The 102,614-nt window shown below is 38.8% G+C and overlaps 3 protein-coding genes across 15 annotated transcripts; 1 reads left to right on the top strand and 2 right to left on the bottom strand.

The window, feature by feature from the left end:
- Window positions 1-9,087: 9,087 nt before the first annotated feature.
- Window positions 9,088-20,274, top strand: LOC134822645 (puromycin-sensitive aminopeptidase-like). Of its 2 annotated transcripts, none has more exons than XM_063833814.1 (16): window positions 9,088-9,336; window positions 9,446-9,683; window positions 9,936-10,102; window positions 10,259-10,403; window positions 10,814-10,942; window positions 11,104-11,361; window positions 11,546-11,662; window positions 12,005-12,159; window positions 12,401-12,671; window positions 12,846-12,971; window positions 13,329-13,465; window positions 14,578-14,756; window positions 15,329-15,484; window positions 15,730-15,894; window positions 16,030-16,114; window positions 20,060-20,274. In XM_063833814.1, the coding sequence occupies exons 1-16, from the start codon at window positions 9,130-9,132 to the stop codon at window positions 20,195-20,197; spliced, it is 2,673 nt and encodes an 890-aa protein (XP_063689884.1). In that variant the 5' UTR covers window positions 9,088-9,129; the 3' UTR covers window positions 20,198-20,274. The 2 variants fall into 2 exon arrangements, with proteins under 2 accessions (XP_063689884.1, XP_063689885.1); XM_063833815.1 differs by lacking the exon at window positions 10,814-10,942 and adding an exon at window positions 10,631-10,759.
- A 4,501-nt stretch (window positions 20,275-24,775) lies between these two features.
- Window positions 24,776-95,567, bottom strand: LOC134823761 (arf-GAP with SH3 domain, ANK repeat and PH domain-containing protein 1-like). 12 transcript variants are annotated; one of them, XM_063835302.1, is made up of 33 exons: window positions 95,362-95,567; window positions 95,022-95,184; window positions 94,324-94,385; window positions 94,101-94,166; window positions 92,804-92,853; window positions 91,663-91,689; window positions 90,864-90,920; window positions 85,122-85,179; window positions 84,767-84,903; window positions 84,094-84,169; window positions 83,688-83,792; window positions 82,939-83,021; window positions 82,711-82,777; window positions 82,464-82,566; window positions 80,722-80,819; window positions 80,284-80,419; window positions 79,857-79,990; window positions 79,626-79,714; window positions 79,419-79,506; window positions 73,687-73,807; window positions 73,466-73,567; window positions 73,129-73,253; window positions 63,640-63,727; window positions 63,344-63,447; window positions 63,129-63,152; window positions 62,343-62,481; window positions 33,399-33,565; window positions 33,099-33,183; window positions 32,586-32,627; window positions 28,948-29,106; window positions 27,572-27,726; window positions 27,046-27,141; window positions 26,657-26,833 (listed from the first exon to the last, which is right to left on the bottom strand). In XM_063835302.1, exons 1-33 carry the CDS (start codon window positions 95,506-95,508, stop codon window positions 26,753-26,755), a joined length of 3,234 nt encoding a protein of 1,077 aa, XP_063691372.1. In that variant the 5' UTR covers window positions 95,509-95,567; the 3' UTR covers window positions 26,657-26,752. The 12 variants fall into 12 exon arrangements, with proteins under 12 accessions (XP_063691382.1, XP_063691376.1, XP_063691379.1 ...); XM_063835305.1 differs by having other exon boundaries at window positions 90,894-90,920; XM_063835306.1 differs by lacking the exon at window positions 32,586-32,627 and having other exon boundaries at window positions 25,887-26,833.
- Window positions 95,568-95,659: 92 nt separating this feature from the next.
- On the bottom strand, window positions 95,660-98,785 carry LOC134823762 (protein ST7 homolog). The gene is made up of 4 exons (XM_063835315.1): window positions 98,608-98,785; window positions 98,188-98,319; window positions 97,884-98,052; window positions 95,660-97,539 (listed from the first exon to the last, which is right to left on the bottom strand). Exons 1-4 carry the CDS (start codon window positions 98,730-98,732, stop codon window positions 96,328-96,330), a joined length of 1,638 nt encoding a protein of 545 aa, XP_063691385.1. The 5' UTR covers window positions 98,733-98,785; the 3' UTR covers window positions 95,660-96,327.
- Between the last annotated feature and the right edge of the window lie 3,829 nt (window positions 98,786-102,614).

Genomic DNA, 102,614 nt, shown 5'->3' with positions numbered 1-102,614 from the left:
ATAAGTATTTGATGGATCAGTTGACACAAAAAAATATTTCTGTATACAAAAAGTTCCAGAGGGGGCCAAAAAAGCTGTAGAGAGCACAAAAAAACCGCCAAATGGTAATGTTGCAACATTTGTATTCGTTTTTGTATTCATTATCTACTTGTTATAATGTTATGTTATGTTGAAGATCATTTACTAATCACTTGTTTATTTGCTTCCTGATCATTGAAAGTACATCCTAACAGTGACTATTTTGTCAGCCACACAATGCAAATGCAGATCAGAGCTTTAGAGATCAGATTCGATAATTGAGATTAGGCAAGCGATGTTGTCGAATTCGAAGACGTATGTTGTCAGACAAATATAACAACAAAATTGTCTTTGGTTACTTTCAATTACTGTCATAAAGATGTAACTAGGTGAGACAGAGCTAATAGGTGAGACTGAGCTAATAGTCGTGCGCTGCGGGTTGACATACCTGTAGACAGTAGACTACAGCTACAAGTAGACCCTCCACGCACTGGTGACGACTATTTGCTCGGTCTCACCTGGTTACCCGTTACATCTTCATGACATTTACTTTTTCTTTTTGAAAAAAGTAAAAGTATTCAAATGGTATAACATAATATCACAATGACCCTATATAAAATCAAACATGCAAAAATTCAGTATATTCCCCGTCTAAAATATTGCTAGAAACATTTGAAATTCACCCTTGGCCTAGTGGCTCCAAGTTCAAATCTAGACTCTATATCAACAAAGTTCTTTCTCACACTTCTTATCTGTCTCCCAGGAAAGAAATCACTGTTGTTCTAAGGATTTCAAATCGAAGACGCTTCCTTATATAGTACATCCCACAGCTTACTTATTATTTGACTTGAATTTTCTATATCTAATCTGAATCATGTACTCCCAACGGCAAACGGGGGAGCTGAGAGAATGAGAGCTGAGAGAATGACAATGAACTGAGAAAAGATAATTTTTTTATTATTTATCACCAATTCAATACATAATCAATAAATATATATCCGAATAAATTTGATTAGAAATTAAATGATACAAGTATGCTAGCAGCTAGCGCGCTTATATTTGAGAAATATTCACGCTGTTAAAATGGGTTTTACCACACCGCCACTCACATTAGCACAGTTGGTGAACGGACCCAGGCGCTGTTAAGCTTTTATGAGCCCTGGTTGACTGCTGAGAGTGGCGAAGGGGCTGATATTAATTTTATCTTAGTTTAACCTAGATTCCAATAAAATTTTAGTTTTGTGTTATAATTATATGATTTTTATGCGATATTTAAGTTACAGCTGCTCGCAATACATTATTGCTTAAAAATTGTTAAATATGCTCGCTATACGCTTAATTTTAGATACCGTATGTATATATATATACATATCAGCTCATAATACCAAATAACAATAATAAATAAATTAAAAGCATTGAAGAGGTCCAAAACCAATTCAAGCATTCACCTTCAGGCGGTGTCGACGGATCATGCGAAAAGGGTTTTTGACAGGCTGTGCCCTTACCATAATTAAACTGAACCATTGCCTGATACGATGTAAACAAGAGTGTTGGATAGGTGAGCTGCGCAAGCGCTCGCGCATTTGTGTCGCTCTGACAAATAGCACTTGAATAATTTAGCTATTAAGACGTAAATCGCGCGTTACGTAAAGTATTATTTTTCCCTTCGGATAAAGTGAACGTTACACCCGCGTGTAACCTGCTTTAATGTTTTGTGTGCATGTGTGGTGGAGTGAGTGTATAATGTAATGATTGAATGAATCTTTTTTCTTTGTGGTGCATATATGATGTGAGTGACAGGTGTAAAATCTAAAATATATAAATATAAATGGGGGTCTTTTCATAGGAAAGTGTTGAAGTTTAAGTCCTGCCAGTTAATATTGTCAGGTTGGTGTTGAGCCTTCATGATAGAAAGCTTCAATCGGGATTTAATTGAACCTAGTGAACCTATTTTACCACGTGCATTTGACTGCTCAAGAAACCTATTCCATAAATTTGCCCCTTTATATGCGAAATTGTGAGATGAGTGTGGTGTCACAAATCTGTCATCTCTGAGCTCAGACTTCTTAAAGAGAGAATACATGGATATGGGCTGATGACTCTTCACTATCTTCATTGTTTCTGTAATGCATCTGTATCTATATATGTTATGTACTGTCATTAGTTCCTTAGATTGGAAAATAGGTTTTGTTGATTCTCTAGAGTGGAATTCTGCCCCAAGTATTTGGCAGCGATGTGGCCTTGCTTGTTTATCACCAGTCTTCCTCAAGCTGATACATATAGAACACGGTTTAATGTGAGGTATAGTTGATTCATTTGATATTTGACCTTTCTTGTTTATACTGCACTGGATTGGCCTGCTACGAGAACAAGTTTTAAACTTGTCGCTAAATGCTTCCGAGTCCCCAAATAAGATTCGGACACATTTCTTCTGTGCAAGGAATAGTGGTGAAAGCTTATTAATTGATACACCACCCCATACAGTTATACCGTATCCTAGATGAGATTCAAAAAGAGTGTGGTATATCTGTTTGTACAGCTGGCTGGGGAGGGAGTTTTTTATTCGATAAATACGGCCACATATGCTGTTTAATTTCTTAGTTAGTTTCTCGATATGAGGTGTCCAACTCAGTTTGTCATCAATAATTACACCTAGAAATTTCGTTTCAGTAACCTGTTTGATCGGGATCCCATCAATTTCTAGATTCAAGTCATTTTCAGTATTATCAATGGTCTTACGTTTAGTAGGCGAGAAGTACATGTAACAAGATTTTTTAACATTAATGTGCAGTAGGTTATGGCGCATATATTGGCACACAGAGTCGAGAATTTCATTCGCTATTTTGTATGCTTGTTCCTTAGTTTCAGCAGCTACAAAGATGTTTGTGTCATCTGCAAATAGTACAAATTTTCCTAATGTACTACATCTATAGATGTCATTTATATAGATAAGAAAAAGCAAGGGGCCCAAAACGGATCCTTGAGGTACGCCTAGTTTAACTGGGAGAGGCTCTGATTCTTCACCAAGTACACTAACATACTGGTATCTATTATTTAGATAGCTGGAGAGCAGCTTTAGTGCGTTTCCTCTAACTCCGTAATTACTAAGTTTCTTAAGTAGCATATCAAATGGTAAGGTATCAAATGCTTTAGAGAGATCGATAAATATTCCTAATACGTGGTTTTTATTATTCCGTTTTTCTTCGACGTGATTTACGGAGTAGTTAAGAGCATGACTTGTCGAGTGGTTTTTTCTAAAGCCGAACTGATTTTCGAATATTATTCCTCGAGATAAGAAAAAGTTGTATAATCTACTGTAAATAATTTTTTCAAATATTTTACCAAATACTGGTAATGTTGATACTGGCCTGTAATTCTCTAGTAATTCCTCATCTTCTTTTTTATATATCGGGGTTATCTTACCCGTTTTCAGTTGATCAGGGAAGACACCTTCATTCATGCAGTTGTTATAAATTCTGGCAAGATGTTCTGATATAGTTTGACTACACTGCTTCATTACATGTGCCGGTATGTCGCTAGCTTTACCGTTATTAAATTCACTTATAATTTGTATTATTTCAGAGCTTGTACATTCAGCAAGATAAATACTTGACGGACAGGACTGTGGCAAGTAGTCAGTGAATGATTTAGCAATTATAGGATCTTCATCAATCCTCCTCTCACAGACCTCGTTCAGATTGGAGGCGATTGACACAAAGTACTTGTTAAATTCATGAGCAATAACTCGTCGACAAATAACACGCTCATTGTTTATCATGAATGACGGTTTCATTTGCTTATTTTGCTTTCCTCGCACTTTATTAATTAACTGCCAGGTTTTTTTACTGTCACCCTGACACTCCTCAATTTTGTTGCACGTGTAGAGGCGTTGAGCTAGTCTTATTACGTGTTTAACTCTCCTACGTTTGTCAGTAAAATTAGCATGCTTTTCCCTGGCATCATTACAAGGATTGCAGTGACAGGCTTCCTTGATCTCACGACAAAGTTTACCTGGATTATGCAAACATTTTTCTCTCTTCGCTTTATGCCAGTGGTCGTGCAGCTCATGTTTTTTATTTATAGACGCGATCAATCCTCCTGTTATCCACGGATTTGTCATTGGCGTTCTTTTGGAGACTTTAGGTTTACTGAGTTTACATGATTTGTCTAGATTCGTTTTGAATGTGTCGTGAAATTCAATAAAGTTTTTTGGTGGGTGCTCAGAGAAATGTTGGTTTAAGGATGAAACAAGGACTCGAACGTTGGATTCACTGTAATCATAATATTGGGTATGTTTAACTTGAGGTTCAGAGTTAGTTACAGCTAGGTCTTCAAAAATATGAAAAACTGGCAGATGATGCGAGATTCTGTCAGATACTGTACCTGAGGCAACAACCTTGTTTATATCATTTGTGTAAATGTTGTCAATACACGTTTGATTACATCTATAAAGATAACAACTATAAAGATAACAAGAATGAAGAATGGATCCAATACCATATACTCTTCGATAATAGTTATGAGTCACTAGTCAGTAGTCACAGGGCTACCTGTCAAAAATTCATACTAGCGCTCGATTTTTATCGCATATTTTAAAATAAATAAATTTTTAGGATGCGCGGCGCCCGAAATAAAATTTTTCAATTATAAACATTTTTAAAATGAAACCGTAAAACCCCAATTATGAATATACGTTTTACACGCGGAATAATTTTTTCAAATTTATGATCAACTGAAATTAAACCGTAAACGTAATTATTGTTTAATTTTATATTTGTAAATAACTTGCTCTATCCAGAGCCCTTGCGCTTGCAGTAGCGCGCGCCCGCCTCACGGCGGTAAAAAGGGCTCTAGCCATGAACCCACCCAAAAATTTTGGCACCACTCTACAGTGGTGCCAAAATTACCCATGCTTTTGTCCTCATATGCGACGTGTGTAGCCTTTCAGACATTGATTTCGTAAACGAGGTGTCGTACGTCACCTCAAGATCGGCTGACAGGGGGCTGACCATGCCCAAACCTAATTGATCATTGATTGGGTCTGAGGTCACGTGATTATGAGCCTATGAGGTCACGTGACTATGACGTCACCAGACCTTGTCCTCTGTTTCCCGCTCATTGGACCAGGTGAGCTTGCATGCTTGTGAATGTAGGTGTAAGTACAGCTTTCATGTAGCGCGATGCGTTACTGTGCCGCGCTAGATCGGCGAGATGCGCTACTGTGCCGTGCCGAGCTGCCATGAATTGACATCGTCAATTAAGTACAACTGTATTTTAGTTTATACCTAATTAACCCCTATACACTGTCACTATGCACTATAGAAACCTGAAAAGTGGTTACTGCATACTGGAGGGAGAAGTGCCAAGACTACCTGCGCTACATAGACGCTGTTGTCAGCACTGCGCACGCGCGCACGAACTTTCCCATCGGGGTTCGTGGATAGGTGCTTTTCTTGACTTGTGAAACATGCGCGCCCGAAGTGGCGCGAAAGCACATGGTTAGGTGAAGTAAATAACTAAAATATTTTATATTTTTGTAAAGTATATCTGAACCAAAAAGCTTGCTCAATTTTAAAAACATTTTTTGGAAAATTGATTTAACCTAATTAACATTTTATATTATACTTCAATTTATTTAAGAAAAACTTGATTGACTGTGTCAACCCATCAAAATCGTTAGTTTGTTTCGCACAGCAACGATCTTCGATGCGAAGCAAGAATGCTAGTTTGCGCGGCGCGTCGAAGCGGCGAAGTCCTCCAAAGAAAAACAAAATGTGTAAGTTTTTAATTTTACTTTGCATGTTACAATTTATGCAATCTCAATATTTAAAAATAATTGTATTTTACAGTTACTGAGCTATTTATTAAATATTTGGATAACTTAAAATTTGTATTACAGCAATGTACCAGTCCCATGAAAATGAGAAAAAGCGATGTTACAACGCAAGGGTTCTTGAAGTGGAGAAAGGAAGCTTCACACCTTTAGTGTTCTCGACTTCTGGTGGAATGGGTAGTGAAGCTGAAAGACTGGTAAAAAAGCTGGCCAGTAAGATGGAGTACCACACTGGCCAGAGGTACTCGGATGCTGTAGGTTACATCAGAAAGCGCCTTCGCTTTGAAATCCTAAGAACAACAGTGATTTCTCTCCGTGGAGACAGAGGTGCGAGAAAAAACATTGTTAATATAAACAGTCTAGATCTTAACTTGGAGCCACAAGGCCAAGGGTAATTTTTGAGTGCTTAGGGAATTTTGTATATTCTTAAAGGGTTGATTTTATATAGGGTCATTGCTATATTATGTGTATATTGTTTGAATAATTTTATTCAAAAAAAAAAAAAAAAAAAAAATTACAGCAATCCTTTTTTCAAACAAAATACGTGTACGTATTGTCAAAACACTGTTTGAAGTTGCAAAACAATATACTATTTGAATGATTTCCAAAACTTTGTATAAAATAGTAGTATATACTATATAAATCAATATCTCGAACAGTTGACAGTACACTCTTATATTACCTCATGGCACACCAGTCCCTGTGCGCCGCGCTCTTTGCAAGCTTTTTTCTATACGTGAGAGGAGCGAACAATAGACTATTAAGCTAGTATACTAGTTAAAGTACCAAGTTAAAGTATCAAGCTAGTATACTAGTTTTCTCAACGTCTGGTGGAATGGGTGGTGAAGCTGAAAGGCTAGTAAAGAAGCTGGCTAGTAAGATGGAATACCACACAGGGCAGAGGTACTCAGATGAGCTGTGGGATACATTAGGAAGCGCCTTCGTTTCGAAATCTTAAGAACGACGGTAATTTCTCTCCGGGGAGACAGAGGGGCGAGAAAGAACTTTGTCAATATAGACAGTTTAGATTTGAACTTGGAGCCGCAAGGCCAAGGTTGATTTTAAAAATATTGAATTTTTGAAGGGTTATTTTTATATAGGGTCATTGTGACATTATGTGTATACTGTTAAAGTACACCCCCAGTGGCGTAACGTTGCCTGTTGGCGCCCCCTGCCGAAAAAAGCGCCCCCCTGTTGGCGCCCCCTCCCTTTTTGGTGCCCCTCCCTAAAATTGAACAAATTAGGTGATTTTAAAGAATACGCCGGTAAAATCTCTAAAAAAGTGTGTATCTAGAGCAAAACGCGCAGTTTTGCTAGTACTTTAGTTAAGTTTTCGAAATTGTCCCACATTCAAACAACGATTTGGCGCCCCCCTAAGACGGCGCCCCCCTGCACAGCGGGGTCAGCAGGGCCTTTCGTTACGCCACTGTACACCCCAATGTATGTGTACTTTGTAGGTTTACAACCTACCAGGACGCGCGCCGAGTTGGACTCGTCGACGGTCCTGAATATATGGAACAGATATTTTAAGAGTATCACCCGTTAATGTGTACTTAGCAGCCCATTACACCAAACAAGATTTATCATTTATAATAATTTTGATTCTAGATCGTTTCGCTGGGTCCGGTTTTATTTTACTAGCTATCAATCACGGATGGGCCAATAATTCGGCTGCTTCGATTGGAGATGGTACAGAATTCGTTAACACACCCGCTGGGATTGATGACATGCACGTTTCTTTGTACAGACAATTCTTAAAATATACTACTATCAACGAATTTTCAAAGTTGTTGCTCTAGTACCATGGTTTTTAGTGTTCTGCAGGCTTCGCATAGAAGCCTCTCATTGAGATGCTGATATAATGAACAATCCCGATGGAGTCTCTACTTCACATTTATCATCCGCCGTCCCCTTTATATTATATGTGCTTTATATGCTTTAAATATGCTAGCCATGATTTTCATTCCATTATTTTTTTTGTGATAAATATAAAATATTGAATAAATTACATTCAATTTTAGCAATGGCCAATTGGCTATAAGGTCATGGCCTGAACAAACAATTTTTTTAAATAGTCAAGTGATGCTAAAGCAGAGCACAAATGTGTAATAAGTGAATAGATTAAAAACTGATTCATGTGATGCATTACGCAGAGCACAGATAAAAATACTGATTCAATGATTAAAATTATAGCTGTGAGTGTCAATAAATTACTGTGTCATAGAAAAGGAACGATGTACACGTGATCTGAGATACCATTATCTCAATATCAAAAGGATAGTGTCTAGAAACATTCATAGTCCATGGTGGCAGGTATCAAGTTAAACGAAGTTACACTGACTGGCAATGTATACGATTGCCGTCTCCCTCTCTCACCCCTGACCGCTATCAGGGTGCTCCTGAGGATTCCATTATTGAAAAGCCGTGTAGCTTGCATATTGCATTACTTCAATTTACTTGAAAAAGGTAAAGTCCTGTGTAATCATCTTCCAATATTGTTGGTCTGGTTTAACTTTGGATGTTTGGCTGCAGCCTACTGCCTAGCTTTTTACAGTTACAACTTACTAGTGATAATGATTTTATTTTCTAATTGAACCTCGAAAGAGTCCAATAATATTATATATTATAAATTAAATCAAGTGATGCAATTGGCAGAGCACAATCATAAATCATGAGCAATTACTCTCATCTATCCCTCATAGCTCTTCTCCTACGGTTACAGTCAACAGACGCTGGCCTCCATTGGTACACGGTAAGCCTTCTCACCGTGCCCACAGAGTGCAACTCTTGCTGGCTATGCATAATCATAAAAAATGAATATCAACGTAACAGACCTCTGGAGTCTTGAAGCTGTCACTACCTGGCTCAGAGCGAACCCACTTGCACTTCCGTTGTAGTACTTCTGTGGGCAGACAAGGACATCCGAGCAAGGTCAAAGCCTAAGAGATATGTTTCTATGCGGGGACAGGCCTGGGTTGGGTCTAGTGTGGGGTTTAGTGTAGTTCCTGATGTGGAATCCTAGGAGGTTATCTAAAAAGGTTTTCCCTTTCTAGTCTTGTCGACTGTTCCACAAACTTGAAAATGTGGTTGAGTTTACTGTTGATAAGTTCCTACATTGTAAGTAGAGGTTTACCAAATATGGAATGATTATGTACCAGCCGCTATCTTGACAGAGTTAAACTATTGGATGTTGTGAATTCTCATGATATAATGTATTTTTCCACAAGTTTATACTAAAACATTGCCAGACTCATGTTACACAGTTCTAGTATGAGGACATGAGTACAATCCTGCTATCCAGCCTCAGGTCAGTCTCTAAAAGTGTCACAATTATAAGGTTAGCAAGAAGCTTCAGGATGTCTGCCAGTCAAAGAAAACCATTTGAGCATCTTCCCTCTACTGTGGTTCCTTCCAACTACACCCTTTACCTTCATCCGGATCTAGTGAAGAACTCCTTTAGTGGCAAAGAGACTATCGATGTTGAGGTTTGTTATCCCTATCTTTTGTTATTCGTTCAAACTATCTGTGATATAATGCAATATTTCTTTCGTTTTATTTGTTATTATTCTCGTCTTATCTCATTTACAATTCCAGGTGAAAGAGTCTGTAAATGCTGTCAAGATGAACAGTGCTGAGATTGAAATTCAAAGTGCCTCCTTCACTTCTGGTGGAAACACAGTTAGTTCATCAGACATAAAAACTAACGCTGAAGATGAGACACTAACTGTGACCTTCCCTGGTTCTTTGCCTCTAGGTTCTGGACAGATCCACCTCAACTTTACTGGGATTCTGAATGATAAGTTGAGAGGATTTTATCGCAGTTGCTATACAGGTAAAACTTTCTTAAACTGTGTCGTTTGGGCTGTGAGGCTGATTATGATTGCTTTCTGCAATCTGAATTTAAAAAGTCTTGTGTATTTTAGTTTGTAAATCGAATTTAGCTCACTGGATGGCACCATACATAAATAAAGGCTTTGAGATCAATGAATATTATAATGACAGTAATTATAGTTATACAGTAACAATATCTCTCCAACATACTATTTTAACTTCAAATAGAATCAATTACATATTTCTTCTTCAGCTGGCGATGGAAGTAAGCATCCCATTGCTGTCACACAGTTCGAATCAACAGATGCTCGCCGTGCCTTCCCCTGCTGGGACGAACCTGCTATCAAGGCAACATTTGATGTAACACTGGTGTCTCCTGTAGCTTCTGTGGCTCTGTCAAACATGCCTGCAGTTAAAGAGGTATTTTAGATATTTAACTTAGGTTTTAGTAAGTTTTTGTTTTTGAAGTAATTTTATATTTTAAGTTTAAATTCCATAATTAGATCATGGTTTATATTTGCGCTATTTGATTTATTTATTGATACATTTTCAATTCTACTAATTTTTCTCATCAAGGAAGTACAAGATAGTATCAAGATAACAACCTACGATCGCACGCCAATAATGTCGACCTATCTGGTTGCCTTTGTAGTCGGAGAGTTTGATTACGTTGAGGCTCGAGATAAGAACGATGTTCTTATCAGAGTATACACTCCAGTCGGTTTGTAGAATTTTCACCTCTATTTTACTTCTTTTCAGGCTTTATATTACATATATATTAGCTGTATCTCTATTAACTGCTGATATTATTCGATTTCAATGCTCTCGAGTCGATCTTAGAAAATACGTTCCCTTTATCATAACATAAGGTCGTGCTGTATGTAATAGCCGGTAATAGATGATATTTATGAGCTTGTCTAAATCTTTATCCGCAAAATCTTGTATCAGGTAAAAAAGAACAAGGAGAGTTTGCATTAGACGTTGCCGTTAAGACTCTGCCGTTTTATAATGATTACTTTGAAATACCCTACCCACTACCCAAAATGGATCTCATTGCTATTCCTGACTTTGCTGCAGGTATCGTTTACTTAATTGATTTTTAATGATTCAGTAATAGATTTATTATTTTAGGTAAAAGTGAACAGGGTCAGTTTGCCCTGGATGTTGCGGTCCAATGTATGCCGTTTTACGCAGACTATTTTGAAATTAAGTACGATTTACCCAAATTGGACATGATAGCAGTGCCTACTCTTAGTTTTGGTGTGTATCTCACGATAACTTGCATCATTCTTAATCTTAGTCTGATTAAACATATCATTTCATCAAATTTAATATTTAAAATAACCAAATCTCTTTAAAGATACGTTTGACTTGAGACCTATTAAGAAGACAGCAACATGACAACAATATTTACAATTCAGGAGCGATGGAGAACTGGGGTTTGGTGACCTACAGGGAGACTGCGTTACTGGTGGATCCACTGAACACCTCTTCTGGAACCAAACAGTGGGTTGCCCTGGTAGTTGGTCACGAGTTGGCCCATCAGTGGTTTGGAAACCTGGTCACCATGCAATGGTGGACTCACTTGTGGCTAAACGAAGGTTTTGCTAGCTGGATCGAGTACCTCTGCGTGGATCACTGCTTCCCTTCTTGGGACATTTGGCTCCAATACGTCAACAGTAAGATTTAGAGATCTGCAAACAGATTTCCACTAATAGTTAGCAATATTTTGTGTGAAATAGAAGAATTTATTTTCAAGTGTTATCACTAACCATAAACACTTTATTGCATCTTTATTCGTCACCTTATATGGTGCTTGTTAAATGTTAAATGTTAATAACCAACGTAAATATCTCCTCACAGTGGATTTCTCACGTGCACTTGAACTGGACGCTCTAGATAACTCTCATCCTATTGAAGTTCCTGTAGGTCATCCTGAAGAGGTGGATGAAATCTTTGATGCTATTTCTTATTGTAAAGGTAATTTCTTTAATCTGTGACTAATTAAACGACCGATAAAAACATCACACCAAACGCGAAGTGACCACGCCTATTTCACGTGACGTCACAACCACCTTCACGTGACGTCACACCCACCTTCACGTGACGTCATACCCACCTTCACGTGACGTCACACCCACCTTCACGTGATGTCACACTCACCTTCACGTGACGTCACACCCACCTTCACGTGACGTCATACGCACCTTCACATGACGTCACACCCAATTTCACGTGACGTCATACCCACGGCCACCTTCACGTGACGTCACATCCACCTTCACGTGACGTCACACCCACCTTACGTGATGTCTCACTCAGGTAACAGCGTGATCAGGATGTTGCACAACTGGTTGGGAGCAGAGAAGTTCAGGAAGGGACTAGCTCTGTACCTGAAACGTCACCAGTACAAGAACGCTCTTACTGAGCATTTGTGGGCCGCCCTTGAGGAGTCAAGTGGACAACCTGTTAACAAGGTCAGAATGTAAAGCTACTTCCTCCTTGCCCACATTAACTTGAATTGTTATAACGTTTAGTGAAATGTTACACGAAGGTTCATTTTTAATTTCTTTGGTCCCCAATTACCGCCTGAAGGTGTTGTTACTGAGAAATAATGGGCACTTAAATAGCTGAAATCAAATTATCTGGATTAAACCCCATATAAGAATGTATTGTTTTGCTAATTGACTATAATTACTTAATTAATCTCTCCTACAGGTAATGTCAACATGGACAGGACAAATAGGGTACCCCATGTTGACAGTGGAGGTAGTGGAGACCTCTGACAGTGTCACCCTCAACTTGAAGCAACAGAAGTTCTGCGCTAACGGAGATAACTCCAGTGACCAGCAGTGGCTGGTGCCAGTTACTGTGGTCACACAGTCACGTGACACGCCACAGACTTATCTGCTGGACGGACGAGAGGGGCAGATCGTGTTGGAGGGAGCCAGGCCTGGCGACTGGGTCAAAGTTAATCCTAATCAAATAGGTAATTATTAGTTGAGGAGATTTTGTGAAATTTAAGCTGTTTGTCTAGGTTAAGAATAGGTTGAGGTTCTCTACTACTTTTTCTTGAAGCTACTTTTTATCAGCAACTAATTCGTTTTATCGTACGTGTTTATCGTACGTGTTCTTAAAAATTGTTTAAAATTCCAATGTGCAGGACTGTTCCGGGTTAAGTACAGTGATGATCTTCTGAAGAGACTGCTACCAGCTGTTAAGAACCAAGCTCTGTCATCTGCAGACAGACTGGGGATACAGCAGGATTTGTTCGCTCTGGCTAAAGCTGGTAATTAATTGTTAATTAGCATTTAGCTGGAAATTATATTATAGTTTTTAGTTTTACATTGTTATATACTTTTTTTGTTTATGTTTTTTTTTTCTTCAGAAATGGGTGACGGCATATACATCATGTTACATACTATAACATTTATACGCTTGAAAATATAGTTATTGCACATACATAGGATATATATGTGTGTGCAATAACTATGTTTTTGTGCAATGTGCTTAGTGTAGGCCATAGGGGGAACTCTCTTACGCTCTTACGGATGTAACTACCCATTTGTAGGTCCTTAGTTGCCATCTTGAAATACTTATTTCCTTTGTTATTTATAGATTGCTCCCAAATCCCCTCAATTTGCAGGTTACTCGAGTACCGCGAATCTACTGACCTTGATGGGATCTTACAGTACTGAGAGGAACTACGTTGTTCTCAGTAGTATCAACACTAACTTATCTGATTTGGGAGGTCTATTCAACCATCTACCTTGTTATCAACAGGTTTGTCACTTTTTCATCCCTCATTTTGCACCACTCATTTTGTCTCCCCCACTTTGTCTCCCCCACTTTGTCTCCCCCACTTTGTCTCCCCCACTTTGTCTCCCCCACTTTGTCTCCCCCACTTTGTCTCCCCCACTTTGTCTCCCCCACTTTGTCTCCCCCACTTTGTCTCCCCCACTTTGTCTCCCCCACTTTGTCTCCCCCACTTTGTCTCCCCCACTTTGTCTCCCCCACTTTGTCTCCCCCACTTTGTCTCCCCCACTTTGTCTCCCCACTTTGTCTCCCCACTTTGTCTCCCCCACTTTGTCTCCCCCCGCTTTGTCTTCCCCTGCTTTGTCTCCCCCGCTTTGTCTCCCCCACTTTGTCTCCCCCACTTTGTCTCCCCCACTTTGTCTCCCCCACTTTGTCTCCCCCACTTTGTCTCCCCCACTTTGTCTCCCCCACTTTGTCTCCCCCACTTTGTCTCCCCCACTTTGTCTCCCCCACTTTGTCTCCCCCACTTTGTCTCCCCCACTTTGTCTCCCCCACTTTGTCTCCCCCACTTTGTCTCCCCCACTTTGTCTCCCCCACTTTGTCTCCCCCACTTTGTCTCCCCCACTTTGTCTCCCCCACTTTGTCTCCCCCACTTTGTCCCCCCCCCACTTGTCTCCCCCCCACTTTGTCTCCCCCCCTCTTGTCTCCCCCCCACTTTGTCTCCCCCACTTTGCTCCCCCACTTTGTCTCCCCCACTTTGTCTCCCCCACGTTGTCTCCCCGCACTTTGTCACCCCCACTTTGTCTCCCCGCACTTTGTCACCCCTCACTGCTTATTGTAACAATGTAACAGCGATAACAATTAGTAGAGGTTAGGGCCCACAATCAAGTGAATCAGATAACAATCCTATGGTTTATGTTACTGCTACTAGAGAATCTGGTTTATGTAATTACCTGTAATTATTATCTGTAATTATGTCTGGAAGTAGGTCGTGTTTTCCCTGCAGTATGCATGTTATAAGTGCAGATAGGCGGTTATCATATTACACTATGAGAATCTTGAACAATGTTCATCTTCTAGAACATTTCCATTGTCACACTACAATCTTCACTTGTACTCCTTCACCAAAACATCTTCAGTTCAAAGCGATGAGGAGACAGATATTCTCTAAGATTCTCACTGAGGTGGGATGGGAGAACAAGGAAACAGACGGGCACACAGACGCACTGTTACGGAGCATGCTAATAGGGACTCTGGGACACAGTGGGGACACTGAAGTTATTGAAAAGTGTAACGACATGTTTAAACAGCATATCAGGTGCGTTGTTTCAAAATATAAGTAAGTTTATTAAAGTAAATAAGTTTAAACTATTTAGTTTAAACTTATTTACGTTCTGACTCATCGACCTTATGACCTGATGTCTTATACAATATTATAGTGACTTACGACTAAACACTAGATGTTAACCTCCGTATTCTGTTAGAAATGTATGAAATATATCTCGTGACCGAGGTATGTACTATGGTATGTACTATGGTGTCGTATGTCGGACAGTATGTCAACTTACTGTTGATATTTGATATCACTGACTCAACACTAGTCCCCAGGGAATTGTCTAACTAACATACTTATCACGTCTACAGCGTTTTTATGTTAATTTCAGGGTACTAACTAGTTACTATGGGGTTATTTCTCGGGTTATTCGTTTTTGCCTCTAAATATTATTTGTATGTCATCTCTCCTGGAATAGTTGCCTTAATTTTACTGAAACAGAACAATACTCCTTATTACAACAATAATACTCCTTATTACAACATGTTTAATATACGTTCAAAACGAAATTGGCAAATGTTGAAAGTGAAAGTGAAAGTGTACAATATCTCTTACAGTGGAGGAAAACAGATACCAGCAGATATAAGAGGATCAGTGTACAGCACAGTACGGGCCAATGGCGGGAATGACGAATATCAGGACTTACTAACCTTGTTTAATAAAACGGACCTGCACGAAGAAAGGGACAGGATCCAGAGGGTTCTTGGCTGCGGGTTAGAGCAATCAAATATCAATTAGTTAATTGAATGATAGGTGTATTCGTTGAATGAAGGTTTTCAAGTAAAAGATTAGATGGTTATCCTAATCAAATTGTTTGTTTTTATTGACTGAACAAATAATCACACCACTATAACTATTATGTCTACAAATCTCTTCTAAATGGCCCAATACTTAGTGATCACAACACTATAAACTCCCCACCAGTGTCCAGATCTATTATCTATATGTTTATTTCCAGTCCTGACGCTGATTTGCGAGCTAAGACACTAGACTTCTCACTAAGCGATGCTGTACGTTCAAATGACACTCCCTTCGTTATTGGCGGCGTTGCTAAGGCTGGGTGGGAAGGAAGAGACCAAACTTGGGCGTTTGTCAAGAACAAATACCCCATATTTTTGGAACGGTTAGTTTTCTATTAAGTGAGATTGATTGTACTTCTGACTTAAAATAGTTAATTGAAACGAAGAACTTCAAGTTTTTACTTATTTAATATTTGAGTGGAATATTAAAATTAGATTCCTGTACTAATATTTCTAAGGTATTCCGGTGGTTTCCTCTTCCAACGTCTGGTTCAGACTACCTGTGCTAGTTTCGTAGACATGGAAAAGTACAAAGACGTTGAGGTAAGATTTACGTGAACGCACCCAGAAAACTTGTTTTTACCGGGCGTTCAAGACAATTGCGCGCTTTTACGGGTCATTCGCGCCCAACATCAACTAAACTACTAGCACTATGCGACTTTAGTGCATGTAAAGTACATTTTAGCGCACTTGCGTACGCACGCGACATTATATTAATTTATTCGATCATATATGTCATGTCAATTCAAGAACAAATTTAGCGATATCTGATCCGTTTACTAACTACGAATTTTTTTGAACCAATCATTATTCAAAATGACCCGATTGCACGGCCCAACTAACACAAGAGACAACATTAAAGATAATACCGAAAATAGAAGCAGCCACTCGATTAACTTAAAGCAGTTATTCTGTCAACCACATTACATCCCATCGAGAATATCTTTTCTTCCTGTTCTGGAGAAATCTCGACAGATTATACTCTATACCAGTATACGCATTTAAATGCTAAATTTCTTTGAAATAGTAGCAATGCGGGGGGAGAAATTAGTTATTAGGAAGAACTGCAGCATAGCGCGCACTGGGGGTGAGTTCATTGTTAATGGACAAGGCTGAAGTAATCCTGGACCAGGCAAAAGTCCTGCTCACCTTGGGACGTTCGCTAAGTTTCTCGATGTAATTCGACTTATATGACCCTAAATAACACAATGGACTCAGGTACACTTTTTCACCAGTGGGGCATTTCTCGGAATCACGCCCTTTTTGACCCCACCCATATCGCGACCCCCACTATAAATAATCTCGGCTTCTGATTGAGATACAGACCTCAGCCATGAACCAAAATGTGCCTAAGATGCATGTTTATATTAGTGCTATGAAGATACTTAAGGCCTAAGAGACTTAGTTTTTGAGAAATAGCCAAAAATCCGATTTTACTATTCTAGCAGTCTCGAGAGTAACAATTATCACACTTATTTCAAGATATCTCCGCTTCTGATTGGAGCTAAGCGCTCATCTTGGGCATCAAAATGGTCGGAATCATCATATTGAGTGGGGTAGAGCATGGTTTTAAACTTTAAAGTCTTCAGACTTCAGGTTGTTGAGTTATTAGGTCAGATCCCATTTTTATGCTCTCGCGAGTAGCGATTGATGCACTTATTTCAAGATATCTCAGCTTCTGAGTAGAGTTTAACGCTCATCTTGGGCATTGAAATGGTCAGAATCATCACATTGAGTGAGGTAGAGCATGGTTTTGAAGTCTTGAGACTTCAGGTTGTTGAATTATTAGGTTTAAACATATTTTTACACTCTTGCGAGTAGCGATTGACACACTTATTACAAGATATCGCAGCTTCTGATTGAAGCTAAGTGCTTATCATGGGCATTGAAATGGTCAGTATGATCATATTAAGTGGGGTAAAGCATGTTCCTAGTGCTAGAGGTTTTAGTGACATTTTACTGATATTTCTTGGCAAACAACTTTTTCCTGGCGATTAATTACAGTTCATTTAATAAATATTTTCACCATTGCAGTGACCATTCTTGCGAGAGCATAAAAATAGGGTTTAACCTAATAATTTAATAACCTGACTTTAAAACCATGCTCGATGCTACTTAATTTGATAATTTTTTACTATTTCAATGCCCATGATGAACGCTTATCTCCACAGCTCCACTCAGAAGCGTTTTCAAGAGATATCTTGAAATAAGTGCATCAATCGCTATTCGCGAGAGCGTAAAAATGGGATCTGGCCTAATAACTCAACAACCTGAAGTCTGAAGACTTTAAAATCATGCTCTACCCAACTCAAAATGATGAATTTGACCATTTTAATGCCCAAGATGAACGCTTAGCTCCAATCAGAAGCAGAGATATCTTGAAATAAGTGCATCAATCGCTAGTCGCGAGAGCATAAAAATGGGATCTGAACTAATAACTCAACAACCTGAAGTCTGAAGACTTTAAAACCATGCTCTATCCCACTCAATATGATGATTCTGACCATTTTAATGCCCAAGATGAGCGCTTAGCTCCAATCAGAAGCGGAGATATCTTGAAATAAGTGTGATAATTGTTACTCTCGAGACTGCTAGTGTAGTAAAATCGGATTTTTGGCGATTTCTCAAAACTAAGTCTCTTAGGCCTTAAGTATCTTCATAACACTAATATAAACATGCATCTTAGGCACATTTTGGATCATAGCTGAGGTCTGTATCTCAATCAGAAGCCGAGATTATTTATAGTGGGGGTCGCGATATGGGTGCGGTCAAAAAGGGCGTGATTCCGAGAAATGCCCCACTGGTGAAAAAGTTTACCCGAGTCAATTGTGTTATTTAGACTCATTTAGAGTCATATAATTCGAATTACATCGAGAAACTTAGCGAACGTCCCAAGGTGAGCAGGACTTTTGCCTGGTCCAGGATTAAAGGCGAAATGTCAATAATGTCTAAAAATTACCCGGCATTTTTCAACATCAATTGTCATCAATGTATGCAGTATGGCATAGATGGCTTGTACGTTTATAACCTACCAAGACGCGCGCTGAGTTGGACTTTATATTGTGTATTGGAACAGACATTTTACGAGTATCACCCGTTCACAAAAATGCGCTATCCAAAAGTGCAAAAGTCGCTGAATAATGACGATGAATGTTGACCTTCACGTACTTGTATGCGGCCATGTATGTTGTATCACGTGGCAGAGGCACATATTAGGTGCGGTAAAAAAATCGAAATTATGCGGTACCGCACCCGACTATAAAGGTAAAATGTGCGGTAAGGTGCGGTAAATTTTTACCAATTATGCGGCAAATGTGCGACGATTTTTTCGAAATTTGTGCGGGAATTGTGCGGTTTTCTTTTGCATTTTCTGAAGGACTTTGGAAATTCTAAACGTATAACCGCCGCTCTTATCAAAAATAGGTCTGTTTATGTGTAACTGAGGGTGTAGTTCTTTACTAAGACCATAATTGAACCTATATTGAGATTCAGTTATCTGAGAACAGTGACTTGATCTGGTAGAGATCAGGAGACAGTTATTTGAAGACGCCTCTTGAGTCTTGATAGAGTTGATCAGATCCCATGCGTGATCGCAAATATGTGACAAGCTTGTTGGCATTGATCGTCAGTACTTGTAAACCATTTGATCCAAGATCCATTAAGCCCACTATAAAGCCAACACTACAACGAATAGAGCTCATTACCCGATAAAAAGGGCTGCAGGTATTATCGAAGTACGGTAACGGCGAGGGTTCCATAATGGCCTGGGTCACGGTCCCGAAAGGGCCTGGGGAACAGTCCCGAAAGGGCCTGGGTCATGGTCCCGAAAGGGCCTGGGTCACGTGGTAACCGGGTCACGTGGCCTAGGCATGAGTTCCAAAAGGGCCTGGGTCACGGTCCCGAAAGGGCCTGGGTCAGGGTCCCGAAAGGGCCTGGGTCAGGGTCCCGAAAGGGCCTGTGTCACGTGTTAACTGGGTCACGTGGCCGAGGTATGAGTTCCAAAAGGGCCTGGGTCACGGTCCCGAAAGGGCCTGAGTCACGGTCCTAAAAGGGCCTGAGTCACGGTCCTAAAAGGGCCCGACTTTTAACATATTTTGGTTTTTACACTCGAAAATCTTAACGCGAAAATTTCAAAATTATGCGAAATTACGCGGAAAATGCTAGATTATGCGGAAATATGCAGAAAATTACAAAATGTGCGGAAGTGTGCGGAAAACAATAATTTATGCGGAAATGTGCGGAAAACGGTAAATTGTGCGATCCCGCACCCATCGCACCTAATATGTGCCTCTGTCACGTGGTGGCCCCCACTGTCGCTTCACCCCCACTGTCGCTTTCAATGATACAGGGGGAGCCGCGCACTCGTGCGCGGCGGGTCATACAACGTATGACAAAATGTATGCCAGTAACTCAATTTATAAAATAAAATTTGCAGATAACTGATAGGGTAACATTTAGTTCATGTTAAACTAAAGGAAATATTTTCAGAAATTCTTCTCCGAGAACAAAGCACCGTCGGCAGAAAGAGCGATAAAACAGAGTTTGGAGAGCATTAAACTGCGCGCCGGGTGGCTGGAGAGAGACGGCGAGGCTGTGGCTCAGTGGTTCAAGGATCGTGGCTTTTAAGTGGCCGGACTGGCGAACTCTTATCTTTCAGTTTTTGTCGAAATTAATTTGTTAAATTTGTGATTGTTTTGATACAATTATCGTTGTTTTTTTTTTCGCAAACAGAAAAAAATGTTTGGCAATTAAAGCTTGTAATGGCAAAGCTTGGATGGGAAACTTGTTCGTTATCGGAAATGCAAACCTCTTGTGCATCTCCGCTTATATTTCTATTTTACTGAGCGGCGCTCAGCCTGTTATGTCATTCCGCTATATATCTTCAATTTGTGTTTATGAAATTGAATATAAAAGCCTGCGGTCCCCAGGTTATTCATAATTGCCACATCGACACGTTGTATACCTCTTAGTCTTATCTTCGCGAAAAATTTATACAACGTCTATCAACCAGGTAACATGCGCGGCATTCTCTTCCAGCTTCTTGACTTGAATACCTTGTCGGACAAAATTATGAACGGACATTAAAATGAACATTGAAAACCATTACTGTCACCAAGATATAACCCAACTCTCACCAGGTAACCCAACTCTCACCAGATTTTTTTTGCGGTTTTAAAATGTTAGTTGTCATACGTTGTATACCAGCTGCCGCACACGAGTGGCAGTGCGCAGCTGTATCGTGGCCGCGATCAGTGGCGTTACCTGAGGACCCCAGGCTATTATGTTCATTAACATAATAATATAAAGATTTGGCGGAATGACAGGCTGAGCGCGGCCCAGTAATCAGTGGCGTAGCGTTGCTTTGTATCACGTGGTGACCCCCACTGTCGCTTCACTGTAGAGTTTCGACGATACAGGGGGAGCCGCGCACTCGTGCGCCCCCCTGTTGGCGCTCCTCCCTAAAATTGAACAAATTAAATGATTTTAGTGGATACGCCGCGGGTATAGTAAAATCTTTAAAAAAGTGTGTTTCTAGAGTAAAACGCGCAGTTTTGATAGTACCGTAATTGTAAGGACGATTTGTGATTTGGCGCGCCCCTTAAAATTTTAGCGATGCACTACTGTTGATTCACAATGTCAATCCTTCGCATCTCGCCGATCTGCATACGCGCAACTACACTTACAAATTACAAGGGCCCCCTTGTAGCGCGATGCACTACTGGGCTGCGCCGCGCATCTTCTCGCAACCACATGTATGCAGATCTTGTCATACGTTGTATGACCCGCCTGCGCGTCGAAGTGCGCGGCTCCCCTGTAGCGTGGGGGTCACCACGTAATACAATGCAGATCGGCGAGATGCGAAGGATTGACATCGTGAATCAAGGCCCCCCCCCCCCCCTGCACAGCAGGGTCGGCGGGGCCCTTCATTACGTCACTGGCCACGATACCACTTAGTAAAAACGACAATGGGCAATGGGGGTCATGACGTGATACAAAATTTTAGCAGATAATTTGCAAATCATGAATGTTTCATACAATAAGCAAAAACAAAAAATCATTTGTAATCATTATTTTGACGGATGTTACTCGTCTAAATTTCTTCGAAGTAGCGCGCGCCGCTTTCTTCTCGATGGCAAGTGCTACGAAGTAACGCGCGCCGGGCCAAACCATTAACAATGGTCAATCATTATGCAGTAAAAATATTAAAATATCTGTCATATATTCAGTATCTATGATTACAAAAGTTGTGTAAAAACAACAAATATGAAATATGATCACAGTACAGGCCATCTTCGTCAAATGGGTTATCGTGCATTAAATATTTTGACACACGCTGCAACCGGCCCTTTTGATCGCGCGCGGCGCCCGGCTGGACAGAATGCACGCTTGCACTTCCAATTTCGGCGCTTCGCGTGCACGAGAGAGGTATGCAACGTGTAACAATAAATATTGCATGCTTAAAACATCAGTAATACCCGCTTTTTGAAAATTGTTTTTTATTTATATACCACCTTTAATACATGTCATGTTTCGTATCCAAATATCGGCGCGAAAAGTGGCATGCAACATATGTCAAGACTACCTCGGTCCTGCATCTCATTTTCAGTGTACATTTTTACAAAATGTGGAGGTAGATAGTAACTTCGAAAAAGTGAACAAGGAAGCCGAAGATCAAGAAATCGATCATGTCATAATTTGTTGCACGATGCACTGCTAGCTGGGCCGCGCATCAAATAATTCTTAACGGGTGATACTCGTAAAATATTTGTTCCAAATATTAGGACCTTTGACGAGTCCAACTCGGCGCGCGTCCTGGTAGGTTATAAACCTACAAATTTACTACCACTAGGCGGCGCTCAGCCTGTCATTCCGCCGAATTTTTATTCGAACATGATAGCCTGGGATACCCTTGTCATACGTTGTATGACCCGCCGCGCACGAAGTGCGCGGCTCCCCCTGTATCGTCAGGACGATACATGATACACCATAGTGAAACGACCGTGGGGGTCGCAACGTGATACAAGGATACCCAGCCCCAGGTAAGTAAAACAATAATATTTGAGCTGTTTATGCTTTAGGATTCGAGTTAGTTTTGGTTTTAAAGTAATTGTGAAGATAAATAAAGATTTGAAGTACAAATTTGTGCACCTTAACTTTAAATACTTACCATTAAAATCAGCATTTACAAATATACACAGAACGGTCGAAATCTGATCGCGCCCATGGGTATAAATATATATATTATTTTACCAAAACCCATAATCATGGGTAGAGTGGACCGCTGCCAGTGTCTCTCTTTCCCAAACAAAAGGAAATGATATTAATTTGCTTGACCGTTCTCAAATGCAAAATGATACCGAGAATGAAATCGGTCGCTCGCTTTTCCCATTCATTCACGGCTTACGAATTGTAATAAGTTTCGATTGATTAGATACATCAATCAGATGCTGTAAAAATCTCTTTGGGTTGCGTTCGGGTCGATACCTAGTATTTCGGGGTAAGGGTGGTAGTTATTACTTATTGAATTAGCTGAAGTTTATTGAATCTTTATTGCCGAGTACAGCTGCCTTTGGGTAGATCTTCTTAATCTATTACAAATACAATTGTAAATGAATGGGAAAAGCGAGCGACCGATTTCATTCTCGGTATCATTTTGCATTTGAGAACGGTCAATCAAATTAATATCATTTCCTTTTGTTTGGGAAAGAGAGACACTGGCAGCGGTCCACTCTACCTAACCCATGATTATGGGTTTTGGTAAAATATCATCTCTTTTTGATTATAATGTCAGGGTACTTTATAAAGTCGCAATATAAACTGATATCTTTATAAAGTCGCAATATAAACTGATATCTTCATTAATAAGGAGGAAGTTTCAAAAATTTCGAAATTTTTCCTTTAAAAACATTTCCTTGTGTTTAGGTAAGCATATCGGTCGATCACTGACTGAATATGCCACTTAATACTCATTCAAGTTGGCATTAAATTCATTTATAATGACATTAAACTGTCGTGGCAAAGCAGAATTTGTTGGAAATCACGAATGAGCAAAATTCTCACCTTTCGCACGTGCAAACTTTGAGCGGACGTTGCGTGCGCATCCAATATTGAATCGCCGTAAATTTTTGCATGTAATTGTTTTATATATAATTTGATAAGCATGCAAAGTTTCAAAGTATTTCAAGAAGAACTGTAATCACAATGGCACTCTAAAGTTGACAGAAAATGACGAAAACAGCAATTTTCAGTGATTTTAGCAATTTTCTATCAATTTGGGCGTGTCCCCACGTGTGCAACTTTTCGATTTTTAACTTTAAAACTAGCCTAATGCACAATTTATACCTATACGAAGCAGAACTAAGCTCCACAACCCAAGGCATGGCCCAACACCAGAGAATACTAAATCGCAAAATTGACGTTTTTATAAAATAATTCTTCAAAAAAGCACAAACTTCAATGACGAATATCTTTATGAAGGAGCAAGCTAAAAAGCTGAAACTTTTTTTGCAGTCGATTTGGTCAACGTCTAGACGCCCTGAAAAATTTCAGATCTCTAACTTGATTTTAACATGGTTTTTAAGGCACCTGAATATGGCGATTTTGGGTTTTTTACCGAATTTCGTATAACAGTGCTGGCGAGTATTTTATGCAAATTTCTTAAAAATCTCAACATAACTATTTTTTATTCCTGTCATCTTTGACATCAAATTAGAATGTTTTGAACTAAAAATAAATCTGCTGAACGACTTCCGATGAGTCTTAATGCCTGAAAAACTCCTGCCGGAGGCGGCGGCCTTCGGCCGCCGCCTCCGGCCGGAGTGCACGCTTCGCGTGCACGAAAGAGGCTTGTAACGTGTACCAAAGGGGGTATAATATAATATATAATAGTAAAGGGGGTATAATAGTAAAGGGGGTATAATAGTAAAGGGGGTACATAGTATACCCACAATAAATGCACCGGTCGTGCTTGCCAGCACTGTGATGGGATTGTGAACCCTTGCAATTTGCATGGGGCCTTTTAACAATATTTTGTTTAATTGGGCTCGTGATTTAATTTTAGGGAAAGCACTTTAGTTGACGTATGTCGCACGGTGGTTGTGGTTAAAGTTGGAGGGAGGGTTACTAATAATTACTAAAGCGCCTTATTTGTATTTTGTTATCATACCATTTACATAGAATCGAAGACAAATAAAAATACTAAAATTCAAAGAGTAGACTTAAAACGGTCATTTGAAATTAAAATTACAGAAAGTTCATATAAAAGAACACAAATCAAAATGTGGAATCGAGTTAACGAATTCATAATTCAAGTCCGAGTTCAAATTTAAATCTTATCAAAGTTAAACCAATTTAGAATGCGCTGCAAACAGTTATCCAAAAAGCAGAGGGCCCTAAAATAGTCCTATGATGAGACTGAATATAATAACTAAATATTGACAAATTTACATATTATGTGCTGTTATGAAAGTGGTGGAACACTTGTTAATGGTTAAACTCAGTAGCAACTATGGTTGAAGTGAAAATGTTTTCATGGGTCGTAATCATGGTATTGGTAATGGTAAGTTATGGTAACAGTCATATGCAATTACTATTGGATTAAACTCAATTTGCCTAAATGTGAAAATGGAAGAGTTACAATCATGATATATAATGAAGTGATGGTTTAATAAATGAATTATATTCTATGTAATAACGACGGGGAAGATAGGAATATAGAGCCACTAATATCCCAAGATCTCTGCATCCTCAGCTCCCCTACGACCTACAAAATTAAATGCACAGCATACCTCCAAACTGAATGATGCATCTTGACGATTGTTAAACGCCTAACATGGTTAAAGCCATGTTGGGTGCCTAGAGAAAAATTGCTCTACAAATTTTTAGGTTCCTGGGACTATGGACAACACATTCCTGTCGAAAAACTTGTTACAAATTTATTCACAGGGTTTATTACTCTTACCATTCCTAACTAATGATTCAAGGAGTCGAGCCCTTTTGATAAGTCTAACGGTACACTATTCTAAACTCAGTTTGTTCTGTGTTATTTCATATAAGAAATTGCCGTTACCCCTTATAAAGGTAGCAATATTTATTTGCAATTATCATAGTAGAAGATATGTATGGTGAGGTTGAACGGCAAATGGCGGTGAATGACAGCACAACTTTCAGTCGGTCGATTCTGTGTGAACAGTGAGTGAACCACCAATTGTGAGAAAACCACGCGATTTTATACGCTGCGTACATTTAGGGCAGCATATTGACAACAGAGGAGGAGTGAATTGGATGGCAACTTTAAACAACTAATGTTAATTTTAAAACCAACAAAATTATAGAGGTTCCGAAACGGTTACACAGATGTTAAATTGGAAAATATATCATCTTTGGATAAAATCAACTTTAATGTCCACAATTGAACACTGTCCAGCTTGTCAATTGTGAATTTTGCTGAATTATAGTTAACATCGTAATAAGAAATAAGTTTGCTCAATAGCCCAGACGGGACGGAGTAATTTTCAGAGTATTACTATAAAGTCAACTGTACAAATAATTGCTCACATGTATATAATTGAAATAATAATCGGATAGCGCTACATCAAAATTTAGTTCTAAAGTTGTTGCAACTCTGCAATATAAAATAAAACGTTAGTTTTAACAGGGAAACAGCCCATTTTAAAAAATGAGAGAAAAAACGGGCGTGTCAAACAGAAGCATAAGGATTTATTGGAAACATTAATATAAACGTACACATAAAGGAAGGGCAAGGAAAACGGTGGCTACACACAGTCACATGTTAACATACCAGACATGTCACGCAGAAGTCAAGAAATATCGTGTTTTTATCATAGCATCAGAAACACAATTACAACATGTTTGCAGATCCCAAGATTTCAATATCCTCACCACGGTGATTTCACCTATACATCATGGTCAGTCTCAGTAATTAAAAAGAAAAGTCCTCCGCAAGACCACCCAAAAAGCCTCAGTCCAACAGATGGTATACCATACTCCCACCATGCAATGCAATGTAGCTCGTCAAAACCATCCACTGTACACCACTCACTGCACCGTTATACCCTCAGTACGTGTATTTGCAACAAAATACAATGTACAATGTACAATGTATTAATTTGCACCGGATACAGTGTTAGGAGTACAGTGTAGTTCTATGTTGAAGTTTCGTCAACGTGAACCCTCGTAGGGGCGAATAAAGTTCTTCGGGAATATTCCCTTCCGAGTGTCGTCACCGTCGATCATACCGAACTGAAGAAGTGAGAGATTTAATTGGCGTTCCCTAAAAATATTCGTCAACAAATTAAATGATAGCTCAAGTATCGAACAATTGTTAAGTGATTCAAGGTTGATTCACTGTAAAAGTGTAACAGTGCAACAGTGTAATAGTGTAACAGTGTAACAGTGTAACAATGTAACAATGTATCCCTCTAGCACTGTGTAAGTTAAAGATTGGAACTCACCCACCAAGAGTCGTCTATCTCCTCTACAACCACAATAATATCTCCTATCTTGAAACTCAGCTCATCAATATCATCAGCTTCACAGTCGTACATTGCCTGGAGAAAAAGGAGCCTACTATATGGTACATTTTAACAGAAACATCCCGTTAGAATAATATTAACTGTTTCAAACCCTCAAGGCTTAGCAAGTCTGCAGTACAAGGCAATAACCCTCAAGGCTTAGCAAGTCTGCAGTACAAGTACCCTCAAGGCTTAGCAAGTCTGCAGTACAAGTACCCTCAAGGCTTAGCAAGTCTGCAGTACAAGGCAATACAGAGTGATCAGGCACATGCCAGAATTTCAATCAGAAAAACTAAAAGAATATTCAGATGCAAAAGATAATAAATGTATTTAAGTCTATTTGTAAGATTGAGTTTATTTGTGAGATTAAGTAAGATTGGTATATGAAAGATTGATATGTAAGATCCCTGACAGGACAGAAACACACCATGCAAGTTGTAACACGCTCAGCCGCTGCTTGTCTCACCTCTACACGGCGGCGCTGAGTGCGAGGCGGCAGTGCTGGCGGCGCTCTGTGCGGCACTGACGGCGGCCCTGCGCCTCCTGACACCCCCGCGCTGACCGTCATAGCACGTGCATCGTCTCTGTCGCCCCGCTGCATCTTGGGGGTGGTCACCGAAACTGGGAAAAACATGTCTGGAATTTGGTTAGAAAAAGTGGGGGGTTTATAATATTTAATAGTGCAATATCAGGGTTTAACTTGGCAAAAGTGGGGGTTTAATTTTAAAGTAAAATATCAGGGTTTAACTAGGCAAAAGTAGGGGTTTATAATAGTGCAATATCAGGGTTTAACTTGGCAAAACTAGTGGTTTATAGTGCAATATCAGAGTTTAACTTGGCAAAAGTAGGGGTTTATAGTGCAATATCAGGGTTTAACTAGGCAAAAGTGGTATGATATTAGCGATCTGCGGTTCACCGACCCAATCTGCATCCGTATTCTATACAAATTGTGCCAAACAATTTTACATAATATACATAACAGTTATATACAAAATATACAAAATATCAGACTTACATTTTACATCAGGACACATTAGCGTATTAAATCACTTTTACTAAATCATGAATTGTACGTAATTGAATGAGCAAAATTCTAAAGCATGGTAAAACGATTGAGCATTGAGTCGTCCCATGATGATCAATACAATTAATCCATTATAACGACCAAGATATCAGATATAATGTCACGTGACACGCCTCACCGATCGGGGAAGGTTTCATGGGGGACCTAGCTTTTACAGACTGAGATTTTTTCATTTTGTTTTTTCCTAGATATTGGTTATTGAGGATACGGGTTTTATGGAATGGATGTGGGTTGCTCGCCCTAGCTACAGTCAGTCAATCTTATCCACAATGCTAGGGTAAATATTAAAAGAATTGGCCGTATCACGGAGGTTCAGCAAACCTAATCCAGCCGAGTAAAAAATATTGGAATTGCTGGGATGATGTTCGCAATTCATGTGAATAAATCACTTTAGGGATACGTCAGTAACTTTAAACAGAGCTTTAAATACCCTATATCTAGGAGTCTCATCCTATATCTATGAGTCTCATCCTATATCTAGGAGTCTCATCCTATATCTAGGAGTCTCATCCTATATCTAGGAGTCTCATCCTATATCTAGGAGTCTCATCCTATATCTAGGAGTCTCATCCTATATCTAGGAGTCTCATCCTATATCTAGGAGTCTCATCCTATATCTAGGAGTCTCACCTATATCTAGGAGTCTCATCCTATATCTATTATCTAGGAGTCTCATCCTATATCTAGGAGTCTCATCCTATATCTAGGAGTCTCATCCTATATCTAGGAGTCTATAAACTCCAGCATTATAAACCTACCCGAACAGCTTCTCATGAGTCTATCCTCCAAGTGTTCCTGCCTACTTCCATGTCGGGTGTGAATGATCCCCGGCCCCTGGTCCATTGTGAAGCTCCTGTTGCGAGTAACTGAGCTGGAAACAGCCCCACGGTTCACTACCCCAGGCACTGCACTGTGTCCTGGCAAGAGAGGAGGTATTAGTGACAAGGTAACAAGGGAGTGATATGATGGGGTGGGGTAGAGGAAGTAGTAGTGGTAGGGAGTAATAGGTAATACATAAGAGGTCGTTCACATAATATTACGTTGTAAACTTTTGGCTTATTTATAGAAGGTTGAGAAGAGGGTTGAAGAAGAGGGTTGAAGAAGAGAGTTGAACAAGAGCCCGGTTAAACATTAAACAAGAAGAAGGTTGAAACAGAAAAATAGAGATCATGGAGTTTGACTGATTAATAGTGTTCAAACTTCTATTAACTTATTAAGCAGAAGATGTTGAAGGTCAACTTAAATAGCGGTTATAAAATTGCCGTGGGAATTTATTCAAGGAATCTGATGAATTCAGGAAATTGGAAGAGGGATAGTCGATTTCAAATAGAGAATAAACCAGTAATCGAAGCTGACTAATAACATCGAGATTCAAGTTTTAATACGAAAAAGTAGAAAATCAGAAACACTCAAACTTTACACACGCAGCTATTGATAATCTTTTAGGCTCTTTTGCAGCAATTTTACGGCTAACGGAATAGTAAAATCATCATGAAAAAAAAAAAGAAAAAAAAGCAAGCAGATTTCACAAACATTTGGTAGTAGTACAAACATTTAGTATAGTATAAACATGCACTAAGCTGCACGGTGTACTATATTAAAAGCAGTATATTTGCTCCAACCAAAAATAGTTTTCCATATCTATTTGCTAACCATAAATTATTGTACGATTTAGGATATTCGAGCTGAGTGGACGATATGTCGAAAACTTGCAGTAATGTCATCTAGTCCACGAATAGTTCTTAGTTACGGTATAATCATTTATCAGGAATTTATCAAATATTTTTCCCCCGTATGGTATTGAATTAATCAAAATTATAGGGCATAGACTAGAATCCCGACGGCATAACCATCTCAGACAGGCCCGGCGTCATAACCATGAACTTATGACATGGTTATGACATGATTATGCCGTCTAGTCTATGACCAAAATATAATCAGTAACGTAAAAATAAAATCAGTTTATCAGTGATTGAAATATAATAAAAAAGGAGCACAGTGATTTACTTTTGGGTCGAATAAGTGATTGTCGACGTTTCTCAATGTAAGAAGATGACAATTTAGGACTCAGATGAAGTCAGAAGAGGTCACACAATTTCTACCTTCCACTTCTTCACCTTCCAGCCTTCTTTTTGTTGGACGAGGGCTTTTTGCTGGACATCCAGAGCTTGAATCCGAGGTTGGACAATACATCTCGCCCTCACTGATCCCCACCTTGTCTTCCAAGGTCCCCACCTCTAGCGCTCCATCATGCTCTATTTCTTCCTCAACTGAGTCTCCGAACCCAAAGTCTGATTTCACTTCCACAAACTTGAGGTCTTCTTGTGCGGGGTCCAAACTTTTAGATATGATCCGAGGTTTGATCACCACAGCGTATATCGGCTCCTCGTTGTCGTTGGAACTGTCGTCCGTTTCAGAAAAGTCGTATGCTGAACTTTGAGAGTTTTTGCGATATTTTGAAATGTCTATTTTTTCCTCTATTTCCTCCGAATCTGCCGTGGGGGTTGCAGCACTATCCAGGAACACATCCCCTAATTCACAATAAATTGAGCCAACTGGTTCTTCTACTACCGGCGTTGGTCGAGGGGAGGCGATAGGTCGAGAAGATGCCACAGTACGAGGGGATGTACCAGGACGAGGAGTGTCAACTTTTGTGGTGCCAGTTTTGTGGAAGTTTGCTGCTCCTTCTTTGATGTCTTCATCTGTAACTCCTTTGTCGAGCTCAAGACTGTTCGGTCGGGGAATTTCACCAAGACAAGAATATTCAGATTCGATGGCAATATCAAAGCTTTTCTGTCTTGATTGACGACGAACCTGCGCACCTCTCGCTTTATTGGAGAGGAAGCTTTCGGAGGAGGGATTCCTGTTGAACTACGCGGAATTACAACTGCATCCACTGTTGAATCAAGCTCAGAAGTGTCGAAAGATTCAAATTTTTTTGCTTTCCCAAGATTAGGTCGTTTGTCGGGTTCAACTTTAGGACTTTCAGCATCCTCAGGGGCCCTGAGGCTCAACTTCGTGGGCTTATTCATATTAGGAGTCATTCGGTGAGGCAAATCTGAAAAGTCCCCGAACTCAGCATATGCAGACTCAACCTCTACACTGGTTTCAGATGTATGGCTCTTAGAACTTGTTTTGCGAGACAGCGACGATTTCTTGGTAGGCTGTTTTAAAGACGTATTGGGAGCACCCTGACAGTATTTAGGAGGAGGAGGGGGAGGGCGACCTAGAGCATCGGCTAACTCCGCATTAGTCGAGTCAAACAATGGATCATGATATGGAGGATTAACAGAGACACTCGCACGACGATCAAGAGAGGAGACCTCCCGAGGACCAGAAATACTTGTCAGACTGGCAGACAGTTGACTGTCTGTGTCTATGCTGCAGGTGGAGGACCGCTTACTCTGCATCCTCTTTAGGCTGGAGGACCTTGATTTAGACAACCTCACTTTTAGCCGGTCTATACTGGAGGATTTGTCTTTGTAACTTATTCCCTTCCAGCTACTGGTGATGATAGGGAGTCTTCCTACTTCTCCAGCCTTCTGGTCAGATGTCTTGCTTCTATTTCGGAATCCAGAAAACATGGATGAGCTACTCCGTTTCACTTTGCTTTTCTTTGTGAAACTTTTTGAACGATGAACAATTTCAGTGTCAGTGTCATCAATGTCACCTTCAGGATCTTGGGCGGAATAATTTAGAACTGCATTTCCGTCTTAGCCTCCAAACTCTTGGTCTTGGCGAGCTTCTTCTTAGGTTTCGGAGGTTTCTTCTTTTCTTTCTTCGTCTTCTCTACAACTATCTCTGGAGTAGGTCCTCTTATCTTTTCCTCCTCCACGCTCAGAGTGATGCTAGTTCTCTTGACAGCTAGTTTGGCAGGTCTTGGCCGGTTCAGCACCACCTGGCTCTCTGACAGAGACCTCTTGTGGTCCTCTTGTACTTCTGCTTCTTGGAAACTCCCCAGTCGGGACCTCTTCTCGTGTGCTTCCGGGGTCAAGTTACGACTTCTTCGAGGAAGTCGTGATGCCGGACTTGAATCTGTAGATCATACGTGAGGTTATTTTGAGAAAGCCACCGTCGATCGATTTATGTTAAAAATACAAATATTATAATGGGACACTTCATTGTAGTATTAACAAATACTACTGGCATGTGCCAAAAATCTTGCTGAACAAGGCGCATCAAACACTGGTGAAAACAATCAATAACGTAACAGTCACTTTAAAATAAACATGACATAAATATCAAAATCAATTCACAATCCACACGGAACCATTCGTAACGTCAAATTATAAACACGTTCAATTGTTGTATTAAACATGTTGAAACACGTTGAAACATGTTGAAATGATGTATCAAAACATGTTGGATCACTTTCAAACAAAACGGGTGATCTTACCGGCTCTAGCACGGGCGGATTCATGACCGTGTGTTCTGTAGCCTATTAGTGCAATTAGTCGATTAATTAACTAATTAGTAATTTAGAAGCCCCAACCGGTTACCGGACCCTGTCTTCATGCTTTAATCATGTTAATGGTCATCCCTATTTACTAAAATTGTGCGGCCAGCAATGAACTCACACTTTGGAATTGCAAATTAACATACTTCTTGGATACTGTCAAATAAAATATATATTGTTAACTCTTATGCAATTGCAAGTATAACTGTAATTAGGGAAAAACTTCAAATTTTAGTCACACAATGTTAATTTCTATCAAATGGAATTACAATATTTATATGGGTCGCTAAAAAGCTCGATACCCTAAATGGTCACCCTTACAGGCTTACACACTAGCGATAAAAGTAAGTATCATAAAAGTATCATAAATGTTACATAAATGAAGTTGTGCTGTGCTGCCATCGTTGGATATAATAATAAAGACGGAATAACATAAATTTATTTAAAAAGTACCTTTGTTAGATTTTCTGGAAATAGGAGGACCTGGGTTTACTCCTGCTGATCCTTTTCTACCCGTTCTACTGGATAAGGGCGAATTCTGAAAATAAGAAACGTAAGCCTCATCTTTAAGTGACAGCAACAACTCTAGAATACCTCAAAAAACTATTAGAAGAAGTCTGAAGATTCAAAGATAAGTCTTCGCAAGAAGACTCTGTATTAGATATTGTAGATATTTCGGTCTTGTGTACATGTAACTGTAATACATTGATGTAAAATATGTTTGAATTTTGACATTTAAAAAAGGCTACAAACCGTAGGTATGTTGGGAGGAAGGTTCATGCCAGGTCCAGTGTTAGTACTGGTTCTGTAGGGAGACTGTTGTAGCGGTACTGCGGGTCTGTTCCCTGTGGAGGCGGAGGAAGACCTGCTGGGCTGGTGGGAGAAGGAGCTCCGGGGAGACGAGTTGTATACCAGACCTCCTGAAGGGGGACTTGTTACTCAACCATTATAATTAGTCTATAAACTTCAGTAAAATATTAAATACTAAATTGTGGGGATTTAACAAGCGATCTTAGGTTAAATAAACCCCTATCTGAAGGTCTCAACCGAACTCCTGCTGTCGCACATAACCAATTAAATCTAAATTTCATTAATTAACAGTTTTTTCACGTCACCACGCTTTAAACTCCAGTTTTTTCACGTCACCACGCTCTAAACTCCAGTTTTTTTCACATCAGCACGCCCTAAACTCAACAGTGTACAATTCATCATTGAAAGCTGGGTGTAACGCTTTGCTCCGGCTCACCCCATACAAACAATAGAGTAAGCTCAACAGTGTACAATTTATCATTGATAGCTGAGTGTAATAATCCGCCCCTAATAAAATATGACTACTAGGCGTGTGTGACCGATTGTTTTTATCTAAACAATAAACTTGTTGAGCATGATCACAATTAGGCATTTAAGCTCATTTAGTCATCTTACCGAGATGATATGCGATGAAAAAAACAGGCACCGATTTCCTCCATCACATTTTGCATGTCCCATTTTTCTTCTGCTTAGCTACTAGCAATTCTCGGGGATCATAGCTAGTTCAATCTCGAGTATCATGGCTAGATCAATCTCGAGGATCATGGCTAGATCAATCTCGAGGATCATGGCTAGATCAATCTCGAAGATCATGGCTAGATCAATCTCAATATTACATTATACCTGTGAGTTCGCTTAAGATGATTATACGTAAGATTATACAGTATATTTTACTTCACCCCTCACATTTCCCCCAAATTATAGGAGCAGTTTCTGCCAATTTATAATAATATTACGTAATCCTTAATATTAGGTCTTATGAAAAGGTAGCGTACTTCGGGATAAGGGCGCGAGCAGAAGTAATCAGTGTGTCCAATTATCTGAGGTTTATCGCATCGTAAAACAGGGGTCCCTGAAAACCACTTTCCAGTACTCCCCTACTTATGTCCAATGTGAATGTGGATTGTGGTATAAAATATTTCTGATACATTTCTCCATTGTGACACAATTGAATATAATGCGGAGAGATGCTACCATATAATATATAATAGCGCCTCGGTGACTCACTGCGTACTGCAGTTTACAGATTTGGAGGGTTTGGCTTATATGGTACGGTATATTTTATACCACAATGCACAGTTACAAGAAATGTGAGATTGTACTTGATACAACTTTAACCCGGGGATTGAGTATTAGAATTATAGCCCGAGATTGATTGCATGATGCACAATCTTATATATCATAGATATTCAATTAGCAGCAAAAAATGGGGAGATTTCCTTATAGTGTTATACTTATAATAATAAGAAGATAACATCGCAGCAGTGGCTTTTAAAATCCTACGGACGTCTACACTCCAATACTCTACTTGTGGGGGGGTTACGCTGATTTTTTTGTGAAATTTTAATTTCGAGATCTAGGAATTGATCAACAGGGCATGTGACCGAACTTTTGAGGGGATTCCAGACTCTGGGTGCCCGCGGGACAGCCACGCCCATTTTTGGTCCCCATTATGCCAAATCTCCTTAACATGCTCAAACCCCAGATTTTATGTGCTCTACTTGTAGCTAGACGCTATTGATCCCCTAGACGCTAGTGATTGGAAAAAAATGACTGTGTTGTAAGCCAAAAACCATATGTCCATATTTGGGCATACGCACCAAATTTGATCGATTTTGACCCATAGCAAATTGATCAAATATCAATATCTTTGAATGAAACCAAATTTATATAAAAGGTAAGCCTAAACAACACATTCTCTGCAATTATCTACCTAACTGTGGATTCTGTGTTCAAATAATCGCAAAAATCAACAAAATCACCCATATCTCAGTTTGCGATATTCGCGAAACTGATTTCGCTCAAAAACAGTAGAACTCAATAGGGTTTCAATATTTTTTCATGAAATTTACAGAATCAATGTAGAATTGCATGGGTTTATCGACAAAGGGAGGATTTTATTGATAATTCTCGTCTTAAAAGTTTAGAAGTATATTCTACTACTCAAGACTTTAAATCTTTTGGGTCTTCCCTTACAGTTACTCCTAACATCTTAACTTTAATTTTATATCAGTTTAAGAGTTTTTAAAAGAGGAATTTTGGGTTTTACTGACTAAAAATTTGTAGGCTTATGTCACTGAAGATGACGCCTTGCAACATGTTTGACGATAGCCTGTAAATTGATAGTTTGATCTCAGTATTTAAACAACAAATAATCTGGCTTGATTGATTCAAAGGGAGACAAAAATTCCTCTGTAGAAGGGGTCACTTGTTTTCGCTAAAATCAGCTTTAACGTGCTAGCTAAAAATGCACATTCAGAGATGATCTGTATAATATATACCTTAAAGCCTTAAAGCCTTAAGAAGGGCAAATTTAGTCTACCATAAATTTAGTCAAACTTTTGACTAAAATTGTTGTAAACCAAATTTTTTGAGATTAAATTTTTCGGCGACTAATTTTAAAGGAGACCAAAATTTCAGTAGGCATATATGACATGAATATTATTGAGCTTACATTGCTTATAATTAAAATAATGACATCACCGTTCCTACTACTGAACTGCTTTGTTGGGAGGAAAGACCGTTGCGAAACTACGAAGCACAAAACGGTACCAAAGTGCTATTGCACTTAGAGCTCCTCTTGGACATTACATTGGACATTCCTTTTTTAATCGATCCATCCCAACATGTTCTGTTGAAACGGCTGAAGGATCATAAAAGTCGAAAAAGGGTGAAAAAGAAACCGAACAGCGTACTGAAAAACTTAGTGATACAGAGTCACAGACTCTGGATCTGGTGTTATTGAAATTCCTGAGTAATGCATTGCAGCTTAATCTGTAATGCTCAGACGAGTGCTCATTACCGAATTGATAGATAGCATTTTATTTTACAAATTATTTGTTTTATTTCTTTATTGCAACAAATCATTTAATCAACATGCCTAACGCTTAACTATAAGGTCTGACTTTATATGCGAAATCGGAGGAAAAAACTAGCTAAATAATGGAAAAATCAAATAAACGGAATGGAAAATGGTTTCGAAAAGTCGAAAAATGTGACCAAAATTGTTGTAGTAAATATAGACTAAAAATTTGCGAAATTTGTGACTAAAATTATGGTAACCAAAATTATGATTTATTGTGATTTGTTGGTCCTTAAGAACGAAAAATTTAGTCTACCATAAATTTAGTCCAAATTTTGACTAAAATTGTTGTAAACCAAATTTATTGAGACTAAATTTTTCGGCAACTAATTTAAAAGCAGACCAAAATTTCAGTAGAGCATATTATTATGGTAACACGACTCCTGTCCGAAAGCGACATCTGTCCGAAAGCGACATCTGTCCGAATCAGGGTACCAGAAAAAAACGACATCTGTCCGAAATTGTGACCTGATTTCAATACGACACATTTCCAATTAGAGACATGATCTAAACTGTTACTTGCTAAATTGTATACGTAACATGTCCAATTTGAGATATGATCTGAGCCATAGTTTACTACCACAGTTTATTTTAATTTGATGTCGATAAATTGGACAATAGTTTCAATGTTATTTAAATGTTATAAATTAATTCAATATAATACAATATCACAGAATCAAATCTAAAGCATAGTCAAATTTCGGATAGCTTTAAGGAAATCCATAGGGTTGCTGTAGTTGTCGTAATCATCTACAATTCTCTGAAGTTGTCGATCATAACGGATCCATTTGGGTGCACGTGGCTCAGGTAGTTCCCGCCCGTCTCTTTTGGTTTTCTTCACGTCTGTAAGGGCTTGTTCTGCTTTAAGGCAATCAAGGAACTTCCAAATTGTGGGCTTCGAGCAGGACAGCATTGAATGGAATCCGTGATGCCAACCTTCTGCGATGTTGGATGAGCGAGGAATCCTCATCTGTGCAGCTTCGTGTTGATTCCACATGTGGGGAGCGAAGTTAGGATTGGTGGTTGATGTCCCGATCCAAGTGTTTTCGTAGTATGAAGCAAACTCAGCCATGTCTATAGGAAGGAGGGGCTTCAGGTGTCTCCAGATTTGAGGGACGTCAGTCTCCGGTACGTAGGCAATAGCTCCAGTCATCGCGAAGAAATCCCGAACAGGAGAGTTTGGAGTCAGGTACTCCTCCCAGATGTTGGTCTGCTTAACATGCTTCAGGAGGGCTTTCTTGTAGTGGAAGTTACATCCTCGTCTGGTAGTGGAGGGCCACACGGAAGCAACTGCGTTGTGAATGGCGAGCTCGTAGTCCATGAGGATGGATTGTGGTTGGTAGCCCCCAGAAGCCCAGGTGTCTATCTCCTCGAACAGGTTGCGGTAGAGGGTACCATTCTGTTGAGGGATGACAGCTGGCAGCCAAGCTTTGCTCTAGATTCGTAACCCAATCCACCGACTGCTTCAGATACGAGGTATTTCGTCGGTTGATCTCCACCAGAAGCCTTTCTTTTCAAGTTCTGTTTGCTGACGTGGACGGTCGTTTCAGCATGGTGGACAGGGTGAGTGTGGTCAGGAGTAGGAGTGATCAGTTGTCTGTCCACGGTACGGATGCGGGCTCTGCAACCCTTTCGGAATTCCGAACATTTCCAGTAGGAGGTGTCGTTACTTCGCTTGACGAAGACGTATCTGAAGCCATTTAGGATAGGGTTCTCCGAGCCTTGTTTGCGTCCAGGGATAAACTGAAGATTGGTTGCCATTGTGGATTGCGATAAGTGATCTCCATACTGCTGTCCTATATGTACTCATGTCCTGTGATGTGATCGACAGCTTGTTAGGGTACGGCTAGCACGATCCTGTTCTCAACTAGTCAATCACGTATCGATGGATCAGATCTTAAGGGATCACATCAGCTTTAGAACGTCACGAGATTACCTGTGAGCTTGTGAAATGCGAATGTGAACCTAAATTACAATACGATCCGAAATTCGGACAGATGTCGCCAAAAACGACTCCTGTCCGACAGCGACATCTGTCCGAAATCCCTAATTCAGCTTTCGGACAGATGTCGCTTTCGGACAGATGTCTCCCAATCTATTATTATATATGGATTCACGTACTCTAGTTCGACAACTTAAGTTCTCCAGATATCACCCCTGTCGAGTGTCGAACTTCGGTAATTCCAGAACCTTTCAGTATAGTTTTAATTTTCCTGTTTGCCACTCGGTTTTGGTGTAGCTAACAGGAAAATAGGTTGATACCCGACTGTTTCCGGTTCAGCAGTCAAATCTCTAGACCGGTACTCGGTTACTAGTCGTTTACATGATAATATAAAGTGTGGTATGTGGTAGATATTTATATAGCGTACTCTGCAATCTAGATCTATAAAATGGAGTACGAGTTACCACGATAGTCTTTTGTCTCTCCGCTAAGTCTACAATTCTGCTAACTAACAATTGAGCCTGAGTTAAATGTTCATAGATATAGATTATAGAGAATATTAAGATTACATTCACACGTCATAGTTGAACGGTCAGGACATAAAAGCTTTATGTATATGTCCCCTTAAGGGGGCACCAAATCGTCGTTTGAATGTTGGGACAATTTTGAAAAAATTAACTTCAGTACTAGCAAAACTGCGAGTTTCGATCTAGAAACACATTTTTTCAGAGAATTTGCCGGCGTATCCTCTAAAATCACCTAATTTGTCTAATTTTAGGGAGGGGCTCTAAAAGGGAAGGGGCCGCCAATAGGGGGGCGCTTTTTCAACATGCAATGGAGACCTTTTCAATGGAGAAAATGGAAAAACCTTTCCATTTTATGCCATTGGCCCCCCACCCTGGCCTCAGTGTGCTATAAGTAGTAAATGGCTGCCATTCATATTACAGAAACGTCAAACTGGAGTGATGAAGATGACTTAGATGTCACTTTGTGGATTGCACTCTTACTGCACGGCATAATTGCACTTATTGGCATAGTGCGTACTGTGAAAAATAGCCACTGAGAGAATCGGAGTAAGCTCAACAGTGTACAATTCATCATTGAAAGGTGGGCAAAACACTCTGCTCAGGGATTACCCCACCCAAACAATGGTGAATGGAGTAAGCCCAACGGCCAACAGTGTACATTGATAGCTCGGTGTAATAACAATCTGACCCTTCATCACAAGAGAAAAATGTATAGATTGGTATCAACATAATGGATTTGTTGGGCATCATCGGAATCAGGCATTTAAGCTCAGGCAGTCAGGTTATGTATAATAATCTACTATATGACTATATCTTCCAGCACATTTTGCAAGTCCCATTGTATCTCAGTCTAGCTAGTGATTGTCGGGGATCAGAGGCAACATATAAGTACGGTAGGTATGGAATCGCACTATTGACCTAATACCGCACATTTTTGCACCATCGGCTGTTATTCGTTCTATCAGATTTGTGTACAGTAAAACCTTTCCCCAAACTCCGCGGTAAATGGGGGTTTTACTGTACTTGATATCGTTGTGTATAGTGATATCAACATGTCCGTGACTATGGTTAGGATCAAGCGTTTTTCACGTCATAACATCAGAAACATTGGAAAGTAGAATTAGTTTTTTAAGCAGGAAAACCGTACAAAAAGTTTAACTTCATTATTATTATTATCATCAGGATATATAGCAAGTTGATAATGCATTGACTTTAAATATTATTGATATTTGATAAAAAAAAACAAAAGAAGATGAATCTTGGCAAATGAATAACAAATTGAGTCACTTAAGTGACTTTAGGTTACACACATGCTAGCTTATTATATGTACTTAATTATTTATTTAATGCCATCGAATTACATATTATCACACTTTCGAGCCAAATTTGGCAGGAAAGCAGAATTGATATTACATGCCCCGATGGGGAGCACTGGCTCTCACCCGGGGGCATGAAATATCAATCAGTTGCTCAGAGAGAGTCCGATATTCCCGTAGGAACAAGGAGCCCACTCTCAACAATAATAAAGTATCTGGTCAAAACCTGGCACAACTTAGCGAGTTTAGAAGGTTTGAGATGTTATTTGTGCTCCCTAGGGTCTCTACTTCAAAAAAAATTTGGGTGGATAATTTTTTATGTTTGTTTAAACCCGTGACCACGCCCTTTTTAAAGCGTGGGAAAATTTTCCCAAAATTATTGAAATTTGCCTATAATATTTGATGGGGGTCTCTAAATGGCTTGATATGATGCCATCAGTATTACTAGAACATAATAAAATAAAATTTGGGTAAATAAAAGTGTAGTGGCACCCTGACCACGCCCATTTACACAATTTTTGGCGGAAAATTCGAAGTTGTTTACTCTAGCAGCAGGGAGGTGTTTAGTTTGTATTTAAACTGCTGAATCGAGTTAAATAGGTTATATAAGTTACTTAATTCAATTAATTGGGCATGTTGAGCCATTAGTTTAGCCTTGGGGAACCACGCCCATATTTCATATTAGGCGCGTATGTGAGAAATTTTTATCTCAGCTTCTGAAGGCCGTAGAAACTTAACTTTGGGCTTAAAATTACCGCAATATGTAAGTTTATATTGACACTATTAAGGTGCTGAAGCTCTCCAGGACTTACTTTTGGATAAAAATGAGAAAAACTGATATAATTTACTGAAGCGCATTAACAAACAAAAAACTTCCCTAGCAGCTAGGTTAAGTCAAGCAGGCAAATCAATGTATAAAGTTTTACTCGACACGGTCGAGTAAAATTCGTAAGGTCTTAAGGTCATTCTGGGCTAGAATAATTTGATTTTGGGTGCCCACGTTTATCAGTAGTCCAACCCTGGCCTAGGTAGTAAAATTTCTACATTGCCCTCAGGCGCAAATATAAGATTTTTCTATCCATCTCAGCTCCTGAATATTGTAGGACTTTCAAGATAACCACAACAGCAGAATGGCCATATTGATATTTATATACAAGCTATGAAGCAGTATGGGGTCTATAGTGCATAGTTTTTGAGATATTTATTTTTAAAACATGATTTTTAAATATATCTTGCGCTTAAAAATACAACAAAGGTTCAACACTACCGCATTTATGTACCAGCACCATCAGCTCATCTTAGAAATCACAAACAACCCGCCGGGCAGCTATCTCTAGTTAAGCTCATTTCAGTACCCGTTGACTATAATATATGCCCACTTTTATGTCAGTACAACCTCATCTAGCAAAGTCCAGCTGAAGCAAAAGGCCGACTTCCAGGTCCCCCCATTATTAGGGGTCCCATGGAGATCAGATCATGTCACTAATCAGTGACGTATAATTAGTGATGTGATCCATCGGTAGAATTTAATTGACCTAGAAATGGGCGAGATACAGGGTAGAGTTCACATGTTAACTCTGTATGTATCATAGCTGTGCATTAAGAAGTAAACATGATCTGATGATCTTTAAGATTTGACCGCTCGACTCGTATATCACATAAGGGACGGGAGCTCTTGCTAAAGCTAAGGGGGGGGGGGGGGGGGGGGGGTCTCGTATCTAGGGATGTCAGACGTACGTGTCAAAGGCATGCAACAGGAGTGAGCCGATCTGATGTCGAGCAAGTATTCTCTGAAATAACGTACTATATACAGACAAACTTGCCTAAGCTAATGTCTATAGTTGATTATTTCGAGAAGACTTACCTTGGGTCAGTCATTGTGGACAGTGAGGTGAGGCTGCTCCCTGCATATCCCTTAGGAATTATTAAAGAGCAGCAAGTCATTACTGACTTGTTGTAATGACTCAAATCACATGTTCTGTAAATCATAGCTGGTGGATCACATCACTAATTATGCGTCACATCACTAATTATACGTCATATGATCTGACCCATAATAATAGGGGGGCCTGGAAGTCGTGCAGCCGCTGAAGCTACTAACAGTTACCTCCAGCCCTATCCTAATATTACTTTTCCCTCCAATTCTAGCTCTTTCCAGTGACTTCAACTCCATTCTAATTTTTTCAAGTGAATGATTTTGTTTCCATTGTAAAATTTCACCATTTTCACAATTGTTCACCATTGTGACCCCCAGTTCTCTTCCGGTATTGGGATGGCCTGAGATGCTTATATCCTTTTCAGTAACCCTAACCCACTTGCACTCTGTGCCAAGGCACTATACTCGTATCAGTGAAAGCAGTATTAATGACATTCTCACTTTTCAGAACTAAGTGCCTAATATAATTAAGATAGAACATCTAAACAGTTTTATTCCTGTTCCATATGATCGAGGATAGTCAGGGCTACAAAACCTGACCAAGTTTAGCTCAATCCAGTACTGCGCGTTCAAGATATGAGGTTAAGTATACCAAAAATAGAGGTTTTCTGGTGTGACATCATTGTAAATTATTTGGAGTATAACCTCAATATCTCACAAACTATACATTTGTGGTCTTTCTGAGTTACACTATCTGTTTCCTTTGGCAATTTCGGTTCAGAGTCAATTAGGTTTGAAACAAAATCTCAGTATATGTGAAAGGACTGAGGATATCAAGTTTGTAAAAGCGCGCGCGCACACACACATATAATGACCTCATATCTTCCACATTTAACGATTTTTTATAGAAATTCTTTCACCATCCTGTAGCACTCATGTGCTGAGTAGGATAGCATTCAAATCATGTCTTTAAAAGATTTAGATAGCATAGATACTGAGGGAGAAATTCATGTTTGTAAAAGCGCGCGCGCGCATGGCCCAGACTATATCAATGGACGGCCACGGGAGGATAAAAGTACTTTCATACACACCAGCATGCTCATTGATGGCTTAAAATGAAGCTAAGACATACTCCTATCAGATCCACCATAAGTTAGATACCATAATAATCATTAAATGTGTCTAAAATGAGGAAGCTTTGACAAGTGCGAGTGGTTTTTGCAAATTTTGGTATAAAACTGGCCCTGAGATCATATTTTTCTCATTAAAATCACATATATCACGAATATTTATGTGTGTTGGGTGTATCCTCATTGGTATCAACCATTTCAATCATCTAGAGCAGCTTTCCTGATTCTTTATCTCATGAAAATGGGCAAAAAAGCTCATAAATAGTCCAAAATCGGTCATTTTCGCCGCTTTAATAACCTCATTCCTGGCACCCAGAACACTTTGGGTACTCAAAACATGATTTTTCGGATACCTCAGACCCCTAACTAGCACATGGAGCCAGAAAGAACAGCATGTAGGGACTTCTAAATTTCCATGGTTGAGAACCCAATGTCACACTATTCGTTCATTAATCCTGCTTTCACTGGTATACTAGTTGTAGGGGGTTAGTCCTACGAGCCAGGGAGCGTGAATCTTAGTGATTGGCCGACATTACCCGGTTCCGGTCCGGCAAAATGCGGCAAACCAAAATATCCTGTCTTTTCCGGTCCGGTGGCCAAAACCTTTGACCGGTCAGTTTCTTACCCTCTGCTCTATCCAGCTGCCACTGGAAGCCTACTATTCCAGTTCTTCTGCCAATAACTTCCTGCTCCATCCATTTGTGTTCTTCAAGTAACTTTATCATTTTCCAGCAACGACTGTTGCAATTTACTCTATCCATGTAATAGCATCAACATCCTACAATTAAAGCTCTTTTAAAATGTTCCAAAAATGATTACTTAATATAATGTGAAAGACCTCCAAAAGGTTGCTATAAAATTTAGATTTGTATGATACTGGTGATAGCTAGCAGGCTAAAAGCTACAATTAGTTGAAGAGGGCAGCAACAGGGTAGAGTTGGAGCCTAGAGATAACTGAAGGTTAGTTGCTAAAACCGGAATTTACTTGATGAGATTGAGGTCAGTGGAAAGAGCTAATATTGGAGGGAAAGGATAATAGCAGAAGATAGCTAGAGCTGCAGTTAGCTAGTGCTGGAGTTTCCTAAATGAGATTGAGGTCGGTCGCGGTGGAAAGAGTTAGGATTGGAGGGACAAGTAATAATAGGATAGGGCTGGAGGTAACTGTTAGTAGCTTCAGCTGGACTTTGCTAGATGAGGTTGTACTGACATAAAAGCGGGCATACAGGGTAGGTTGAAAATAGTGTGTAGATTGTAAAAATCGATAATGTTTTATGTATATTATAGTCAACGGGTATATTATAGTCAACGGGTACTGAAATGAGCTTAACTAGAGATAGCTGCCCGGCGGGTTGTTTTTTGATTTCTAAGATGAGCTGATGGTGCTGGTACATAAATTCGGTAGCCCAAGATAAATGCGGTAGCCCAAGATACATTTAAAAATCATGTTTTAAAAATAAATATCTCAAAAACTATGCACCCCATACTGCTTCATAGCTTGCATAATGTATATAAATATGGCTATTCTGCTGTTGTGGTTATCTTGAATGTCATACAATATTCAGGAGCTGAGATGGATAGAAAAATCATATATTTACGCCTGAGGGCAGTTTAGAAATTTTACCACAGCTAGGACAGGGTTGGACTACTAATAAAAGTGGGCACCCAAAATCGAATTATTCTAGCCCAGAATGACCTTTAGACCTTACGAAGGACACTGTGTCGAGTAAAACTTTATACATTGATGTGCCTACTTGACTTAACCTAGCTGCTAGGGAAGTTTTTTTTGTTAATGCGCTTCAGTAAATTATATCAGTTTTTCTCATTTTTATCCAAAAGTAAGTCCTGGAGAGCTTCAGCACCTTAATGGTGTCAATATAAACTTACATATTGCGGTAATTTTAAGCCCAAAGTTAAGTTTCTACGGCCTTCAGAAGCTGAGATAAAAATTTCTCACATACGCGCCTAATATGAAATATGGGCGTGGTTCCCCAAGGCTGAACTAATGGCTCAACATGCCCAATTAATTGAATTAAGTTACTTATATAACCTATTTAACTCGATTCAGCAGTTTAAATACAAACTAAACACCTCCCTGCTGCTAGAGTAAACAACTTCGAATTTTCCGAATTTTCCGCCAAAAGTTTGTAAATGGGCGTGGTCAGGGTGCCACTACACTTTTATTTACCCAAATTTTATTTTATTATGTTCTAGTAATACTGATGGCATCATATCAAGCCATTTAGAGACCCCCATCAAATATTATAGGCAAATTTCAATAATTTTGGGAAAATTTTCCCACGCTTTAAAAAGGGCGTGGTCACGGGTTTAAACAAACATAAAAAATTATCCACCCAAATTTTTTTTGAAGTAGAGACCCTAGGGAGCACAAATAACATCTCAAACCTTCTAAACTCGCTAAGTTGTGCCAGGTTTTGACCAGATACAGGATTACAACTGTTCTACTACTGTGAGGTACTGATTTAAATAAAGATTTAAATCAATAACCTGAAGTAGTCTATGACCGTAAATGCAATGATCAGATAAACTTTCCAGATTTAGGAAAAATATATATTTATACCTTGTTTTAAAAACATTTCCTTGCGTTTGAGATGTGTTAAGCAAAATACAATTTTTTGTTGTAAAACTTTTTCAAGCTGTTGCTTTTTTACTGCACTTCATAGTTCAAAACCTAATTAGGCTTCGGATGATGAAACAAAGTAAAAACTCCCTGGTTTGTACGAGTTTCAAGCGACTTAAGGTTACTGAAAACGAGATCAAAGTTTACAAGCAGACTTGAAAGTTGCACAAAGTTTTGGTACTTGTCAGCGATACAATCAATCAGGCTTATTAATTTCCTTAATCGCTTACTTGAAATTAAAAAGGAAGTGTCAGAACAAACTACAGTCACCCTCACAAAAAGTAGTAGACACAGAAACGATGTTTGATCTATTCGAAGGAAGAAAACACACAAAACAAAGCCAGATTTCAGCCATTTCAGACCTGAATTTTAACCCCCTCTGATCCCTTCTTTGAGCCATATTCCATATAGAAATTGTGCAGAAATTATACTTGGCTTTTCCATTTTCCAAACCGGTTTCGCCTAGATTAGCTTGCGAAATTCGTGGCTGATCTATAAACAGACTGATAAAGAGACTTATAGATTCTGTACAATAAAGAGCGAAAATTCTATCCCAGGACTAGTTTTAACTGAATTTAAGTTAGTGCAAATAAGTGCAATAAAAACATCCTATAAAATATATTATCTATATAAATATATCAAGGGACGAATGACGTAACTTAATCAGCTAATCTGGTTATAAATTAGTCTGGGCACTGGGGCAAACAGGTCCGATGATTAATGTGCTGCCATTCTTTAGACAATTCAATATTGGTAACAGTACGGGTGAACTACCTGGCCATGACCAGTCACCAGGGTGGTTATAGGCTGGTGGAGTACTGCGTTCTAAAATGTTGAAGAGATACATTTGAATATTACAAATGTTCTGATAATTTCCAGTTCAGATAATTTCTAGCTCGAAGCAGATAATGGCAAATAATGGCAAGTAAAGATGGATACTGACTAAGAACTAAGCAGAATACTCGATAAAATTCTAAGTCAACGATAACAAGTTGCATTAAATCATTCTGAAATAACAGACAATCAAGAATCAAGACGGACGATAATATTGTTGATGTAAATTAGGGTGTGCAGTGTATAATGTGGACTGATAAATAGACAATCATGGCGCCACAGCTCTATACTATTCAAATTTAACAACCAGGAAATTCTTTCACCTTATCGCAGATACAGATTATACGATAAGGACTGTGATGTATAATCAACACTTAAACGGATGTTCTATACATTATACATCTACAGTTTTAATGACTCTAAAAATATCTAATAGAAATAAAGTATTAGAATCACCTCACATCGATTGATTTGCAGGATGTAATTACGTATCAAACGCGCTCGCGGCGGAATATTCTAGACTCATAAGTACAAGACCCATAGGCGGAAAACACATTAATATCGCATGCACTAGGTAGCAGTACAAAGCAAATTCAGCGCGGCACACAGCATTCACTGTGTCATAAATGTGAAACGCGAGATTCTAATTTTGACGTATTGTATCTTTAATATCTGAAATACTAACTTATCGAGAGCTATATATAGCTTGGACATTATAAACATAAATAAGTTAGACATGTCTAGTTTTGCTTTGGTGAGATTTATAACTAACGTTTGATCAAATTCTGCTTTCCCGGCAAAATTTGGCTCCAAAGAAAGTGTGATAAAACATTAATCACATGCCTTCTCATGCGATATCAACATTTTCAAAACTCGGCAAGCCTCGTGATTGAAAATGTCGATATAACCCTCGGCAAGCCTCGGGAAATATCGAAACTTTCGCTAACTCGGCAAGCCTCGTGGGCGAAAGTTTTGATATCGCATGAGAAGGCATGTGATAAATGTATATTATATGGCACCTAAATTGGACATCTTAACATGTTTATTTACGCCTCTACCAGGCTTCTCAACGCTTATACCAAGATACTAATAGATTAATAGACTTTGGGCATGATGCTGAATTTAAGTAAAATTGTTAGTATAGGGTCGTGTTCACATATTACGTAATCAGCCGAGGGGAGGGGTTTTTCAAATGATGACTGTTGATTACGCAATACAACTTAGGAACCCACCGGTTATCCGGCTGAATTTGATTCCGGATTTATTATCCGGTTCTGGTTCTAAAGCTGCTTAACCGGATATTAACCGCAAATTTCAGAAAGTTTCAGGAATTTTTAAACCATAATTGAAAATTTCGAGCTATCGATTAACATATTACCGGGTCCTCATATTCGGATATCGGGGCCGAATGAGATATCTCGGGATCAGACTTCGGGTAATTAGGTTACATGCTGGGTCTTTAACTTTGGACATCGGGGTCCAATATCAAATTTCGGAACTTTTCAGAACAATTAAATATTATCTGTCGTCTAACCAGACCTTGGAAGTTTCAAAACGTTTCGTAAAATGTTATAACCATTAAAAATGTTTTTTACAGGCAAGAACAGCAATCAGCTTGGAGTGACAACACTTTAAGTACCGAATTTATAATATTTTTAGAACAAAATGTCCTGAAAAATTTGTACAATTTTAAACTCGAGAAAATTGCATTAATAATTGGTGAATATTTATAGGTATAGTGCAATGGGAAAACTTCTATTGACTGTCTTCATCTTGACTGGTGTATTGGCAGTTGTCACCGGAAATTGTAACACGCAACTTAAAAGAAAATGGGATTCATGTAAAAGTAAAGGTTACAAGGGCTGGTGTGAAGGCGGTACTGATAAGAAGTGTAGAAGAATAGAAAAACAAATGGTATTTTTCTGCGATCTGGAAAGATGTGGAGAACGGGAACCAGAAGTACTACCAGAAGTACTTGAACCACAAGTACTACCAGAAGTTTTTGAACCACAAGTACTACCAGAAGTACTTGAACCACAAGTACTACCAGAAGTTTTTGAACCACAAGTACTACCAGAAGTACTTGAACCACAAGTACTACCAGAAGAGCCTAAGTGTGTTGAAGGTGAAGAATATCGTGGAGATGTGGCCATAACAATCAATGGAGCGACATGTCAGAGATGGAGCAGACAGACACCATACACTCACATATATCTTCCTGAAGACTACCCTGACTCCGGACTTGGTGATCACAACTATTGCAGAGATCCTAGTAGTGAAGGTGCACCTTGGTGCTACACAACTGGGTCAACTCGGTGGGATTGGTGCTTTGAAGAATGTGTTTCCAATTAGACACCACGATCCAGAACTCCTGAAAGCAATCTGCGATACTTGAAGGACTGGTTAATTTAGCATAGTCACAACATCTACAAAGCTGCCATATAGCCTGACTGACAATTTTCTCGACTGACTGACAATGTTTCTTCTTTTTCCCCATTTAGAATACAAAGATTAGTACATTTTAGCTTATGATTAATATTATATTTTTACCTATAGTTTACCTAGATTACCATCGGTAAGCAATATTGAAATTGAATGGACATTTAAGAGACTTTTTTTCAAAAGTAACTAGAGTTCACAGTAGTGCCTTTTTTATCATTTTTTGGGAGCATTTATTGACATTTAGATAACTTTACACTGTCATTTAACATATAATTGATTAGCGACCTTGTCCTCTGAATTTCAAATATTCTCGTTCATTACAAGCTTGTTTTATTTCTGTTTATGCTCAAAGTCAAACTATATTATAATTATGAATAGCTGGCTTCATTAGTAGATGTTCAACTGCAAGAGTGCCCAAAAGAGTAATTGAAAGAGCAATATCAGCAAAATACCCTATTTTCCTCATACCCAAATCCGAGTTTATCGTTATTTTGGTAAGTCAAATTATAGAGTGTTAGGGGATCCGAGTGCATTGAGGGAGTCATAAAAGTCTCTAGTAGTTCTGCTCCTCATTAAAAGCGAGGAGATAGCTTGTATAGAGGAGAGACTGTCAGACCATATTATGATGATATATGTGTGTTGGTATAGGTTGAGAGATATTTGCAAGCTCCGATGATGGCTGTGAGCTCTATTTGATAAACAGTGCAATAATCAGGAAGCTTGAATGATCTTCCCGAGTGGTGTCGTGTTATTGCTGTCAGTTGTGATGATATAACCAGCCCCGCATCCTAAGTCTGTACGTGACCCGTCTGTGTAGCAGGTGATCGTCTCACTGGAGATATTGTCGATGGTGTTTTGTAGTGAATATTTATATTCAGTGTTATCAGCTTGTGACGTTGAAGTGCCGTCCTAATATCATGGTTGGTATTGATAGGTCTCTTTCTGCTCTGGGTGGTATATTGAGATCTACCATGAATTGTTTATTGATACTTGATAGTGGTGTGAGTTTTGATAGTTCCTTTTCCGTTGGCGATAGTTTCTAGAGTAAGGCTGCCATAAGCTTGCAGCCTTATGGGCTGCAAGCTTATGGCAGCCTTATATCACTTTCAAGAAGAACTTTCAAGCTTATATCACTTTCAAGAAGAACTTTCTCGTGTTACGTCCATGATATCCAAGTTGCAAGTATAATCCATAGTGATTATACTTGATCGAGATCTAAGCTTTAAATATTCGAGGCGAAAATGAGGCTAACCACCCTTAGAGAGGGTGAAATGAGGTCAAAGCAAAAATTAAATCTTAAAGTAAATAAAAGCATGCAACATTAAAACTATCACTTGTTAAATATTAAAATAAGTGTGAAAGGAGTTAGCCTCAATCTCAACTCCCAAAACTCATGTCAGGTTAGTAATGATCGTCGACTATTCATGAATACAGGTTAGACAGAAATAATTTGAAGGGCTAGTCCGGAGAAGCAGTAGAACAAGTAATGAACAAAATCTTGAGTTAGCCTTATTTTACCCTCCATCAAAAGACAGAAAGGGTAGGTGCAGTGGAGTCTACCATCGACCAAAAGTATCCATATTATAATGTATACCAGGTCAAAGGATAGTTTAAAGGACGTTATTGTTCAAATTCAATTAAAAAATTAGAAATGTGAAATATCATAAGCCTATTTTAAAAGTTCTTCCTGTGACAATCTTCTAAAGTTAAATTGGGAAAAACGTAGTCCATCTTGTGCGAACTAAGGAACTTGCCTAATGACCAGGGTTTACAATACTATTCGGACGAGAGTTGGGCGTTTTAGAAGCAATGAACGATGGTGGATGGTTATGTAGTAAATGGCTGGCATTCACATTAGTGCTTTTTTTGCAATGGGTGTACCAATCAAATGGCTTATAATCATCTGTACTCAAGAAGCTGACATAAGTTGACATTTAATTGGCATTCAAGATTAGATGAGAGAGCAATTTATATTATAATACCTTCCGGGAATTATATCCACTAAAAGTCTCGGACACTGAGAGCTGATAATTTGCCGATATATCCCGCAAGGGAAGCGAAAGTATTATCAGCATAGACCTCAGACTGGCTGGCGGCAAGTTGTAAAACAAATAACACTGGCGTTCTATATATTAGACACTATATTGTATCATGCGCACGTATCGGATTACACCCCTTCCTAATCGGAACCGGAAAATATTATAAGAAATAACACCTTGGCTGCTTCGGGCCGCAAATTCCCTCCAGCAAGCTGTCGGGAATTATCACGAGCGGCCCAAAGCAGCCAAGGTATTATTGTATTTGATTGTTGTAGAAACACTCATCTCAGGGATTACCCCAAACAATGGCGAATGGAGGTGGAAATGCGATTAGAGTCGATTCCGAAAATTTCATGCAAACATTTTGAAAACTGATTGAGTTATTTCCAAATTAATGAAATCAATTCCGCGAATATCGCGAACGAAGATATGGGCAATTTTGTTAATTTTTTGGGTTATTTTCGCTTTAGTATCCACATTTAAACAGATATAAAGCTATAACTTACAGAGGATATGTAGTTTGGCCTTACCTTTCATATAAAGCTAGTTTCATTCAAAATATTGATATTTGACCAATTTATGGGACGAAATCTACCAAATTTGGTGCATATGCCCAAATATGGACATATGGTTTTTGGCTCATAACTCAGTCATTTTTTGTCCAATCTTGATGAAATTTCATATACGAGTTCAGGAGACCACTAGCTACAAGTAAAAATCTGGGTTTTGGGCATGTTCAGGATATTTGGCTAAATTAGGCCTAATTTGGACCAAATATGGGCGTGGCTGCCCCGCGAGCACCGTTTGGCGGTTGGGGTCCGGGACCCCCTCAAAAGTTCGGTCACTGGTCCTAGTTTGTTGGTCAACTTAACTACTATCTCGAAATTAAATTTCACAAAAAAAATACCCATTGCCCCCCCCCCTAAAAACGGATATAAAATTAAAATTAATATGGAGTAAGGGAGGGCCAAAAGGATTTATATTAGTGTTTATTCCCAAAGGTTTTAAAGTCTTGAGTAGTTGAATATATTTATGTTTACGGACTTCCAAATGATTCAATCGTGTATATATTCGAATTATTTATATTATATATATCTATTCATTGGCCCATTCATTGTTTAAATTGAACTTTTGATTACTTTGTCTCTGCTTTCAAAATGAAGACAATGTGAATGCAGAAAGTATTTCATTTTTGATAATCTGTGTAAATGTGTTGGTGCTCATGTCCAATGTGAATGTGGTATACATTTTTCTAATAAACTCTGTATAATATGTAATATTAACGGGAGCGAATTGCAAGTTGGTGCTCAGCTGACCACAACTGAAGATAATAGGGATAGAGCTGAATGGCGCCTCGTTGCTCACTGCGTACTGCAGTTTATAACTTTGTGAAAAATAGCCACTAAGAGAGTCGGGGAAAGCTCAATAGTGTACATGATTCATCATTAAAAGCTGGGCGAAACACTCTGCTCAGAAATTATACCACCCAAACAATGGTGAATGGAGCAAGGCCCCTTCATCACAATAGAATACAAGTATAACTTGGTATCAACATAATGTCTTCGTTGGGCATCATCGGAATCAGGCATTTAAGCTCAGACAGTCAGGTCATGTATAATTATCGACAAGATAAGTTCTGTATGTTCCATCACATTATCCAAGTCGCAATTTTTTGCACCATCGGCTGTTATTCGTTCTATCAGATTTGTGTACAGTAAAACCCCGATTTACTGCAAACCCTGATATACTGCGGAGATATCCTTTTCCCCAAATAGGGCTTAACAGTTAACATGTATAATATAAACAAACAAAACTCTGATTTACCACGAATCCCGATTTACTGCGGATGTTTCCTTTCCCCAAAATCCGCGGTAAATGGGGGTTTTACTGTACTTGGTATCGTTGTGTACATAGATATATCGACATGTCCGTGACTATGGTTAGGATCAAGCGTTTTTCACGACACAACATCAGAAACATTGGAAATTTGCCGCACATAAAAAAGTTTTAGTGTTTAGGCAGGTGCAGAATCCCACTATTTGCAAAATATTACCTACGTCTTACATGTTGCCTCTGCAAGTGATAAAATGCCATCGAATTACATATATGGCACCTAAATTGGACATCCTAACATCTTTATTGACGCATACCTTTTTCTTCGTAGGGGGCTGTGGTCATTATCACTATTGGATAGATCATAACCACTGTAAGATAGAGCATTGGAGCCCTGTGCTTACCCCGGTAAAATATTAATAAGTGGAGAAAAAAAAGTTAAACTTTGTTTTCTCCGCATTTGGTGAGCCTTTAGTTACTGTTCGTTTAGTTTTGTGTGGGTGGTTAGGTTGACCTTCTTGTTAACCATCGGCTCATACATCCAGTGGTTGTTGGATTTGAGTCTAAGAGCTCCTTTTGCTGCTTCCTCTTCTATCTGATTACGTAATACAATTTAGGAACCCACCGGTTATCCGGCTGAATTTTATTCCGGATTTATTATCCGGTTCCGGTTCTAAAGCTGCTTAACCGGATATTAACCGCAAATTTCAGAAAGTTTCAGGAATTTTTAAACCATAATTGAAAATTTGATTTCGAGCTATCGATTAACATATTACGGGGTCCTCATATAGAGATATCTCGGGATCAGATTTCGGGTAATTAGGTTACATGCCGGGTCCATAACTTTGGACCTCGGGGTCCAATGGCAAATTTCGGAAATTTCAAAACATTTCATAAAATGTTATATTATAACCATTAAAAATATTTTTATCAGGATAGCAATCAGCTTGGAGAAACAACACTTTTAGTACCGAATTTATAATACAATAATACCTTCGCTTCTTCGAGCTACGCGTGATAATTCACGACAGCTTGCTGGAAGGAATTTGCAGCCCGAAGAAGCGAAAATATTATTTGTTATAATACCTTCCGGGAATTATATCCACTAAAAGTCTCGGACACTGAGAGCTGATAATTTGCCGATAAATCCCGCAAGGGAAGCGAAGGTATTATCAGCATAGACTCAGACTGGCTGGCGGCAAGTAGTAAAACAAATAACACTGGCGTTCTATATATTAGACACTATATTGTATCATGCGCACGTATCGGATTACACCCCTTCCAATCGGAACCGGAAAATATTATAATACATAATAGCTTGGCAATTTCGTGCCCGCGCGCACCCCTGCAGATTTCGTCGATTTCAGGTGCCGACGGGACCATAAAAATTAAAAGCAAACATAAATTTTTTTCCCCTAAAATCGAGCGCTTTCTGCGCAAAAAAGTGACCTCCACAGAAAAAATTAAACATGGCTTCAAATCCAAATTTGAACCAGAGATTTTTCACTTCCTCTCGATAAACTCAATTTTCAACCCAAAATAAAGTCTGAAAGGGGGAATTTACTCAGGTCAGGATTGTAGGCAATGATTATGCCAAACCATACATTTTTGTAAATTCATTAAACTTTCAATTTAGCCTAAAAGACCCTATTTCGCAAAATTTTTCCGGGGGTCTGCGCCCCCCCTAGCCCCCGCCATTGGGGTCCGCCCCTGGACCCTGCTGGGGGCTGCGCCCCCAGACCCCTGCCACAGCTTGCAGCTTCGCTCGCCGACAGCCCCCCCCCCAAAGAAAAATCCTGGCTACGTGCCTGACCAAAATATAGGTTTAGGGCTTTTCAGATGATTTGGCTCCTCAACAGATACCGACATACATAACGGTCAATATGTAGTTTAGGTTTACCTGGCCCGTAGGTTACGAATGTGCCCGAGGAGAAAAAAAAGCAAACTTAAGAAGATTTCTCGGGAACATAAAAGTTCACCTCAAAACGAAATCTGCACCTATGCCCGCGCGTTCCCTCCAGCAAGCTGTCGGGAATTATCGCGCTCAGCACTCAATAGCCAAGCTATTATTATATTATAATATTTTCCGGTTCCGATTGGAAGGGGTGTAATGTGATACGTGCGCATGATACAATATAGTGTCTAATATATAGAACGCCAGTGTTCTTTGTTTTACAACTTGCCGCCAGCCAGTCTGAGTCTATGCTGATAATACCTTCGCTTCCCTTGCGGGAAAAATGTGCAAATTATCAGCTCTCAGTGTCCCCGAGTTTTAGTGGATATAATTCCCAGAAGGTATTATAGTATTATAACTATTGACGGTGGCTCCTGTAATATTTGTAATGTGATACGTGTGCATGATATAATATAGTGTGTAATATATAGTGAGCCACTGTTATTTGTTTTGAAACTTCCAGCCAGCCAGTCTGAGGTGACTCGCAGTGTGTGCTCAAAATACCTTCAGTTCCTTGCGGGAAAAATCTGCAAGTTATCAGCTCTCAGTTTCGACGAGTTTTAGTGCATTATATAATTCCCGGAAATAGTTATAATATTTTAAGAATAAAATGTTTTGAAAATGTGTACAATTTTGAGCTCGAGAAAATTGCATCAATAATTGGTAAATATTTATAGGTATAGTGCAATGGGAAGACTTCTATTGACTGTCTTCATCTTGACTGGTGTACTGGCAGTTGTCACCGGAAAATGTAGCAAGAGGATTAAAAAACAATGGAAAGAATGTAAAGACAAAGGTTACGAGAGCTCGTGCGCAGGCAGTAGTGATAAGAAGTGTAAAAGATTAGAAAATCAAATGGTAAAATTGTGCGGTCAGGCTAAATGTAAAAAACCGAAACCAGAAGTACTTGAACCAGAACCAGAAGTTATACCGGCAACACCAGCACCAGAACCAATTCCAGAACCAGAACCAGAAGTACTACCAGAAGTACTTGAGCCAGAAGTACTACCAGAAGTACTTGAACCACAAGTAGTTGAACCAGAAGTACTACCAGAAGTACTTGAACCAGAACCAGTAACAGGAGAGTGTTTATATCGTGGAGATGTGGCCATAACAATCAATGGAGCAACATGTCAGAGATGGAGCAGACAGACACCATACACTCACATATATCTTCCTGAAGACTACCCTGACTCCGGACTTGGTGATCACAACTATTGCAGAGATCCTAGTAGTGAAGGTGCACCTTGGTGCTACACAACTGGGTCAACTCGGTGGGATTGGTGCTTTGAAGAATGTGCACAACCGGAACCAGAAGTGCTACCAGAAGTACTACCAGAAGTACTTGAACCAGAAGTATTTGAACCACAAGTAGTTGAACCAGACGTACTACCAGAAGTACTTGAACCAGAACCAGTAACAGAAGAGTGTTTATATCGTGGAGATGTGGCCATAACAATCAATGGAGCAACATGTCAGAGATGGAGCAGACAGACACCATACACTCACATTTATCTCCCTGAAGACTACCCTGACTCCGGACTTGGTGATCACAACTATTGCAGAGATCCTAGTAGTGAAGGTGCACCTTGGTGCTACACAACTGGGTCAACTCGGTGGGATTGGTGCTTTGAAGAATGTGCACAACCGGAACCAGAAGAGCCTAAGTGTGTCGAAGGTGAAGAATATCGTGGAGATGTGGCCATAACAATCAATGGAGCAACATGTCAGAGATGGAGCAGACAGACACCATACACTCACATATATCTTCCTGAAGACTACCCTGACTCCGGACTTGGTGATCACAACTATTGCAGAGATCCTAGTAATGAAGGTGCACCTTGGTGCTACACAACTGGGTCAACTCGGTGGGATTGGTGCTTTGAAGAATGTGCACAACCGGAACCAGAAGTGCTACCAGAAGTACTTGAACCAGAAGTACTTGAACCACAAGTAGTTGAACCAGAAGTACTACCAGGATTATTTGAACCAGAACCAGTAACAGAAGAGTGTTTATATCGTGGAGATGTGGCCATAACAATCAATGGAGCAACATGTCAGAGATGGAGCAGACAGACACCATACACTCACATATATCTTCCTGAAGACTACCCTGACTCCGGACTTGGTGATCACAACTATTGCAGAGATCCTAGTAATGAAGGTGCACCTTGGTGCTACACAGTTGGGTCAACTCGGTGGGATTGGTGCTTTGAAGAATGTGCACAACCGGAACCAGAAGAGCCTGAGCAGTGTGTTGAAGGTGAAGACTATCGTGGAGATGTGGCCATAACAAAGAATGGAGCAACATGTCAGAGATGGAGCAGACAGACACCATACACTCACATTTATCTTCCTGAAGACTACCCTGACTCCGGACTTGGTGATCACAACTATTGCAGAGATCCTAGTAGTGAAGGTGCACCTTGGTGCTACACAACTGGGTCAACTCGGTGGGATTGGTGCTTTGAAGAATGTGCACAACCGGAACCAGAAGAGCCTAAGTGTGTCGAAGGTGAAGAATATCGTGGAGATGTGGCCATAACAAAGAATGGAGCGACATGCCAGAGATGGAGCAGTCAGACACCATACACTCACATTTATCTCCCTGAAAACTACCCTGACTCCGGACTTGGTGATCATAACTACTGCAGAGATCCTAGTAATGAAGGTGCACCTTGGTGCTACACAACTGGGTCAACTCGGTGGGATTGGTGCTTTGAAGAATGTGCACAACCGGAACCAGAAGAGCCTAAGTGTGTCGAAGGTGAAGAATATCGTGGAGATGTGGCCATAACAATCAATGGAGCAACATGTCAGAGATGGAGCAGTCAGACACCATACACTCACATTTATCTCCCTGAAAACTACCCTGACTCCGGACTTGGTGATCATAACTACTGCAGAGATCCTAGTAATGAAGGTGCACCTTGGTGCTACACAACTGGGTCAACTCGGTGGGATTGGTGCTTTGAAGAATGTGCACAACCGGAACCAGAAGAGCCTGAGCAGTGTGTTGAAGGTGAAGACTATCGTGGAGATGTGGCCATAACAAAGAATGGAGCAACATGTCAGAGATGGAGCAGACAGACACCATACACTCACATATATCTTCCTGAAGACTACCCTGACTCCGGACTTGATGATCACAACTATTGCAGAGATCCTAGTAATGAAGGTGCACCTTGGTGCTACACAACTGGGTCAACTCGGTGGGATTGGTGCTTTGAAGAATGTGCACAACCGGAACCAGAAGTGCTACCAGAAGTACTTGAACCAGAAGTACTTGAACCACAAGTAGTTGAACCAGACGTACTACCAGAAGTACTTGAACCAGAACCAGTAACAGAAGAGTGTTTATATCGTGGAGATGTGGCCATAACAATCAATGGAGCAACATGTCAGAGATGGAGCAGACAGACACCATACACTCACATATATCTTCCTGAAGACTACCCTGACTCCGGACTTGGTGATCACAACTATTGCAGAGATCCTAGTAATGAAGGTGCACCTTGGTGCTACACAACTGGGTCAACTCGGTGGGATTGGTGCTTTGAAGAATGTGCACAACCGGAACCAGAAGAGCCTAAGTGTGTCGAAGGTGAAGAATATCGTGGAGATGTGGCCATAACAAAGAATGGAGCAACATGTCAGAGATGGAGCAGACAGACACCATACACTCACATATATCTTCCTGAAGACTACCCTGACTCCGGACTTGGTGATCATAACTACTGCAGAGATCCTAGTAATGAAGGTGCACCTTGGTGCTACACAACTGGGTCAACTCGGTGGGATTGGTGCTTTGAAGAATGTGCACAACCGGAACCAGAAGAGCCTAAGTGTGTCGAAGGTGAAGAATATCGTGGAGATGTGGCCATAACAATCAATGGAGCAACATGTCAGAGATGGAGCAGACAGACACCATACACTCACATATATCTTCCTGAAGACTACCCTGACTCCGGACTTGGTGATCACAACTATTGCAGAGATCCTAGTAGTGAAGGTGCACCTTGGTGCTACACAACTGGGTCAACTCGGTGGGATTGGTGCTTTGAAGAATGTGCACAACCGGAACCAGAAGAGCCTAAGTGTGTCGAAGGTGAAGAATATCGTGGAGATGTGGCCATAACAATCAATGGAGCAACATGCCAGAGATGGAGCAGTCAGACACCATACACTCACAAATATCTTCCTGAAGACTACCCTGACTCCGGACTTGGTGATCATAACTATTGCAGAGATCCTAGTAATGAAGGTGCACCTTGGTGCTACACAACTGGGTCAACTCGGTGGGATTGGTGCTTTGAAGAATGTGCACAACCGGAACCAGAAGTACTTGAACCGGAACCAGAAGAGCCTAAGTGTGTCGAAGGTGAAGACTATCGTGGAGATGTGGCCATAACAAAGAATGGAGCAACATGTCAGAGATGGAGCAGAGAGACACCATACACTCACATATATCTTCCTGAAGACTACCCTGACTCCGGACTTGGTGATCACAACTACTGCAGAGATCCTAGTAGTGAAGGTGCACCTTGGTGCTACACAACTGGGTCAACTCGGTGGGATTGGTGCTTTGAAGAATGTGCACAACCGGAACCAGAAGTGCTACCAGAAGTACTTGAACCAGAAGTACTTGAACCACAAGTAGTTGAACCAGAAGTACTACCAGGATTATTTGAACCAGAACCAGTAACAGAAGAGTGTTTATATCGTGGAGATGTGGCCATAACAATCAATGGAGCAACATGTCAGAGATGGAGCAGACAGACACCATACACTCACAGATATCTTCCTGAAGACTACCCTGACTCCGGACTTGGTGATCACAACTACTGCAGAGATCCTAGTAATGAAGGTGCACCTTGGTGCTACACAACTGGGTCAACTCGGTGGGATTGGTGCTTTGAAGAATGTGCACAACCGGAACCAGAAGAGCATAAGTGTGTCGAAGGTGAAGAATATCGTGGAGATGTGGCCATAACAAAGAATGGAGCGACATGCCAGAGATGGAGCAGTCAGACACCATACACTCACATTTATCTCCCTGAAAACTACCCTGACTCCGGACTTGGTGATCACAACTATTGCAGAGATCCTAGTAGTGAAGGTACACCTTGGTGCTACACAACTGGGTCAACTCGGTGGGATTGGTGCTTTGAAGAATGTGCACAACCGGAACCAGAAGAGCCTAAGTGTGTCGAAGGTGAAGAATATCGTGGAGATGTGGCCATAACAAAGAATGGAGCGACATGCCAGAGATGGAGCAGTCAGACACCATACACTCACATTTATCTCCCTGAAAACTACCCTGACTCCGGACTTGGTGATCATAACTACTGCAGAGATCCTAGTAATGAAGGTGCACCTTGGTGCTACACAACTGGGTCAACTCGGTGGGATTGGTGCTTTGAAGAATGTGTTTCCAATTAGACACCACGATCCAGAACTCCTGAAAGCAATCTGCGATACTTGAAGGACTGGTTAATTTACCATCGGTAAGCAATATTGAAATTGAATGGACATTTAAGAGACTTTTTTTCAAAAGTAACTAGAGTTCACAGTATAAGTACTAGTAGTGCTTTTTCTATCTTTTTGTGGGAGCATTTATTGATATTTAGATAACTTTTCATTATCATTTAACTTATAATTGATTAGTGACCTTGCTCTTTGAATTTTACATATTCTCGTTCATTACAAGCTTGTTTTATTTCTGTTTATGCTTAAAGTCAAACTATAATATAATTATGAATAGCTGGCTTCGTCAGCAGATGTTCCTCAACCGAACTCCTGTTACTGTAACCAACTTAATCTAGTTACCCGTACTTTAGTTCGGAAAACATCCAAGTTCGACAAGATAACTGCAACTGTCGAACTAGGGTAGGCTACCTGGGCTCTAGCTTGACACGTACCGAAGGTCGATAACTATAAGAGACCTGCGACCAGGTAAAGCTAAAGGGATAAAGATTGGCTTTGATAATTCTAAATGGATACTGTGCATAAAATCGTATAAATAAACACTTAATTCAACAAGCAACCAAAGATCCCATATACTTCAAGTATTCCAATTTGTTGAAGTTATTATTGGCAGGAAGGTTAGGTTTTAGCTCCAATCAGGTGAAAATGACTTTCACACTGGTGGGCTCTCCAGTTTGTATCAACGGCAACATTTAAGTGCGGTGGTTGCAAAATTGTACTTTTGACCTATCACGGTTATCTCATATATTTTGTGTACTTCAACTTGGTATCGCTGTGTACAATGAAATAAGATCGACATGTCCATTAGAATGGTCAAACCTTTTCAGAAAGTATAACTACCCTTTTAAATTGGGAAAACATAGTTCGTATATCAGATCACTTAATGGTCCATTAGTAAGATAGGATAGGATAGGATCTGAGCTTGGAAATATGACATGATCGCTTTACAGTACGCTACCTGGACTGTAGTGCGACACAAGTGCGAAAGAGGGGGGTCTTGTCGAACATCAGGTTTCGAACTAGTACGTGTCCCACTACAGTACGTTTACCCTTGGCGACGTTTCAAGCTGGATCGCAATCCCTCGAAACAGATTAAGATTGAGTTACGTAGGTCATGTAAGTGCTAGACTGCTACAGGTCCCACAGCGTCAGCCAACAGGCACGGGAGTATCGGAACTTTCCCGTTTCAGCTTCTGACGGAGCTCCCAGCAGAAGTATTGGGTTTAGTGCTTAGTTTTTCAGTGGAGCTGTTATTTCACAGCATTGCAGTGGAGTCATCTATAATAATAGTCTTAAATAACAGTCGTGTATGTAACGAGAAAGTCGGCCGCCGAAAATATTGTTGACACATTTCCAGTACGAATTTTCATCACCCTTTCTGCCTGTACCGGTATCCCTCGTAGATGACGTTCCGGAGACCAATGGCAGAAAATAAATAAACTTTCTATGGAGAAAATGGAAAAACCTTTGGGTAAATCGCCATTTTATGCCATGAATTTTGTTCATCTTGGCAAGACAAACGTTTAGCACCGAATTTATGATGTTTGAAGAATGTTTATGCCACCCACCCACTAATTGACTACTAAAAGTTACTCACTGCGTATTGCAGTTTACAGATTTGGATTATAGGGTACGGTTTATTTTATACCGCATTGGATAAAGCACAGGGGTGATTTCTAGCCAACTTCTGTAATCAGTTGCCAAACTAGAGTACGTGTCGAACTAGATCAGTGTACGTGAACCCTAAATCTAAATGTCAATAATTCAATAATTGTAACTGCGGTTACCTGCGGAGGGGTCAAAGGATTTCTTGTTGGCGGCTATCTGAGCAGCCTGATTCGCTAAGTTGTGGGAGTTATGAGAGTTGTGGGAGAGACTACCGATACCCGACACTGTATTGTACCCGGGCGTTCCGCGCGACACGTGCTGTAAAAGGGGAAGTCCGTTAGTTATTGGTGATCAATTATTTATTAAAATGTATTATCTATTGATTATAATCTTGATCGTAGGGCAAAATTGCGTTTATTGATCGATACATTATAGTAGTTATTGTAGTTGATATGAGTCGTCATCACAGTGACATAATATTACAGCTATTGATGGATCAATAGTTAATAACAATGTATCTTTTCTTCATCAAGTGCCTGAATTCGCTCAATTCTCAAATTAGATAATCATTGATATTATTCTTACGTTGACTAATAATGGCTATTGAAAGCTAATATTGCTGTAATCAGGTAACATACTTGTTGCAGCAGTACGAGTTGATGAGTGTGGTTTTGAGTAAAAATGTGAGACTGAATGAAGCTAATAAATGAGTGAATCAATCAGTGTGACAGTGACAATAAATTACATATTCTTATCAAATCTTTAAAAACATGTACCCAAAACATGGAGGTGGAATAGAACGAAAATATTTTATAAAACACTAAAAACAAAATTGTGATAATTTTACCCAAAATGGAATGTCACAAATTGATGAATTGACGGTTGTAAAATAAGCACGTTAAAATACATTTTAAAATACATTTTTACAGTTTTTACAGGGATGATAGCATGAAAACGTTTCCTACATGTGATTTGGGTCGCGGCCTATTCTGAAATAACAAAGTTTCATATAGTATTATTTGAATGTAGAAAGTTAAATCCTAATTAACCTAGCTTATATTCCGTAACAACATCAATAATTCCTTCAACGCGAATAGTCAATGAGACAGAGGACAGATAAATTTCAAGAGCACGAGTAGTAGCATAGTACTCTACTAATCCCAGTGAAGGGAGTACTGACCTCCGTGCTCCGTTTGGATTTGTGCCTCTCGGCTTTCTCAGGAGTTGTGTCTTCTAACTCGTCGTCTGTGTAGTCCACCTCCAATGTCGTCAGGTCCGGCTGACCTGGTAAGGGTTACAGTTAGAGTTGAGTTGAGGACAACATTCCGTTACACGTGATCCAGTCTCTTACTGGCAAACCCATCCGAACGATTAAACGATTTCCCGAACAGTGATGTAGATATTGCTATCACAGAGTTATGACAATAATGTTTCAGTCATGTGGACTGTGGAGGGTGATAATATCAGTAAACGTACCTTCTATTTCCCAGTTAAAGTTGACCACATCACACCTTGCCAGATGTTTGCCGTTCATAGCGAGCTCCAGCAGTTGCTTACACTCCTCCTGTAATTAATATCACATTATATTTACTGTAAAATTGACTGTAAAATTAGTAAATCTGAGCTTTACTAGATGTTGAGAGAGCTAAAAGAGATAATTGATATCTCAGATTTTCCCAAGCAGACTGCGACCTCACGGTCAGCTACTAAGGGAACAATCCTGTAGAGAGTCATGGTTAACAAATGACCTTGAGAGCCGCCCTAATGTCAAGTACATAACAATACCCAACAATAGCTAATCGTCAGTTTTTGTCTTCTCGCCCAGAGCCAGTACAGAGTTTCTCATTGGTTCACAAATTGTTTTTTATCCGCAAACTTGATATGGAAATTGATGTAGAGTTTATAAAGAAGAAGAAAAAAAACATCGAGATTGTGTCGAAATTTGTACACAATGTCCTCGGCGCTGTAAAGAGACTAATAGTGTCACTATCGTCTATCATGAGTATAATATGTCCCAGAGTCTTAGTTAGATCATTTGCGTTTGGAGGGTGAATCTGTTTGACATTAGTCCCAGGCAATTTCATGTTGACGGCTATTAAGACACTGTGTTCTGTTGTTGCTGTGTGGACCTCCTTCTACAAGGTTACTTTATACATAGCATTTAAACATTTAAAATACTTAATCGTCACAATTCGATCAAATTCATTGTACTAAATAGTGTAATCATGATCATAATATAATAATACTGCCATCTGTTTCCTTTTTAAAAACACTCATCTAATGCGCTGAAATTTGTTGATTAAAATGGACAAACGTTTTTATACTTAGCGTGATTGTGTAATATGTTATTTGAATAGCAATATTGTTTTTTTAACACTCATGTTACGTGAAATATCTTAATATGTTCGCAATGAACTTTTAGTCGGCTAATTCTGCACAGTGAATCTTCGAAGACAAAGACTGCACTACGTAATTGATACGTAACACGTAATTGATACGTAATTGACGCGTAATTGATATGTAACACGTTTACACTCTAGCTAGGATCTTAGTCTGGGCTGGGACTTAATTATAACCAGCCCGGCGCGGTGGACAATGACAGTATGAATATTTTAATGAGCAGTGGTCCCTGGTACTGGGAATAGTTTAGGGAGAGAAGATAAACTGTTCCAAGTGAGGGAAAGGACGTAAATAAAGCCTCAATAAGTAATAACCGGTGGATAGCAACCAGAACTAATTAGTATGTGACTGAGGAGTACAGAGTACAGCAGCGGTTCCAGGACTGCTTACGATCACGTACACTTTCCTAGAGAACAAGTGAGATGGATGCGATAATATTATCATGCTGGATCCTGGTCAGGAGGTGAGGCATATTATTTTAATTCTGTGGTTTGATTGGTCAATAGTGGACACTGATTAGTTAGTTGTTGTCACATGTCAACTAATTATGCTTCACCTCCACAGAATACACCAGAATCCACATCTACTATCTCTCCACGTAGTTACATTCGAACGGCATAAAAATATAAAATCTTGTTTCCTAGGTTGCACATAAGGTTGGTTCACAAACAAATCATTGCTGATCAAAGCTTATCTGTCGTTCATAAGGCTCAATAACAACCAAACAATTATTTTTGGCAATGCACATGAAGATTAGTTGAATCCCCCTTCTACAGTCTACACGATTAATATAATAACAGATTAATATAATAACAGTCTCCAGTGCACATCACCATGTGTTCAATAATCAAGCTGCTTTGTTCCTACGGAAGCCACCAACTAGTTGCTACCCAGCATGTTTCTACGTGGGAGACAGGTTCCCTGTAACAAGTACAAGAGATGATCTGCTGCTTTATTATCAACTACAGTATTGAAGTTTATTATAATCAGCAGTATTGAAGTTCGACCTGTGTTTAATCAGATACAATTGTTCGTGAATTGTGACGGTAATCGATCTAGGCTTTCTTTTTGTTTACCATCACAATAGTAAGACATTACTGAAGCTCCTAGCTATTTCCGTTTGAGTTTGCTATCGCTGGTCAAGACTCCTCGTGCTTAGGAATACAAACGGAGATGTTGTGCAAAGTTGTAACTATGAAGTATAGTTTGAAAAGCACCCGTTAGATTTCGACAAATCTAATTTTGTGGTGCTTAATTTAGTGGTTACTTTTTATGATGAGAGCAACCAGCGCTCAAATTAATATTTATTTAAATAGATGATTCATCTTCTATCTAGAATAAGCTCGTAAATTTCTGATAATATATTTAAAGGGCATGAAGTTGTGGTTACAACTGAGATTTAGTTAGTGCATAGACACGATTCTGAGCTTTAGCGGTGCAGGGAAGGTGGCGAAATTTATTATTGAGAGTTTCGCTCGATTAAACACCGGTGTTTAATGATTTAGAGGGGAGAGGTCCGGATCTGCCCGGGCTTTGGTGTGGGAGCGTGTCGTGTTGGGTGGAGGGTTTGTTGTGTATTTTAGTTTGGGAGACCATCGTGTCTTCGCAACAGTAGAATAATGTATTTGTAGGACTGAGTCAGTAGTTATAGTATGTCATGTTATTCGCGTGAGCTACGAAAGGATTACAATGTAAACGTTTATACAGATCAAATCTTACATAGTCTCTACAACTTGAGCCATTGATCTTCTTTTGAACACTTGAACACATTATATATGTAAGGAGCGACTGATAGCACAGACGGTTATTTTGGACACTATCTAAGCTTATATTAGTTGGAACCTACAGTAAATGTAAATTCGGATTTACCGTGCCCCGATATACCGAGAACTCCGATTAAACGAGAATTTCCAATATTCCCCGAAAGCAGTCATAATTACGAGTTCAGAAACCTAATTCCGATTTATTAGAATCCTCGATTTACTGAGAAACATTAATAAAAATTGAGCATCTGTAGTTACTGTAGGTACTTAGGTACTTGAACTTAAGACCTTATGAGCTAGCGTTATGCATCAATAATTTCACCTGACAAAGGAAACACGTCCATATAAAATCTGTGGTACGTCAATTCTAGTCGACAGATTTCAATTTGTATAACTTGCTTATTTTACAGCCAGGAGTAAACAGAAGCTTCCTTTAAAATGTCGTTTAATTTTCATTGTTTTTCTTAAAATGCTTACGCTATAGTATTTTTACTCCGTTCCTAATGACATTCTTTTCCATGACCTCCAGTATTGTAATGTCTCGTGTATTATTAAAGATCGGTATCCTCTTGATAGTATTGGTTCACACTTGTCAATCAGGTTAGCTTCAAACTTTAAGTTCATTAAACATTTAGAATTGAAATGAAAGAAGTTTCGAAAAGTGAAATTATGAGTTTGTACTAGTTGGCAGATCATGGTTAGTAAAAATGTAAAAATATTTTTTAGAGAGCGGAAGAGAAACATTGATCCGTAACGGAGATAAGGAAGTAGGTTACATGGAAGTAACCGGGAATACCGTTTCCTGTACCACAGATATAAACATGGCAACAAGGTACATCATATATGCACATTTCTTGATAAGTCTTGTAAATCACATGAAACTGATGGACTTTATGACTTATCTAATCATCCTGTATTTAATTGATTGTAAAATATTTCAAGGGGGCTAATTAAACTCGGATAAGAATAGAGATTACTGCAGGTTTGAAGTAGTGAAAGGTCTTAAAGAAGCCTACAGTGGGTCCATCTCGTTTCTGGTAAAGGGTGGCTCAAAAGACGTCTATCTTAGACACTCTAACAATATTCTAAAAGCTTCAACGTATTTTAGTGGTGACTTTCTCTTACAGAAAGATGCCAGCTTTTTTAAAGCTTCTAGTCTCAGCGGAGGTAAACTTGATTTTAAATCATAAGTTTTTTCAAATGGTTTAAATACTTTCTTACAAGAATTATCTAATCCTCCAAAACAAATTTATAAATTGAACAAATATCACTATAACAAAAAGTTACTAACAGATCCATACACCCCGTACTAGGTGATCAGGGAGAATTGTCCTTTGAAGCGGGCAATTACCCGGGGGATTATCTGAAGTATGTTCAAACGAAGGGAACAGTTAAAATAGTGACATACGCTGGCAATGAAGCGAATAGTATCTGGAAACTGAGAGCTTCATGGATGTTGGATGGATTATTCAACATAGGTATAGTTATAGATGGAAAATAGCGCGGTTATATTACACATACCGTAATATTACTATTTAGAGGTCACGTAAAGGTCCAGTGCAAGTGTGGGCCTTGCTTGGTATCGCGAAGGGCCTTCTTTTGAAGAAGTTTCCTTGTGGCATTGTTCTGACAAAGCGACCGTATAATACCATTCTTAGCCACCAAAGACCTTAACTCAGATATAATATATATTACGATTTAAATGTCACGTACCGTGTTTAACATGATTTCACGAAGAGTTATAATTGTGGACATAGCTTATCCTGACAAAAGGCTCACAGGTACTAATCTAATTACACTCCCAAAATCTTAACTCAGATATGCTCCACGACACGTTTGTGGCGAGACATTCAAGTCGTCAAAATGATCAGAATATAACTTCAACTTGTAACACACCAAAGATATTAAATCAGGTCTTGGATCCTACAATATTTAGCAAATTATGATAAAAGTTCAGGGCGATTGCTAGGGCCTTCCTTATTAATTATATTATCTATTTCCGTTTAAAGCTGTAGAGGAAAGCCAAACCTATCAAACGGTTTTTACGATGAAAAGATATTGTTTTTGCCAGAGTTATCATCAAAATTTTGAATCTAGTATCTTGAAGTGTGATGTACTTTCTGATTGAATTGTAACATATCAGTTTGAAAAATTTCAATCCAAAATCCAAAACGACCAAATTCCCTACATAACACGACCACGGAAAGTGATTATATCATTGGGTCTGAGAAGCGAGCTCCAGGGTGGCGTAGTTAAAGTCATTCCTTACGTACGTGAAGGCTAAGCTAAGGAACTTGGATGAGTTCATTTTAATGACGTAGCATGTGCCATGCTAATGATGCTTAGCTTCCTTACATTGTGGGTATGGCTCAGCCCAAAATAGTATAGCAAATTTTCAGTGCTGGTTACTAGGCACGAATTTTATTCGTGGTCTCATCAACCTTTGCTTGAGAGAGAGACCAATGATCTTTGCTTTTGAATAAAGGTTTTTTTAATGTGAAATGCCCCACCTAATCCATTTCGTATTTTGATAAGACCTAATGATCCTTAAAAAAGATAAATAAATACCTAGTGATGGCATGATCAGTCATGATAAAGTCCTAATGACTTTCTTGAATTTCTGGGTGTCATGTGCACTGAGAAATGCACCTACCATGTTCAACTATGTGGGCCATCCAGGTCCAGCCTCTCTTAAAAAAATAAATATCATATGTTAAACTATTTAATTTTAAATGCCGCTTTGTTGCGGGCGAGTTAGTTGTTTTTCTTTCTTCAAAACGATCGACGATTTGAGAGTGGTTTGTTGATTAGGTATCCGTCGAATCTATAGCCCTTCAACCATTTTTTAGAGTAACATAATTTTAAAATAATCCGCTTCAAATTTTGTACTTCTTGCTTATACACATTGTGTAGTGTTTACGTCTAATATTAAAGACACTATTGTGACTATTGTGATAACGGTCTTAATATAAGGGTCTCGTTGCTCTTTTTTACAACATGTCAGCTTGGGGAGGCCGACATAGGGCCCCCCGATTATCAGGAGTCAGATCACCAATTAGTGACGTATAATTAGTGATGTGATCCATTAGTAGAATTTAATTGACCTAGAAATGGGCTAGATATAGGGTAGAGTTCACATACATCAATTCTGTACATCATAGCTGTACATTAAGAAGTAAACATGATATTAAAGCCAAAACCACCCCCCTCCCTATTTGCCGGACGTCCTAAGTAGATGGTCCCAAACTGCGCTCTACTGCAATCTGAATCAGATACGATTTACTGCAATCTGAAGAGTTGTGCCTCCCTACCATTAGCAGGAGCAACCCTCACTTAACCATCTACAAATTAACAGACAGATACTGATAATTATCCTACGAAAAAATGTCCATCGACTTGTTAATTTAAATCAAAAGTGCGGAGTATGTACTCTACGAGTCGAGCAGACAGCTATGATGTACAATGTACATGATGATTGACATGTGAACTCTACAATTAAATTCTACTGACGGATCACTAATTATATGTCACTAATTGGTGACATGATCTGACCCCTGATAATCGGGGCCCCCCTATGTGTTCATTATTTGATCACTCCATGAGACATAACCTTAGCCTATTTTACAACTTTTCAGTCACCATGTATCGGATCTCAACAATCTTAATCCTCTTCATAGCCCCGATTTACAGATGTCGATCAGGTAAGGAACTAATTCATAAATTCATTGCTGATTCGTATGCCAGTATAGGCTCTAGAACATGTAATTCTGCTTTAATTTAAATTTGAAAGGAAAAAAGTGCTGTTGTCAGTTTAAATAGAAGATGATTTCATTATTAGCATTTTGAAGTTAGTATCTAAAATCATTTCTTTATTGGAGAGAGTCGGAGAGTAACGCTGATACTCAATGCGGACGAGAAAGTAGGTTATATGAGAGTAGGAGATATAGGAGATACTATCTCCTGTACAACTGACAAAACCGTGGCAGCTAGGTACATTTCTTATCGATATAATATTTTGATGAAAATAAGAAAGGTAAGGTGAGAACGGAGGGCTTCTTTTTTTCCTTTATTTAAACAGAGGGCTTCTTAAAATCGGATACGAAAAACAGTAACTAATCAGGTTCGAAGTGGTAGGAGGACTAAATGGGGATTATGAAGAGGCCATCTCATTTCTACTACAAGGTGGGTCTGATAACGTCTACCTTAGACACAACAACTTTGTTCTAAAGACAGCTCCATATAATGCCAACCTCCCTGTGAACTCTGCCACCTTTTCCAAAGTTACAAGTCTGAGTGGAGGTAAGCTAATGTTTAATCTTTTGAGTAACACTTCTTTTAAAATAACTATAATCATACTTCTTTGTTTAATTTATCTACTGTTAAACTAGCAGATATATCACTGTCATTGCCAGATCCTGATAGCTAAACTCCTTCTCACTCCTTCAGCTGAGGACGAGGTGTCGATAGAATGGAGCAAAACAGCCGGATACTTCCTAAAGTATGATGCAGAAGAACACTCTGTTAAGTTGGAGTATCTCGGCAATACGGCTCGAGATGTCGTCTGGAAACGACATGCTTCATGGAAATTGGAGGAGACATTGCATTTAGGTAAATTGATTATTACAAAAAATTCTTGAAGAGCAGAATTATAATGACAACATGCCTACCTACCTAGGTCGATCCAAATGTAGTCTGGACGGAGTTAACAATAATAACCGGATTAATTTGTATCAAGCAAGCAATATTTGGAAACGCCCATCTCCTATTTACAAATCCCATAACTCCCAGCTCCCCCTTCATACCCCGCACCCTCCCTTCATACACCACCTCCTCCCCCTTCATACCCCGCCCCCTCCCTTCTTCAAAAGGTATTGTACCACTAAAAGAACTTAACTCAGATATTATACAAATTTATTTATCTCTTTCATATGAATTTAGAGTTACTTTCTCCATTACTTTTCTCATAATTTTGACCATCAGGAAAATATAAGCGAACCCATCCCATTTTTCTCATTATCTTATACTGTTACTTCGCCCAAGATCAAGAAGTCAAATTTCCTGACGGTTCATTATTCTTCCTCTACATCCCACTCCTTCTTTACAAGTAGACAAACGTAGAGCGCCAAGGGGGGGGGGGGGGGACAATGTTATCACTCGTCAGATAACCCTTTGAGGAAAACAAGCGTTGGTAACTGCTTACTAGCCACATGGACCAGACCTTGTTATGCTAATGTACATTGTAGGGGGGGGGGGGGGGGCCGCGGCAAGGGGGGGGGGGGGGGGGGGGGCAATGGCATAAAATGGAGACTTTTTCTATGGAAAAAAATGGAAAAACCCTTGAATTTCCATAATAATTCTCCATTATATGCCCACTATACAGGGGTTACACAGTTGCGCCCTTTTCCACCCTAGATCCCGTGGGGGTGGGACCGGGGTGGGGTGGGACCGGGGTGGGGGTGTAACTGTCGGTAGGACGAATGATTTTCTTGGGCTCATCACCTTTTGTTACCAAAAGTAAACGACCCTTCTTTTAACAGAATAATGTTCTTAGACACAGAGCACACATTAGGTAAAGTCTAGCTAGTATAACTTTAATGTCACTAGTATGCCTGTCTAACGGCACTGAGAATAATGTCATGCTGACTGGTGGGGCATCCTGGCCGCGAGTTGAACCATTCGTCTGTTTCTGTTCAGTCTCGAGCAGTAAATATAATTGCGTTCGTTTGGAAACTACTTGCATTAATAATATCGTCGGCGTTTTATAAAAATATTCGTTTCAAGTTATTGAATTTTTTCCCAGTATTTTGAGTCCCAATTTGGTCAATCGTGAAAATTCATATTATGATGTTTTCTGAAAAAGGAGAGTATGATCTACCAGGGGGGGGGGGGGTTCACCCTGATTTTTTTGTGAAACTTGGTTTCGAGATAGCAGTTGACCAACAAACTAGGACCGGTGACCAAACTTTTGAGGGAGTCCCGGACCCCAACCGCCAAACGGTGCCCGCGGGGCAGCCACGCCCATATTTGGTCCAAATTAGGCCCAATTTAGCCAAATACCCTCAACATGCCCAAAACCCAGATTTTAGGTGCTTTACTTGTAGCTAGTGGTCCTCTGAACTCGTATATGAATTTTTATCAAGATTGGACAAAAATGACTGAGTTATGAACCAAAAACCATATGCCCATATTTGGGTACATACGCACCAAATTTGGTCGATTTTGGCCCATAAATTGGTCAAATATCCATATTTTTGAATGAAACCAACTTTACACGAAAGGTACGCCTATACTACACATTCTCTATGATTATCAGCTCAGTATCTACCTAACTGTGGATTCTGTGTTCAATTAATCGCAAAAAATGAACAAAATTGCCCACATCGCATCTCAGTTCGCGATATTTGCGAAACTGATTTCGTTCAAAACAATAGAACTCAATAGGGTTTCAATATTTTTACATAAAATTTTCAGAATCAATGTAGAATCGCATTTCGACCTTAAGTTTTAATATGGAATTTTGAGTTACCGGTCCTAGTTTGTTGGTCAACTGCTATCTCGAAACCAAGTTTCACAAAAAAATCAGGGTGAAACCCCCCCCCCCCCCCCCCCCCCCCCCCTTAATGATCAAAAAATATTGACCAATATTGACCGTTTTTTTGTTATAATACTAAATTATAAATTCAGGATGAGTTATAAAATCATCATTTTCTCGATCCGGCAGCAAAAACCCCAGGCCTGAATGAGAACCTACATAATCATAATAGTATAACATACAAATAAATTAAATCAAATTTTAAAATACCTGATCTTCTTTGACGAGATCAAGCGGCGAATCTCCCGCGTTATCTGTAATTCTAGGGTTGGCATTGCCTCTCAGCAGGATCTTAATCGACTGGGGCTTGTTGTTGATAACCGCAAAATGCAGAGCTGTAAATAATTACTGTTATGAAAACCCTGGCGTTGGTAAAGGACAAGACAAATCGGTTTAGTTGTTTCATTTTAATCATGGTCTTAGCTTTATCATTTTCTCGTAGGTTGTAATCTCAAGCAACAGTCATGCAGTGATCATAAAGAATTTCTCGAGTTCCTGATTAACTGATAGATTATTTAAATCAATAAATTAAATGCATTATACTGACCGGTTTTTCCGTCGGTGTCTTGTTTGTCGATGTCATCCCCTTGACAGTTCTGAGCTAAGAAGTCGACAATATGGAGTGACGTTTCGTCTTCCTTCGTTACCGCTGCAGAAGTGCATCCAAATAAATCTCAGTACCATAAAGCATGGATAAACCACGTAAACTACAGATAAAACTCTTGTAACGAAAATCTTAAAATCGTTGAAATTTTACGGCGCACGAACCTATATGGAGTGCTGTTTCTTCGTACAAAGAGTTAGGAATGGGGGAGCCCAGTTTGACACCTTCTCCGAACACTTGGAGGAGTCCCCTGATGTCTTTACTCTCGACACACTTGTGTAGTACCTATAATTGTGGCGCTATGATCTATATGTTAGCTTACTCTCGACACACTTGTGTAGTACCTATAATTGTGGCGCTATGATATTTATGTTAGCTTACTCTCGACACACTTGTGTAGTACCTATAATTGTGGCGCTATGATATTTATGTTAGCTTACTCTCGACACACTTGTGTAGTACCTATAATTGTGGCGCTAGGATATTTATGTTAGCTTACTCTCGACACACTTGTGTAGTACCTATAATTGTGGCGCTATGATATTTATGTTAGCTTACTCTCTACACACTTGTGTAGTACCTATAATTGTGGCGCTATGATCTATATGTTAGCTTACTCTCGACAGGGGGGGGTCCACGTTAAAAAAAGTTAAAAAAGTTAAACTAATTAATGTTAAATTTCAAAATTCAGGCTTAGAAAGTTTAACTTTTTTAACATAAATTCAAATTTGGGTTGAAATTGCAATGGAGTGAATATTCTAGACTAGTTTACTTTTAGGTCATGCGTTGGTATTTTTGTTCATTAGTCATTACATGTAGGAATATAGGAATGCCCATGACAAGAGTAAAACAGTCATATAACATAGGTACAACCGATAAATAATTGATACATTTGATCATTACAATAATAAATTATAATTCATAGAAATATAAACAGCTGATTCATAAATAATTTTTAAAAAACAACAGATTCCATTCACAGTGTCAACACTGAAAATAGGGCTATGATAATCTATATCATTAAATCTAGTGATACTAATCGTAATGAATTAATAACTGAATAAAATTCTAATGATGTTTCATAAAAGTTATCGCTTAAACAAAGAGTCACTGTGTCACGATATTATATTACAAAATTTAAAATAGTGTCTAATGATATTTCATAAAAGTTATCGCTCAAATAATGAGTCAATTTATCACGATATTATATTACAAAGTTAAAAAGAGTCACGTCTAATGATGTTTCAATGTAAAAGTTATCGCTCAAACAATTTGTCAATATATTATATTACAAAATTAAAAAACAGTGTCAATGAAGTAAACATTTTACAGATGTTACTGTAATAACGTAAATAAAAGAACTTGAGGTTCTAATTTGAAGTTACTTATGTCATTTAACCTGAATATAAAAGTCTATCATTAAAATAATTTTCACTATAGTGCAGCCGAGTCCTTATCGTCATTCATATATTTTAGAACTTCACTTGTAATACGATTAACATCATACGGTTGAGGAATCTTCATTATATCACGACATACATCATTATTCAGTAATGAAAATAGATGTTCCTCAATAATCTCTTCCTCGGACATTCCTGATGTCCCAAGACTAGGGAGGCTACCTCTTATGGCCAAACAACTGGCTAAAAAAAGCACAAATCCTTCAGTACTGATCCTGAGATCGCTGAACTGTCACTTGAACACAAGCAGCTGATGATTGCGAATATGCAGAACAAATTCCCGACCAACAGGAAGCATGTCAAGACCAACATCAACCAGCTGAGACGTAAGATTACAAAGAGACTCAGAGACATCAACAACCGCAGTGCTGACACACTCGTCGAAGAGGTAAACAACACAGACGACGCCCGGAGATACTTTGGAGCCTCTAAGATACTCGCCAAAGGATATGTTAGACCAGCTCTAACCGTCCACAACCCTGCTGGGAATATCGCAGGTACTAATGAGGAGAAAGCGAGGATTATTAAGGAGTACTTTGAAGCTGAGTTCAACGACGCTGATGAGCCTACCCTTCCTGCCTTCCTTGACCCCCCATCTAGCCTTAACAGTCCCATCACCGTTGCAGAGATAGAGAGAGCCATCAGTAAACTCAAGTCTGGTAAAGCAGTGGGTATTGATAAAGTTCCTGGCGAGGTCATGAAAGCCCTGAACAACCCCCTCCTTCATGAAGAGCTGGCTAATGTGTTCAACGAGTCTTTCGAGAAAAACATTCACATTGAAGCAATAGGAGCAGGCATCCTCACACCACTGGCTAAGCCTGGTAAAACTCGTGGCCTAGTTAAGTCGATACGACCATTGCAATTGACCCTGCTGAATGTTTCTAGAAAGATCCTGTCACTGATAGTGCTAAACAGAATAGAGAGAGCGGTGGACAACTTCACCGGACCGTTCCAACCGTTCCAAAGCTGGCAGGAGCTGTGCCGACCTAGTTTGGGCACAGAGCATGCTCATATATGTAGTAATGAAGAAGGAGTTTGAATGGAACAAAGTGAGTATCGACATGTCAGCTGCCTTCAATACCATCCGCAGAGGTACAACAATCAGACTACTAGAAGCTGCAGGATGCTCCAGAGACGACCTGAGGCTTGTACAATACCTCATGGCTAACACCACTCTAGTAGTCAGAGTGTGTTCTACTGACTCAGAGATGTTCTCTTTCAACATAGGAGCCTCCCAAGGAGACAGCACAGCTGGTAAATTGTTTACCCTCAATCTAGCTGGAGCTGTAGTGCACATAAGAGCAGTCCTCCCCTCAAGACCCAACCCTCCGATAGCCGATAACCACATGCCTCTTGAGTCCGGCTATTCAGACGATTTAGAGGAGATTGGTGAAGATATGGAGGAGTTACAGGATATCTTTCAGATCTCCAAGAATATTCTCAGTTAATGGAGTCTCTTTGTCAATGACACAAAGACAAAGTTTACCAGAGTGTATTTAGAAGAAGTTGGTGCCTGTGACGAGTGGGATAATGAACTAAGAAGAAAAGAGGAGTGGAGAAACGAGACGCTTCTTGGTACTAAGCTTGGATCAGAGCAGGATGTTACTAATAGCATAAATAAAGCTAACTCTGCCTTCTGGTCATTTGACAAGCTGTGGTGCCAGGGATCAGAGAGGAGTCAGATAACTGAGAAGAGAAAGATCAAACTCTACGACTCACTAGTAGTATCAGTGCTCCTGTACAACTGCTGCTGCTGGGCCGTACCTCAGCATGTTCTAGAGTCTGTAGATGTTCTTCAGAGGAAGCACCTCAAGCGCATCCTACACATATATTGGCCTAGCTCAATATCTAACAAGGCCCTCTACGCTCGTACCCAGACCAGGCCCCTTTCCGAGAGAGTGGAAAAGGCACGGTGGACAATGCTAGGTCATGTTCTACGCAGTGACAACGACACACCTGCCTACCAGTCTCTGTTATTTGCTACACTAGGATGTCAAACACTAAAGGGACGAGTGGGTAGACACAGGACTAATTTGTATGGTATTATTGTGAAAAAGGACCTATTTAAGAGACAAATTTATTTTAAAAATGAAGATGATTTTACCAACTTAGTGAACTTAGCAAGAGATAGAGTAGGATGGAGGAGTTTATTTACTTTGAGACATATTGGACGAATGAGTCTTCGTAAGCGTAAATAGGCCAGCACTTTGCTGAGCCTCTTTAGGTGCTCTTTTGTTTATAGATGTTATTATATTATATAACTGGCTAAATGGCTCTTTAGATTATGAGAGCATCTATGTTTTGAAACAGAACTTCGATCTGGTTGTTTCACTTTCACACACCCCAATAGGTTCTTTACCTGCTTTAAGACTTCAGGGACTTCATTTTCAATATCTTCCGGGCTATCAATTACATTTAGATATTTCTTTGAATCCTGATTATTTTTTATTTCATTCAACGATCTATGCACAAGTTCCTCATCGTCACAACTTTTCAAATTGCTTGGACCTAGTGATCTAGTTAACTCTAGCATTACCGCAATGTGGGAAATAAAGGCAAAAGAATACTTCCCTGTCACATTTGCATGGACATAATTAGTAGACAGCTTTCCTTATATTTTTGGAATAGATTGAATAGTTTCCGATGACAAGATTGGTTTCACTCTAGCTATTGGGCATGGCTGATGCACAGTATTCTGCACCACATCATCTGTACTCTTTGTTCCATTCTGACATTCCGGGGTAGGTAAAATACTCATCATCCGACGACGTCTTTTCTTAGATTTTAGTCTTAATACCCGCTCCATGGATCGCACAATTGATAACGTAGGACACCTGGATTTTTTTCCTCCGAAAATATTGTATATATTCTGTAGGCAAGCTTCCTCTAAAGAACACCCAAGTCTGAATAAAACCCGTTGAATTGCTTTGGCCTTGATAATCTGGCCAGGTACCATGTCGTTACACTTCCACAATTCAATTTCAAAATTTGTCCTGACCGTGCATCTATCTTTAATCGTTTCGGCATCGAGCGCCTTTCTTCCGGATTTCTCCTTACAAAGTTTGTTTTTCAGCGTGGAAGTGCCATCTTCTGTGGCGAATCTTGTAGAAAGTTTGTTTAAAACAGTCTCTTTCTTCGCAATCACAGGCTTATCACCTTTTCCATCGTGTACTGGCAGTCTAATTGTACTCAGAGAACTTGTTGGAGGAGTATTTCTAGAGTTCAATTTGTCCCGATTTCCCTGCTGATTCTCATTCTTGATTGCAGTTCCACCTTCAATGAGTCGTGTAGACAACTTGTTAAGTGCTGTTTCCTTCTTTGAATTTAACACTTTCTTGCTGCTGTTTATCTTATTAACATCAACTGGTCGTCCAATTGTGAATTTAGAATTGTCTACTGTGGGAGTTCTCGTGGTTAAATTATCAGTGTTAGCCCGCAAATGCTCCTTCTTCTTCAGACCCGTCGATGAAGATTTATCCATAATCGTAAATTTGCTTTGCACCGTCGGTTTCTTAATCTTTGGAATCCTAAAAGTAGGGACAGCTCTCCTCTTGAATGAGTTGCTTGTTATTATCGCAGTAGTGATAACATCAGCAGATGATTCGTCTTCAGAATCATATTGAGTTCTAGGTTTTGATGAATCAGCAGCCCTTTTTGAAGTGTTGACAACAACTGATACGTCCTCAGTAGATGGTTCGGGTACAGGGATTACAGCTGGAGGAAGCTCCGGAGTATCAATACCTGATGATGTGTCCTCAGTAGATGGTTCGGGTTCAGGGATTACAGCTACAGGAACCCTTCAAGCGAATGAGCGACTCTCCTGATGCCTTCGCTAAATTGCAACGTAAACATCTGTCGTATGTGAGACTTTCCATAACCCTTCCGCACTTACACCGCCAAGCCATATTCTTTTTTCGTATTATATGAATGATTATATTAGTAAATTATACAATTATGTGTATATATAGATACAAGGTGTTTTTTTTGTAGAGTTATCAAATCAGTTACAACTACAGAAAACAATTGCAAGAGCGAGGTACTACTAGTACTAAAGGTCAACACTCATAATTGAGTTTAATTTGGGTAATTATGTTAAAATTTGAACCGATTAGTCAGCCAAAATCTGATTTTTAATTTATGTTAAAAAAGTTAAAGTAATTAATGTTAAATTCCAAAATCTCGATCTTAGAATTTAACTTTTTTAACGTGGACCCCCCCTCGACACACTTGTGTAGTACCTATAATTGTGGCGCTATGATATTGATGTTAGCTGTAACCCTCGTCCCTCATTATACTGAGGGTGGTTGAATTAATCCCTCCACATCAGTCCCAAATATATGTCAACTTAACATTTAAAAAGATTCGAAAATGTTATTATTATTGTTACTATTTAATTAGAATATTTGATGAAATTTAGGACGTGCTATTCAATCTACCTGTCCCATTTCTTCTGGGTTCGCACATTTCCGCCGAATGTATGTTTTATCCTCATGTTTTAACCGTATATGGGCATGCCGCTCGTCCCTGAAAGAAATATTATATTCAAGAATTGGAGGGGGATAATCACACACACATTTTCAAATATGAGATGTTTTAAAAAATACTGCGCTAAAACTGGAGCAAATTTAAAGGACGGGACTAACAGGTTTGAGTCGTGGGAGACGATATCAGTGGGGCGGGATGTAGCTTTGAACACGTCATTGTACATCTGATTACCAACCTTGTACAGCAACTGAAAACAGTTTACATTAACACTTCTGTTCTACTTATCATAGTACATTCTGTGATTAAATTTATTGAAAATCAGCAATTGGTGTCTTGATATCTGCTTATTTTCAATCATATAGCCTGAAGCAGCTAAAAAGCGAACGTACGAGTAATTCAGCAGTAACAGGATTGTCGAGATCCAAGGACCTGATCCTAGAGTTGTGAACTCCTAACTTTCTGTGGGCCCCCGAACAGTGAATACACACTAGCACACCTAGATTCACTGCAAACCACGTCGGGTCTGAAAAGGCAGGGAGAGTTGAAGTAATACTACTGCAGTAAGAGCATGCAATGTTATCATAATTTAGTTCCAATGATGACTTGACTATGACTATTAGTGATCATTCTTTGGAGGTTTGGTATATTAATTAATAAAGTACCCATTAAGTCTAAAAATAACCTAATCTTCAGAATTACTAACTATCTCCTAGTCAAAATTAAACATGTTTCCCGAGTAATAATTAAAAAATGATTAATCAATTGATCGAAGAAGAAATTTAGTTATAAAACAATACATAGAACTCGCTTTGTTACCTGGTTTGCCGCAATCCACACAACGATCGTTCCCAGTCGTCGTTTTAATCTTGTGGATTATCTTTTTAACGAACTCCCTCAGCTTGTGCTCGTCACTGTTGAGGTCTACTGATGCGTGTGCGTTCAGATCACCTACCTTTGGGGTTAAAGATAGTTTCTAGATGGCTGTATTGGATGTTTAGGATATTTGAATATGGGCAATGGGAGCACGATTAAATGTGCTCTCTCTATAACAGCTAAGGTCAGATGTTGTTGCCACGTGAAAGATAGTGAAGTCGTCATCAAAAAGTGGAAAATATAACATAGACGTCAGAATTTTTCTGGAGGTAAATGAATCCCAAAAACTCCATTCTCGATTCGGTTAAGTCGGAGGAATGGCATGAGCTTGACACAAATCCTGTTTTATTCGTAATTATTGAAAACAAACCAAAAGATTACCTCGGACTTAATGCTCTGGTCGATATTATTTCTGATAACTGTAGTCCATTTACTCATGGCAGTTTCGCTGGGTGCCTCAAAATGGTATGTTCTGTCATCTGAGATGAGAACAAATAATTTTAAAACCCATAAAATCATAGTTATAACTTTTGATTTGTTTGGAGAGGCGAATCATACACAGTTTAGGCTCTTGAAATCTTCGAATTAAAAATCATCTTGAGAGAACCTCCTGAATAGAAATAAGTTAGGCTCATATTTAGGTAGAAACAAAACAGACTTAAAAACAAGAATCCCAAAAAATTTTGTATGTATGGAAAAAAATCTTTTATTATAATTTATATAAAATTTAACGGGACACCAATCATAATAAAACATAAATACTGACAAAAATTACGGAAGGCAAATAAATTACACAACAAAAATAACTAAACTTATCATCTTATAACTTTTATTCTATTAATCCCCAAAATATTAGTTCTGAATATAGAAATTAATCGATGCTCTTCTCTATCAAGTTCTATTGCTGGACATTTCTTGACAAATGCAACTTTAAAATTAATAAGACTCATGGATTCCGGGTGTTCATTAAAGCAATGCTGCGATAAAGCTGATTTAGTATAAGACTTATCAGTATCTAATTTAAATTTACTCCTGTGCCCATTAAAACGTTGTCTCACTTCAGTGGTTGTCTGACCAAAATAGGTGCTCTCTCCTAAATTACTACCTGTACAAATACTACACTGGGCAACATATATTACATTTTTGTCTCTACAGCTCAAACTCATGTCCAGGATAACTTCTTTTCCATTGACCATTACTTTCTTTCCACTCTCAAATAATAGGGGACAAGTTCCACATTTCTTACCACCACATGATTGAGAGGATGCTGTACGAAATTGGTGTTGGGCAAACCCTCGGCTAAGAGATCTATTCTTTATGACATAGTCATTAATTGCCTCGTGTTTTTTCAGGGCAAAGATAATTCGTACATCACCTATCAATCTCTCTATATCCTCTTTCATGTCATGTACTACGGATTTAAGACTTTTCACCTCTTTGAAGTACTTTGTCGTGAACACCAAGGAACTTGTACTCTTTTCCTTCTTAGGGGCTATTCTGTGTGCTGCACTAGCATTTCTCAAGGCTCTTTCTACTGCTAAAGGCTCCAATTCGTCCAATTTGTCTGCGTTGTGCCCACATCTAGAAAGGTCGGTCTTCAGATCTTCCAAGTCTTTGAGGCTGGTGTGTTCCTGAGAGTTCCTTTTGATGACTCTAAGCAGTTGGCTGAATGCCACCGAATCAAATACTTGGGGAGGGTGGAAGCTAGTAGTGTTCAAATACTGTCTAGCGTCAGTCTTCTTCCTATAGAGTGAGTACTGGATCTGGCCTTCTTCATCTAGGTACAGTTGGACATCAAGATAGTTCACAGTTGTATCAATCTGGGCGTCAGCAAACTGTATTCCGAAAGGTGCAGCTAGTCTGTTCAGCTCCTTGACGAAGTTGTTAAACTGCCGTTCTGTACCTCTCCATCTGCCCAGGATATCATCAATAAACCGTTTCCATAATCTAACCAGACCCCATATACTCCATTCCCTTAACTTTATAACTTGAGCGTTTTAAAGTTGGTAATGAGATCTTGTAAGGCGTGTCACACAGACATGTAACCTTACATACCAAGAGTCACGATGCAATATAATAACCTCGGTACAAACCAGACTCTGATATAAAACCTAAGAACTCACGTGAAATTAGATGGAAGCAATTCTTCTTTCCGTCCACCGCAGAGCTCGGCGTTTCTTTAACTTGACAGGTTAACAGGTAGAGATTAGCTGTCGGGGGTGTCGTCTGAGGGTGGTGTTTAAGAAGCGTTAACTTATGTTTTCGTTTAAGTGAGCCTAGTTGAGTGAGTAATCATGACCTAGTAAGGTGATTTTTACGATTTTTGATTTGGGGCAGTGACTTAGTGACGTAATCAGATTAGGAGGTTACCTGGTTATGAGCTATTGTAAAGTGGAAGTTCTCGATCTTACAGAATCTTTTTTGCCACCGATGAATACTGAAAAAGAAGGCGAATAAGTCACAGTACAAGCTGACGATTGTACGTGAATTTAGTAATTTGTGAACGGCTCCGGCTCGACACGGTAAAATGTCGCCGCGCGCTACGCGAAATCAGAAATTTTAATTTATTTATTTGGGAACTGAATTCGAATATCTCACCCTTCAGTGCGTTTGTTTAGATTTCCAGATATGTTAATACCAAAACTGGCGTCACCGGCTTGTGTCAAACTAAATTCTTCTTTCTGAAACATGAAGTAACTTTTATTCGAGTAAATTTTTCGAAATCGTAAACATTTCGAAAAATTTTCTTTATCGCAAAATCAATGCGCAAAATTTACATTCGTGGTCGACCAGATTTTTAAATTAATTTCTGAATACCTATCCAAACTGATTTTCCCGCCTGCGAAACCAACAAAGCAGACACTGCTGTTAATTCATCGAATTGAGAAGTGAACGTTTATTTTCACACTGCTCCGACCCATCAGTTTCTGTTATCTGTACACAGATTAAAACACGTGCAAAACTCTGTCACGTGTCAAACACCTTGAATTGACTCCCCGATAAAGCGCCCTACCCGCTAATGTTACCACCACTATGTGGTGCATTGTGTGTAACAATATCATTGTGTGTGCTTACAGGGTTATTGTACCGCCACTTACTGGTGTATTGAAGCGTAGTTACACACACACACACACACAAATACACGCACTTACACTATAATACACTTTGTCGAGAAGCAGATCTACAAAATATATAATATTTGTGACGTTTTGTGATGTTTTAATCTATCACATGCTCCGTGTGTGAGGTGCCACCTGTTAAATGTTTCCGGTCCCGCCTGCTTATTGGTCAATTAATTACGTGGGTAATTAATTAACTAATTAACCAATTAAAAGCTCGTTACGGACCTGTCTCTGATCTGGGGCAGTGCTGAGTGTCTCTGGTTTTGGGGGTTTCAACTTGTCTCTGATAGCTTGTAGTTCTACCCTGTCTTTCTCTTGGTTCGCTTGTAACTGTGACATTAGATATTTAACATTTGATATCTTTACAATGACAAGACGAAAAAAACAGAACAATTTGGTTTAGGTAATTGATATCGATATTCAAAAATACGTGTCTATATTATAGCAAATATATAGCAAATACACACACTATGTAATTAGACACGTACAACGTGTTACAACCTTCAAATGCGGCTGTGTAGTGTGTAGTGTGTACAGTGTAACAACACCGTATTATACTGTACTGACCTGTTAAAGTCTCGTAAGAGTTAAAACTTATAATCGCTGGAAAAAAACTATGTAATTTACTTACATTTGCTAGTTCGGTTCGGAGGTTAACCATGTAGGAGTTCAGATTGTTGAGGCAGCTTTTACCTTTGTCAAAATATCTGTAACATTAAGTTGGTTAAATATAACATTAATTTTATGTAATGTTAACAACTTAACCAGCCAAAAACCCACCCTCAGCCTGTTGAAATACCTAATAATGTTAAATAAAGTCAGTATGAAAGATGCCAACTTGTAAACCTGGCTATTTGCCAGAGTCACCAGATTACTATGAGTATTGCTGAAAGCACAGTGTAAGGCCTACACGGACCGCCTCTAACTAGCCAATCCCTGTTTACATGCCGTGTAGCAGGGGACTAGAAAGAGCTAAACTAGTAAACTACTATATCATAACAACAAGCCGGGGAGGAATGGAATGTGGTTTTATTATTATTTTAACTGGAGAAGAAGGGATGCTTTTATAGCTTACAGCTGGTTAAGCTCACTTATCAACATGTTTTAAAATACAACCCCATAATATTAGGCAAGGTCAGGAGGCCTCGAAGTGAAGGATATCATTGACTTATATTACATTTATATAATTATAAACTGCATGGACCCTAGCACAGGTAGATATGCATAACAAATAAAGCAGAGAAAGATCCTGAATATTTGGAAACCTTGAAACAATATTCTAACTATTATATGCGGGAACTTACGAGACTTCCTCGTCGTACAGAGTGATAAGTTGCGTTACAAAGTCAGCTCCCGTTTTGGACGAGATCTCGTTAAACTTTATCATAAAATCACAGACGTCGTGTTTTGCTTTGCGTTTACTCTCACTAATGTCCTCAAACTGAGAAGTGTTGTTGTTAAAGTAAAGGTCAGCATCGCTTATCATGATACAAAATAGACACTACACAATATATTGTAGGTAAATGTTGGCTGCTCTATATTTGTGACCTAGAAATCAGCGAGACACACCCCTCTAAGAGCCAAATTAATGGAACAGAAATGAATTGAACTATCTTGAAATGTTATGACTATAAATATTGTAACTAGAAAGTGAAATACCGGGTCAGAGCCATCAATATGTGCATCAGTCGTCAGAAGTGCTTTAGACTTCTTATTCCTGGGAAGGTTATATTATTAAATCACAATACTGGGCGTACTTTTCCCCTCTAATTCGCACAGTAGTGCCTTTACGCAAGATAATCGCACAAAACTTGCTCTTTAGTAAGATTGTTGCTTGAATGTTGTACAAGACACAAAGAATCGTATTTAACAAGTGCTGATTTTGTACAAATTCCACACACATACACACACTAAATCGCACGTGAATAATAATCAAAATGGGGGTGTGTTTGCTATTGCACACTGATGGTGTCAGGTGACAGGATGGCTTGCTATTGTACAGTTGTACAAATGATCACACATCCACCAAGAGTGATATTGATCACACTGAGTGATATTAATCACACTGAGTGATATTGATCACACTGAGTGACATTGATCACACTGAGTGACATTGATCACACTGAGTGACATTGATCACACTGAGTGATATTCACCACTGATAAGTGTGTAGAAGAAGGTACATGCACCGTACAAAAACAGAAGTATTATTACATCGTTACAAGGTTCATGCGCTGATAACACAGGAATTGTTTTACTTCAAGATAGCTTCATTCCAAGATCGTGACACAAAGTTGTAACTTATTTCACCTCAAAGTCCCAGTAATTCGAACTATCCTGTCCATTATAGATTCGCACAGCTACAATAACCGCATTGTTATTGAGATGTCACAATATTTACCAGGGGTAAAGTAGAGGTAACACGAGTAATATTGTCACTGTAACACCCGTGCAATATGGTGGTGTGCGAGGTAAAACCACTACACACCCGTACAATATGGTAGTGTGCGAGGTTAAACCACTACACACCCGTACAATATGGTGGTGTGCGAGGTAAAACCACTACACACCCGTACAATATGGTGGTGTGCGAGGTAAAACCACTTCGCACCCGTACAATATGGTGGTGTGCGAGGTAAAACCACTACACACCCGTACAATATGGTGGTGTGCGAGGTAAAACCACTACACACCCGTACAATATGGTGGTGTGCGAGGTAAAACCACTACACACCCGTACAATATGGTGGTGTGCGAGGTAAAACCACTACACACCCGTACAATATGGTGGTGTGCGAGGTAAAACCACTTCACACCCGTACAATATGGTGGTGTGCGAGGTAAAACCACTACACACCCGTACAATATGGTGGTGTGCGAGGTAAAACCACTACACACCCGTAAAATATGGTGGTGTGCGAGGTATAACCACTACACACCCGTACAATATGGTGGTGTGCGAGGTAAAACCACTACAAGTCTTGCAGCAGGAGTGCAGCTTCGAAACATGATATACGCAGTGTACACTAGGAGATAAGGTTTTGCTGACAGAAAGTCAGAACTGTAATGTAGTGGTGTGTGTGTGTGTGTGTGTGTGTGTGTGTGTGTGTGTGGGTGTGTGTGTGTGTGTGTGTGTGTGTGTGTGTGTGTGTGTGTGTGTGTGTGTGTGTGTGTGTGTGTGTGTGTGTGTGTGTGTGTGTGTGTGTGTGTGTGTGTGTGTGTGTGTGTGTGTGTGTGTGTGTGTGTGTGTGTGTGTGATGATAATAATAAGAGTGAGTCTTGTACGAGTTCTCAGTGCATACAGTGATGTTTGACTTATTCGTGTGTAGAGATTAGTGGGTGTAATTAATTAAGATTAATTATTAGAGTAACTGTATCAGAATCTGTTTTAGTGTCAACTGTTGTTGAACACTGTAGTTGAGTAATGCGGTGCACTGTGAACTTTAGTATTATGTAACTGAGTATGGTGTTGTTCGCCAATTTTTGAGATTAAAGATACGTACACATACATTAATGTATTATAACACGTGACTTTATCCAGTGCAGGACTTCCTCTTCTGCGCGTCAAGTATAAAATTATAATTAGAGGTATCATCTTACTATATATAAAGCGAGACGATATATATATATATATATATATATCTGTGCCATTTTACTGACACCACGGCATCAACTTTAACGCGACTTTCCGCAAAAACCGTAAAAGATATACAACTGGAACTTTTTTGGCTGGGTCAAATGCTTTAATGGCCTTCAAATCAGCATGAAAAAATAAAAAATTGGCCAAGGAATAATGATTTTAGAGCCTAAAATTTGGACCCCCAAGTGGTGTCAAAAACGCCAATTAAATAGGTAATAATTATTTTAGTATTTTGAGTCTTGACACCGTTTAGGGTTATATTATACGGGTTCCTGCTAGTGAGTAGAAATTATAAAGTACATAAAAACTTTGAATCGCTTGTTCCTGCCACGTAGGATATATTTAGATTGTGGTGGGTTAGGCTGGCATGCCAATAAACCTTATCCAATTTCAGCAAAGTAACAGTTCTTGGACGGTTTCCAGTGTTTAGTATTCTAGGAACCAAATATGTTAACCAGGTATTTATTCATATGATTCACATATTTATGTAATTAAAACAAAACAGAAATAAGATCTGAGACATCACATACAAACACATTAGCTTCCTACGATAATGATTCCAATTAAATTACGAAAATATTTTCCTCGGTTCCCAAAACCATATTGTACCGTCCGAATGGGCACATTCCACAGCAAATAATTAGAGGTAGAATGAGGCCACCACCGACTGGCAAGATAGTTCAGTCCCTATAAAATGCACTGTACTAGAGCTGTACATAATACTGCATAATATTACAGAAATATGTGTGGTATACAAGATAACAGGGGGTTAGGTTTTGGGAGGGACGTGTTGTAGCATCATGGCACGTGACTAAACTCTCTTCCAAAACATAACCCTCTGTTGTTTGGACACGTGGTTAACTCGCATTTTCTTGCTTTTTCACGCTCATTGGGCATTGCTCAACCATTTCAAATATGACAAAGTTGATGTCACTAAAATAAACTTGTACTTAACTCATTACTTTTGAACACTATCATAACTTATATAATATAATAACTTATATATAAGTTATATAAGTTATATAAGTTATATAAGTTATGAAGTATATATATTATACTCCACATAGCCAGCTTATTGTTATCTCCCAACATGTACTTACTTTTACCCGACTGTATTATTAATATCACATGATATGGATACGCTGATACGTCTAACCAGTAATTTAAATAAACATGATAACACTCTGATATCATTAAATCCCACATTATATTACATATGTTTCTATAATCTCCATTATAACACTATGTTGGCTAGTTTAAGATCTACACCATGTACCAAGAGAGAGAGATATACTTTATCTAGTTTACAAATCGTCAACATCATTATCACTTTTCTCTCACCTTACATTTTACACTGTGAAGCCGCCAATCCAGTCTTACTACTGATTTATATACCAGATGATATATACACAAGAGTATTACACTGCTAAGATGACAGATATAAGTCAAACGCGTAGAATACTATCCCAACCATATATATAGGGTATACTACAGTAATTACAGTTCAATCTGACGTTTTTAGGACGTTGATACAAGTATTAAGTTAGAGATAATAAAGACTGTACCTTACAGGTATGCGTATTAAAACTCTGCATACCTTAATACCTAATACAAAATATAATAGGATAAATATAAGTAACACACATACCAACAGCCTAGCAGGCCTGTAAATGTACAGTTGTACATGCTGAGTGAGGCTGTGTAAAATTGGAGGGTCAAATTTCAAATAATCAACTGTATTATATGACTGTATAATAAGTGTTGTGATATATACTGGCTTTTACTAAAGCACAAGGTCTAAATACACAGGAGTGTATACTGTATAGGGTGACTGGCGCTGTAGAATTAGTGGTCTCGTCACAGTGTGAACTTGATGACGTGTGTGAGTTGTTGATAAAAGTTTGAGGAAAAAGAAACACACATATTGTATACCTCAGTAAAGATCTACCTGTTGAAATTTCGGATAATTTCAAAGGTGATCTTCCGTTTTTGCCACGGTCGGGTTTTATAACACCAAAAGACCAAGTCTGTGATTGCTAACAACGTTGGTCTGACATAGCAGTTAGCAAAGTTGCATATTAACATATTAACATATTATGCAGTCTATCTACAAGCCCGTAAAGAAGGAGGAGTCAGCTGTGGAAGCAGCACAAAATGGGTACTGGGTCCTGCTCTTGATTACACGCAATTATCATTACCAAGCCATACAAGGTAAACACGCACTAGTACTATGTTGTGATCCTGACATAGTAACATAACTGGTTACTTAGTTACCTAACTGGTTACTTGGTAACCTTAGTGGTTACTTAGTGACCATAGTGGTTATTAGGTAACCCAAACGTAATTATCATTACCAAGCCATACAAGGTAAACACGCACTAGTACTATGTTGTGATCCTGACATAGTAACATAACTGGTTACTTAGTTACCTAACTGGTTACTTGGTAACCTTAGTGGTTACTCAGTGACCATAGGGGTTGTTAGGTAACCCAAACGTAATTATCATTACCAAGCCATACAAGGTAAACACGCACTAGTACTATGTTGTGATCCTGACATAGTAACATAACTGGTTACTTAGTTACCTAACTGGTTACTTGGTAACCTTAGTGGTTACTTAGTGACCATAGTGGTTATTAGGTTACCTATAAGTAATTATCATTACTAAGCCATACAAGGTAAACACGCAAAGTACTATGTTGTGATCCTAGAACGTTGTGTATGTAAATTGTTAAGTGTACCCAAGTGTGTAATAATTTGGTGGAGCGTACACAGCACCTCCACAAAGTGCCCACAATAGCGTACTTGTCTACCCCATGAAATTGAAACCATTCGACTCAACGCTGGTATTAAAAAGAAGATAGTCTGACTTGGTACATTGACAAAGAATTACTGGTACCACACAGATCATGGGTAGTGTGTAACTTTCCACCGCGGCTATCTCTTTGTTAAATTGAGTAGGTCAGTAGAAAGTACCTATATCGTTTCCAACATGCTCAATCTGTCTTTTTTAGGGTTTTAGGCGGATGTTAAAATCCTGAATTTTTGTTTCGCAGCAAGATCAAATATCGTAATGTTGGCCGTTGGGGTATTAGGTCTGCAGGACGGCTGCTTTCTTTTGACGTGGAATAATAACAATATCTTAGAGTATTATTTAGAGCAGACCTCTAAATTCTAACATAGAATTATTTTCTACCTAATCAGCCACTCGTTAGTGACTTGTTAGTGGCTTGTTAGTGGCTTTAATGTATCTGACATTTATGGTGTGTTCGCTAAAACCTATTAGAGCTTTTAACGATTCGTTTTACTTAATGTCACTGTGCTCAACATATGATATTGTAAATGTTCAGCAGGCTAAGAAGAGAGATGGGGAGGAAGGCCAGGGGGGGGGGGGGGGGGGGGGGCGGGGGGGGGGGGGGAACATCAGGGTAACAAACTGTTATATGCTATGTCACCGGAGAAGAGAATACGGGAGACACAAACATGATTTATAAAGGAGTATAATACAAGAAACATAGCACATACAAGTAACATTCCAATCAACCATAACCCGGGGACGTCTCAAGAGATACCCCAGGATCATCAGGGACCATTACCAACACATTCAGGATACAGTGAAATAGGGGATATGATGAGATAAATCTAGAGCTGCGCGAACCACATGACAAGACACGTGTTGTTATGACAACACACGTGTTTTTAACACAATACATATCACGTGATTGTACCACCAGATCAGTGTTAGATCAGATACACTTACTGGCTGGATAACACGTGACTACCGACATACCATTGGGAGCTAGTGGAACGCTTCAACCTGTGTGGAGATATTACCTGTGTAGATTCTAACACGTGCAGTATTACTACGCGCACGTGCATTATTCTTACACGCACGTGCAGCGTGTGTAATAGTGTGTGCACTGTGCACCTTAAATTTTAAAACGTGCCAAAAAAGGTCTCTATGGGCACAAAAATTACAACTATAATTCATATATATGATAAACAAAATAAATTGTAGCATTATTTACTTTTAGTACTTAAAATATTAAAGCAGAGAAAAGTATAATTTGTGTGCTACGTATAATTATGCTAATTATGATAATTATTATAATTATGCCACTAAATGAAAGGACCACAGAAATGTAAATGCGACTTAAAGAAGGGTAAGGTTTTTGTCTTAAGCTTCGGAGACTTGGAGCCTTTCTAATCAACACAATATCGAGCATAGCACGTAGTTTTAAAAGTAGATAGAAGATAAACAGAGTGGGCCAAAATCAACACAACATTAGCATCGGCTAGGTTGTACTCTTAGCTCGGTCTGAATAGCATCAAAGCTAAAACTACCCTCATTCCATACTAAAATGTTGCATTAATACTGGCCCAGTCTGAAGTCTGAACCAATGGTCGATACCCAGCTGTTTCCTGAGAGCTAGAGACAGCCATAACATATTTTCCCCCAAAAAAGCTGCTCATCATGTGGTAAAGAAAAGTAAATGTTGGTTTAAAGAAAGAGCACTGAATGCTAATTTAGAATGTTAAGACTGACATAAAGGTTATACCATTGCGAACTTGCGGAGCGTTTCAACCTGGCACACGAATATTTCAAGTTACTCACGAGTATAATATGGTAACTAGGTCACAGCTGGTTACTGTGCAACCTAACTGGTTACTTAGTAACCTAACTGGTTACTTAGTAACCTACACGTAGTTAAAGGTAACTAAGTTACAGGTAACTAAGTTACAAGAAACAAGTGGTATATTACACAGGCGAGATGCAACAAGGGTACATGAACGACACACAAACACTAACACATGTGTGAAGGGAATGTTTGTGAGTGTTTGTGAAAGACAAGCAAGTATAGTGCGTTCAGATAACGGTGTACTCTTCAATCAACCTTAATAAAAATACATTTAAAAACGTTAATATTGGCAATATCAGACGCCACTGCTGTATATCTGACAATACTACAGGAACTATTATTATGACGCTGTTATGTGCTGTGGATATATCTAAGCTTCAAGGTTTCAGAATATTATGAAATATGAATTAAGGAATTACTGATGTTTTAGCCCAGTCGGTGACTTGGGGATAGATCCGTAGTTATGGTGCCTGAAGTTGTAGCAATAAGTTGTTCATGTAAGCCTCAAATCAGGGTAAAAACCACCCTTGTTATCGAGAGTAGTGCTTTTTTAAACTGGCTAGTTGGTTAGACTGGCCAGGTGCCAGTAAAGTAAGCTTAAGTGCCTAGTGGGTGGTCCGTTCAAAACCCAATCTGAGAATGTTTCTATTTTTAGTATTTATGGTCAACACAGTTATTTTAACAAAAAAGTGGTCATTGGTCAACAAAGCTTTACTTGAGCATGCTGAGGAAAACATCATCTCTACACTATCGAACAGTTAATGGTTATATGATTGAGAACGTGAACAATAATAATAATAATGTGACACACCGTACTTCTGACCACATTCCTCACAAAATGTTAACTTTATAACTAAATTTGCTAAATGGTAATGTGATTATTGAGCCTACATTTGACAGACAATAAACTGTAATTATGAGGTTTCATATTTCAACGTTATTCAGTTATTGTCAGTTTCATTTGAATTGGCCTATCTTTCTCGACTGTCAAAAGAACAAGAACGACTTCAGTTACCGTTTTAACTCAAATTGGGCACTTAAAATAACAGTCAGTACTTACATGACAGCATCGTAATTTTTCCACGTCTTCTCGAACGACTCTCTCAAATCCTGCAAAAATAGATGATAAGCTAATTTAATGGTTTTAATAGAAAAGTTTCTTCGCGCAACTTACAAACCTAAATCATCCCTAGAATTCAACTTCACTAAATAATCCTACTTAAGCTATTTGACAGGAACAAATTATTATTGTACAATGTACAATGTACAATGTACCGTTTAAATAGAGAAGTTGTACAACCGCGGGATTGTCTCAGCCCTACAGTCATGGTATAGTGTGATGATGTACTACAGTTACTTGCAGAGCAAGCAGTACCTTGCACATCATGATATATTATTATTGTAACTCCTGAATAATTCTGTAACAAGATGTACTGCATTATGATGTTATTGTGTTATACAGTACCTTCGGTGTGTCAATTTGGAGTGGTGTGACAATACTGTTGAAACATATTGTGTCGTATTATCATATAACAACATGTAGTGGAGTAATGGTGGTGTCACGTGTGGTGTCACGTGTGATCTCACGTGTAGTGAGGGTGTGGCTTATCAGCACGCTTGAAGTTGTAACCCTAGCTAAGTTTGGTGCGAATCTGCTTAGTTTATACTTCACTAATGGGAGAGTTAAACGTAACGGCCAGAATTAAAGACATTACGCAACCTGCGCGCAGGTTAACAATAAATAAGACTAATTTAATGTGGACTTGTTAAGTTACCCCAATTTGACATTGGAAGGACTTTATGTGTAGAAACTATCATTAGAAGTGTAACAAAATGTGGCCCAGAAATAACTGAACATATACTTAAATTGTACATTTTACCACGAAAAGACTCAGCAGAATTTCTCATGACTTAATCTTAAACACGAAGTACACACCAGGTTAACTTGTATGTAATAGTATTTAAAATGACGATTTCAGAATTTGCTAGAAGAAAGATGGTCAAAAGCAACCAATCTGAGTGCAAAGCATAATTGGGTGTGTCATATAAACCCGCTTATAACGTAAGTTTAATGTGAACTTGTTTAAATTTATACTTTATTAATGGGAGAGTTAAACGTAGCAGCCCAGAATAACATATATATATATATATATATATAATATAGTCAGGGTAGCTTAAAATATAATAAATACCTTTACCCTAAGTAAAGACAACTGAGAAGTCTATTATAATCTAATTTGAATTACGATTTGACTGTCTGATAAATTGCAACAAGCAAGTAAAAACTGCGAAATCAGCATGGTCAGATTACTAAGTAACCAGTAAGGTTACTAAGTAACCAGCTGTAACCTAGTTACCTTCTGAGCGCCCAGCTCAATAAATGTTTTCAGAGGTCCTATTAGGGATTCGTTGATGGATTTTATCTGAAATTTGAGATCAGTTAGGAAAATACTCTGTTATCGACTGATTATAACGTTTAGAAATCAATAATCTGTGTCAATAGAAGTGTTTATAAAGCAATAACAAATCGTAGTACTAATAATTGATAGTACAATTCGAATATTAAAAGTGTTACAGTACCTTTATTTTCATCAGAGACGATACATCTTTGAACAGCAGTGACACTTTGATCAATGCGTTACCTGAAACAATTTAAAAGTTAATTGTACAGCCACTTGTTTTTAAAAAAAATTATACTTTTGTGGCAAGGAAAAACGCGAATTCACATTGTACACACAGTAAAAAATTTGAGTTATTTTTGTTTTGCTTGTTGAGCGTAATGCACAACATCACTTCATAATATATAGTGCTTGTGTGCAGCAAACATCCTTCAAGTACAAACGTACAGATCGCTTAGGAAGCTGAATACCTGAATACTCCATAAGATATAAAATTAGTATATTATTATGTCATGCTATATATTGGTAAATGTACTATTCGTCATGGCTCCCTTCCAATGATATCACTAAAAACATTGTACTTAAAACATTTATTGATATCTATGTATATTACGAGCGGGCTGGTTGATGCAGAAAATTATCATCGACAAAATATAATTACTACTAGAATATTAGGATTTCACTAATTTGGCATATTGTAAAATACTGCTACTAGTACTAGTTTAAGAAAGTACATCTACATTTCCAATGATTTCCGATGCAATAATATTATGTTCATATTATAATGTTGACAGGCTTCAAGACATTGGAGCTTATAAAGATAACTACAGTAAATAGTTGTTATTTGTGCTGCAACACTGCAGCTACTACCAGACTTACCGATAGTGGGATGTTGGGAGCCTGTCTTGAGAGAGTTGGTACCCATGTTCTCCAGGTGGTCCGCGAAACATTTGTCAGCCTCAATGTATGTGTTGGCAGCTTTTAGCATGTCAGTCAGAGCACCCAGTGTCTCTTTCATGTGCTTACGATCATTTTTCAGTGTCTGAAGAGATGTTAAATTGAGTACTATTATCATTAACAGCACTACATATTATTACCAATATTAGTACCCCATAAGTACCAACTCGCCCTTTCCACCCGGGGGAGTGTGTACAATTTTTAGTCAGTGAAACTGAAGACAAGTTCTACTCAACACACAGACACTAATCCAACTACTCACAGAGTCGATATCCTGTATAGTCTGCTTATAAATGCTGGCTTTCTGTCCAAATGCGTGACCATCACCATCCTTTAGCTCCTTTCTCAGCTCCGCCTGGAAGGCTATGATACCTTTCCGGTTAGCCAGATCCTGAGACCCCTTGTGCATCTCTTCTTCCTTCTTCTGTCTCACACTCTCTCCAGTATTTACATGTTTCTTCGGCTATAGATATTAAAATATGATACTAAATGTCATGTTGATATTTAAATGTATGTTTTCTTCGCTTGGTTGGGTCGTGGTCTAAATTATGTATATTTTCACTATAATATTGTCTGGTCATTTAAAATTTCAGATTGAGTATGTAGTATATTATCATGTTCATACATACATTATTATATATATTATGGTGTTGAATATAATCTTAAGGTGTTGTGTATAATTACGGAACTAAAAACAAATGTGCAATATGTTATAATATGGCAAACTATACTTTTCAAAAATCAAAAGAAATAAATCTTCATTACTCTGTGGAACATTTAAAGCAACAATTTCCAATTAATAAATAATTAATAAAACGTTAATTAATTAAATAACTAGTTCTAACAACAATATGATATAGGTGATTCGAAAGAGTGAAAGGGAGCAATTTAAATCTTGATAGGTACCGTACCCTAGACGACTACATTAGAGACAACGACAGAAGCAAATTTTAATCTTTATGATTAAGTAATTGTTAATGAAAACACAATTATGTTACTGAACCTAAAGTGACATAATATAATAACTAAATAGCTTATAAATTGATCAAGTACCCCGTACGTTTTAACATAATAATATACAATCAATAGGCAGCTTTATAAACTGGAATACATTAGTAACCACATTTCAATATCATTAATATCGCATCACTTTAAATCCGTTTTTAAAGTCTGCTCGTCAAATCTGTCATTTCACAGTAGGTCAGTAGCAACAAAATCTTATCATCGATTATGCACGAGTTAATAAATTCCATACTTGTTGAGGTAAAAGTGCTTGCAACTGTTCTGCTATCATGGCAAAGGGTGTGGCAAAATATTCAAGCGCTATTCGAGCCAGCTCACCCATAAATATGGGATAAAAATGTGTGAGAAGAGCCAGAGATAAGGTAAAGAGACACAGTCCAGCTGTAAATACAAGGAAGAAGGGTAACTCTTTCTTGGGGTAAACTGATACATCGTGGTAAAGAGGTAAAAGTTCTCTATCAGTCTCCTCTGTCCCACTGGTATAAGGGTGGAATAACTTACCTTTCTCTAACGGAAAGGGGATAAGCTTGAAAGTGTCTTTCCAGAAGCATTCCAGGAATTTTATAGAACCAGGCACTTCCTTCCAGTGCGCAGCGTGGTAGAATGAGTAAGCTACTGCCTCTGAGTCCCCCCTTTTTAGCAAATGCTCTGGAGGCAGAATGATCGGCTTTTCTTCCAAAAGATACTGAGGAACGTGGGGGTTAAACTCGACTGCTCTCTGAAGAGCTTCCACTGCGTCAAACTGATGTGTAGTCAGACCCTTCTTAACGGTCACATCAGCAAAGAACTTCTCACAGACTGGACGGATTTTGAGGAGTGCAGCGCTGTAGCAGATAACAGCTGATTTGGGCAGGGTCAGATCGTCGTATCTGGTGAGTAGAGCCTGGACGTCGTTGTACGCTTTTTGTGCGAGTAGTGCCTCTATGAGGTTCTCATGGATGTGAAGCACGCTCATAAGAGGGAATTCTTTGATAAGTTCACGTGTTATTTTGATGCATTCTTTGAGCTTTCCCATCTTTCTCAGACACATGGCGACCCTTCTTCTTGCATAAACGCAGATATTAATATCTCTGCGATGAAGACTGTTTGCCTTGACATCGTGCGAGGGAACTGACACAAACTTCCTGATGTTATTATCAGCTATTTTCAGAGCCTGTCTGAAGAACTTATCAGCTTCTGGGACTGTAGACGCACACTCCTCAGCCAGCAAAACGTATGCGGAGGCACAGTTAGAATTACCATTAACTGCCTGCAATGCTAGTTGAATGCGTTTCTCTGTGTCTACAGATCTCCAGGCTAGTGCCATCATCTCGTCTCCTTTGTCTCCAGCTCCTGCTACATCCGGACAGAAGAACATCTGTTGGTCCTGTGCTGTAAGGTTCATGTCGTAGTGGCTTAGTGGACTGTTACCTGTCACCTGAGGAATATAACGGTTTTTAACAAATGAATTGGATTGAGTTATACAGTTTTTAAAACACGAATAAATATTCAAATTTAATTTAGATATTTATAAAATTATATTTTTTATGAGTTGCAGGATGCTTCCTATTGATAATATATCAATAACATCGTTTATTGTCAATATGAATAAATAAATATCATATCCATTATTATATTGGTATGATGATACCAGCACTTTACATGGAATAATCTAGATAAATTTATAATAAACAAGATCAGACAGATATAATCAGAATTCATGGGCTCAGCTACTGGTGAGGAGGTGATTATCTTCAAATTTGGAAGAACATTTCAACTAACCTGCATGAACTTGAAGTATTCACATCCCCTGATGAGGTTCATGGGGTTTCTCCAAACTTTACATTCACTCTGTGCTGGCTTCTCAGGCAGATCTATACCACCGATAAAAGGAGCCACATAGGTCAGTGCCAGCTGCTCTATCAGCGAATTACCGTGCTTGTGAAAATACCTGCACGTGGTGGGGTATATAAGTTCAGGGTGTTCGAGGGAAGACAATCAATGAAATATTGAACTCATAATTTGCCTATAATTTGTTCTCATATGTAGCTGATTATTGATAATGATGATTTATTTGGTATCTTACCACCACTCAAAGATAAGGATAATCCCAGAGATAACAGATGATGTTCCTGTCAGAGCAACGTAAAATTTCGGGGTCAGACTATTCATGAAGAACCCCAGCTGATCTAAATTTTCATGAAGTCGCAATGGAGCTCTGAAAATAAAAGAAATTATTTACATTCATCAAGTACTGACTGATCACCGATTTTTGAGATTTACCACAGTATTTGGCAGGTTACCAGGCTAGTTGTTAAAGGTAATAACTATTTAGTATGGGTAGGTAGTTATGTTCATCTAAACAATCTTCTAAAAATTATATAATAGAGTAAAATATAATATTATTTATTATACTTCACTAACTGTAAATAATTTCTCGTACAATTAATGAAGGTATCATGACATATAAAACCAAATTGCTATTTAGCATTTCTTGTTTGCTTACCTCAGAAACCAGATGAGAAACATAATGAGAAGGAACCAGAGCATAAGAAGGTAAGTCCATGACCAGCTTACCCAGAAGCTGAGGGAGTCTAGTGTGTCCGACACTACTCCCTTGTTCCCTGTCATTGCATTCTTATACCTACATTGAGTTATGTTAGTGATACTGATCTTATTAAGTTACAATAGAAGATTGATAATAATTATTAGATACTAAAAAATTAGACATTACCACGACCATTGAGTTTTAATTGTGCCACAAATAGCCAATATAAAAAAATTACAACTTCTTAAAAACTTCTCAACAATCAATGGCTTCAGGCTTCTGAAAGGAGTTACAATGTATTATATTTTGGAGATCTTCAGCAGAGTAAATGAGTAATGCACAATTTTGTACAAACGTGTTTATAATTACACAAAACAATTATAATGAATTATTGTTTATAAATTAATCAAAACAGGTTATAAAAATGATTATAAATCCTTTAACCACCCACTTACAGCAGAGGTCAAGATAATTGTTACTTGGCAGAATTTAAAAAAGAATAATACTATCTTGACCCAAACTGCATAAGCTCTTCTCATAAAAAAGGTATACAAACAAAAAGTTACTTTTTAGCTCAACGTGAGCCAATGAAAATATAAGAAATCAATTTGAAAAAATTAAATCACAAAAAGCTATATATAGCTATATGTTCAAAATCAGTCTTATACACTAATACAATAACATGGAAATTATAAAAACAACAAATTGTGCAGAGATGAGCTCTAAACGTTCTCAATAATAAAAAAAAAACAACAATTAAGAAAATAATTGCAATTAATAATCTAACTCAAAACTCACAAAAATTAACTGTTCAAATTGATATATTTTACTAACATAAACTAGATAATTAAAATCTTAGCCGGTTATCAAATTCTATTTATGATTCACTAACCTTAACTTAATGCAATCTCAGTAAAGTTAGTTATCAGATCTCATGGATGCTGTCAAGTTATCTGAGCGTGGCATGTTTGACTCATCACAGCTGCCATAAGTCCCATAAGAAGATACATTTCTCAGACGAGTTAACACGCTGGGTTCTTTTTCATCTTCAATTTCCTGCTTCATGAGATCCAATGGGTCAACAAAAACATATGCTGATATTGGTCTCTGGTCTTGTACAATGTCAGACTTGCAACACAGAGATTTTAACAACTGTGATCTCAGTGATGGTTGAAGTAAGAACACTGCCCCATTGGAAATCGACATGAGACACAGAGATAAGAACATGAGCGAAAATTCTAGCTTGACGTCATGAAACAGGACAGTTCTAGCCTTAGAGCAGATGGAACGTGAAGGAATTATCTTGTGATTCAGTGAAGGACCACATGCAATCATTTCGAAACAGAACATTCCAGGTAAGATGCTAAATAACCCAGTGAAAAGCATGAATAAGAATACATTCACTAGGGATTTTTTAATGCTTGCACTTGTTGAAGTTGGCAGCGGCCAGAAGTAAACGATCTTCGCCATCCTGATGAGCAAGACCAGCAAAATTGCTATAGCACAGGAGGCACCTAAGAGAAAGACAGTAGAATTTATCCTGGGCAGAATATCTAGGACCTCAGATTTGCTGTCGGTTATCAATGACACAAAATACACCAGCAGGGGGATGACAAAACAACAAATCCAAACTATGACCACAAACAGCTTTGTTTTCCTGAGAGAAAACTTTCGAAATGATCCTTGTCCTAGAAGTATTTTATAACGAAGTAACCCAATCAGAGCAATTAATGGATGCTGAACACTTATTGTGCACAGGGATACAGACAGGAGTGTCAGCTCTTTTGAAGACAATGCAAAGTTTTCAGCTTCATCTTTAGAGAATGCCAACCAGTACCAGCAGATAGGAATAGCTACAGCATTAATGAAGTCATTTAATGCAAGGTTTTTGAATAGAAATGCAAATTTTTCATTCATTGCACGCTGTTTAACAGTGACATAGAAGAGAAATGCATTTATCATTGCCCCAATTATGCCTAGAACGATAGATCCAATGTCAGCTGCCTGCAGGTAATCAGTCATTCTAACTGAAAGTATTTTATATGACATTTTCATCAGTTAATAGATTTGATTTGATTTATAAAATTGGCTTTGTTAAAAACTCCAACAATACCGTTTTCTGTAATAACGACCAACAGGATCACCCTATTGTTATCTTTCTTGTAAAGAGAAATCAATTTACACAGTAATTATCTGCCAGGTTAAATGCATGGAATCACATCATTACACAGCTCTACAAATTATACTTATCATCACTCCATATGGCAAAATCTACAAACATTTCCTCTCCAACATTAATTGTTTATCAAATACAATTTTAATAAATATTATCAAATACATTACCATTTAAAAAAAACCTATTCAAACTTTCTAATCCAGTGGAATAGAATTGTATAAAGCACTTTATTAATTATTGCTATCTTACTTAGCTGTATATCAAACACAATTGCTTAGTAGTGCTTCTTTGTACCCGATGACTACTGGGAATATTTATGTGGAGTCTCTCCAGTCACTTGGCGCAGTTGGCGTTGTGCGAGCAAAATTGAACGGGGGAATAGTTTTGAGTTTAAGAAAAAACACTTCAGTACCGTTTTGATATTGTTATTCTCTTTCAAACGTATTCCAAGTTATTTGTATGAGTGCATATTCATATTGACTCTGAATACATTGCAAAAGACTAAATTTTATTTCGATAAGTTCATGAAGTTTGAAAGAAATTACAATAATGCGCGCACTTTGGGGAGTGGGCTTTTGCGGTGAAAATATGATAAAATATAACTATTATATAACCTGCGTTACTATCAAAGAAACGGGAAACCGATTAAAAAACGTAAAACGGAATAAAATCAGTTGCTGATATATAATAAAAATTTAGTATAGTATTTAAATTAAAATTTTCAAAAATATATTTTCCAAGCGCTGTGTTCACAACCTAGCTATAACCATTTTCTTTATGCCATTACGGTTGACGGATGTTACTCGTCTAAATTTGATTTTCGAAGTAGCGCGCGCCGCTTTCTTTTCGAAATGTTATGGCAAGTGCTGAGAAGTAGCGCGCGCGGCGCCGGGCCAGACCATTAATGATTAACAATGGTCAGTACATGACATTACGGCCGCAGCGCGCTAATTGTTTAACAATAAGAGCGGCCACGCGCACGCCGGATGGCGGGCGCACGCACTATTGAAAGCTTAATATTAATTGGGCTTTAATTTAGTTAATTTAGTTAATTTAGTTAATTTAGTTAATTTAGTTAATTTAGTTTAATTTAGTTAACACAACAAAAGTATTAATATAAACGGTCAGATGATATTATTTGTGAAATATTCGTTCAAATTATTATATAGACTATTGACGAGTTCAGCAGTCCAGCTAGGTTCTTATTTTCATTCAGGGCCAGCTAGCGCTAGAAAACGGCCACGGCCGTTGAAAAAGTCACGTGACAGTCGTATCGAGTGTAGATAGAGTAATTAATTATCATCCAAATAACGATTATATGTATAATAACAACACAGTTGAATATTCAATTTTAATAGTGTCCTCGCATGTATAGTATCAAATATCAAATAACGCCTTTGAGAAGTGCCATGTCAGCTTTACTGAGGCTAGGAATTTGGGGAACGTTATCCTGCTGTTGAAAATGCCCCTGACGAGATCGGGAGATCCTTCTAGTCCTCAATACAAGGATCCCCGATCCCAACGAAGTCCCCAATATCAAATATACAATGCAACAAATGGCTGGGTGGCCTAGTGGTTAGAGCTTCCGCCTTCTGTACAGAAGGTTCAGGGTTCGAATCCCAGTGTCACTCAGTCTAGGGAGTACCTAAGGATTCATCGGATCTATGCGATCTCCTCGGTCGACTCAGCTGAATGATAGGAAACTTGATTGAGGGTTAAATGAGGAGGGGTGCCTGTGCCAAAAAGATCAAGAATCTTAGGATACTCCATCAGAACATCTACAATGTAG

This window comes from Bolinopsis microptera, chromosome 11 (genome assembly GCF_026151205.1).
Source record: "Bolinopsis microptera isolate Bmic1 chromosome 11, MBARI_Bmic_1.0, whole genome shotgun sequence".
NCBI lineage: Eukaryota > Metazoa > Ctenophora > Tentaculata > Lobata > Bolinopsidae > Bolinopsis > Bolinopsis microptera.
The sequence above is the reverse complement of the archived record's forward strand: the minus strand, read 5'-3'. Positions and strand labels throughout refer to the sequence as shown.

Excerpts from the sequence above, each read along its gene's own strand:
- LOC134822645 (XM_063833814.1), top strand. The coding sequence starts at position 9,130 with ATGAGTACAATCCTGCTATCCAGCCTCAGGTCAGTCTCTAAAAGTGTC. Across the intron at positions 10,103-10,258 it reads ACATGCCTGCAGTTAAAGAG|GAAGTACAAGATAGTATCAA; the intron begins GTATTTTAGATA and ends TTTCTCATCAAG. Across the intron at positions 10,943-11,103 it reads AGTGCCTACTCTTAGTTTTG|GAGCGATGGAGAACTGGGGT; the intron begins GTGTGTATCTCA and ends TTTACAATTCAG.
- LOC134823761 (XM_063835302.1), bottom strand. The coding sequence starts at position 95,508 with ATGCACAAGGGGTCTCAGGATCTGGCTAACCGGAAAGGTATCATAGCC. Across the intron at positions 83,793-84,093 it reads TCCGAACCGAACTAGCAAAT|TTACAAGCGAACCAAGAGAA; the intron begins GTAAGTAAATTA and ends CTAATGTCACAG. Across the intron at positions 62,482-63,128 it reads GGCCGCGACCCAAATCACAT|CACGTGTCGCGCGGAACGCC; the intron begins GTAGGAAACGTT and ends CCCCTTTTACAG.
- LOC134823762 (XM_063835315.1), bottom strand. The coding sequence starts at position 98,732 with ATGACAGGGAACAAGGGAGTAGTGTCGGACACACTAGACTCCCTCAGC. Across the intron at positions 98,320-98,607 it reads TTTCTCATCTGGTTTCTGAG|AGCTCCATTGCGACTTCATG; the intron begins GTAAGCAAACAA and ends TTTTATTTTCAG. Across the intron at positions 97,540-97,883 it reads AATACTTCAAGTTCATGCAG|GTGACAGGTAACAGTCCACT; the intron begins GTTAGTTGAAAT and ends TATATTCCTCAG.